This window comes from Rhinoderma darwinii, chromosome 1 (assembly GCF_050947455.1).
Source record: "Rhinoderma darwinii isolate aRhiDar2 chromosome 1, aRhiDar2.hap1, whole genome shotgun sequence".
Taxonomy (NCBI): domain Eukaryota; kingdom Metazoa; phylum Chordata; class Amphibia; order Anura; family Rhinodermatidae; genus Rhinoderma; species Rhinoderma darwinii.
In genome coordinates, this window is record NC_134687.1 from 475482776 (window position 1) to 475626954 (window position 144179).

General features: G+C 41.2%; 3 protein-coding genes across 7 annotated transcripts; 1 reads left to right on the plus strand and 2 right to left on the minus strand.

The window, feature by feature from the left end:
* Positions 1-8314: 8314 nt before the first annotated feature.
* GTF2H3 (general transcription factor IIH subunit 3) lies at positions 8315-46775 on the minus strand. Of its 4 annotated transcripts, none has more exons than XM_075833799.1 (13): positions 46542-46768; positions 39853-39932; positions 39650-39756; positions 39403-39563; positions 35123-35188; positions 25193-25222; positions 25068-25096; positions 24926-25000; positions 24109-24162; positions 21022-21090; positions 20585-20720; positions 9262-9298; positions 8315-8703 (listed from the first exon to the last, which is right to left on the minus strand). In XM_075833799.1, the coding sequence occupies exons 1-13, from the start codon at positions 46549-46551 to the stop codon at positions 8634-8636; spliced, it is 924 nt and encodes a 307-aa protein (XP_075689914.1). In that variant the 5' UTR covers positions 46552-46768; the 3' UTR covers positions 8315-8633. The 4 variants fall into 4 exon arrangements, with proteins under 4 accessions (XP_075689914.1, XP_075689923.1, XP_075689933.1 ...); XM_075833808.1 differs by lacking the exon at positions 46542-46768 and adding an exon at positions 46362-46497; XM_075833818.1 differs by lacking the exon at positions 46542-46768 and adding an exon at positions 46235-46306.
* EIF2B1 (eukaryotic translation initiation factor 2B subunit alpha) lies at positions 46474-65729 on the plus strand. Of its 2 annotated transcripts, none has more exons than XM_075833785.1 (9): positions 46474-46725; positions 47062-47163; positions 51270-51409; positions 59438-59554; positions 60869-60981; positions 63066-63134; positions 63207-63282; positions 64827-64952; positions 65546-65729. In XM_075833785.1, exons 1-9 carry the CDS (start codon positions 46713-46715, stop codon positions 65699-65701), a joined length of 912 nt encoding a protein of 303 aa, XP_075689900.1. In that variant the 5' UTR covers positions 46474-46712; the 3' UTR covers positions 65702-65729. The 2 variants fall into 2 exon arrangements, with proteins under 2 accessions (XP_075689900.1, XP_075689891.1); XM_075833776.1 differs by lacking the exon at positions 46474-46725 and adding an exon at positions 46744-46819.
* A 3754-nt stretch (positions 65730-69483) lies between these two features.
* DDX55 (DEAD-box helicase 55) lies at positions 69484-120307 on the minus strand. The gene is made up of 14 exons (XM_075854547.1): positions 120172-120307; positions 118025-118075; positions 117864-117950; positions 114687-114778; positions 110204-110266; positions 108203-108352; positions 107124-107313; positions 104770-104852; positions 104557-104688; positions 104299-104391; positions 95464-95578; positions 87106-87274; positions 73008-73297; positions 69484-69839 (listed from the first exon to the last, which is right to left on the minus strand). The coding sequence occupies exons 1-14, from the start codon at positions 120277-120279 to the stop codon at positions 69696-69698; spliced, it is 1767 nt and encodes a 588-aa protein (XP_075710662.1). The 5' UTR covers positions 120280-120307; the 3' UTR covers positions 69484-69695.
* Positions 120308-144179: the final 23872 nt, after the last annotated feature.

Genomic DNA, 144179 nt, shown 5'->3' on the forward strand with positions numbered 1-144179 from the left:
TCTCAGTCAGGCGATAATTCCATTGAATGTTTGTCTACTTTTCGGAAAAATCAGTATAGTTTCTAATCTGCTGGCCATTATGCTTTAGGTTGGCGTCAGTTTGGCGGCTCGTAAAATAGCGTATCTTTTCTAAGTTGATTTGTAAACCACCACAGATTTTGTCGGAATCCTGTGCACCCTTTGATTGGCAAATTACTTTAAAAAAGATTCATTAGGAAGTGATTACAATAACCAATTCTGTAGAAACTTGACACAATCCGGCCCCTCTATGAAGCCTAGGATTCTTCTATTTGATTTTCTAGATCTGTCCTCCAAATCTATGGTTTTAGCTGCAAAGTTTGACTGTTCAAGGATTTTAACCGTCTCCATATTTAAATGCAACGGATGCTCCACCATTCTCTTATCTCTTATTAATAATATATCCAACCATACAGTTCTCATTTGTGTCTTCAAATACTCTACTGCTATATTGGTTTTTTAACCGTAGTGAGAATCTTCTTCAGGATAATTTTGCCTTGTCTTCCAATAAGAGCCTGTGGGGCTAAAGAAGCGTACTGGCTAATATCCGACCCATGTGACAATACAGAGTCCTCCATCATTATTGTATACGGTTCACTTGTATTATCAGGATTTTTAGAATATGCAGATATTCTATTCTTGCTGCTTTTGGGATTCATGGGCCCTGTTCACACTGAATTTTTTTGAAGCGGAAATTGCGACTGAAAATGCGCCCAAAAAGTCCGAAAATGCCTCCCATATATTTCAATGGGAGGCGGAGACGTTTTTTTCCCGCAAGCGTTTACGTCTCTGACCTCCCATTGACATCAATGGGAGGCAGAGAAAGCGTATTTCGCTGTGTTTTTAACTGTGGCGCTCAATGGGCGCAAGCTAAAAACGAGACATGCAGGCAAATTCCAAACTGAATTTTGAGGCTGAATTTTACACTCAGTGTAAACAGGGCCATATAGTCTTGTATCCAACTTGTGCTTTTTCTTCTGATTTCCAATGATTCTAGCTGCAATACACAAGGAGTAGTTGGGCGCATTTTCATGCCCGTATTCAGGTTTTTTTCTCTAGTGGACGTCGGCATGGTATAGTCACTCCTTAGCAATGAGAAGCGCAATACTTTCTGCTCTATAGGATGGAAAAATGACTACCTCACATATATCCCCAGTTTCTGGAAGCTCAAGATATTTTCGTTTAAATATGCAGATACAAGTGAGGCCTTTGATTAAATATGTAGATACGGGATGCGGCCTAGTTCTAGCAAGTCCAGTCACCTGAATATTCCAGATACTTTTATTTAACTATGCAGCCAAGGGCTAGCAAGCCCAGTTCCTTAAATATTCCAGAAACTTTGGTCTAAATATGCAAATACATGTGCGACCAAGCGCTGGTGGGCCAAGTCACATGTCTAAAAGCACCCATAATTCTACAGTTAAAAAGAACCTGTCGTGGGGGCGTGGCTTGGCTGCCGGACTGAATGGCCGCTTGAAATCTCAGCTCCGTACTGCCTTACCGACATTCAGCGACTACTCAACGCATAATACCTCCTTTACACCCTGAACTTATCGTACCGGAGGATAACACCGCCAGGCATGCCCAGAAGAGGGAAAGCGGTGTCCAGACCGGCGAAACTGCTGGATTTTTACTTTCCACATGACAACCAGACGGCCCAAAATGGCGCCGATGCCTGTTCACAAACAGGCTCACTTACCTCAGCTCCGAGATCCCCGCACTCCACGTCTCCACCTCGCAGAAGCAGCTCTGTTCCGGCTCTGTCGCCCCACACGCTGACAGCTCCTCCTCAAGCACGAGCGTTACCTCCAACTGTGATGCTGCAGGAACTCAGAGGCCGCCATCTTAGGGAGCAGACACGTGAAACCTCGTCCTCCTCAACTCTATCTCATACATCCAGGAGCTCTGCGAAACAACAGAAGAAGGGCCCTCATTTCTCTCAGACCTCAGTAGGACCGGACAAAGACGGACATGAAGATGAAGGTATGTCCTCAGGATCCCCAGATGTTTTAACTGACATGCCATCTTCAAATAACCCTGTCACAGAATTAACCCTCAAGACTATGCTGCAAGCTCTGCAGCAGTCTCTTTACTCTGGTTTTGCTCATTTACTTAAACCTATGTCGGAAGCGTTACACGCAGTGGAGGATAGGGTTCAGCATATCGAATCAAAAATGAGTGTCTTTGCAGCTTCTCATAATGAGCTTATAGATGCCCATTACGACTTGGAAGCAAAAGTGTCACAAATGAAAGCTAAAATGGCCGACATAGAGGACCGTTCCAGACGTAATAACGTCAAATTTAGAGGGATCCCTGAAGACATAGCACCTAAGGATCTGACCCTTTATATTCAAGAGTTTGTCAAGTCTGCACTACCTACATGCACAACTAGAGATCTGATTATCGACAGAGCCCATAGGGTTCCTAGACCTAAGCATCTCGCTGACGATGTTGCAAGGGACGTCCTGGCCCGCTTCCACTTTTTCCACGTGAAAGATAATTTTATGAATGCCGTCAGACAAAAGGAGACTCTTCCTGCGCAATATAACCAGATAGCCGTTTATGCAGACCTATCTGCTGTCACTCTACAACTTAGGAGAGAACTCTCCCCCATCACTTCTGCGCTGAGAAAGCACAAGATCCTATACAAGTGGGGATTTCCAGTGCGTTTAGTGATCAACAGGAATGGATCCATGCACACAATCAGAAACCTTGGAGACGGAGCGCTACTCCTTCAACAGTGGGGTATTTCTGTTGCGGAGGTCCTCCCAGAATCTACGAAGAGAGCTCCCCCACAGCCTGTGCAGGATGACTGGCGAGTGGTCAACCTCCGGAACCGTCCGCGGCGTTGAGGTACACCCTATGGCAGGAACGCTGCTGGGCTTCTTGAGGCCTGGAAAAGCCGGTTTGCAAGCGGACTGTTCCCCCCGCACATGTCTGAACCTTCAAGCTGTTCAGACCTTCCTTTGAGAAAGTATTTACATGCTTTTGTTTTGTTAAATTTTGTCTGTTTTTTGCAGCTATTTTTATTTCATGTATACATATATGGCCACCAAAATGCATACTTATCATTAATTACTAGAACATACCATTTCTGTAATGAAAAAGAACCTGTCGTCTGCCACAGCAGAACTAGTATAGTGCTTTAAAGAAGCAACACCCGCCTGCACCCCTGTATAACATTTATTTGCTAAAAATAACATTTCAGTCATATTGATGTTCAGGATTGAACTGCTGTAGATATATTCAATTAACGATAAGGAAAACAGCCTACTCACAGCTCCATAACAGTCCACAGTAGGGTACAACAAAGGGCTGTAGGTCATCCCAGGCAGCCTGGAGGACTCAGATCGTAGGACAAAAGAAGCCGGCAGCCAGAGACAACAGGAGACAGATGGAAACCTATCCACCCAGTTATTTTAAGCAGCGTGAAGGTAAATAAGTCGGCAGGAAGCCGGCAATAAAAGTACGGGAGGCTCTCCACTGTGTATGTATACTAGTAGGTTATGCAGCAGCTGTTGCAAAACCTTTGTGAACGGAAACATCACTGTGTAGCAGCACAGACCTGTAGAATCAGTGCATTATTATATAGATATTACGGACACGCTAGAGGAAGTCCACTGACATACAATATATACGTCAGACGCTGGACACAGGCGTCACTCCCTGCCACTGACTGTGTCAGCAAATCTCTCTTGCCACTGCAGGATGCTTTGAAACTTTAGAGATGACTCCAATTATCTTTACAGCATCTATAAACTATACAGGTAAATGCTGGATGGCTAAAACGCCCCTGAAGAATCTATACTGCCACGAAGAAACGCGTCAGGAGGATTAAATATATTTAAAGAGGTTCCCCGGTCCCCGTGTCGCAAAAATGAACGGACTGTACCGGACACCAGAACTGGTAGGGGGTGAAGAATCCATTTTTTCTTCTTTTACTGACCAGGATTATTTATGGGACAAATATGGATCTGGATGTGCAGAGTGGATACCAACAATAAAAGCACATTTAGATATCTGGAGCTTGTCGTATGAAATATGCACCACCGTACAGAAGCTCATTAATCTGTGGTTATATGTGCAGCGTCTATTGATATAATGTATTCGTTTTGAAACCAATCACTAGAACACAATCAAGAAGTTTTGATTCACTATGACAACAAAATTATGTTGTATGCTCTCTAATATTCTCTTAGAATTGTTCTTTTAAAATGACCAAGTAAAAGTTATATTTTATAAAAAACCTCCGGATTTATCATACTTTTTCTACAATTATACGGGGGGTTATTCAAAACAAAGTCGAGGTGGAGGACTGCTAACTTCACTTTTTTCTAAGGAATGTCAAACAGTGCAGATGAGCAAAATGTAAAAGTCACATAACTTCTAGTAGAATTTAGTCACTGTTCGGACATCATAAATAAAAAAGCCATTTGTAAGGTGTTTATTGTTTAATTTTAATATCTTGTCTTTTTCAGGAATCCAAGAATTTCTTTGTCACTCTGCTACCAGCTGGAAGAGATCAGAATGGAAAGATGCCTAAACTAACAAGAAGTGAAAGATGTTTCTCTGCCGTCCATTCAGAAAATATTGGCAAAACCATTTCCCGGGCAGCTTACCGGGTCAAATAGGAGACTGAAGGAAACACAATAATCTGTTTGTGTCTCAGTGTGTAAACAGAACAATACACAAGAGAAAATACGGTCATATAATTTCATAATTATAATTTAATGCGCTCGTGGTATTTAACTGGTGTAATTGTAAATACTGATAACAGCCAACTGCCTACCCAGACCTTTAAAAACACATGTACCCAAACAAAGCAAAAGGCTGTCCTATGTTTCACGGAATTTGTCTTGCTATTAGGGTAAGGCCACACTGAGCAGTCCTGACCCGGCCGTGATACAGCGAACAACCGCGCCGGCACCATGTTCAGCACCGCTTTCAAACAGCTTTTTAATAGCCGCCTGTTGCGGGTAAAATGGCCCTTTACATGAAGAAATTGTGCGCCCATTAATTAACACACCCTGTATGGCCGCAGGATGTAAGTAAAGGGCCGTTTTACCCGCATCAACGAACGGGCATTAATAGGCTATTTGACAGCTGCGCTGAACATGGTGCCAGCTCGATTGTTGGATGCATCGCAGCCGGGTCAGGGCTGCTCTATGTGGCCTTACCCCTAAGTTTTATTTCAAAATTTACTTATCAGTACTCGCATGATTGGGTGCCTCTGACTTCGTTTAACGCAAGCACTAAAAGAGCTGACAGTTTGACATATGTGCTATAACTTTGGTCTTGGGTTCCACATGTTTAAATGTGAGTTTTTTGTGTGTGTGTATATATATATATATATATATATACACACACACACACACACACATACTTATATATATATATATATACACACACACACACACACACACACACACACACACACACACACACATTACATAGCATATACCCAGTAAATCCAATGCTACAAGTAAACAGAGCACATACATACAGCTATTGAACCGGATGTGTTTCTATAGTAACAGACTACAAACAAACCCTGTGTAGTCTGATCCTGCAGTCATGCTCCCATATTTTCCATATTTCATTCAATAGGTTCAAAAAACCAAGGGGACAGATTGGAGTATGACAGCAGGATTAGACTACACAGGATTAGGCAGTCAGATACCAGAACCGTGCTGTTAGAAGAAAAACTCTAGCAGACACAGGGCGGACAGACAATATTGCACGAGAAACGAATCTGCTAATCTGCGCTGTTTCAGTACACATGCCTCTGAAGAAAAGTTCTATCCAAACTAAGGACGTGAATTTTGTTCCGTGTGAATGTACACTCTTATTATCGGGCATACAATATTCATCAGGTGTGAACGCACACTACTACTATAGGTGTTACGCTGCTACTGAGGAGTGTGAATGCAGACTACCTATATGTGCTGGTGCTCATTTCAGCAATAATGCACACTGTGTCGTAGGTCTTGTTAATTAGTGTGAATTCACACTTAGTATATCATATCTATCTGGTGTGAATGCAAACTTAGTATATCATATCTAGCTGGTGTGAACGCCCGCTTAGTATATCATATCTATCTGGTGTGAACGCACGCTTAGTATATTATATCTAGCTGGTGTGAATGCACACTTAGTATATCATATCTATCTGGTATGAATGCACACTTAGTATATCATATCTATCTGGTGTGAATGCACGCTTAGTATATCATATCTATCTGGTGTGAATGCACACTTAGTATATCATATCTATCTGGTGTGAATGAACACTTGTCTAAATGTACAGTCCCTTGTAAGTGTGAATGCATAATACTGCTTTAGGTGCTGCACTGTTATTTATGGGCGCTAATGCATAAGAAATATATGTGCTGTGTCTCATTTCAGTGTGAATGCACAGTGTCGTAGGTGTTGTGTTTCCACTACTGAGTGTTCATGCACACTTTGCTAGGTATCAGAACTTTACTCAATGTGAATGCACACTTCGCTATCTAGTCCAGGTAGGGACAGAATTTATATGTTTTCACTAGATATTTGGAGTAGTTCTATAATAATTTAATCTAAGTGTATTGGCATTCTTATCTAGTCCTACCTGCCTGGTATCTATAGGAATTATTGGCTTGATTAGCCAATCTTAAAGATTTAATAAAATGAAAATATTTTTTTAAGCGTTCTTGTCCAGGCGAGATCTACTTTAAGTTGTGTAAAAGCAAAAATCCAAATACCGTACTTCTTTATCTACACAGGATTAGGCTTGTAGTGTGATCCTGCTGTTTGTTTGTTAAGGCTTTGTTGTCTGTAACCATGGAAACAGATCTACATAGGAACCGTAGACTCAAAACAGTAGGATATTATTTAAGACTATTAGCAAAGTTACTATATTTCTTATTTTAGAAGAATTTAAGCCAAAAAACAATATGGTTGCAAAGGTGTACATTTCCTTTAGGCCGGATTCACACGAGCGTGTTCGGTATGTGATATACAGACCGCATGCCGGCAGTATTTCCCGGACCGAACACACAGCAGGGAGCCGGACACATAGTTATCTATGATGCCAGGAGTCTCTGCCTTGCTGCGGGAAAACTGTCCCGCACTGAAAACCTGATTACAGTACGGGACAGGACAGTTTTCCCGCAGCAAGGCAGTGACACCTAGCGTCATAGATAACTATGACGATAAGAGCCTGGCTCCCTGCAGCTTTTTTATGCTTGAGTTAAATGACGGTACTTTATATAAACTGGAGACCCTATTTAAAAAGAGGCTCGGTCACCAGATTAAAAATGCCCTATCTCCTACATCATTTTATCGGCGCTGTAATGTAGTTACCAGCAGTGTTTTTTATTTTGAAAAACGATCTTTTTTCAGCAAGTTATGACCTTTACTACATTTATGCAAATTCGTTTCTTAATGCCCATGTGGGCGTTTTTTAACTTTTAACCAAGTGGGCGTATTACAAAGAAGTGTATGACGCTGACCAATCGGCATCATACACTGCTCTCCATTACACCGGAGCTTGTTTTACTGAACAGCGTGATCTCGTGTGACGTCACCTCCGCCCACAGGTCCTTCGTCTCTAGGGAGTTCTATATGCTTACCTGCACTGTGATGCTGCCTCCTCCGATGCTGCTGCTGCAGATCCAACTGTAACTTCTCATACGCCTGGAGACGATCTATGTTCAGTCTTCAGACGCAGGACCTGTGGGCGGAAGTGACGTCACAGCGTGGTCTCGCGAGATCACGCTGTTCAGTGAGTGAAACAAGCTTGGGTGTAATGGAGAGAAGTGTATGATGCGGATTGGTCAGCGTCAAACACTTCTTTGTAATACGCCCACTTGGTTAAAAGGTAAAAAACGCCCACTTGGGCATTAGGAAATGAATTTGCATAAATGTAATAAAAGGTCATAACTTGCTGAAAAAAAGATCGTTTCTCAAAATAAAATTAAAAAAACACTGTTGTTAAGTACATTCCAGCGCCGATAAAATGATGTAGGAGATGGGGCATTTTTAATCTGGTGACAGAGGCTCTTTAAAAGTAGCCTAAAAGTCAACAGAAAAATATGGAGGATTTATAATAAAAAAAAAAAGTTTATTACATTTGAATCCTGCCTTTGCAAATTACAACCAGTATTGAACCAGCAAACACTACTGAATATATTTTTTGGGTATGTATTGTGTTTGAGTTTGTTGCATTAAGACAAATGGTTTCCAATTTTGTCCTATTCAGTAATTTCTCTGCATATACTGTATATGATATGTATATAATTGTATACATACTCAATAAGACTACAAACATTTGTTTTATTTTTTTTACAAAATTTGTGTCTGTATAAATAACGGAAACAAATAGAAATATAACGAAGAGCGACGTTCTTCTGGGGACACAACACTGTGTATATGAGTTATAAACTCTTTCAATAGTTTGTAATAAATGTAAGCTGAATATGAACTGCTGCTCCGTGGTAACCATGTGGATGTCTTTGTGACAAGTGAATTATGACTTTACAGTGGTTTGATACTCGGTTGTTCATTATTAAAGAACGTCCGAGAAGTTCATCTAAGTCTTGTTGTTGTAATTTGCCGAGCAACCGATCCCCCTTCTAAAACATCGCTTTTAATCTCTTCTTCTTTGCCTTCATAACCGGTGGTAATGAGATTTTAAAGGCAGTCCTGTAAAGAGAAACAGATGTCTATCTTAGTTGTTTTTTTCCCTATTTCATTCTACGAGGAATTTTACGGTGAATAAATAAGCAGTGAAATTCCTTTAATCCGATCATTCAGAAAGTCACTTGTTAACTGCATAATAATTTGGAAATTGTTGATAAAAAGCAGAAGACTGAGTAAAGATAATATTTAGTTGATGTCTCATGAAGAACAGCGCTATAGTAGCATATAGTATATATAGTAGCCTTTTTAGCATTTCTTTCTTACTGTAAATGTTATAATTTTTACAAAGTGACTTATGTACTTTTCTACGACCATCTGGTATTGCGGAACATCCGATAATCTGGCAACAATTAGGTCCCATTGTTGCGGGTTAAAAGGAGTTTTTACAGTGACGGTCTATAAACTAGTGTGGGTCTTACATCTAAATTTGCTGCTCAGGGTGCTTTTATGATTGAGGCCACTGAATGGCAATTATTCATTACTGTAACACCCCGAAAGACGTTCGTCGGCTACGCCCCATATAAATCTTTAGAAATGAGACACAAATCTAAAGTTACTTACTCGCAGGTTGTGCAGATCGGACTGAAGTTGCAGAATACTGAAAAAAGAAAAAGGTAAATAAAAACAGTACAAGTGTAAACACACACACACACAGAAATACACAATCACAGAAACACAGTTCATTACTTTACCCGAAAAAGTGAACTTTACAAATAAGTAATTACGTGGCTACATATATAGATTCTAATATCGAGAGTCTAAAGATCCCTAATATGATAGATTCCAAAAATTATTGTGCACACAAGAACAGGAATTTCAAACAAGTATAAAATCCCAAACCCAATAACCTAATCTCAGACTACTGCACTGTTACAATTTTTATACAATAGAGAAGTAGCCGGTTATATTGTTGCAACATCATAGATTAAATACCAACAACAACAAAAAGTATCTATGGAGGGCACCGTGGCACGATCTAAAAAAGGGCTGCCCAATCTTCACATTCTGGTTTCTGCCAAACGCTGCCAACTGAGCAGCCAAACTGCATTTAGCGACACTTAAAATGGATTGTTAAAATAAGCACGTGGAGTAAACTCGCAAATTTCCGGTAAGTTTAACCCCTTAATGACCAGCCTATTTTAGACCTTAATGACCAAACCATTTTTTACGTTTTTCCATAGTTTCATTCAAAGAGCTATACACTTTTTTATTTTTGCGTTGACATAGCTGTATAAGGCCTTGTTTTTTGCAGGACAAGTTGTAATTTTTAATAGCACCATTTTGGGGTACATAGAATTTATTGATTAACTTTTATTAAATTTTTTTGGGGGGAGGGATAGAAATAAAACCTGCAATTTCGCCACACTTTTTTGGATCCTAAATTTACGCCGTTTACCATGTGGTATAAATAACACAATAACTTTATTCAGTGGGTTGTTGCGATTGCAACGATACCAAATTTCTATAGTTTTTGTATTTTTTTACTACATTTACACAGTGAAAACACTTTTTTTTCAAAATTATTTGTTTTTGTGTCTCCATATTTGAAGAGCCATAACTTTTTTATTTTTTCGCCGATGCAGTTGTACGAGGGCTTTTTTTTTGCGGGACGACTTGTAGGTTTTATTGGTACCATTTTGGAGTAGATGCGACTTTTTGATCACTTTTTATAAAAAAAATTTTTAAGGCTGGATTCAAAGAAAACAGCAATTTTCGCATTGTTTTTTTAATTTTTATTTTACGACGTTCACCGTGCGGGTTAAACGATGTAATAAGTTTATAGTTGGGGTCATTACGGACACGGCGATACCAAATATGTGTAACTTTTTTACTTTATTTTTTCATAATAAAGCAGTTTGTAAGGGAAAAAAGTGGATTTTTCCTTTTTTTTTCCACTTAAACTTTTTTTACTAGTCCCACTAGTGGACTTCACTATGCGATTATCCGATCGGATTTATAATACACTGCAATACTTCTGTATTGCAGTGTATTATGCCTGTCCATGTAAAACGGACAGGCATCTGCATGGCCATGCCTCTGGCATAGCCTAGCAGGCATACACTACAGGCAGACATGGGGGCCTTTATTAGAACCCCGGCTGCCATCGGAGACACAGAATCTGGGCGATCTTATCGCCGGGTGTCGGTGGGATGAGAGGGAGCTCCCTCCCTCTCCCCAAAACCACTCAGATGCAGCGCTCACTATTGAGCGCCGCATCTGAGGGGTTAATCGGGTGAGATCGATACGGATATCGATCTCACCCGTTCCAGCAGGGATGCCCCCAGCTACCTCTGGTAGCTGAGAGCAGGGAGATTTAACGGCTCCCTGCTCGGTTTATTTCGATGCATCGGAATAAAGCCCGTTAGTGGCCGCCATAAAAAACACTATGGGGCGGTCACTAATGGGTTAAACCGACCGGTGTTATTCTAGTACTGTAGTGTTGTTATAGTAATTTAGTATTATAGTTATGTAGTATTGTTATAGTAATGTACTATTGTTATAGTAATGTACTATTGTTATAGTAATGTAGTATTATACTAATGTAGTATTATTATAGTAATGTAGTATTGTTCTAGTAATGTAGCATTATTCTAGTATTATAGTAGTATGTAGTAGTATTATTATTATTATTATAGTAATGTAGTATTAGTATTATTATTATAGTAATGTAGAATACTTAGAATACTAAGTCATAGAATAAGGTTGCGTTCACATATCAGTTGTATCAGCATCAGCTTTTTTGTCTCTCAAGTGATTACAACTGATGCAAAAATGTATCAGTTGCCATCAGGCTTTTTCACGATTTTTACTACAAAACCATAAGTTGTCATCAGTTTTTATCACAATGGTCTACAAAATGGTAGTCTAGGCTCTGAAAATGTGCCCCTGTATATAGTGCCACACACCCCCTGTAGATAATACCGCAGTGCCCTCTGTAGATAGAGCCACACACTCCCTGTAGCTAATGCCACAGTTCCCTCTGTATATAGTGCCACACAACCACTGCAGATAATGCTGCAGTGCCCTCTGTATATAATGCCAGAGTACCCCCTATAGATAATGTCATACAACCCCCTGTAGATAGCACCACACAGCGTCCCCTGTAGATGGCGCAACACACACACCCCTGTAGAGAATGCCGCAGTGCCCACTGTAGATGTAACACAGCCCCCTGTAGATAGCATCACATGTAGAGTGCCACATAGCACCCCCTGTAGATAGTGCCACCCCCACTGTATATAGTGATACCCCCCTTCCCCTGTAGATAGCGCCACTGAAGGTCCCTCTAGCAGAGGAATCCCTGGCCAGAGCATTGCAGACGCTGTGGCCGGGGATTCTCTCTCGAAGGACTCCCATGTCAAGGGCTTCTCCGAGCACAGCGCTTAAAGCAATGCTGTGCCCGGGGAATTATCGGCAAGCGGAGGAGCTCCCTCTGCTCCTCCGCTCTGAACTCATTCTGAAGCAAGGTCCTGATCGTTCCCTGCTTCAGTATGAAGTTCAACTGTGTCTGCGTCCTGAGGACGCAAACAGTTGACAGCGGGACATACCCCAGGCCGCACGGAGCAGTGGGACACCGCCCAGAATCCGGGACTGTCCCGCTAAATCCAGGATGGGTGGGAAGGTAGTCGTCAGAGTCTCCGCCAGGAGCGGAATCCCTGGCAGTGCTATGACTGGGGATTCCGCTCCTAGCTCACATCCACCTTCTGGCTGGGTGCTGCCAGAAGGTGGATGCGGCAGCACCCGGCGTTCATCCGGCCACAATTAAAGTAGATAGGATATGGCGCCGAACCTTCCTGGGAACCGGAACCAAAAACGTTACAGGAAACGTTTTTGGATCCGGCGCCGTATGGTGCAACAACGGATGTCCCTTGTTCCAGAACAGATCCCATAGAAAGCTATGGGATCCATTCTAGCATCAGTTTGCCTCCGGCTTTTCTTCAACACGCCGGAGGTAAACTGAAGAGGACGCTGGACATATGTGAACGGCCCCTTAGACAGAAAATCACTCAATGTCGATTGAAACATTAGTAGATCGTAATGGTCAGATAGTGTGCAATCCTGAAAAAATTTTTAGTTGTCTTTAGGGATTTCTACTATAAATTATATAATTTTCATAGTAATAAGGATACTAAAAGCCCCTCTAGTGATGCTATAGATAATTTCCTAGAGAATTTAAGTCTCCAAAAGCTAAATGAGAAACAGCAAGCGGAATTAAATCAAGTGATAACTATACAAGAGGTGGAAAGTGTAATTAGATCACTAAAAAACACAGAATCTCCTGGGCCGGATGTTTATATAAATGAGTATTATAAAGAATTTATTACATTACTGTCACCTCATCTTACAAATCTTTTTAATCAATTCTCGAAAGGGGTTATTTCTCCTGCTTCCGAATGCTGGAAGCTAGAATTGTCACAATTCAGAAGGAAGGAAAGGATGCTCTCTTGCCGGAAAATTACCGCCTTATAGCGTTGCTAAACGGAGATCTTAAAATCCTTGCGTCGGTCTTGGCAAAAAGACTCTCCGCAGTATCGGATGGTCTAGTTGACCAAGTAGGCTTTATTCCTGGGAATCACATTCGAGATGCTACAAGACGGGTTATAGATTTGGTTCAGCTAGTGGGGGGCCTCCGGGTGCCCCAGTCTCTTCTTGTCTTTAGACGCTGAAAAGGAGTTTGACAGGGTACACTGGGGCTTCCTGGAGGCAACCCTGTGTAAATTTGGCTTAAATGGCCCGTTTCTCCAGGCTATACTTTCTTTATAGTAGTCCCACAGCAAGGGTGTACACTGCAGGAACGCTCTCTGACCCATTTATTATATCTAATGGCACTCGTCAGGGATGCCCTCTTTCTCCCTTAGTCTTTAAAGTGTAGCTAAACGTTTGACAAACTTCTGACATGTCATAAGTTTGGATTGGTGGGGGTTCGAGCACTGAGAGCCCCACCAATCCAAACTTCTGACAACGTTCAGCTACACTTTAACCTAATGATAGAACCCCTGGCCCAGGCAATTAGATTGAGTAAGGAGATCCAGGGAATGAAATGTCGTGGCGAAGACTTTCGTATTGGTCTATATGCAGATGACATTGTGATCTCATGTGCTGACCCCGTAAGGTCACTACGAGGTCTTAAAGAAATAATTAATATTTACTCCTCAGTGTCATTTTATAGACTAAACGAAAGAAAATGGCATATTCTTCTACTTAATTCTACGGCTAAAATTAAATCTGCTCTGAAGTCAGAATTTTCTTTTATATGGGATGCCGATGGGTTCCCATATTTAGGCATACAGAGATCATATTCATCTGAACTAACGATGAAATATAACTATATAACTTTAAATTAAACTGGTAAATTCAGATCTCAAAATCAATAGTCCACTTTCTTGGATTGCCAGAATAAACACAGTGAAAATGAAAATACTTCCCTGATCCTGTATACCTTTAGATGTATCCCGCTCCAGTTCTCTAATACAGCTATGAGGGAGTTACAAAGATTAATTTTATAATTCATCTGGGCGAAAAAGAAAGCAAGAAGAAACTAGAAAACCCGCTATGCTCCACTGGTAAAGGGAGGTATGGGTGTCCCCGATATCAGAAGAAATTCGTTGGGCAATATTCATTGAACCAAAAAAGATTCTTTGCAACCCCCTACATGAAAAAAATGGGCCTATTTGGAATCATTATTCTGTGGCATTAACCCTTTATATGTGAATATTTACATTTAATAAAAAAAATATCCCCCTATTACTCTACAAAAGCGACAAGGTTTGCCAGGAATAAATATGTCGCAATAAACCTTGGCAATTAATTAAAACTTGCGGATTTCCATTTGGATTACTGTACATTTTGAATTCAGGAGTTCGCTATCACAAAATGGAAACCATTAGGAATTAACACTCTTGAGGATTTGATTATAGATTCAAAAATGACATATTTCTCAGAGATTTGATCTTACAGCTTTTTTTCTTATATTAGACTAAGTGATTATGTTAGAACTTATAATGTAATCTCACGGATATTTAACGTCTCAAAAATTTAATTATTTCAGTGAATTTCTACAGAATTTGAAAAAAAAAAAAAAGGGGTGAAATATAAATTTTATACTCAGAACTAATGAGTAATAATCAGACAACCAAAACTGGATATATGATAGCTTGGGAGAGAGATATGGGAAAGTCCTTCTCGCCCTTTGCTTGGATTCAAGCAATGAGATGGTCAAGCAGTCATATTTATTGTATAAATCATCTAGAATCACTACGGAAATTGCAATTAGGATGGTATCGGTCTCCTTCAAGAATAGCCAAAGCGTTTAAGAATTATTCTGAGCTATATTGGAGTGTTTGCCAAGAGAAAGGCAGGCTATTTCATATATGGTGGGAATGTCCAACAATTTCTGGGTACTGGCGAGAGATATTTGAATAGCAAAAATCGGTAAGATTATTATTAAACCAAAACCGGAATTAGCATTGCTTCATCTTCTGTTTCTAACTATCCCAGTTAGATATAGATGGGTATTTAGCAGGGTCAGAGCAGTATTAGCGTCTAAATGGAAATGTAGGGAATCTCCACAAGAGAGGAGTGAACCAATATCTTTTATATGAAAAGTGTATGCAGGAACATGCGGCTATTCATGTGAAATTGCTTCCAGAAAAGTGCGGCTTGTTGGACAAATAATCTACTCACCTCATTTTAAAATATTTTTATACTACTTGCCAATAAGAGATGTAAATGAGGCCTTGTTTTTTTTTTTCTGTATTGTTATGTGTTGCAGGTGTTTGGGAATGGGTAGGAAGAGAACATTGTTTTATGTTCTCAGAAAATGTATGTATTTTTATGATTATCTACAATGTGGAATTTTGTAAAATAATATTTGTAAAATAAGAAAAAAAAAGTAATATAGTAATGTAGTATTGTTATTCTAGTAATGTAGTATTCTAGTAATTTTGTGTTCTAGTAATGTAGGATTGTTATAGTAATGTGGTATTATAGTAATGTAGTATTATTTTAGTAATGTAGGATTATTTTAGTAATGTAGCATTATTTTAGTATTATAGTAAGGTAGTATTATAGTAATGTAGTATTGTTATAGTAATGTAGGATTATAGTAATGCAGTATTGTTATAGTAATGTAGGATTATAGTAATGCAGTATTGTTATAGTAATGTAGGATTATAGTAATGCAGTATTGTTATAGTAATGTAGGATTATAGTAATACTATAGTAATATAGTATTATTATAGTAATGTAGTATTATAGTAATGTAGTATTATTATAGTAAGGTAGTATTATAGTAATGTAGTATCGTTATAGTAATGTAATGTAGTATTATTATAGTAAGGTAGTATTATAGTAATGTAGTATCGTTATAGTAATGTAGGATTATAGTAATGTAGTATCGTTATAGTAATGTAGTATTATTATAGTAAGGTAGTATTATAGTAATGTAGTATCGTTATAGTAATGTAGGATTATAGTAATGTATTATAATTATAGTAATGTAGTATTATAATAGTAATGTAGGATTATAGTAATACTATAGTAATATAGTATTATTATAGTAATGTAGTATTCTTATAGTAATGTAGTAGTATTATAGTAATGTAGTATTCTTATAGTAATGTAGTATTATTATAGTAATGTAGTATTATAGTAATGTAGTATCGTTATAGTAATGTAGGATTATAGTAATGTAGTATTATTATAGTAAGGTAGTATTATAGTAATGTAGTATCGTTATAGTAATGTAGGATTATAGTAATGTAGTATCGTTATAGTAATGTAGTATTATTATAGTAAGGTAGTATTATAGTAATGTAGTATCGTTATAGTAATGTAGGATTATAGTAATGTATTATAATTATAGTAATGTAGTATTATAATAGTAATGTAGGATTATAGTAATACTATAGTAATATAGTATTATTATAGTAATGTAGTATTCTTATAGTAATGTAGTAGTATTATAGTAATGTAGTATTCTTATAGTAATGTAGTATTATTATAGTAATGTAGTATTATAGTAATGTAGTATTCTTATAGTAATGTAGGATTATAGTAATACTATAGTAATATAGTATTATTATAGTAATGTAGTATTATAGTAATGTAGTATTATTATAGTAATGTAGTATTATAGTAATGTAGTATTCTTATAGTAATGTAGGATTATAGTAATACTATAGTAATATAGTATTATTATAGTAATGTAGTATTATAGTAATGTAGTATTCTTATAGTAATGTAGTATTCTTATAGTAATGTAGTATTATAGTAATGTAGTATTCTTATAGTAATGTAGGATTATAGTAATATAGTATTATTATAGTAATGTAGGATTATAGTAATGTAGTATCGTTATAGTAATGTAGTATTATTATAGTAAGGTAGTATTATAGTAATGTAGTATCGTTATAGTAATGTAGGATTATAGTAATGTAGTATTATTATAGTAATGTAGGATTATAGTAATACTATAGTAATATAGTATTATTATAGTAATGTAGTATTCTTATAGTAATGTAGTATTCTTATAGTAATGTAGTATTATAGTAATATAGTATTATTATAGTAATGTAGTATTGTTATAGTAAGGTAGTATTATAGTAATGTAGTATTATTATAGTAAGGTAGTATTATAGTAATGTAGTATCGTTATAGTAATGTAGGATTATAGTAATGTAGTATTATTATAGTAAGGTAGTATTATAGTAATATAGTATCGTTATAGTAATGTAGTATTATTATAGTAATGTAGTATTATTATAGTAAGGTAGTATTATAGTAATGTAGTATCATTATAGTAATGTATTATAATTATAGTAATGTAGTATTATAATAGTAATGTAGGATTATAGTAATACTATAGTAATATAGTATTATTATAGTAATGTCTTATTATAGTAATGTAGTATTCTTATAGTAATGTAGTATTATTATAGTAATGTAGTATTATAGTAATGTAGTATTCTTATAGTAATGTAGGATTATAGTAATACCATAGTAATATAGTATTATTATAGTAATGTAGTATTATAGTAATGTAGTATTCTTATAGTAATGTAGTATTATTATAGTAATGTAGTATTATAGTAATGTAGTATTCTTATAGTAATGTAGGATTATAGTAATACTATAGTAATATAGTATTATTATAGTAATGTAGGATTATAGTAATGTAGTATTATTATAGTAAGGTAGTATTATAGTAATGTAGTATCGTTATAGTAATGTAGGATTATAGTAATGTAGTATCGTTATAGTAATGTAGGATTATAGTAATGTATTATAATTATAGTAATGTAGTATTATAATAGTAATGTAGGATTATAGTAATACTATAGTAATATAGTATTATTATAGTAATGTAGTATTATAGTAATGTAGTATTCTTATAGTAATGTAGTATTATTATAGTAATGTAGTATTATAGTAATGTAGTATTCTTATAGTAATGTAGCATTATAGTAATACCATAGTAATATAGTATTATTATAGTAATGTAGTATTATAGTAATGTAGTATTCTTATAGTAATGTAGTATTATAGTAATGTAGTATTCTTATAGTAATGTAGGATTATAGTAATACTATAGTAATATAGTATTATTATAGTAATGTAGGATTATAGTAATGTAGTATCGTTATAGTAATGTAGTATTATTATAGTAAGGTAGTATTATAGTAATGTAGTATCGTTATAGTAATGTAGGATTATGGTAATGTAGTATTATAATAGTAATGTAGGATTATAGTAATACTATAGTAATATAGTATTATTATAGTAATGTAGTATTATAGTAATGTAGTATTCTTATAGTAATGTAGTATTATAGTAATGTAGGATTATAGTAATGTAGAATTTTAGTATTATAGTAATGTAGTATTATAGTAAGGTAGTATTATAGTAATGTAGTATTATAGTAAGGTAGGATTATAGTAATACTATAGTAATATTATAGTAATGTAGGATTATAGTAATGTAGAATTTTAGTATTATAGTAATGTAGTATTATAGTAAGGTAGTATTATAGTAATGTAGTATTATTATAGTAATGTAGTATTATAGTAATGTAGTATTGTTCTAGTAATGTAGGATTATGGTAATGTAGTATTATAATAGTAATGTAGGATTATAGTAATACTATAGTAATATAGTATTATTATAGTAATGTAGTATTATAGTAATGTAGTATTCTTATAGTAATGTAGTATTATAGTAATGTAGTATTCTTATAGTAATGTAGTATTATAGTAAGGTAGTATTATAGTAATGTAGTATTATAGTAAGGTAGGATTATAGTAATACTATAGTAATATTATAGTAATGTAGGATTATAGTAATGTAGAATTTTAGTATTATAGTAATGTAGTATTATAGTAAGGTAGTATTATAGTAATGTAGTATTATTATAGTAATGTAGTATTATAGTAATGTAGTATTATTATAGTAATGTAGTATTATAGTAATGTAGTATTCTTATAGTAATGTAGGATTATAGTAATACTATAGTAATATAGTATTATTATAGTAATGTAGGATTATATTAATGTAGAATTTTAGTATTATAGTAATGTAGTATTATAGTAAGGTAGTATTATAGTAATGTAGTATTATTATAGTAATGTAGGATTATAGTAATGTAGTATTATAATAGTAATGTAGGATTATAGTAATACTATAGTAATGTAGTAGTGTTATAGTAGTACAAATAACTGATTCACAATAATTTTGTATTGTATCAAATTTGAAAGTAATACGGCCCGTCAACTTCCCATTTTTTTGATGTGCGGCCCATTTACCAGGCCGAGTTTGAGACCCCTGCTCTAGGCAAAACGTATACACTGGGTTATGCCAAATGCCTAGTACCTGAAGGGGCGAGCTTGACACAGAACACCAAATGCTTGTGTAATGTACCGCCTAGCTGAGACCCTGCACTCTGCACAACACAGTGTATTCATTGTTCCTTTAAAGAGGCTCGGTCACCAGATTTTGCAACCCCGATCTGCTATTGCAGCAGATAGGCGCTGCAATGTAGATTACAGTAACGTTTTTATTTTTTAAAAATGAGCATTTTTGGCCAAGTTATGACCATTTTTGTATTTATGCAAATGAGGCTTGCAAAAGTCCAAGTGGGCGTGTTTACAGTAAAAGTCCAAGTGGGCGTGTATTATGTGTGTACATCGGGGCGTTTTTACTACTTTTACTAGCTGGGCGTTCTGACGAGAAGTATCATCCACTTCTCTTCAGAACGCCCAGCTTCTGGCAGTGCAGACACAGCCGTGTTCTCGAGAGATCACGCTCTGTCGTCGCTCACAGGTCCTGCATCGTGTCGGACGAGCGAGGACACATCGGCACCAGAGGCTACAGTTGATTCTGCAGCAGCATCGGCGTTTGCAGGTAAGTCGATGTAGCTACTTACCTGCAAACGCTGATGCTGCTGCAGAATCAACTGTAGCCTCTGGTGCCGATGTGGCCGACATGATGCAGGACCTGGGGCAGGAAGTGAGTGACGTCACAGCGTGATCTCTCGAGAACACGGCTGTGTCTGCACTGCCAGAAGCTGGGCGTTCTGAAGAGAAGTGGATGATACTTCTCGTCAGAACGCCCAGCTAGTAAAAGTAGTAAAAACGCCCCGATGTACATACATAATACACGCCCACTTGGACTTTTAGTTTAAACACGCCCACTTGGACTTTTGCAAGCCTCATTTGCATAAATACAAAAATGGTCATAACTTGGCCAAAAATGCTTGTTTTTAAAAAATAAAAACGTTACTGTAATCTACATTGCAGCGCCTATCTGCTGCAATAGCAGATAGGGGTTGCAAAATCTGGTGACAGAGCCTCTTTAAATAGTTAAACCTTTATACTTTGCTGATTCTTACTTGATAAACAGACCGAGCAAACATAACCAATTTCTATCAGGTTGCGATGGCAGAAACATGCTGCCCTGTAATCCACGTGAACAGGAGGGGGAAGATTCAGCTGCAACCTTTGATCCGGATCAGGAAGAAAAACCCACTATTGAACAAAGAATACAGATGTCAAATAAAGGGCATAATGTCCTGTCCGTCTGGAAACAAAACACTTTAAGATATAAATGGAGAAGATAACGTCATGTACAAATTTAGTAAAGTCTTTACAAAGTTGCTTAACTCTCCATGTAAATGCTGTGTTATGGTTTAAAAGCGAAGTGCTCCTTTACGATGGAGTGTTTGATATAAGATCAGATTCTACTATGAAATATAAAGGCATGTAATGACCAGAAGTCACCGCACTGGCAGATGAAAGACACAGGCCCTCATAATGTGGAATATCTTACCAGCAAGTACTGCAGCAGGGAGTTCAATTGTGGGATCTTCAGATATAGGCCACCTGTTATGTCACAGGCCTGGAAACACAAATAGAACGGGCAAGTACACACAAAAGCCACTTAGATAGGACTTTCCAAAAGCCGACTGAGGATATATATCTCTAGCTTGTCAATATAATGTATAGAAATATTAAAACTCAATTACTCATTCTTCATATAAGTGACATGATTAGCTAGAAATCACCTATTAGTGTATTTTTGTTGACTTGTAATGCCTTAACCCCTTAATGACCGCCGATAAGCCTTTTCACGGCGGTCATTAATGGGCTTTATTCTACAGCGCCGCTATTCCACGGCGCTGCTGTAGAATAAAGTAAACAGAGCAGGGAGCTGTCAAATCTCCCTGCTCTCAGCTGCTAGAGAAAGCTGAGGGCTGGGAGCGTCCCTGCTCTGCCGGGTGAGATCGATATTAGTATCGATCTCACCCGTTTAACCCTTCAGATGCGGTGCACAATAGCGTGCACCGCATCTGAATGGTTTTGGAGAGAGGGAGGGAGCTCCCTCTCTCTCCCACCGACACCCGGCGATAAAATCGCCGAGTGTCTGTGTCTTCTATGGCAGCCGGGGGTCTAATAAAGGCCCCCAGGTCTGCCTGGAGCGAATGCCTGCTAGATCATGCCGCAGGCATGACCTAGCAGATGCCTGTCCGTTTTAAACGGACAGGCAGTAATACACTGCAATACAAAAGTATTGCAGTGTATTATAATAGCGATCGGGGGATAGTGAAGTCCCCTAGTGGGACTAGTAAAAAAGTAAAAAAAAGTTTAATAAAGTTAATTTTAAAAAAAAGTGAAAAAAACAAATGAAAAACCCACCATTTCCCCTTACAAAATGCTTTACTATTAAAAAAAACTACAATAAAGCAAAAAAGTTACACATATTTGGTATCGCTGCGTCCGTAACGACCCCCACTATAAAGCTATTATATTACTTAACCCGCACGGTGAACGGCGTAAAAAATAAAATAAAAAACAATGGAAAAAATTGCTGTTTTCTGTTAATCCTAACTTTAAAAAAATGTGATAAAAAGTGATCAAAAAGTCGCATCTACTCTCAAATAGTACCAATAAAAACTGCAAGTCGTCCCGCAAAAAACAAGACCTTATACAGCTATGCCGACGCAAAAATAAAAAAGTTATAGCTCTTCGAATGTGACAATGGAAAAATGTAAAAAATGGCTTGGACATTAGGGCCCAGAATGCAAGCAGGGGGAAGGGGTTAAAGAGGGTCTGTCACCAGATTCTCAAATCCCTATCTCCTATTGCATGTGATCGGCGCTGCAATGTAGATAACAGTAAAGTTTTTTTTTTAGTTTTTTTTAAAACGTTCATTTTTGGCCAAATTATGAGCTATTTTATATTTATGCAAATGAGCTTTGAAATGGACAACTGGGCGTGTATTTTTTCGTATGTCCAACTGGGCGTGTATTGTGTTTTTAACTGGGCGTGTTTACTTGTTTTACTAGCTGGGCGTTGTGAATAGAAGTGTATGATGCTGACGAATCAGTGACCAATCAGCATCATGCACTCCTCTCCATGCATTTACACAGCAGCGTCACGTTCTTACTAGAACGATGTGCAGCCAAATACACAGACATTAACGTTAATCAAGTGTCCCGATAATGAATACACATGACCTCCAGCCTGGACGTCATGTGTATTCAGAATCCTGACACTTCTGAATCTTTTCTGTGAGATTCCAGCAAGGGAAACGAAATCTCGTTTACCTCGTAATCCCGCGAGATTACGCGTGGTTTGCTGGAAGCTCACAGAAAAGATTCAGAAGTGTCAGGATTCTGAATACACATGACGTCCAGGCTGGAGGTCATGTGTATTCATTATCAGGACACTTGTGTATGTGGCTGCACATCGTTCTAGTAAGAACGTGATGTTGCTGTGTAAATGAATGGAGAGGAGTGTATGACGCTGACTGGTCACTGATTGGTCAGCGTCATACACATAAACACGCCCAGATAAAAACACAATACACGCCCAGTTGGACATACGAAAAAAAACACGCCCAGTTGGACATACGAAAAAAAAACGCCCAGTTGTCCATTTCAAAGCTCATTTGCATATATATATATATATATATATATATAAAGAAAGAAGATTTGCAGAACTCCAATGTGAAAAAAGTGGTGGTTTATTCAATCCAAGAACAACAGCAACGTTTCAATCCTACAATAGGATCTTTATCAAGCCAGGCTTGATAAAGATCCTATTGTAGGATTGAAACGTTGCTGTTGTTCTTGGATTGAATAAACCACCACTTTTTTCACATTGGAGTGCTGCAAATCTTCTTTCTTTATATACCAATACACGTCCGAGGATCGGGACGTTTTGCTGGGCACCTGATCGATTGATTCCGTGTGAGTGCTGCTGCTTTCTTGTTTGCTATATATATATATATATGTATATATATATATATATATATATATATATATATATATATAAAATAGCTCATAACTTGGCCAAAAATGAATGTTTTTAAAAAAAAAAAAACACGTTACTGTTCTCTACATCGCAGCGCCGATCACATGCAATAGGAGATAGGGATTTGATCATCTGGTGACAGAGCCTCTTTAAATCTTTGTAGTAGTGAATTGATGGAGTTTATATGAACACATGAATAACATCCTGATGCACTTATTTCAGAGAGACAGGAGTTCTGATCAATGGGGCTCCGAGTGCAGAGATCCCCACCGTTGCTGATACAAAGGTGCAGAAAGACGACTCTCCATCTTTGGCTGTGATCGGCGCTCCTTGTCAGGCTGATGATTAGAAAACTCAAAAAGACATCCTATGTGAGCCCATCGTCAACCTAATGAAGAGCGCCAATGACAGCCAAAGGTGCAGCGTGCTCGGTTGAGTGCTTCTGCACCTTCATTTTAGCGAGGGGGTGGGGGTCTCAGCACCCGTACCCCACCGATCAACACTTCTGATATGTCGCTATAACAGATCAATAGTTTTGTATTAAGTGCAGATACTCTTTAATACCATAGTCAAGCACTCAGAATTATGTCTAATACAATACCTGCTGTAGTAGTCCAGAATCGGTGTCCAGCACACATGCATCAATGAGAATGTTCTGAGGATAACAAACAAGAAGAAGAAGAAGAATTATTGACTTTTTATTTCAAGCACAGCAACAAGGGAGTTCTATAGATTTTCTTTGAAAAGATTTCCTTTACGGTTATTTAAAAATCCTGCAGTGTGGTCTTGGCAACCTTCTAAGTGCCCAGCGGTAACATTAATAATTGGTTATCTATGGAGACTGACCAATGCTTTGAAAGGCTGGAATTAATCTTGTTTGATCTGTATGTTTTCCCTGAGAAATGGCAGATGTCTGGCCAACGCTTGTCTCTCTTCACCCATAAAAAAACCTGCACATTTGGGGCTGATGGCTGTGAGATAAATACGTATATGTCCAGCTTAAAGGCCATGTACACCTATGAATTAGTGTTGTTTTTTTTTTAAATAAAAAAAATGTGTGTATCAGTGTGCTTGGTGCAACTTTATAATTACTTATTATTAAAAATTATTTTTACTTTTTGAGATACAGCCGCTTTGTATTCTGTATACAGAGCCACTGACCTGACAAATTCAGGTTTCAGCGGTAGATACAGCTGCTCTGTCTACAGGACACAAAGCAGCTGTATCTCAATAAGCAAAAATATTTTTTAATAAAAATTATTTAGAAAGTTGCACCAAACACACTGATTTTTTTTTCTCAAAAATGTCAAAGATTTCAAAAGGTGTACATAGCCTTTAAGAATCAACCACAAGATTTTTACACGCGTTGAAACTAAGTCTCCCTGAGCAAGAGAGACAACGCAGGACCCTGCACTTACCTGTTTTTGAGCTGCAAATATGACATTCATGAAGTTCATGTACTGTAAAGCACTGTCTTCTGCGGCCTTTATCACCTACAGAAAGACAGATTAAATGGAGAGATCTATGTAAATGTGTACTCCTAAGCATCTGCATACTCACCAGTATTCTGGATTTCACCTCCTCTCCAGCTGTGGGGTGAAGAAGAAAAGAACCCAGAAATGATATTCATGCAGAGACTACAGAATGATCAATCAATGCAAACAATTACATTCCATACATAATACCTTTCGTTTCTTTGCTTATCCTGTTAATATCTAGAACATTTATGATAAGGAAACAATATGACGAAACATCGTTGCATCCATCATTCTCAATGACACTGTATTCAGTAATGTACATTCAAAATGAATTAGTCACAAGTGATTGCTTAGTATGAAGCAAGTGTAAGGAGAGCAATAGATACCACATACTCTTAATGGTAAACCGGATGTTCACTGTTGAGAAGCTTAGTGGTCCATGAAGGAGTAAGGGTCCTCCAACACGGCCCGTGTAAAGGAGCGCCGATCAACGAGCTCGTCTGCTCCTTTCACAAGGACCTACGTATGGGGACGAGTACTCGTTACTCCGACCGCTCGTCCTCACACATTTCTATCACGTCGGCAGCGCGTCTCCCTGTTTACACAGGAAGATGGGGTGACGACACATGGTACATGTAGTTTATTGAACTTTTCTAAACTTTTTTTGGGAAAGGAATAGAAAAAATACCAGCAATTCTGCCATTATTTTTTGCATTTTAAATTTACGACGTTCATCGTGCAGAATAAATAACATGTTACCTTTATTCTATGGGTTGATACAATTACGGCAATACCGTATATGTATAGGCTTTTTTGTGTTTTACTACTTTTCTACAATAAAAATACTTTTAAATGAAAAATATTTTGTTTTTGCATCGCTGCATTCCCAGAGCCATAACTTTTGTATTTTTCCATCGATGTAGCCGTATGGGGCTTGTTTTCTGCAGAACGAGATGGAGTTTTCAATGCTACCATTTTGGGGTACATGGGACTTTTTGATTAACCTTTATGAAAGTTTTTATGGAAAAAAAAAATGCAATTCCGTAGTTTTTTTACACTAAGGCTAAATTCACATTTAGTTTTTACTGCATGTCTGACGTTTTGAAATGAAAAAAAACTGTGTCAAAACGTGTACCGCAGCATGTACATTTCTATGATCACGACAGATGCCCTAATAGTATAGTTTGTGCATACGTTTTGCCTGCGGACGTTCTATCCTGTTTTTTCCCCCAAGTCCTGAAAAGCGGAGTCTACTCCGCTTTTCTGTAATTTTCCAAAACGTATACCACACTTATACGCTTTTATCCAAATTGGAGTTAATGGTGACGTACAGACGATGTATGCATACGTAAAACTTATACGTTTTTGTCACCACATATGGGAAATCTTGACTTTACAAAGTTTGATTTAGCTCAAGAACAAAAAAAAGTATACGTTTTTAGAAGAACGGACACAAACGTATAAAAGCGTATACTACAAAAAACGTAAGCGTATGTTACAAATGCATACGTTTTTGTAACTTTAAAAACATATACGTCGTCGTATACCACAAACGTGTGCACAAAACGAGATGTGAACTTAACCTAACAAAATAAAACAACTTTTTTTGGAAAAAATGGTTGTAGAATTTTTATACCGCGCACTGTTTTTTGATTAATTTTATTTCACATTAATTATATTCCTTAGTTCCATCAGGGGACTTTACTATGCAAACTTTTGATCACTTATATAATACTTAGTATACCTCTGGCATGCCCTAATATTCATATAGCCAGGTGGCCTTTACTAGGCCCCTGGCTGCCATGGCAACCCATTGGAAGCCCACAATAGCATTCGCAGGCCACCGATGGGTGACAGCGAGAGCCCTTTCCCTCGAAACCAATTGTATGCTGCGGTAGCTAAAGGCCGTGGCATCTAAGGGGTTAAATGGCTGCGATCGGAGTAAACTGTGATCGCAGCCGTTCGAGAAGGTGTCCGCCTATCATCAGACAGCCAAGCACCTGTGCCGGGCTTATTTCGACGAGCTGTGAAAAGGCATATGCATCGGAATAAGATCGCTAAGTGACTGCTGTAAAAAGGCATGTTGGTGGTCCTAAGGAGTTAACCCTTTCCCGACCTATGAAGAAAATGAACGTCATGATCGGGTATTAGTTCCCGCACCAGGACGTTCATTTTCGTGACTATTTCAAACCGTCACTCTGTGCATACACAGAGCGACAAGACCGCGCGGCCAGCTGTCCCAGACAGCTGACACAACAGTCTTGCCGGTCAGTGGACCATCGCCACTGCTTTCGGCAATTAACCCCTTAAATGCGGCGAACTATTGCGATCGCCGCATTTAATGGGTTTGAAGCACATCGGTAGCCCCCACAAAGTGATTGTGGGGGCTGCCGATGATTGTTGTGGCAATCGGAGGCCAGACAATGGCCTCTGGCTTCCTGTCAGTGTGACTGTCACGTCACAATGACAGTTAGAATACATTACACTATGTAGGTAGTGTAATGTACTCTAGCAGCGATCAAAGCTGCAAGTCTCGTAGTCCCCTAGTGGGACAAGTAAAAAATAAAAAAAAGTTAATAAAAATGTTTTTTTTTTAAAAAAAGTGTAAAAATAAGTTATAAAAGGTACATAAACAAAAAATTATTTTTTTCCCTCTATAATAAGACTTATTATAGGAAAAAAATGAACACGTTAAAAAATGAATATCTGCTATCACCGCGTTCGTAACGACCCAAACTATAATGTTATTTTTCCGCACGATGAACACCACAAAAAAAAAAACTACGCCAGAATCGCTATTTTTTGGTCACCACCCCTCCCAAAATAGAGAATAAAAAGTGATCAAAAAGTCGCATGTACCCAAAAATAGTACCAATAAAACTACAACCCGTCCCACAAAAAACAAGCCCTCCCACAGCTTTTTTTTACTAAAAAATAAAAAAGTTATGGCTCTCAGAATATATATTTTTTTATAAATAAGTGATTTTATTGCGCAAACACTGCAAAACAAAAAAAATATATACATATGGTATCGCCGTAATCGTACCGACCCGCAGAATAAAGTAACAATTTTTTTTACGGCGATCACCGTACGCTATAAATGACATTAACGAAAAAACATTGTCAGAATTCCTGGGTTTTGGTCAGGATTGCAAAAAAAATGGAAGAAAAAGTGATCAAAAAAATAAATAAATAAATCGCATGTACTCCAAAATGGTACCAATGAAAACTACAGATTGTCCCGCAAAGAATAAACCCTCACACAGCTCCGATGGTGAAAAAATAAAAAAGTTCTGGTTCTCAGAATATGGCGATGCAAAATGTGCAGTGTTCCAAAAGCAGATAAGATCGGGCGCCATTTATCAGTGCGACACCGACCACACATCTATGAATTATTATTTATTTACCGCATTATTATACCCTCTTATTATGCCCTGATGTACCCCGCACAGATTACATATGCCCCCACATTATAAACTGAAATACCAGCAATACCCCAAACAGAACTATTACCAAGCAAAATCTACACTCCAAAAGCAAAATGGCGCTCCCTTCCTTCTGAGCCCTGCAGCGTGCCCAAGCAGCAGCTTGCGCCCACATATATGGCATCGCAATACCCGGGAGAACCCGCTTAACGTTTTATGAGGTATTTGTCTTCAATGGCACAAACTGGGCACAACATATTATGCACTAAAATGGCACATCAGTGGAAAATTTTAATATTCACTTTGAACCATCCGCTGTGCATTAACCCCTTTGCGCACTATGACTTAATAGCACGTCATGGTGTGGGGGTTGATGTATGGAGCGGGCTCACGTGCTTAGCCCGCTCCATACGCTGCGGGTATTACAACTGACACCCGGGACTAACGGACAGGTACAGCGATCATGCGGTTACAGAAGTCTGTAAAAATAACAATATACTGCAATACATTAGTATTGCAGTATACTGTACCAGCCATCCAATCTTCGCTGGTTCAAGTCCCCTAAAGGGACTAATAAAATGTGTAGAAGAATTAAAGTTATTATTAGTGAAAAAATGTAAAAGTTACAAAAAAATCAAAAACCTTTTCCCATTTTTCTCCGAAAGTAATGTAAAAAAAATTAACAAAATTGGTATCGCTACGTCCGTACAAGTCCGAACTATTACAATATACCATTATTTAATTCCCACGGTGAACACCGTAAAAAAAACTTTTATAATTTAAACCGCCAAAATCGCAGTTACTTCTAAAAAAATAAAAAAATAAATATGTAATACAACATTTTAATCACTTTTTATGCACCAAAAAATTGTATCAATAAAAACTACAGCCCGTCCCACAAAAAAATAAGACCTCCCACCACTCAATCAACCGAAAAATAAAAAAAAGTTACGGCTCTGAGAATGCGGTGAAACAAAACTATTTTTATTTTAACCAATAGATTTTTCTTTGTAAAAGTAGTAAAATATAAAAAAAAAACTATATCAATTTGGTATCACCGTAATGGTATTGAGCCGCAGAATAAAGTAAAGTTTTCGTTTTTACCGCACGGCGAAAGCTATAAAAACGAAACCCCCAAAAAATTAAAATCTGATATTTTTCCAATTTCAGCCCGCAAAGATTTTTTTTTCAGTTTCCCAGTACATTTTATGGTACTTTAAATGGTGTCAATAGAAGCTACAACTCCTCCCGCAAGAAATAAGCCCTCACACCGCTCTATTGATGGAAAAATATAAAAGATTATGGCTCTTAGAAGGCGGGGAATGAAAAATAATAAGCAAGCAAAACATGGATCAGTCCTGAAAGGGTTAATTCATGAAAAAAACCGTATGACCACATGTGGGGTATTTCCGTACTCGGGGGAAATTGCTTCATAAAAAAAAAAAATTTCTCCTTTATCCCTTGTGAAAATGAGAAAATTCAACATTTTAGTGGAAAAATGTGATATTAATTTTCATGGCCTAATTCTAATAAATTCTGCAAAAGACCCGTGGGGTGTAAATGCTCACTATACCCCTAGAAAAATTCCTTGAGTGTTTTTCCAAAATGGGGTCACTTTTGGGGGGTTTCCACTCGTTTTGGTCCCTCCAGTGCATTGCAAACGCGACATGGCACCGAAAACCAATCCAGCAAAATCCATGCTCCGGAATTCAAATGGCGCACCTTCACTTTTTTAATTTTTACAAGGAATAAAGGGAAAAAAAAAAAGAAGGTCTCTGTTTTTTCAGAATAAAAGATTTTAATTTTCACAGACTAATTCCAATATATTTAGCGAAAAACCTGTGTGGTCAAAATGCGAACCGAAAACCATTCCAGCAAAATCAGAAATCCAAACGGTGCTCCTTTCCTTCTGAGCCCTGCTGTGGGTCCAAACAGCAGTTTATTACCACATATGGGGTATTGTCGTAATCGGGAGACATTACTTTACAAATGTTTGGGTTCATTTTTCTTCGTTATTCCTTGTAAATATTAAAAATGTCTCTATTTTTTTCAGAATAAAAGTAGATTTTAATTGCTACAGACTAATTCCAATATATTTAGCGAAAAACCTGTGTGGTCAAAATGCTAACTATACCCCTAGCTAAATTCCTTGACAGGTGTGGTTTCCAAAAAGGGGTAACTTTTGGGGTGTTTCCAGTGCCTATAATATATTTTACAAAAAAGGGGGCCCAAAATCCACTAGGTGCTCCTTTGCTTCTGAGGCCTGTGTATCAGTCCAGTACCACAGTAGAGCCACATGTGGGATATTTCTAAAAACGGCAGAATCTGGGCAATAAAATACTGAGTTGCATTTCTCTGGTAAAACCTTCTGTGTTACAAAAAATAAAATAAAAAATGTATTAGAAATGAATTTCATAAAAAAAAAAAAAATTTGTAAATTTCACCTCTACTTTGCTTTAATTCCTGTTATACGCCTAAAAAGTTAAAACACTTTGTGAATGCTGATTCGAATACATTGAGGGGTGCAGTTTTCAAAATGGGGTGATTTATTGGGACTTTCTAATATATAAGGCCCTCAAAGCCACCTCAGAACTGAACTGCCCCCTGTAAAAATAGCCTTTTGAAATTTTCTTGAAAATATGAGAAATTGCTGCTAAAGTTCTAAGCCTTGTAACATCCTAGAAAAATAAAAGGACGTTCAAAAAACAATGCAAACATAAAGTAGACATATGGGAAATGTTAACTAGTTAATATTTTGTGTGGTATTACTATCTGTTTTACAAACCAATACCTTTAAATTTAGAAAAATGCAAAGGTTTGCAAATTTTCTCAAAATTTTGGTGTTTTTCAGAAATAAATACAGAATTTATCGACCAAATTTTTTCACTAACATAAAGTACAACATGTCTCGAGAAAACAATCTCAAAATCACTTGGATAGATAAAAGCATTCCCAAGTTATTACCACATGAAGTAACACGTCAGATTTTAAAAAAATCGGCTGTGTCCTGAAGGACAAAACAGGCTGGGTCCTTAAAGGGAAGGTGTCATGATTGTTTTTTTCTTTATTATATTGCTTTTAATATATTAACAAAAATGTTATTTAATTGTGTTCTCATTTTTTACTTTTTAATGTATTTTTACTTTTACTTCTCTATGGGGGCTGCCAATTTTTTTTCCATCTCTGTATGTGTCGATTAACGACACATACAGAGATGGAATACGGCACATACAACCCCATAGAGAACGCGGACGGGAGCCGTTCCATTCTCAGAAGCGTACGCCGTCTGTGTGGGAACGGCGCATGCGCTGCTCCCACACAGAACAAAACGAAACTCGTTCCTAGAGCGAAATTCAGCGCCATTTTCATGTGGACCGGAAGCCGCTGCCGGACAGTAAGATGACGACTTCCGGCCGCGGCTTCCGGCCATATGTTCAAGGAAGCGAAGACGCAAGGAATAGGAGCGGAGGCGGCAGGTAATTTATGTTCGTGTATATTATGTTCGTGTAATACTATCTGATTAGCACTGTATTTAATCCTCCTACACTGTGCAGTCGCTCAGAAAATGGCGGCACACAGTGTAGGAGGTTTGAAGATTCAAACCCCTCCTTCTCCTGGCACTAGCCAGAATAAGGGAGGGGGGATTGTGTGAGGACACTAGAGAGAGTGTGTCTACCCCAAATTTGCAGCATAAAGCAATGAGGTTGCTTTACCACATTGACCATGCTACAATTTTGGGAATTGCTCTCTCTAGTGACCTGCACATGGAAATGTTATAAATTAGAATCTAATTTATAATATTTCCTGACTTGTGAAAAAATTAAAACAATGTGTAATCACTTAAATACTAATTGTTTAACTGAAAATAAATCATTTCTAGCACCACACATTCCCTTTAAGGGGTTAAATAGGCACTGCAGCTATGAACAAACGTTGCATAAATCAATAGTATGAGCAAATATTTTAAAAAAACAACTTTGTAATATATCTTATTAGAGAAAAAAAAATCCTCTCTCCCTCCTGAGGGTATGTGCACACGATAACTGCATTTACGTCTGAAATTACGGAGCTGTTTTCAGGAGAAAACAGCTCCTGCATTTCAGACGTAATTGCTCGTACTCGCCTTTTGCGAGGCGTCAATTACGGTCGTAATTTGGAGCTGTTCTTTATTGGAATCAATAAAAAACGGCTCAAATTACGTCTCAAGAAGTGTCCTGCACTTCTTTTGACGAGCCGTCTTTTTTACGCGTCGTCGTTTGACAGCGACGCGTAAATGACAGGTCGTCGGCACAGTACGTCGGCAAACCCATTGAAATGAATGGGCAGATGTTTCCCGACGTATTGGAGCCGTATTTTCAGACGTAATTCGAGGCGTAAAACGCCTCGTTTACGTCTTAAAATAGGTCGTGTGAACCCAGCCTAAGGGTGGATCCACAAACAGCAGCTTTTGATGCAGAAATTTCTGCAAAAAAAAAATTCCATTCATCCGAATGGGGTTGTTTATGCATCAAGCACATGGATTTTATTGCAAGTTCAATTCAATGATTTTGGGCTCGTCCACACGCTCTGGAATTGCCGCGTTTTTTCCGGCCAGAATTTCGTCAGGAAAAAACACAGCAGAATACAGTAGCAACATAGTGGAAGAGATTTAACAAATCTCATCCACATGCTGCGTAAAATTTTCGAGCCGAAATTGACCTGTGGTGCGTAATTTTCAGACCGCAGCATGTCAATTCCTGCTACGGAAAGTGTGCAGAATTGCTGCGTTTTTCATAGGAGATGTCTCCAGCTCCTAACATTAGGAAAAACGCAACAATTTATACACCATTTTCTGCCGCAAAAACCTCAGGCAGGAAATGGTGCGTTTGTGCCGCAGCGGAAAGACTGACTTAACGGAATTGCTGCAGACATTTTTTGCAGCAATTCCGTTGTGTGTGGACAAGCCCTTAGACTGATTTTCAGTCGCAGAAATTTCTGCAACAAAATCTGCCACGTGTGAATTCACACGGAGGATATGTCCACACGGAGTGTTTTCAGGTGTATTTCAGGGCGTTTACGCCTCGAAAAACAGCTGCAAAATCGGAAAGCAGAACGCCTACAAACATCTGCCATTGATTTCAATGGGAAATACGGCGTTCTGTTGCGATGAGGCGTTTTTTACGCCTCGTTTTCCAAAAACGGCACGTAAAAAGACGCCCACGAAAAAGTGCATGTCATTTCTTGAGCAGTTTTTCATGGACTCTATAGAAAAACAGCTCCAAAAACAGCTGTAAAAAAACGCAGCGAAAATCGCAAGTGGCTTAAAAAACGCCTGATATTCAGGAGCTGTTTCTCCATATTTTCAGACGTTTTTGAGTTTGTGTGTGCACATGCCCTAACTGTTCACTCACTCTGAATTTAGTGCTTTTCCCCATCTCCCCAAAACAAGGATCAGGTTACAGCTCCTCATAGAAGTCTATGTAGAGGGGAGAAGGAAGTTGGAGCAGAGTGAGGGAGAGGAAGAGACACACAAACACAGCAACTTCTGGTGTTATATGTCACCCCAGTGCTGGATTCTCAGGTACACTGCTCATTACTGCTGTATGATCTCCTCCATGATGCTGCTAATAGGTATATATATGTAATATCTAGCGATAGGAGTGCAGGATTCTCTTCTCTATGTGTGTAGTGTATAGCAGACATGATAGCAGTTATGCTCCATCCACTAGCTCAGAGAAAACTGATCATTAGAGATAAAGCCTGCAGAAGGGAAAACTGCTAAATAATGCAGAATGCAAGTCATATAAGGGAGGATATACACGCGCGTGTGCGTTTTTGCACGCGCAAAAGGTACTTGACAGCTCCGTGTCATGATCATATGGTGCGCGGCTGCGTGCTTTTCGCGCAGCCGCCATCATTATGACACTCTGTTTGTATGTTTGTAAACAGAAAAGCACGTGGTGCTTTTCTGTTTACATTCATAGTTTGACTGCTGTTGCGCGAATCACGCACGTCACACGGAGGTTCCTCCATGTGGCATGCGTGAATTTCACGCACCCATTGACTTCAATGGGTGTGTGAGGCGCGAAAAACGCAGAAATATAGGACATGTCGTGAGTTTTACGCAGCGGACTCACGCTGCCTAAAAATCACTGACAGTCTGCACTGCCCCATAGACTAGCATAGGTCCGTGATGCACGGACGTATTACACGTTCGGGGAAATCCGCCCTAATGGTCAGAAATAGTGTTATTACTCATGTACACACACATGACAGCTTACTCTGAAAAATCACCTGAAAAGTTAGACACGCTTTAACTTGCTATATATAGATTGCGGAGTTCAATCAAAATAAATATTTTTCTTAGTTGCTACCTATAGTTGCACAGTAACCATAATCAGAGTAATCACGGCCCGCGATTGCGGGCGCGGCCGGCCGCTGACGGCCGACCACATTTTAGGGGCCGTGCTCCCATACAAAGTATGAAAGCACGGCCTGTAAAATGCAAAAGAACGGACATGTTTCAGAATTTTCCGAACATTTCTACGGCACAGACACCCATCCGTAGCGATACGGAAAGGTGTCCGCGGCCAATAGAACTGAATGGGTCCGTAATTGCGGACGATTAATACGGTCGTGCGCATGGGGCCTTAATCTGGTTTGCATAAATTGCTCTTCTCCATTGAACAGAACGACAGAGACCAAGAAAAACTGTTGCAGGTTCAAAGGATACAGCATAGAGCTTTTGCTAGAGATCCTGCCAGAATGGTGTCAGTCTGTTGTCCTTTAATTTCTCCAGCTAAAATAAAATAGTGGAGTCAGATGATAATACAAAGGTTAACCTCCATTTATGAATTAAACCAAGTTTACAAAAAAGTAAACTTCTTAGAAAGAAAAAAACGCTATAATATGGAAATTCTAAAGACCAATCTCTTCGAATTAAAATGGAAAAATTGCAGTTACCAAAGGAGCAAGGTGGGTTGGCTATCCCAAATGCGTGGGTATATTACTTGGCGGCGCAGTTGCAGCACTTTGCAGGATGGAAAGATAGAGAGGATTGGGATTCCAGGGGGAAGCTGCTATTCTACCTGGGGCAGCGCATGAGTATGCTAGAGGCCTTGGAATCCCATAAATTGAAGAGGGAGGCGAGAGGAAAACCTACCTTGTTATTGCTTCATAAGGTTTGGTGGGAATGTAAGGCCTTACTGGGAGTTACGGGGTGCTCTAATTACATGCCCATCTGGAACAATCCATACCTTTGGGAGTTTAGCACACTGGAGGGATTTCAGGAGTGGGAGCAAAATGGAGTTCGAATGGTGAGTCAGCTATATGATGAGGGAATTTTTAAACCTTTCTCACAGCTTCAGGAAGAGTTTGGCCTCCCCCATAGGTTATTTTATCAATACCTTCAACTGCGGCATGCGGCACAAGCACAGGCAAGGGTGCTGGATATGGGTTGTTCCAGTATGGGAGTGGTGGAACAGATACTGGGGGCAAGAGACACAAAAGGGCTTATATCTTTAATATATGGTACGCTGCTTCTCAAATTTCTAGGAGATCCGATGGCAGAAGTTAAAACAAAATGGGAAAGAGATGTGGGGACATTGACAGAGGACGAGTGGGGGGAAATATTAGAGTCACCGAAAGTCCTCTCCCTTAGTGTGGCGCATAGGAGGTCGCAACTTTTTCTCATACACAGAGTATATAGAACACCTAAGGTGCTCTGGCAAATGCGGCTTAGATCTACAATGGAATGTCAAAGATGTTTATTGGATGGGGCAGATCTGAAACACATGTTCTGGAGCTGTCCGAGGCTGCACGGATACTGGGGAGAGATTAAAGAAATGGTGTCTCGGATATATGGCAGGGAATTCCCACTGGATCCTAAGATATACCTGCTGGGCTGCATGGGAGGGGTGGAAGAAGATAGGGCTGAATTGCTATCCATTAAAAAGGTACTATATCACGCAAGAAAATTGATTGCTAAATACTGGCTACAGGGGGATCCCCCGGAGGTTTCTGAACTAGTGAGTTATGTTACTTGTACGGTGGCCTTGGAGCGAAGAATTTATATGAAACGTGGAGCGATTCATAAATATGATAAGCAATGGGGTAAATGGGCACAATACTATGGATTGGGAGGTCAATAAAAGTGGAGTGAGATATACCAAGGGATAGAGACATGGACGCGCAGGGGGGGGAAGGGGTGTGGAAGGGAGTTAAGGTTGGGGGGTGGGGATGTTATTAAAGAACCATATGGGAAATATGTAATGTATACACAGAATTTATACGAAAAGATGATATGTGTAATGTAAATTTTATTTTGCTGCTAAATGTGGATTTATAGCAGATGACAGATGTACATTGTGTATTTTCAATAAACAGTTGTTTGATTTAAAAAAAGACCAATCTCTTAAAGAGACAGCTGTGACAATAGACATCAGTGAAAGCTTGCAGGTTTTATACATGACAATTTACATGGATCTCTGATGCAACTTATTTTTTTTTGCCAAAACCAAGGGTGCATACTAAAGGAAGCATAACGAACAGACCGTACAGACGGATATGTCTCCTCTATTTGCATCCACTCCGGTGTGTGGCTAAAAATTACATCATAAGCTTCCAGTAAGGATTCCAGATTACAGGAGCATTTGTGTTAGCTTTCTTGTCGTTTGTTTTTATTTTACGTATTATATACATAATTCTGCTTCATCAGCTTGGAAGCACAGTTTAGATCAGGGGTCTCAAGCACGCAACCCTTAGGCCGCATGCGGCCCCTCAGGCTGTCATCTGCGGCCCGCGGGACACAGAGCTACTAGTATCGGCTCTGCTCCGGTACTCTGTGAAATCCCTGACATTGCTGTCCATATATGGACAGTTTTGTCAGGGTCTTTCCCAGAGCAGAGTCTCGGGCAGAGTGCTAGTATCGGCTCTGCTCCGGGACTCTGTGGAAATCCCTGACATCGCTATCCATATATGAACAGTTTTGTCAGGGTCTTCCCCAGAGCGGAGTCTCGGGCAGAGCGCTAGCATAGGCTCTGCTCCGGGACTCTGTGGAATCCTCTGACATCGCTGTCCACATATGGACGCGATGTCTAGGGGTTCCCCAGAGCTGGACAGTGATGTCAGGAGCACAGCTGGAGTCCCAGTAGGAGCACTAGTAGCGCTCTTCCCGGGACTCCAGCTCTGGGGTTGCCCCTGACATCTCTGTCCATATATGAACAGTGATGTCAGGAGCAGAGCTGGAATCCCAGGCAGGGTGCTAGAAGCGGCTCTGCTCCTGGACTCCAGCTCTGGGAAAGCTCCTGACATCACTGTCCATATATGGACACGGATGTCAGTTTCTTACCCAGAGTTCCGGAGCAGAGCCTATACTATTGCTCCGCTCTGGGACACCGGCTCTGGGGTTGTCCCTGACATCATATTCCGGTCCAGGAGGATCCCCTGATGTCACTGTGTATGAACAGTGACATTAGGGGCTCCTCCAGCAGAGGAATCCCTGGCCAAAGCGTCGGCAACGCTCTGGCTGGGGATTCCACTCCTAGAGGAGTAGATGCTGCACTGGGGCAGCATCTACAGGGGGCACTGCGGCAGCATCTACAGGGGGCACTGCGGCAGCATCTACAGGGGGCACTGCGGCAGAATCTACAGGGGGCACTGCGGCAGAATCTACAGGGGGCACTGCGGCAGAATCTACAGGGTGCACTGCGGCAGAATCTACAGGGGGCACTGCGGCAGCATCTACAGGGGGCACTGCGGCAGCATCTACAGGGGGCACTGCGGCAGCATCTACAGGGGGCACTGCGGCAGCATCTACAGGGGGCACTGCGGCAGCATCTACAGGGGGCACTGCGGCAGCATCTACAGGGGGCACTGCGGCAGCATCTACAGGGGGCACTGCGGCAGCATCTACAGGGGGCACTGCGGCAGCATCTACAGGGGGCACTGCGGCAGCATCTACAGGGGGCACTGCGGCAGCATCTACAGGGGGCACTGCGGCAGCATCTACAGAGGGCACTGCGGCAGTATCTACAGAAGGCACTGCGGCAGTATCTACAGAGGGCTCTGTGGCACGATCTAAAAAGGGGCTGCCTAATTTTGACATTTGTGTGTCTGCCAAACGAGGTGCCGGACTGCATTTAGCGACACTTAAACTGTAAAACTGGATTGTTGAAATAAGCACGTGGAGAACTCTCACAAATTTCCGGTAAGTTTAAACCTAGCGCTATTATTATAGTAATGTAGTATTGTTATAGTAGTTCAAATAACTAATTAACAATAATTTTGTATTGTATCAAATTTGAAAGTAATGCGGCCCGTCAATTTCAAATTTTTTCTATATGTGGCCCACTTACCCGGCCGAGTTTGAGATCCCTGGTTTAGATCGATATATTGTATATACATTTCTAATGACAGAAACACATGAGTTCTTGATTTGTAACCATGACTGTAAACAAGTCTTCAAAAATGGCAGCTACTCAGCTTCGCATACAAGTCATTCTTAAAGCAGATCTGTCAGCTGAATATGCGGCACTATGTAGGGGCTGCACTACAGGTCTGCACTCCTATTATCTAAAACAGCACCAAAAAAAAAATATGTTGTTCCGTTTGTGTATTAGGAGCAATGAAAGAATACGGTGGACTCATAGTTATGAGACTGCTGTATTTATGAGGAGAGCAATCCCCTTATTTCTCCCTGCCTCCCTTGCCCCTCTTCACAGTAAATGACAGGCTGCGGAGTATGCACATATATGCAGCAGCCGGTCAGTCACTGCGGAGTGGGATGGGGGAAGGGCTCCCCTCATGAATACAGCGGACTCATAGTCCTCGGAGTCCACTGTATTCTTTTATCGCTCCTAATACCCAAATGGCACAAACATTTTTTTTCTTTGCCAATTTGGATAATAGGAGTATGGGCCCATAGCTGGAATATGCTGGTCTTACATAGGGCAGCGCGTTCAGGGGACAGATCCACTTTAAATGGCAGATTCCTGCCTTTTTACAAGATATTACTTTTTGTCATGAGATCTTTAATTTCATCAGCTATCAGGTCGTTGGCGGCTGTCAGTAATTCATATTTGCCATCCTTGCTGCCGGATACATTTGATTCCAGAACAGCAGATTCTCCAGTCAAGTCTCCACAACTCCATTGCTTGCCTGGAAAAAGAAGGCGACTGCAAAGCAAACACCAGATGTTATAATTAACAGTGGAATTATAGTACACGCTTGTAGATTTAAAGGAGATTATGGAGGTCAGTACCTCTCCTGTAGATGGCTGGCAATTACAGCAAGTTTGTTATTACGGCCCATAAATAAGTGGGAATTTCCCATCACCATCACTGCATCTATGCATTTTGGAAGTGTGACCTATTAGAAAAAAGGAAAAACTTATCACATGCACAACTGTATTACATAGAAAACATTGTGGAGTCAGGGAAATATGACAGATCAATAACGACTTACTACTGACTGATTGAGCGCCTGCTGCCCCCACCATATGGGGTTCACATCAACCACGATTACTAAGAGATTAACGTCATCTTCTATGAAAAAGAAGAAAAAGCGTCAGTTTAGTGAACTAAGAAGTTACGTTACTAATGCAGAAACAGAGTAGATTTTTTTTGTTGCACATTTATGAATCTTGTGCATATTTTATACATAGAATTAAACTGAAGTCCTTTTAAAAGGTTAAAAATTCCATTCATTTGTTTTTGAAGCTGCAAATACATACGGGCTGAGATCACACTTGGATTTTGGCTGTCTTCTTTTCTGCAACTGATCTTAACCCCTTCAGGACTGAGCCTGTTTTGGCCTTCAGGACGAAGCCGATTTTTAAAATCTGACATGTGTCACTTTATGTGGTAATAACTCCGGAATGCTTTTACCTATCCAAGCGATTCTGAGATTGTTTTCTCGTGACACATTGGACTTTATGTTACTGGCAAAATTTGCCCGATAGATTCAGTATTTAATTGTGAAAAACACCAAAATTTAGCGAAAAATTGCAAAAATTAGCATTTTTCTAAATTTAAATGTATCTGCTTGTAAAACCGATAGTAATACCACACAAAATAGTTACTAGTTACCATCCCCCACATGTCTACTTTAGTTTGGCATCGTTTTTTGAACATTATTTTATTTTTCTAGGACGTTACAAGGCTTAGAACTTTAGCAGCAATTTCTCATATTTTCAAGAAAATTTCAAAAGGCGATTTTTACAAGGACAAGTTCAGTTCTGAAGTGGCTTTGAGAGTCTTATATATTAGAAACTCCCCATAAATCACCCCATTTTGAAAACTGCACCCCTCAAAGTATTCAAAACAGCATTCAGAAAGTGTATTAACCCTTTAGGCGTTTCACAGGAATTAAAGCAAAGTAGAGGTGAAAGTTACAAATTTCATTTTTTTTATACAAAATTCATTTGTAATACATTTTTTTCTGTACCACAGAAGGTTTTTCCCAAAAAATTTAACTTATTATTTATTGCCCAGATTCTGCAGTTTTTAGAAATACCCCACATGTGGCCCTAGTTCGGTCATGGACTGAAACACCGGCCTCAGAAGCAAAGGAGCACCTAGTGGATTTTGGGGCCTTCTTTTTTTAGCATATATTTTAGGTACCATGTCAGGTTTGAAGAGGTCTTGTGGGGCCAAAACAATAAAGACCCCCAAAAGTGACCTCATTTTGGAAACTACACCCCTCAGGGAATTTATCTAGGGGTATAGTTAGCATTTTGAACCCACAGTTTTTTTGCTAAATTTATTTGAATTAGTTTGTGAAGATGAAAATCTACTTTTTTCTGAAAAAACGTAGAAATTTTTAATTTTTTCAAGGTATAAAAGATTAAAAACACCCCAACATATGTAAAGCAATTTCTCCTGATTATAGCAATACCCCATATGTGGTAATAAACTGCTGTTTGGACCCACAGCAGGACTCAGAAGGAAAGGAGCACCATTTGGATTTTGAAATTCTGATTTTGCTGGAATGGTTCAGTGCCATGTCGCGTTTGAAATGCACTGGAGGGAACAAAATAGTGGAAACCCCCGGAAAGTGACCCCATTTTGGAAACTACACTCATCAAGGAATTTTTCTAGGGGTAAAGTTAGCATTTTGACACCACGGTTGTTTTGCTGAATTCATTGAAATTATTCTGTGAAGGTAAAAATTGACTTTTTTTCTGAAAAAAGGTAGCCATTTTTAATTTTTACAAGGAATAAAGGAGAAAAAGCACCCCAACATTTGTAAAACAATTTCTCCCGATTACGGAAATATGCCATATGTGGTAATAAACTGCTGTTTGGACCCACAGCAGGGCTTAGAAGGGAAGGAGCGTTATTTGGCTTTTGGAGCTCAAATTTAGCTGAAATGGTTTTTGGGTGCCATGTCGCATTTGCAAAGCCCCTGAGAGGCCAAAACAGGGGAAACCCCCCAAAAGTGGAAATTACACCACTTAAAGAATCTATCTAGGGATATAGTGGGCATTTAGACCCCACAAGTCTTTTGCAGGATTTATTAGAATTAGGCCGTGAAAATGAATATCGACATTTCTTCCACTAAAATGTTGCATTTTTTTCAATTTCACAAAGGATAAAGGGGGAAAAAGCACCCCAACATTTGTAAAGCAATTTCTCCCGTGTACGGCAATACCCCGCGTGTGGTCATAAATGGTTTTTCATTAGAAAGTAATTAACCCTTTCTGGAGTGATCCATTTTTTTATTTTCCTTCTTAGTTTTTTCCTCCCCGCGTTCCAAGAGCCACAACTTTTTTATTTTTCAGTCAATAGAGCGGTATGAGGGCTTATTTATTGAGGGACGAGCGGTCGTTTTTATTGGTGCAACTTTTTGGTACATACAACTTTTTGAGCACTTTTTATTACATTTTTAGGTAGAGCCAAGGTGACCAAAAAAACAGCGATTTTGCCGTTCTAAATTCTTTATTTTTTAAGTGAGACGCTCCATACATCACCCCCCACACTACGACATGCTATGTCATGGTGCGTGCAGGGGTTAATGCGCAGCGCATGGTGCGGAGTGAAAATTAAAATTTTCCACTCATATGCCATTTTAGTGCATTATATGTTATGCCCAGTTTGTGCCACTGAAGACAAATAACTCAAAATATTAACCGGGTTCTCCCGGGTATGGTGATGCCATATCTGGGGACGTAAATTGGTGTTTAGGCACGCTGCAGGGCTCAGAAGGGAGGGACGCCATTTGGCTTTTGGGGCACAGAGTTTGCTTGGTAGTTGTTCTGTTTGGGGTTTTACTGGTGTTTCAGTTTGTAATGTGGGGGCATATGTAATCTGTGCGGGGTACATCAGGGTACATGTTATCTGTGCGGAGTACATCAGGGTACATGTTATCTGTGCGGGGTACATCATGGTATAATAAGAGGGTATAATAATGCAGTAAATAAATAATAATCCGCAGATATGTGGCCGGTGTCGCACTTATAAATGGTGCCCGATCTTATCTGCTTTTGGACACTCTGCACATTTTGCATCTCCATATTCTGAGAGCCAGAACGGTTTTATTTTTTCTCCACCGGAGCCGTGTGAGGGTTTATTCTTTGCGGGACAATCTGTAGTTTTCATTGGTACCATTTTGGGGTACCAGAAATTTTTTTGATCACGTTTTATTCCATTTTTGCCAAGCAAGGTGACCAAAAACCATCAATTCTGACAATGTTTTTTATTTGTTTTTTTTATGGCCTTCACCCTGGGCTATAAATGACCATTATACTTTATTCTGCGGGTCGATACGATTACGGCGATACCAGATGTATATAATTTTTTTATGTTTTGCAGCGTTTGTGCAATAAAATCACTTATTTATAAAATAAATTATTTTTTGTGTCACCATATTCTTAGAGCCATAACGTTTTTATTTTTCAGTCAAAAAAGCGGTGTAAGGGCTTGTTTTTTGCGGGACGGGATGTAGTTTGTATTGGTACCATTTTGGCGTACATGCGACTTTTTGATCACTTTTTATTGTATATTTTGGGAGGGTTGGTAACCAAAAAATTGTGATTCGGGCACTGTTTTTCGTTTATTTTTTTCGCGGTGTTCACCGTGCGGGAAAAATAATAATACAGTTTTATAGTTGGGGTCGTTACGAACGCGGCGATACCAAATATGTGTACTTTTTTTAACGTGTTAATTTTTTTCCTATAATAAAAGACTTATTATAGGAAAAAAAGCATTCTTTGTTTATGTCACTTCTAACTTTGATTTTTACACTTTTTCAAAACATTTTTATTATCTTTTTTTAACTTTTTTTACTTGTCCCACTAGGGGACACTTAGACTTGCAGCTCTGATCGCTGCTGGAACACATTACACTACACACGTAGTGTAATGTGTTCTAACTGTCATTGTGACGTAACTGTCACACTGACAGGAAGCAGAGGAGGAACGGCCGGACATGGCAACCCGGAGGTCATTGGCTGGCCTCTGGTTGCCATGATAAGGATCGCCAGCCCCCGCAAATACATGTAGGGGGCTGCCGATCCGCTGTAAACCTCTTCGATGTGGTGATCGCAATCGACCACCGCATCGAAGGGGTTAATTGCCGATTTCAGCGGCGACAGGCCGCTGATCAACAACGGGGAGAGCAGGGTTGACACCCTGCACAGTTAACCGCCGCTGCGGTGTAGCGCCGCGCGGCGGTTAACTTTTAAAGCGCGGACGTAACTGTACGCCCAGGTGCGCGAAGTTACTGCTTATCTGGACGTACAGTTACGCCAAGGTGCGGGAAGGGGTTAAGGGCTTATTTACACGAATGTGATGTACGTCCGTGCAACGCACTTGATTTTCACGCACCTCGCACGGACCTATGTTAGTCTATGGGGCAGTGCTGACAGTCAGTGAGTTTTGCGCAGCGTGTGTCCGCTGCGTAAAACTCACGACATGTCCTATATTTGTGCATTTTTCACGCATCACGCACCCATTGAAGTCAATGGGTGCGTGAAAATCACGCGCACCACACGGAAGCACTTCCGTGTGACGCGCGTGATTCGCGCAACAGCAGTGAAAAGTATGAATGTAAACAGAAAAGCACCACGTGCTATTCTGTTTACAAACATACAAACAGAGTGTCATAATGATGGCGGCTGCGCGAAAATCACAGAGCCACGTATCATATGGTGATGACAGCTGTTAAGTGCCTTTTGCGCGCGCAAAATGCTGCGTTTTTTGCGTGCGCAAAACGCACACACTCGTGTGAATCTGGCCTAACTTATTGAAAAACTGATGACAAATTTAAATAAAAATTGTGCAAATTGATATCAATCTGTCACCCATTGACCTCAATGGTAAAAAAAAAAAAAAATTCATCAGATAAAGACTGATGCACTTTGGCATCAGTACGAGTCCCTGAGAAACTAATAGGATCCATGAGTTGTTTATTTTTTAGAACAATAAAACATACTGCAAAAAAAAAATAAATGTATAAAAATAAACAAGCCAGGGAGTTGGACTACAGGGTTTGTTTTCAGCTTGTAACAATGGAGACACATAGGTTTGCAAAGGAGGTGTAAACACAAAACGGTAGTATATATAAAAAAAATTTGTCAACCTAATACAGTCCATACTGCAGGATATTTCCACATTGTGATATAAAAAAACATTTTAACAAATAACCCCCTTGTACGACCATATCCATTGATGACTGGATCTTAAGTCGCTCCTAAAGTCCATAGCTCAGCAGTGTATATAGAACGCAGGTGTATGTAGTATGATAATGTCAAGCTTCTACCCTCTCCAAGTCAAATTCGTAAAAGATAGAGCCCCATGGACCCTAAGGGTCAGTTCACACGGCAGATTTTGCGTGGCGGGTACTGGCACAAAATCCGTTGCGGAACCATTTCTGCCGTCGGCAGGAATATTCCTCCACCCATTGACTTCAATGGGAGGTTTGGGCAGAATCAACCTGAAGATCGAGCAGAATACTTATCAGCTAGCGGGAAAAAGAAGCGTCCGGCTCACATTGAAATGAATGGGAGGCGGTATTTGGAGGCGGAATCCGCCACAAAAAATTTCACGTCTAAAAAGCTGAGAATACGAACCCAAATCCAGCGTTCTACTCCGTACCAGGGCAGCTGAAGCCAACACCGGACAATCGACCCATTTGCCCTATGGCTTCTCAAATTTGGTAGGAACACCACTTTCAAAATACACCTTCTTTTCCAGCAAAATGGTTGAATTTAAGGAGTTAATTACGTCCGTAATCCCAGGGGGATCCGCCTGAATCTAATACTTGGCAATAGTTTTACGAGCTTGGTAGAGTATTTTAGCAATGGTCAGTTGCGCCATGCCATCTCCCAATAAGGGTATGTGCACACGACCAATTTTCAGACGTAATGGAGGTGTTTTACTCCTCGAATTACGCCTGAAAAGACGGCTCCAATACGTCAGCAAACATCTGGCCATTGCTTGCAATGGGTCTTAGGACGTTCTGTTCAGACGAGGTGTAATGTTACGCGTCGCTGTCAAAAGACAGCGCGTAAAATTACGGCCGCGTCAAAGAAGTGCAGGACACTTCTTGAGACGTAATTGGAGCAGTTTTTCATTGACTCCAATAAAAACCAGCTGTAATTATGTCCGAAAAAGACGCCGCGAAAAACGCGTGCACTTGTAAAACGTCTGAAATTCAGGAGCTGTTTTCTCCTGAAAACAGCTCCGTAATTTCAAACTTAATTGGCGTTATCGTGTGCACATACCCTAACTCCCCCACAAAGCCCAAGAGGCCCACCTTCAGATCCACAGCTATCACAAATACCCCATTAATCAACTCCAACACCTCCCCCCGAAATCTCTCCAGACTATTGTTTTGTTTTTTTTTACATTTAGAAATTGCGCCCCTTTCCCATTTCTGTCCTTGACAACTGCCTGAACCTCATGCCATCCCTGAAACCAAGCAGTGATTTGCAGTAAATCATATAACGTAAAGTGATCAGAATCTGTGCAGCACCCTCTCAGGTGTGGGCAGCTAGTGGCAGCACCCTCTCAGGTGTGGGCAGCTAGTGGCAGCACAGAGCTGTCCGTCGTAGATTTATGGCAGAACCAGTTGTCACTAGACACAAAGGAGACTCGTTCCCGCAGGGGATTTGTCTGATGTTATTGTACAGTCCGATCGCATGACAACACTCACCTGAAGCCATAATAAACTCCCAATACCACAGAATGGAACTAGAACACTTCCGTCCCTTTCTGATGACGTCAAATCTAGAAGGCTGCAGGACGCCATGCTGCCGTTAACCCTGTCACTGCCGTGTGACGTGAGCTTCTCCCAGCCGGTGCTGGTGGCTATAGAACAACGGCCATGAACGAAAGCGGTAAGTATATACGTTATATCCGCGTTGATGCGGTCACACCTGATCTGCAGGAGCGCTGATACGGAGAACAGCCATGTCTTCTCTGCAGACCGCGGTACTTGGTGTCAGGCATGTGGAGCAACTACTGCTGGCACGATTCGCCCATCCCCGGGTATCCAGCGCAGGGGGGGATTTCCTTATAGGCGGGCAGAGTTATTACCTGCAGATGGAGAGCTTACTAGATGCTGAGAGCCATGGCTAATACTGTCATTCAGAGCTACTTAGTATCTTGTGTTCTGGATGTCTACGCTCTATACTTTTTATGAAATGTATTTTATCTTTTTATTATCTCCACAGAAGTGATTGATTATTTTAAGCGTCAACTGAAGGAGGATCCCAATGTTGCTACGGCTGTTGCGGCGATAAGAACCCTATTGGAGTTTTTGAAAAAAGATAAAGGTAGATCACAGCATGTAAACAAGGACTATGGTGGAAAGTAAACAATCACGTTTTTTTTGCCTATTTTTGACGTATAGGTCGAGGAAAGCCCCTGACGTTTACGTTAAACATAGGCTGTAGCGGATGCCTAACAGTGGCTCCCGTCACAGACTAGAATAGGATTCGTTAAACGGATGAAAAGTGGTCATGAACGTTCATAACGTATTCATTAAACTATAGTCTATGGGTGACAGATGCCACTGTTAGGTATACGTCACCCATAGGTTATAATGGCATCCGTTTAACGAATACGCCATGAAAAGCTATTGTAAAGCTCATGATGCATCCGTTAACCAGATACTTGTAACGTATGCCATACAGTGGCATCTATCAACCATAGGCTACTATTTCAAAAAAGTATAGGTTTAACGTATATTTTTTTTTTACTGGACTTTATGGAATGAAATAACGTAGTCTACTATTCTATACTTCTTCTCCTTCCTTCCTTTTTTTTTTTTTTTTTTTTTGTATTCTGATGTAAACGAGCCAGATGGAGACAAAAAGGACACTCTTTTGGCATCCATGAGACACTTGAGCCCTATGGACGAGTTTAGCGTGTAAGGCGGGAGCTTTACCGCCATACACGCTAACTGTACGTTCAAAATGTGATGTGAACAGGGCCTTATCCTGCAGAACTATTGGTAGCCATGCTGCTGTAGAAAATATAATAAAGTATTACTGTCACTTTCTTTATTACACATGTGAAGCCACAATTTGTGAGGGCTGTAAGGGTGTGTTCACACGCTGAGCCAAAAACGTCCGTTTTTTCGGCCGTTTTTGGAGCTGTTTTCAATAGAGTCTATGAGAAAACTGCTCCAAAAACGTCCCAAGAAGTGTCCTGCACTTCTTTGACGAGGCTGTAATTTTACGTGTCGTCTTTTGACAGCTGTCAAACGACGACGCGTAAATTACAGGTCGTCGGCACAGTACGTCGGCAAACCCATTCAAATGAATGTGCAGATGTTTGCCGACGTATTGGAGCCGTATTTTCAGGCGTAAATTGAGGCATAATACGCCTCGTTTACGCCTGAAAATAGGTCGTGTGAACCCAGCCTAAACAAGTGTTCTAGAGCATGTCTTACAAAGGTGTATTTCTAGCCATTCTAGGGTTAAGTGAAGCTGTTTTTTCGTGACGGATCTTCTTTCAGTGTCGTCACAAACAATGGATATGCTTGTAAAGCGCTTACATAACAATGTCCGTTTGACACCAGCGGAATACGGGCTCAATTCTTTGTCCATATTATGGATGCAAACCTAGGCCCAACCGCGGGCCTGGTGACCAGAATTCTAGTATAAATATAAGTCCCTTTGATGCTGTTAGATCAGGTTATTAGAGCTGCGGCTGGACCGGGATTTGTGTAGAAATCCACCCGTATTCTGCTTGTCAGACTAACCTTCGGCGCCGCTGGTAATTTGTCTACGGTTAGAAGAACTGCAAGGTATTAGAGGAAATCCAGACGCTTCATATTCTGACCAGCGATGTGGTAAATGTTCCTGAGTTCAGTAGAAAGACATTTTAGAATAGCAGATTTTGCTAAATCTCTTTTTAGTAGTGTTACTTCTATTATACCTCAGGATAAACCACATTATTCAATTTTTTTTCTCTGTGTTTACTATCTCTGCTTGCTGAGTAAAGCACTTCCTATAATCAGTATGGCCTTATTCACAACAGCGTTGAATACGTCCACATGACGGCCGTTAAATCAATGGCCATCACACGGACCTATGCAATTCAATGGGGCCATTCAGACATGTAGTGTTTTTTACGCGGCATGTTTCCGTTGCGTGAAACTCACCATGTCCTATTCTTGTGTGTTTTTTTGTGCATCACGCACCCATTGAAGTCAAAGTGTGCGTGAAAATCATTCATCACTTCTGTGTTCTGTCTGTGATTCACGCACAAGTTCATAAGAAATGAAGGGAAAAATTTTACAAAATAAAGAAATGTGTACATAAACAGACTTCCACAACTGATGCCACACGGAACTGCAACTGCAAAACGGACACGTTCGTGTGAATCAGGCGGATACTTGGCGTTTCCAACTTAGAACCCGCACCAAATTATGGTGCGGATTTTTGGGAAGAATCTTTGCGCCAAAAAACAGAGTTGAGGGCTAAAAAAAGCCAATACTTACCTCCTGGGCGTTGCCATTGCGACGCGTCTCTCTTTTTCATGTTATGATGCTGCAGCCTGTGATTGGCTGCAGCAGTCACATGGGATAAAACGTCATGCCAGAAGGCTGGGCTGCACGGAGGGACACGTCGCTATGGCAACACCCAGGGGTAAGTATAGACTTTTTAATAAAATTTTAAAAAGAACAATGTGTTTTGTTTTTTTTCCTGATTTGCGAGCTTTGCGGCAGAACTGCAGCTTTTACGGCGCAAAAACGCAACGTTTTCTATTTGTTGAGGGTTTTACGTCCTTATTGAATTCAAAGGGGAAAACCCGCAACAAAAGTGCAGCGATTCTGCAGCATAAAATTGACATGTCTCTTGAGTAAAGCCTCAGGCCCTGTTCACACGGATTATTTTGCAGGCAGAAAATATCTGCCTTAAAATTCCTTCAGGCAGATTGACCTGCCTGCACGTTCTTGCCACGGTTTTCACTGCATTTTTCCCAGCGTTTTTCGGCCTCGGTCATTGAGCGCCGCGGGCAAAAAATGCAGCAAAGAAAGCTTTCTCTGCTTTCTATTGATTTCAATGGGAGGTCAGAGACGGAACCGCGGAAAGAAAGAGCATGTCGCTTTTTTCCCCGCAACTCAATGGGAGGCGGTTTCGGGCGTTTTTTGGTTCTGATTCCGACACGGTTTCCGCGTCAAAATCTGACCAAAAATCTCTGTGCGAACAGGGCCAGAGAGTTAAAAGAGCGCGGCTCTTAGTTGCAGATCCTGCTTTTAAGTGATCGACGGGGACTCCAGCAGTTGGATCTCCGCATGATCAGCCATTTATGGCATAACCTGTCAATAAGCCCATTCAACCACCAGCCTGACCAATTCCGTTGAATGCTAGCACTATAAATACTACCGTACACCCTGGGTAGGAAGAGAATTCTTATATCTTACTGAAAATGCCATTTAATGACACCGGGCCAACTAGAACAATCACAAGGCCACAACGTTTTCTGTTGCTTTGCATAGGTTGGGCAACAGAACTTCTGACTAAGGCCCTGTTCACACTCCTCAAAAACCGCCCGAAAATGCCTCCCATTGGTTTCAATGGGAGTTGGACGAGTTTTTTTACCGCGAGTAAAAAAAACGTGTCGCGGTAAAAAGAAGCGTCATGACCTATCTTGAGGCCGTTTCCGCCTCCAAAACCCCATTTCAATCAGTCAGAAAGAGGGAAAAAAAACCTTGACGAGTTTTTGTCAAACCACTGTGCAAAAACCTACTGGACCAGTTTTTGCAGGAGGAATTTTCCTCCTGCAAAAAAACTCAGTGTGAACACAGCCTAAGTCTGCTTGTCTATTGGCACTAATAAGCTCACGGCTTCCATTGCAAATCAGGTTAGAGATCACGTGACCACACGGGGAGCCAAACGGAGCCTGTGTTTTTAATACTAGGTGAGTAAATAAATGGCATATACATGTACAAGATGGCCGATTACAAACGGGCAAAGCAATACAAATGATATTTCCCTGTGATGTATTGAGCTGCAAGCTAGACATGAGCTGCGTTTGGAGGCACCAGGGGGATGGGGAAGTCTGTAAACATATTTCTGTGATATTAGAAGAAACTCAACACTGATTTTTTTTATTTTATTTTTTTGCAAAATTATTGACGCATAATATCGCATGTACACAGGTATTTTGTAACATCACACTGCAATTTAATGTGCACGATCGATAATCGCGCAAGTTTAAACGCTTTAGAGTCCTGGCCTGTAGCCGCCCTGTTCCTCTCAAGTCATTCATTCTCCAGTCTGGTTGCCATCATAACAAGGTCGCCTTTTTCTTAGTAACTTTTGGTACGTGAGGTCATACAGCGTATTATTTGCTATATTTACCTTGTTATATCCATCTTGTTCCTGTTTCCAGTCAGCAGTTTCTATCATTGGCTTTTCTGTTCTAGGTGAAACTATACAAGGTCTGATTGGAAGTCTAAAAGATGCAATTGAAACATTGTCAAAAGTGGATTCATCTGTTGCAGTCTTGTCTGGAGGCGAACTCTTCCTGAGGTTCATTACTCTCACTTCTGAGCTGGAGCACTCCGTAAGTCTTCTCAAAGAGTAGACTTCATTTTGTACAGCAAAATTTCTTTAGGGTAGGAACACACCCGGCGTATTCCGGGCTGATACGCTGTGCAGCTTGACGCAGTGTATGCGCCCTGAACACCGCAGGGAATGCCGTCCGAAAGCCGTTTTTCGCGCATAAATTCTGCTGCGTAAATTATCGCACGTACTTACCCCTTCCCTCCTCTGACGTCCGCTCTGGCCTTCCTGGATGACGTTACAGGCCATGTGATTGGCTGCAGCGGTCACATGGCCTGATACGTCACCCAGGGAGGCTGGACTGGAGAAGAAACAGGCAACTCTCGATAAGTATAACTTGATTTTTTTTTTTTCTTACTTGCACTTTATTTATTTTTTCGGCGGAATCGCTGTGATTCGACTGCAAATATCACAACACACACACCACTTTCTTGCTGGTTTAAGCACCCCATTGAATTCAATGGGAACACCCGCAACAGAAGAGCTGCGATTTCGCAACATTAATTAACATGCTGCTGTTGAAGAAACCGCATCGCAAGTCAATTTATGTGCGGTTTTTTTCGGCTGCATTTTTCCACAGTGTGGGGACGAGATTTGTTGAAATCTCACCCACACTGCTGCTACTGTAAAACGCTGCGGATTCTCCGCATTAAATCCGTTGCGGAAAATCCACAGTGTTTACGCTGTGTGTGTTCCTACTCTTAAAGCGTACCTAACCTTTAAGAATAATCTGTCATCTGTGCGTACGAGAGGTATAACAATATTTCTGGCCATTATATGACTTGTATCTGGCATTTTAAGCAGTTTTACCCTCTTCAGCCTCCATCTCTAATTGCAATTTTCCGCGGAGCTAGTGGGTGGAGCCTAACTGCTATCATAAATATCAAGAGGCAAGGCAGCACATCCAAAATAAATGGGAATTTATTCACCCACAGGTGCGACGTTTCAGTCCAATAGGACTTTTCTCAAGCATCCCGAAACGTTGCACCTGTGGGTGAATGAATTCCCATATATTTTGGATGTGCTGCCTTGCCTCTTGATATTTGTGGATTCCTTACATGGGACTTTGGATCAGGTTCCTTTTGAGACTTGTACCCATTATATTTCACTTCACTTTGAATCTCCGGTGCTGTTATTACTTTTCTTTCTCACTGCATATCATGTCAAAATGGAAGACATCATACAGCAGTAATGAGCAGATGAACTGTGAATCCCGCACTCGGGGAGTTAAAACACTTAGGGCCAGTTCACACTTGCATAAACACTGAGGTTTTTCTGCAACAGAATTAGTGGCGGAAAATCCTCAGCAAATACAGTAGCAGCAAAGTGGATGAGATAAAACAAATCTCATCCACACTCTGCGGAAAAACTGCTCAGAAATTGACCTGCGGTGTCAATTGTATTTGCATACACGCTGCTTATTTGTTGATGGTTTTCCCCATTGAATTCAGTGGGAGGTAAATCCCGCAATAAATAGCAGTTGTTGTGTTTTTGGCGGCGGGTTCGGAGCGATTCCGCCGCAAAAAATGCAACTCAGAAAATAAATAAATCTCATACTTACCCAGCAGTCTGTGTTCCTCCCTACAGCGCGGCCTCCTGGGATTAAGATTCATCCCATGTGACCTCTGCAGCCAATCACAGGCTGTAGCGGCGGTCCCATGGGATAAAACATCATCCCAGGAGGCCGGCCTGGATGACGTCAGAGGATGACGCTGCAGCCAATCACAGGCTGCAGCGGTCTCCTGGGATGAAAGTCATCACAGGAGGCAGGCCTGCTAGAAGGCTGGCTACGTCTTGCAGTATTCCGCAGCGGATGTTCCGGGTGAAAAACTGCACCACAGTTTGGTCTGGTTTTTCGCCTGGAATTCCCTGCGGCGCACAGGGCAGATACGCTGCGTGCTTTTACGCAGCATATCCGCCTCATGTGAACTCGGCCTTCGTAGTAGCTGCAGCAAAATCTCAGTTTGTGTGTCTGCCTCTTTCTCTCACTCTGTTCCGGTTACCACCTTGCCGCGCTATAGACTTCTATGGGCAGCTGTAACCTGGTCCTTCAGTGAGCTGATAGTCCAGCACTTCGATTTAGCAGTAAGTTCAGAGTGAGTGATCCGTTAGGAGGGGGAGGGGTCTGATAAGTGGAGAAAGGCATTTCTCCCTCCCTAATAAAACACATTACTAAGTTTCTTTTTTTTTCAAACTCTTTATTTGGTAAACAAGACATAACAAATCAGTAGACATTCCCACATATTGGGAGCATATATCGCTACGTAGAGCTTTGATAACATTCTCAAAAGAAAACATAGTGATAAAGGTTCATTTCTATACAGATGTTGCGAGAATATCTCATCTTATCTAAAACATTGTTATATCAATACTGTAAATGATATTTATGAGTACAGTGTAACAATAAAACACTAACAACCAGTAAACCAAAATCTACCAAACATGGTGCAGCTATCCATAGTAAAGAGTCTATTTCTGTCCTAAACTGATGTGTCCTCCAAACTAACAGAGGGCTCTAAGCGATTACTATGAGGTCCAACTGATCCACTGGGCTTCACATTGTGGTAATCTGTTTTCCAGAATACTAATTAATTTCTCAAATTGGTGTATTTCCTTAATTTTGTTCAGCGTCCTTGGGAATGGAATAGATAGTGATTTCCAGCTAATGGCTACCGTCCATTTGGCTGCTGATAAAATATGCGAGATTAATTTTCTATTTATTTTGGGTACATCAGGAATTTCTGCATTCAGTATCGCTGACCAAGGGGTTAATTTGATTTGTAACTGTAATTTAGAATTGATAAGGCGCTCAATTCGTTTCCAATGAGCCTGTACTACTGGACAGAACCACCAGATATGAGCCATAGTGCCCCTCTCCCCACAGTTTCTGAAACAAGCATCCGAACTACCTGGAAACAATTTTGCTAATTTGTCCGGAGTAAGATACCAACTCGTTAGAATTTTATATGATGTTTCTTTAATATTATTCGATTGAGATACTTTAGCTGTGTTATCATATATTTGTTGCCACGAGGTCGAATGTGGTATATTTCCCAGCTCCCGTTCCCAAGCCATCATATATGAAGTAGGACCATTATACGTTTCACTTCTGAATTGGGAGTACAAAACTGAAATCAGCCCTTTCCCCCTTGGGGAGTCTCGACAATTAGCCTCATAGAAGGTTACACTAGTGTCGCTTGGTATAAAGACAGATCCCAAGAGAAGATGGTGTATTTGTAGATATCTAAAGTATTCCCTGAGTGGGATTTGAGAATCCTGACGTAGGGCCTCAAAAGAAAGGGATTTACCATCTTTGCACAACTTAAGTAATGAAGTGAAGCCTAATGAGGTCCACCACTGGAAGGCCTCCGGGTGTAATCCCGGCGGAAAGTCAGGATTAAGCAATAATGGTTGTAATGCGGATGGATTAGACATAAATTTAAACTTTTCCCGACATATTAACCAAAGTGTGAGGGAGTGTTTGATAATGCTATTTTCGATGCCAGAAATGTGAGATCTTAAAACCGGAGACCACATCAGTGCCTTTAGTGAGGATGGAGATGTAGTAAGGGATTCAAACAAAACCCATCTTACGGTGCTGGGGTCACAGTTCCATGCTGCGATCTGTGAGATTTGTGCCGCATAGTAATATAATTTCAGGTCCGGAAGACTAAGTCCCCCACTAACCGTGGAGCGATGTAAGGTGGACTTACCCACTCTTGATCCTTTATTCGCCCAAATGAATTTATTTATTATCCGCTGTATGTGTGAGATGGCATAAAGCGGGGCCCTAAATAAATACAGCAGCTTGGGTAGAATGGTCATTCGAACTGCAGCGAGTCTGCCCAACCAAGATATATGGTACCTAGACCACTCCTCTAATAATTTCCTGATAGATGCAAATTTTTTAGGGTAGTTACTTAAGTATAAAGTAGTTGGATCTCTAACTAGAGCTATTCCTAAGTATGTCATGTGGGAGTGTTTCCACTGAAATCCAAAGTTAAGTTTTAACAGGTCCACCTGTTCCATCGACATTTGTATCTGCATTGCTGTGGATTTAAGCGGATTTACTATTAACCCTGAGTAAGCCCCAAAGCAGGTAAGCGTATTCATGAGATTTGGTAAAGAAACCATTGGCGTTGTAATGAATAAAAGCATATCATCTGCATAAATGCTAAATTTAAACTCATGAGATTGCTCCCTGTATCCCTTAATGTCTGGATTTAGACGAATATGCTGTGCAAGAGGCTCCATGGCGAGAGCGAACAAGAGAGGAGACAACGGGCATCCCTGTCGTGTCCCTTTTTGTATCTGAAAATAAGGAGAGTATTGACCTAGGAATTTTACTCTAGCTTGTGGAGAGTAATATACCGCCCTGATAGCTTCTACGTACGGACCCCTAATGCCAAATTGTGTAAGTGTGCTATATAAGTAGTTCCAGTCCACCGAATCAAATGCTTTCTGGATATCTAGGCTCAAAATTAGTAATTGGCGTTTGTGCGTAGTAGCATGAAGAATAATATTGTGAGCCAATCGAATATTGTCTGTTGCTTGTCGTGATGGTATGAAGCCCGTTTGATCAGGAGAAATTAGGGAGGTCATATATGGTGCAAGTCTATTTGAAAGTATTTTAGTAAATAACTTGTAGTCTACATTAAGTACTGATATTGGACGTAAATTTGCACAGTAGGTTTCATCTTTTCCAGGTTTTGGAATGAGTGAAATATTAGCCTGTGAAAATTCAGGAGGAGGTACTTCCCCTGCCATAAGTGTGTTGAAATATGTGGTTAGATGCGGTGTTAATGTCTGTGAAAATGTTTTGTAATAGAAAGCGGAGTAACCATCAGGGCCTGGGCACTTGGAAGATGTGAGGTTTTTTATGCTTTCAGTGACCTCTTCTGCTGTGATCGGGGAATTCAGTTGTAATCTTGCCTCATCTGTCAGAGATGGAAGCGGGTGTGTTGAAAGCCATTCAGATAAATCTATGGAGTTCAAGGATTGGGGTTTGCTATACAAAGCACTACAGAATGTACTCATGGTGTCTAATATATCAAGCGGATTGGTTGTTGGTGTTCCCGTGTTGTTATGCATGTGGTAAATTTGTTTACCTCTAATGTGGGAGTTTAGTTTTCTGGAGAACATTGAGGTAGCTCGATTTGGAATATGCATACAATTTTGCCTTGCCCCATCGAAGTGCTTTCTCAGCCTTGCTCTCCTCCAATGCTCTAAGAGAGCAGCGAGTTTCCTCTATCTGAGCTTTAATCATAGTATTTGGTTTATTAATATACTGACGCTCTAGTCTTGTAAGGGTCGATAGCAATTTATTAAGAAGTTGCAATCTATCTCTTTTCAATTTTGATCCCTTTGCCATTAGTACACCTCTCAATACTGCTTTATGTGCCAGCCATATTTGAGCAGAAGAAGTATTTGGTAGGGAATTAATGGCAAAATACTCTTGTAGAGCACTGGATATGGATGTGACTATTTCTGGATGAGAAAGTAGGGAATCATTCAGCCTCCATGATGGCGGACGTGTGACGTTGCCAATGCAAACTTGGAGTGAGTGGATATTGTGGTCTGACCAAGCACATTGGGTGTATACAGTATTATGTGGTCTAACAGATAGCTGGGAGGAAGTTACGATGTAGTCAATCCGAGAATAACTGTCATGCACTGCGGAGTAAAACGAGAATTCCTTGTCTAGAGGATGATCTTGTCTCCACAGATCTACGAGAGATAATTGTTTCATCCTATACATAAATGATTTCGGTGCTGACTGTGCATTAGCTTGGGGACGGCTTCTATCCCATTGGGCATTCATCACTATGTTGAAATCCCCCCCTAGGATAATGTAGGAGTCGGAGAATTTCTCAAGCTGTTTAAAGAATTTAGTAAAGAAGGAGGTTGCTGAATGGTTAGGTGCATAAATCGTTGCAAAGGTAATACGTTGTCCCGCTAGTTGTCCTGTAAGGATAATGTACCTACCATCTGGGTCTATTATGGAGTCAGTTACTGTAAATGGAAGTGTATTTCTGAAGAAAATGGCTACTCCTTTTTTCCTTGTGTCCGAGGTGGATAAGTAAACTCTCTGGAACATCTTATCAAAGTATTTTGGGTAACTAGTATGAGTAAAATGTGTTTCCTGTAACATTATAACATCGCCATGAAGCCTCTTGTAATTATTAAAGGCCATTCATCTCTTCGTTGGGTTATTAAAGCCTTTTACATTATGTGTAATAACAGTATATGCCATAGGAATTCGATAGTTACATTATTTAGATAAGCAGACAGTACTTTTGTATGTAAAATATAGCTGCAGCCAACGCAAATAACATCTTTTACAGTTAACGTCAACATAAAAAAACAAAAGTGGAGTGCGGCTAAGTGCCCTCCACGTGACCCCATTCGGGTCTCTTTCTCAACTTGCTGAACAAAACCCGCGCTCGATAAAACCGGCTCTGAGCAAGTTCAGCAAATCTAGCACAGGGGCGTCACCAGAGTTTTGGCTGACCCACCGCAATATCAAGCGGATTATGCAATGTTAGACAAGTAAAAATGTAGAATTAGCTTAAGTACAATATTTACCAGCAGGGCAGTCTATTGCCCTATATTCATCCAGGGTCCTCCCCCTCCCAGCCGGGAGGACAAGGTCCCATGGAGAAGGGGAAAAATAAACCAATATAAAAAAAATGTCCATAGCGACCATACAGATTATTACATCAGGTATACGTTACAAATATATTTCGCCACCCTCCGTCTCAGGTCACAACATTACTACGTTTCTTATGTTTGCTTGTACTATTGATTTTTGAAGTTTGTTGAAAAGTTAGTGACCATTATTTTAACATACTACTTACTTAAACCATTTTCTTCTCTCTATCTGTATGAATATTTGAGCCAAATATCTATTAACAAAATAAGTAGCTTAAATGGTCACTAACCTTTCAATAAACTGCATAAATCAATAGTACTAGTGAATATAAGAAACTTCATAATACATCTTATTAAAGAAAAATGTCTTCCTCCACTTCTCCCCCTGCCTCCTGCACTGATCATTCACTGCTAAAATTCATCTAGAGACTAGAGTATATTAGCTTACTAAGGTCCAGTTCACACTGAGTTTTTTGGCACTAACTTTGCTGCGGAAACCGCATTAGACTTAGCGCTAAAAAATGTCTAAAACTGCCTCCCATTGATTTCAATGGGAGGGGTTTTTTTTTTCCCCAGAGCGGCAACAAAAAGTGGCATTGCTCTTTCTTCCTGGCGTTCCGTCTCTGACCTCTCATTGAAATCAATGGGAGGCAGATAAAGCGTTTTTTTGCCTGCGGATCTCAATGGCCGCAAGAATTTGCAGGCAGGTCAAAATCTGCGTCAAAATTCCCTAAGGAATTTTGAGGCAGATTTTTCTGCCTGCAAAAAAAACCTCATGTGAACAGGGCCTAAGGTATCAGGTAACCTGCTGCCCATAGAAGTCTATGAAGAGGGGAGGGGGAGGGAAATGCTGGAGAGATGTATGTAAATCTCACCCCAGTGCTGGATTCTCATGCTGCACTACTCCTTACTGCTATATAATGTCCTCCATGCTGCTCCCTCTCTATATGTGACGGAGATGGGAAGGAAGGATTCTTCTTTTCTATATGTGTGCAGTGTATCGAGGACCTGAAAGCGGTTAGGCTCTGCCCACTAGCTAAGAGACAACTGAGAATTTGGGATAGAGCAAACAGAGGGGAAAACTGCTAAATAGTGGCACATACAAGTCATATAATGGCCAGGAATAGTGTTATACCTCATGTACACATATGACCGCTTATTCTGACAAGCTCATGAAGCAGTATCGCACTGTCCCAGGATGTTGGGAAATGTTATTTGTTTGTTCATTGTGGTTTCTGACCAATATATTTCATAAAGTAAATCAGTAAAAGTTATAGTTTATTTTCTATGACGCCACTCTGAATCTATACAGGTTATTACTAATCTTACAAACATGTCGCATCCAAACCATTATTGAAGTATATATCTTTTTTTCCAGAATTATGCTTTATGCAAAGAAAGGATGAGTGCACGAGGGGAACTCTTTCTAAAAAGAATCTCCTTGTCCAGGGATAAGATCACCAAACTCTGCTGCCCATTTATAAAAGATGGAGCTGTAAGTGATTACTTAGGACTTACTTGTCCAACTTAAGATTGATGTGATTCCTATAATGTCCATCATAAGAGCGAGGTGCTTGACTGCATAGCATGGACAGTGTCATCTTACAATTATGTTTTTCTTATGTTCTGCATTTACATAAATGTATACACTGTTGTGAAAAGGGTTTTAGATACCAATAAAGTTAAGTATGTTAACTTAAAGCGACCTGTCGCCACTCCTGACATCTCATATTAATAAATGCTTTCTTTTCTCCCAAAATAAGGCTCTGTTCACATCTGCATTTTGTCCGTTCTCTGAAATTGAAATGCAAAATGCTGCATCCGTCACGTGACTATCATCAGCGCCCAACAGACCCCCATTGACTTGTATTACAGTCCATCAGGTTCTGTTGAAGTGTCTGTCATTTTGCCGTACAAAATAGCGGCACATGTTGAGCTCCTTTTTTTTTTTTTCACCCAAATGTAACATAATCTGCAACACAGCTTCAAAGGCAGATGTGAACACAGCCTAACAATTCTGGAGCACCTTTTCTCAGAACTCCGCGTTGTGCCGTTCCTGCTATTTGTCCTGGAAATGTATAAATAAATTGACAAATAAGTATTACCATTTCACTTTTCAATGGGGTTTCCCATTCTTTACAGTTGTTAAAATCCGCTTTGTTATAGTGTTTACATTTTGGACTTGCCTAAGGGTATGTTCACACGCTTAACTAAATACGGCTGAAAATACGGAGCTGTTTTCAAGGGAAACCCACTCCTGATTTTCAGCCGTTTTTGGAGCTGTTTTTCTATTGAGTCAATGAAAAACGGCTCAAGAAGTGACATGCACTTCTTTTACAAAAACGCTCTAAGGGAACGGAACACCGTTTTTCCCATTGAAATCAATGGGCAGATGAATGTAGGCGCTCTTCTACCGATTTTTCTGCCATTTTTCGGGACGTTTATGGCCCGAAAATAGCCCGTGTGAACATACCTTATATGTAGAGTTGAATTCGTTGACTGAAATGAAATATAAAGTATGACTTCACTAAGGACTATACGTTGCACCTATTGTTTGAAAATGTTCCCAGCAGTTTACTAATTCTCTTTCATTTCAGGTAGTGCCCTGTTTAAGATCTAGGGCTGATCTTGAGGCAAATTAATTTGACCATTCTTATAGCACCCATCACCCACTGACTACAGACATGTAGTCGGGGAACCATTACATTACTTTTGTTCTATTTTAGCACATTGGAATCTAGTGGTGCTCTTAATCGTGGACATATTTCAGTATGACTTTTTAACCTTTACACCTCTGTTCCTTTTGTAGAAAATTTTAACTCATGCTTACTCCAGGGTGGTTCTGAAGGTCTTAGAAGAAGCTGCTGCAGCTAATAAACGCTTTAGTGTGTATGTTACAGAATCACAACCAGACTTATCAGGGTGAGTATGCCACTATTTTCTAAATGTCATCATAGTTCTCAAGCTCTAAAGAATTAAAGGGAACCGGTCAGCAGATTTGACCCCCTCAAAACTTCTGACCGTGCTCTATAAAGAATGGCGAGAGCAGTGTAACCATACCTGGGTTGATGGACATGCAGGTTGCATGACAGAGAAATCTAGGTTTTAATGTCCCTGGTGCCACGATGGCAAATGTCACAGAGTCCTTCATGTTCAGTGCTCCATTCTCTCTGCACTGGATGCTCCCCAGCCTCTCCCTCTGCTTTAAACGATCACTCTAGTGGTCTCCTTCTCCTAGTGTTCAGCAGCATGTAGTAAATGGTATTGGCAGGCAGTAGCATGCATCAGTCAACCCGATCCTTACCAAAATGTTATGGAGGAAAAGGAAGCACATATGTCTTGGATACCCAATGCTTTACCTAGGTAAACAGGTTTAATTTATTTTCAGACATCATGTTGAATGCAAACTATAGCAGAGACTGGAGCGCACCATTAAAATAAACCTTCAAAGGTTTGCTGCATCCATCTAAACTCCGTTGCTACTTTAGCACATTGGCTAAAGTAGCAACGGAGCACATTGCCCACACACTATCTCTTATTTTTGCATGTATAGGGCTTTCACACGGAGCCATAATACTTCCACGTAATTGGCAACTACTTCGCAGTTACAACATTTAGGCCATGTTCACACAGGGTGGAAACGCTGCGTAAAACAACACAGTGTATCAGTCCTGGAACCCTCAAGGAATTCTGCCCAAAAAGACGCACCAGATTTTGGTGCAGTTTTGTGGGCGGCATGTGCACTGCGGAAAACTGGTTTATACTTACCCCAATCTCCGTTGTCATGGCGATGCGTTCCATTGCAGTCCTGCCTCCTGGGATGACGCTGCAGCCAGTCACATGACCTGAAACGTCATTCCTGGAGGCTGGCCTGGACAGAGAACGGTATAAAGTATAAGTAAATATACACTTCTCTTCACAACGCCCAGTTGGTAAAAAGTAAAAACACGCCCAGTTGTCTACTAAGTAACTAATTGGCAAAAATCTAAAATTGCTCATAACTTGCTCAAAAATAATCGTTTTTCAAAATAAAAACCACTGTTGTTATCTACATTACAGCGCCGATCAGATTATGTAGGAGACAGGGCACTTATAATCTGGTGACAGAGCCGCTTTAATTTTGTGTTCTCTGGATTATTGTAAATAAAGCTAAGCAGGTTAGACCATGTAAAGAGAAGACCCTCATCATTCTAATGTATATTTGCATAGATGCCAGAAGGAAAAGCTTAGTTATCTCAGTAAAAAATAGTTAGTCTTAGGCCCTGTTCACAGTTTTTTGCAGGCATAAAATTCTGCCTCAAAATTCCGTTTGAAATTTTGAGGCAGGACTTTGCTCTGCCTGCACGTCGTTTTTAGCGGCGTTTTTCGCTCGTGCCCATTGAGCGCCACAGGCAAAAACACTGCGAACTACGCTTTCTCTGCCGCCCATTGATGTCAATGGGAGGTCAGAGACGTAAACACCCGAAGATGGGGCATGTCGTTTCTTTTTTCCGCAAGCGGTTTCCACGTCAAAAAAACTCAGTGTGAACAGGGCCTTAAAGGGGTTTTCCCATCAGGGACATTTATGACATTCACAGGACATGTCATAAATGTCAGATAGATGCGGGTCCCACCTCTGGGATCCACACTGATCTCTAGAACGGGGCCCCCTAAACCCTGTGCTACCTTTTGTGTTCCCGCGGACACTTGTGATTTCTGATCATGTAAGAAGAAAACAGCGTAGCTCGCATGCTACGCTGCTTCCTTAACTGCCATTCACTGCTATGGGAGTTATGGAAATAGCGTAGCTCAGCGTGTTACGTTGTTTTCTACTTACAAGGTCGGAAATCACAAGTGGCAGCGGGAACACAAAAGTAGAACGGGGTTTAGGGGGCCCTGTTCTAGAAATCTGTGTAGGACCCGCATCTATCTGACATTTATAGATAACCTGTAGCACATGTAGCATATAGAGGCTTTTGAAAGCCTGTATGAAATATTTATTACTGCTGTTTATCTATGTCTTCTAGGAAGAATATGGCAGAAGCTCTGCAGAACATTAACGTGCCAGTAACCGTGATCCTGGATGCTGCAGTAGGGTGAGTTATGCTGTGAAGGTACAAAACTGAATATTTGTAGCTCTTGGAACTGACATGGTCTCTTTTCGGCAGTTATATTATGGAGAAAGTAGACCTGGTGATTGTAGGAGCTGAAGGCGTAGTGGAGAGCGGTGGAATAATCAACAAGGTAAATGACAACTTATTCCACCTTCCACGGCCGGGACAATTCTCACACTTTATTATACACAAATTAAAACCTGAATAATAAAATTCCATTCTACCAACATACTATGTATTTTCTCAAAGTAGACACCTGGCACATTGTGACAATGCCAGCGCGCACTTTGCATTTATGGGCACCTCCATACAATTTTGCATCAAAACATAAAATTTTGTAATAAAAAAAAATGCATAAAAATTCATTTTTGTGGCCAAAGATCCGACCCAAGCAGAGCATGAGACACTGAAATCCTCCTAAATATACAAGTGTCAGGATGTGCAGAGTTCATATATGCCACTTGTCACAAAATAACCAGGACAGAAGAGACCAAAGATCTCCACGATCCAGATGCCAGTAAACATCCAAGTTGCAGATTCAACAATTGTGTAATTTAAGCACAGGGGGTGATTTCATGTGCAACTGCTCATCTACTTACCCCTTTAGTAGGAAAATAAAAGAACCCCCCCCCCCCCACACACACACCCCAAATATGACAATCAAAGAACATAGATCCTCTGTCATTGGTCAGATGGCTGATTACATGAAGGAAAGTTCCTATACCCCTCTGGGGTCAATGAAAGGCTGTACAGGCAAAGTGATGACAGTAACGGGCTGTGATCTTTTTTTCCTGCTGTCACTTGCAGCTTCCCCTTCCCTCCCTTACAGATACAGAACTTTTCATCCTGCTCCCTGTCTCTAAATAATTGCTGTGCCCCGAATATTGCACCTGAATCTTTAATACGACACCAAGATCTAGGCGTTAGCCCTTATATTCTAGTCGCAGCAAGCTTTTAAAGTCAGGACTAGTTATGTTTTTCTGTATTCATGAGGGGAGCACTTGTCACGAATAGCTGCTGTGTATCTGCATGTATACACGATGGCCAGAAGTCACTGGCGAGGGATAAATAGGAGTCCGCTGTATTCTTTGTTAGGCTCTGTAAGGGTACGTTCACACGCAAACGCAAAATACGTCTGAAATTACAGAGCTGTGTGCTCCTGAATTTGACATTTTTGAAAGTACTCGCGTTTTTCGTGGTGTCTTTTACAGACGTAATTGGAGTTGTTTTTCATTGGAGTCCATGAAAAACGGCCCAAGAAGTGTCCTGCACTTCTTTGACGCGGGCGTAATTTGACAGCGACGCGTAAAATTACACCTAGTCTGTACAGATCGTAAGACCCATTGCAAGCAATGGGCAGACGTATTTGAGACGTCTTTTCAGGCATAATTCGAGGCGTAAAACGCGTGAATTACATCTGGCTAAGGGTACGTGCACACGACCTATTTTCAAACGGCCCAAACACCACAAATTAAAAAAGTGCCACTATTACAGGGACAGGTCAGCTTAACATGGCAGGATATTCAGGTACCAGAACCACTTTAAGAACATTAGAAGCAACTTTTGTATATGGTCTTATATAATTTCCTTGATGTACCAGTATTCAGCATTTGGCACAAAGAAACTGCAGGAAATTACCTATAATATAACAGCATTTTATGGATTTTACTGCAGATTGGCACAAATCAAATGGCCCTATGTGCTAAAGCCCAGAATAAACCATTCTACGTGGTGGCGGAAAGTTTCAAGTTTGTACGGCTTTTCCCACTGAATCAGAGAGATGTGCCAGACAAGTTTAAGGTGAGAGCGATAAAAAAAAAATGTTCTGGGCTGTATGTGCTTAACGGACTGTCAAGCAGTAACGCTTGGAACCAGAGGCAACACATGCAGCATTCTCCATCATTTCTTTGTAGTAGTCCTGTGAGCATCTTCCTTTTTATTTGGTTAGTGATTTTCCCAAAAATACTACACTAACCTGTGGATAGGTGATAAATATTTGAGTGCTGGGATTCCCACCGATAACTAAAATGAGGGTCCCGTTTCCCCCGTTCCTTTTTACCCACATTACCGTGCTGAGGAGTTTGCATGGAGCTGCATCCTGAACTGCGGCTCCATTAAACCTCCTAATTGCGGTTGTCAAGTGAGGGGGAACAGATGATTCAGGCCCTGAATAAACTTATCACCTATACACAGGATAGGGCATAAATGTGCTTGGTGGGGAAAGCCCCTATAACTTGATTATTGAGCATATTCCTGACTCTGGCTGAAGATTTGGGAATCGCACTTTACTACTAATAAATATGGAACCATTGCCGAACAGATCTAGAACGTTATAATGGACGATTCTGAGCATTCTGCATGTAGTCAGTCATGTGTTTTTTGTTTTCTTTTAGTATAAGGCAGACACGCAGCAACAGAAGAAGGACCTCATGAAAGAGCACCCCTGGATTGACTACACCTCCCCCTCTCTAATCACACTGCTTTTTACAGATCTGGGAGTCCTGACTCCCTCTGCTATAAGTGATGAACTTATCAAACTGTACTTATAATATATATTAAAGTTAACCCCATGATTCAGAGGTGTGTTGTAAATAAGTGTTTGAGACATTAAAAACTTTCTATACATTTTCAATCCCAGTATTAAGCTATGTAAAATATCCATGTGAGTTTAGTTTTTCTAGAATTTACAGTGGTTCTGCATGATATTTTTCAACATGATCCTAAGGACACATTTACATGGCCTTATTTACTACCTGTTCACGTCTAAGTGCAATTTACTTCTAGAGATCAGGACATTGTTTGGGCTTCTAGTACAAAATGTAAATGTTACATAAAAGGGCAATGTTAGAATTAATGTAAGAAACATTGATATATGAAATTGAGTAAAGGGTTATCCCAGGATTAGATATTACATCCGTTATTACGTAAAACATCACTTTTAAATTGGAATTATTTTAAAAAAATGTCTAGATATTGGTGCTGTTACATTTTTTTCTTAAGACGCCCCAAAGATGCCAGATGCTTGAAATTCATAGCGTTTAAGACGCATATAGAAGAAGCTGGGGGGAAAAAAAAGTGGCGTGTGAAGGAGGCCTCAAGGGGTTTTCCCATAATTCATGTTAAACATCTCAAATGTGACTTATGTGGTGACAGAGCCTCTTTAAGTGCCCTATCTACTAGATAATGTGATCAGCGCTGTCATGTAGATTACAGCAGTGTTTTTTATTTAGAAAAACGATCATTTTTTGACAGAGTTATGACCTATATTAGCTTTATGCTGTTTTACTTTTTGACCAAGGGGGTGTTGTGGAGAGAAGTGTATGACTGTGACCAATCAGCGTCATACACTTCTCTCCATTTATTTACTCAGACATCATGATGTGCTGTCACTTACTCACACATTAACGTTACTAAAGTGTCTTGAGAGTGAATAGACATTCCTTCCAGCTAGGACGCGATGTCTATTCACAATCCCGACACTTCGGTAACGTTTGTGTGTCACTTACTCCCACAGCACATTGAGATCACACTGTGCTGTAAATGACAGCATGATCTCAGGAGATCAGGACTGCTGTCATTAAGTCCCACACAAACGGCCACTTGGTCAAAAATTAAAAAAACGCCCAGTTGGGCATTAAGAAAGTCATTAGCATAAATCTAAAATAGGTCATAACTCCGTCAAAATTGATAGTTTTTCTAAATAAAAAAAAAACACTGCCGTAATATACATTACAGCACCAATCGCATTATGTAGAAGATAGGCCACTTATAATGTGGTGACAGAGCCTCTAAGGCCTCATTTCTTATTTTCAATAGAAATGAATTGCTTATGAAAACCTTTTAAGATCTTTCACTTGAAGGTTTCCATGAGGCTTCATGCACACGACCGTGCCCGTAATTACGGGCGCGGACAGCCGGATGTTTTTACGGGCCATGCTCCCATTATAAAAGCATAGAACGATCCATAAAATAGAACATGTCCTATTTTTCCAACAGGTCTCTACGGTCAGACACCCTCCCGTAGACATACGGGAAGGTGTCCCTCGGCCATAGAAATGAATGGGTCCATAATTATGGGTGATTTTACGGGCATGTGCATGGGGCCTAACTCCTGTTCATTTCAGTGAGTGAGCCCATCGTTCTCAGGATTGTTATAGGTTCCAGTGGCAGGATCCCAATTCTTCACACTTTTGACATGTTAGAATTTTTTTTTTTTTTGTGGAAAACCCATAACTTAAAGAGGCTCTGTCACCAGATTTTGCAACCCCTATCTGCTATTGCAGCAGATCGGCGCTGCAATGTAGATTACAGTAACTATTTTTAAAAAACGAGCATTTTTGGCCAAGTTATGACCATTTTTGTATTTATGCAAATGAGCCTTGCAAAAGTCCAAGTGGGCGTGTTTAAAGTAAAAGTCCAACTGGGCGTGTATTATGTGCGTACATCGGGGCGTTTTTACTACTTTTACTAGCTGGGCGTTCTGACGAGAAGTATCATCCACTTCTCTTCAGAACGCCCAGCTTCTGGCAGTGCAGACACACAGCGTGTTCTCGAGATCACGCTGTGACGTCACTCACTTCCTGCCCCAGGTCCTGCATCGTGTCGGACGAGCGAGGACACATCGGCACCAGAGGCTACAGTTGATTTTGCAGCAGCATCGATGTAGCTACTTACCTGCAAACGCTGATGCTGCTGCAGAATCATCTGTAGCCTCTGGTGCCGATGTGTCCTCGCTCGTCTGACACGATGCAGGACCTGGGGAAGTGACGTCACAGCGTGATCTGCCAGAAGCTGGACGTTCTGAAGAGAAGTGGATGATACTTCTCGTCAGAACGCCCAGCTAGTAAAAGAAGTAAAAACGCCCCGATGTACGCACATAATACACGCCCAGTTGGACTTTTGCAAGCCTCATTTGCATAAATACAAAAATGGTCATAACTTGGCCAAAAATGCTCGTTTTTTAAAAATAAAAACGTTACTGTAATCTACATTGCAGCGCTTATCTGCTGCAATAGCAGATCGGGGTTGCAAAATCTGGTGACAGAGCTTCTTTAAAGTATAAGCAAAATAGATGTGTGGATTTCAGTAACTTTACGAGAAAGCCGTCATCATCAACCCGTTTATACTATTTCCGTTCAGTAAGGTTATGTTCACACAGCATATTTTCAGGCATATATATCCGTAAACCACTCGTATTAAGTGTCAAAATTCATTTGAAATATGCCTGGAACAGCTTCCCCTTAATTTCAATAGGAAATACGCTGTGTAGTTCGCATAAGGTGTATTTTTACACCACTGAATTAAACGCAGCGTAGGAACATGCTTCACAAATTACCCTCAAATACGCTTAAAAACATAAACCCGCGTTGAAAATACCCTAGTATTTGCCTGGATTTTTAGCGGCTTATTTCTCTTGAAAACCTGCCTTCTATTTTTCAGCCTGTAAAATATGCCATGTGAACACAGCCTATAAACACATTAATTTGTAAAATCTTCGAATATGTACAGGAACAATATAAGCAATGCCTTGAAAAAGGGTGCAAACTAATAGCTTCATTTATTGGAATGGGGTAAAAACGAAAGGATAGAACTAGTAATGGTATAGCACGTTTCATATAGAATAGAGTCTGGCCACTTTTACATTTGTCATTACACAAAAGGAAAATACTAAATATGCAGATTAAAGTAAAAATATTTTAACACTGTATATAATTAACTCCCTTTCTAGCGAAGCAATTCTAGACCAAACATGAGAATTGTAGGTTTCTTTAATCTTGAAATGTGTTTCAGCATTGGTCTATGTAGTAACGCTGCAATGTTGTATTTACAAATCAAGCCCATATCCCCCAAAAAGTTTTATGCAAACATGTTTACACAGCATAAAATACGCCCATACACAACAGCCGTTCTAAGCGCATGTACCGCACCACAACTCGCTGCAGTTACTATTTACATGGTGTGTAATGTGTATTTCATATCAGAATAAAAGCGGTTTTAATATTGTTCAATATATTCAATGAATCCACACAAAGCTTGGACTCAATTTGGAAATAGAACCCACAGTACCGAATACTGAATTCATAGAACCACTTTTAAAGTACATGATAAAAACCAGGGTAGCCCCCATGTGGTCTGTCTATTTCTAAAAAGATAGAAATTAAAGGGGTAATTGACACTGTATTTATAGTATTAAAATAAAAACTTTTAAACAGAAACATGTGATAAAATGTATGCGCTGCATGTTCATAAGTCAGGTCTATATACAATAAATATTGAATTGAGAATATTAGAAAATATTTAAAAAATCTGTAGGTCAACAAGTATTGAATAATCTTTAAGACCCTTACACAAAAGTGACCAGATCTGCTGACAAATTAATGGTCATGGGCTCAGCCCAGTCAGCCATCCATTCCCAGGATATAAATGTAACGTCCGATTTTTGATTTGGCTGATATTTTAATCTCCTAGGCATGCTGCTTATTCCTTCTTCCGCCATAGATACAAAGTACATCCTTGGGTTTATCTTAGCCAGATCTTTTGTGATCAGTCTGATACATCCTCCGATTTTTTAGTAGCCGTCAACTGCTTCTCAAATTCTTCCTCTGTAATTTTACCCTTTTTCAGCTTTTTCAATAACCTGGTATCACGCAGCAGCTCATTCACATCTTCATCATCTATGTCAGAGCCCTAAAGGATACATCAACAACATTTTTTATATACACCAAACCATGATAGAAGATTTAAGACCAGTGTGTAATAATATCCTTAATGCCTCATGCACACGACCGTTGTGCCACTCGGGCTGTTTTTGACGGCATCCGATAGTCCTCACAGACCCACTTTAGCGGGTGAATCGGAACCGTAAAAAAATGGATGGCACAACAGTCGTGTGCATGAGGCATAAACATTGAGAAACTATTGGGAAAATGCCTTATAAAACATACAAATTAAGCTAAAATTTCAGAAATTGTTGGCATAAAGTTGTTCACATTTCACTTGAGACTGGCTTGCCAGGAATACGTGAGAATCAACTCTATGCAGTTGACAAATCTCCGGAGCATGTAACCGACTCTACAGTAGTAACATTTACTCTAAAAACATCGAATCATTTTTAATTAAAACAAAAGTATTATATCAGCTTAACCCTTTCAAGACCAGACTAATTTTCGTTTTTATGCTTTTGTTTTTTCCTCCCTGCCTTCAAAAGGTCATAACTTACTTTTTCAAGAGGGCTTAATTTTTGTGGGACAAAAATTGTACTATTTAATATTATGTGCGATGTACTGGGAAGTTGGAAATGAAATTCGAAATAGGGGGAAATTGGAAAGAAAAACTGCAGTTCCGCCATTTACTATGGGTTTCTTTTTTGCAGTGTTCAACGTTCGGTGAAAATGTCACATTACCTTTATTCTGCGGATCAATACGATCACAATGATACCAAATTTATATATTTTTGTTCATAGAAAGATGTAATTTTTATTCATACTGAGGGAATGTCTGACATTTTGATTATTTTTTATTAAATTTTGAGTGGGGTTGAAGTGGCAAAAAAACAAAAAACAACCCGTAATTTGGCCATTTTGACCCTTTTCCCGCTATGGCGTTCACCGTATTGGATAAATATTTTTATAGTTCGGGCATTTTTGGACGCGGGGATACCTAATGTGTTTGTTTATTTTTATATGTGACCTAGGGAAAGGGGCAATTTGAATTTACATATTTTTTTTTTTACTTTTATTTATCCCCCCTAGGTGGCTTGAACCTGCGATCATTAGATCGCTTATGCCATAGACTGCAATATCACAATATTGTAGTCTATGGCAAAATTAGTGCATTGCTATCTTCCTATAGAAGGCCTGGGACCGTTCACAAGGCTCCCAGCTGCTAAAGAAGTACACCTGCGCGGGAGCCGGGGCCCCGAAGTGAAAGGGGCAGTTAAAACCCCTCAGATGCCGGTGGTCACATCTAACACCAGTATCTGAGGGGTTAAATGCTTGCATTTCTGATCGCAAGCATTGCCGCTGGGTCCCTGCTGTGTAACACAGGAGAGACCCGGCGGCTATGACGCCTGGACTGCTTCCGAGCGGGCGCCATCTTTAAATACCCTTTCCCGAAGTAAATAGGCATATTAGCGACAGGAAAGGTTTAAAGGCTATGTTTGCCTTCGAACCAAAATCTCTTTTAAATAAATCAATTTTTCAGGTGACTTAAAACAACTTTCACATTTACTTCTGTAAAAAAAAAATGTTTTCACTTTGTAAGATACAGTTTCTATGCATCCTGTGAATATATAGAAGCTGTATCCTGACGTCAAAGCCGATTACATCAGGTCAGCTGCATGGACGGCTCTAGGGAAGGTGGCGGCTGCTGCTGCTGCATCAGATACAGCCAATGACGATCACATCTACGTTCACAAACAAGGATGTAATCATTAGCTGGATCCTGCATGTTGCAAACACACAGGACCTGCTTGAATTGTATTAAACTTTTAGTTTTTAAGATACAGCTTCTATTTAAAAGTTGGTTTAAAATCAGATAAAACGGTTTTAAAAATAAATAAATGTTTAACTTAAAGTGTTCATAGCCTTTAAACATGTGGGATCCAATTAAAGGCGTTATCCGGGAAGTGAATTTTTTTTCCTTAGGGGCTGCAAATGAAATAAAACAAAAAAAGCAATACCAACCTGCCCTTGCCTCCAGCAATCCAGCGTGGTCTCTTCGGTGGCAGTCCCGATGCTGGTTTGCATGCACCGAAAAAGGCCATACTTACAAATGGACACAGCCAGGTCAGAAACTAGCTTGCGTCCTTTTGGCCAAAATGATCACTAATACCCCATGTATTTTTCATTATTACTTATATTTGCTTCTTTTGGACACAGCCGGGTCTTTGATGCTTGGAGAGCATGGTGTGTTGTTGTTTGGCCTAGCAAGCAGGGTAGCCCGCTCTATGAATTATCAAGGCGTCACAAATAGGCTTCTACCTGGCTATACACGTTGTGCCTCATGACGTACACACTATCCCTCCATGTTTCACACACTTGCACCCCATTATTCTTTTATTTCTATTGAGGCACTTCACTCATTACTGCCCCCTATATTTCACTTATAGTATTACACTTGCACATACACTATTCAGTTATTATTTTATACTACACATCCCATGCACCACACACACCACTCTCCTCAAGACTAGTGGGAGTGGCTATTATTATTTAAAGCACCTGCTCACTCTCCTTCATCAGCGTTTCTGACCTGGCTGTGTCCATTTGTAAGTATGGCCTTTTTCAGTGTTTTTGGTTTACATGCACGTAGCATGTGACCGCTGCAGCCAATCAGAGGGCTCAGCAGCCAGATGTATTTTTAACATTGTGCTAGAAATCCGTTTAGTCACCAGAGAGCACCACTGAGCCGTCTGATTGGCTGCAGCGGTTACATGCTACATGAATATAAACAAGAATCAGGACTGGTGCTGGAGCGACAGCGCTGCATCACAGGGGGCAAGGAGAATTAGGTATTACACTTGTGTTATATTTCATTTGCAGCCCCCATAAAAAACTCACTTCCTGGATAACCCCTATAAAAGTGTCACCACTTTGTAATGTGAGACCAGATGTGCCGTCGCTGTATAGACATGGTATTTTTCTTCATTCCATACAGCAGCCCATGCATGCTCAATATAAATATAATTCACTGTACAACGTTGAACGGACGTATATGTATACCTAAACATACTATGTCCATATAGCGGATGACTCCAAGACCTCATCTCATGGACCAAATTGTCAATAAATGATTACATATTGGCCAGCTAAATTTACAGAACCACTTAATTGCTGGTAGTTTTTAGAGTCTTACCTCCTTATGTTTTCTTTTAAGAGCCATCTTTTTCTTCTTTTCTTTTTTGACTTTCTGCTTCGACCAGGCCTTATTTTTTGCAAAGTGTTTTCTGACTTCCCCCTCCTGTTTCTGCTTCTTCTCCAGCAACATCTTCTTTCGTTGTTTTTCTCTATTTTTATCTTTATAAGAAATAGAGTCTGTATCGATAGTAGTGGAAACAAAATCTGAAAAATCCTTTCCCCTCAATTCTGGCATTCGGGGCATTTTCAGCAGAGCAAAGCCACGAGCAAGAGTGGAGAAATCCAAATCTATACAAATAAAAGAACGGAGAATCACAAAAGGCAAATAATGGGTAGTCACTAGACACCATAAAGATATGGTAGAGAATCAGGCTGTGTAGGGAGATATGGAGTACTGCTCAGTATTGCACAAGGACATTTTCTAATGTGTGGAAATAGGATTTTTGTACTCCCGTAAAAAAAGTTTTTAATTCATTGGGGACACAGACCGCACCATTTTTTTTAGGTTTGTTCCAGGACCTGTTGTTCTGGCTGGCGGTTTGTTTTTTGTCCTCTCCTACTGCTTCTGTACAAACGGATTTAGCCAGTGTCTGTGGGAAGGGTATGGCCTGCCTGAGCAGAGCAAAGACTTTTCCTACCTAGCGTCAGCCTCCTAGTGGCAAGGGACTATAACCATAGTGAAGTGTCCCCCAATTAACTTTTTTTTTAACACAGAGTATAAAAATCCAAATTTTCTCATTAATATCATTGGGGGACACAGCACCATGGGACATCCTAAAGCAGTCCGAGTGGGTTAGAAGAAAATGCGACCTAGAGTGGCATCAGAGGAGGCCATGAATGAATCTGGTAAAATTTGGTTAAGGTGTGTACCGCAGCCCAGGTAACAGCCTTGCAGACCTGAGTAACTGAAGCTTGATGCCTGACCGCCCAGGAGACACCAATAGCCCTTGTAGAATAGTCAGTGACCCGATGGGGAGGAACTTTACTCTTGAACAGATAGGCTTCCGAAAATTACAGATCATGCAATGGTGGCCTTGTACGTCATCAATCCCTTGCGTGGCCTTTTGGAAAGGGCAAAAAGAGAATCAGAGCTCCATCCCAGCCAGGTAGATGCGGACTACCCTTACCAAATCAAGATAGTGCAAAGCCCATCCCCACAAATGAGATCGGGAAGGGCAAAAGGAGGGAGGACAATCTTTTCATTATTATGGAAGGCAGAGACCACCTTCGGGGGAAAAAAGACGGGACAGGACGGACCACCACTTTATCCCTATGGATAACTTGCAGAACAGCGCAGCCAGTTCTAAAACCCATTTGATGGAGGTGATGGCCACCAGGAAAGAAACCTTTTAGGAAAGGAGACAAAAGCAAAATGTCCCTCAAGATTTCTAAAGGAACCACCTGAAGAGCCACCAGGACTAAGTAAATATCTCAAGGCTCCGTGGAATGTCTGAAGAGAGGGACTACATAAAACTCCCAATGGAAACAAAAAAAAAAGTCTTCACCTGAGAACGAATGGCCAAAGTTTGCTGAAAAAGGTTAGTCAGAGCAGAGACCGGACCCTTAACCCCTTCAGGACAGTGGCTGTTTTGGCCTTCAGGACGAAGCCGATTTTTCAAATCTGACATGTGTCACTTTATGTGGTAATAACTCTAGAATGCTTTTACCTATCCAAGTGATTCGGAGATTGTTTTCTCGTGACATATTGTACTTTATGTTAGTGGAAAAATTTGGTCGATAAATTCAATATTTGTAAAAAACAAGATTTAGAGAAAATTCGCAAAAATTTGCATTTTTCTAAATGTAAATGTATCTACTTGTAAAACAGATCGTAATACCACACAAAATAGTTACTAGTTTACATTTCCCATATGTGTACTTTATGTTTGCATCATTTTTTGAGCACTTATTTTTCTAGGACGTTACAAGGCTTAGAACTTTAGAAGCAATCTCTCATATTTTCAAGAAAATTTCAAAAGCCTATTTTTTTCAGGGACCAGTTCAGTTCTGAAGTGGCTTTGAGGGCCTTATATATTAGAAAGTCCACAAAAAAAAAAAAAATCACACCATTTTGAAAACTGCACCCCTCAAAGTATTCAAAACAGCGTTCAGAAAGTGTTTTAACCCTTTAGGCGTTTCACAGGAATTAAAGCAAAGTCTAGGTGAAATTTACAAATTTCATCTTTTTTTTGCAAAAATTCATTTGTAATACATTTTTTTCTGTACCACAGAAGGTTTTACCCAAGAAATGCAACTCAATGTTTATTGCCCAGATTCTGTAGTTTTTAGAAACATGCCACATGTGGCTCTAGTGCACTAATGGACTGAAATACCGGCCTCAGAAGCAAAGGAGCACCTACTGGATTTTGGGGCCTCATTTTTATTCAAAATATATCTTAGGCACCAGGTCAGGTTTGAATAGGTCTTGTGGTACCAAAACAGTAAAGACCCCCCCCCCAAAAGTGACCCCATTTTGTAAACTACACCCCTCAAGGAATTTTTCTAGGGGTAAAGTTAGCATTTTGACCCCACAGTTGTTTTGCTGAATTCATTGGAATTAGTCTGTAAAGGTAAAAATTGACTTTTTTTTTCTGAAAAAACGTAGACATTTTTAATTTTTACAAGGCATAAAGGAGAAAAAGCACCGCAGAATTTGTAAAACAATTTCTCCCGATTACGGAAATACGCCATATGTTGTAATAAACTGCTGTCTGGACCCACACCGGGGCTTAGAAGGGAAGGAGCGCTATTTGGCTTTTGGAGCTTAAATTTAGCTGGAATAGTTTTTGGGTGTCATGTCGAATTTGCGAAGCCCCCCGAGGGAGCAAAACAGTGGAAGCCCACCAAAAGTAACCCCATTTGGGAAACTACACCACTTAAGGAATCTATCTAGGGGTATAGTAGACCCCACACGTCTTTTGCAGAATTTATTCGAATTAGGCCGTGAAAATTAATATCAACATTATTTCCACTAAAATGTTGAATTTTTTCAATTTCACAAAAGGATAAAAGGAGGAAAAAGCACCCCAACATTTGTAAAGCAATTTCTCCCGAGTACGGCAATACCCCACATGTGGTCATAAATGTTTTTCCATTAGAAAGTAATTAACCCTTTCCGAACTGATCCATGTTTTGCTTTTTCTTTTTTCCTCCCCGCTTTCCGGCCATAACTTTTTCTTTTTCCGTCAATAGAGTGGCGTGAGGGCTTATTTTTTGCGGGACGAGCTGTAGTTTTTATTGGTACATACAACTTTGAGCACTTTACATAAAAAAAATTTTGTAGAGCCAAGGAGACCAAAAAACAGCGATTTTGCAGTTGAAAATTCTTTATTTTACACGGCGTTCACCGTGCGAGTTAAAGGAAGGGTGTCGCGGAAAAAAAAAAATTTGATATAAATTTTCTTTTAGTGTTTTATTAAAAAATTTAATTTTTTTATTTTCTAACTTTTTCTTGTCTATGGGGGCTGCCATTTTTTTTTTCATCTCTGTATGTGTCGATTAACGACACATACAGACATGGAATACGGCACATACAGCCCCATAGTGAATGCGAACGGGAGCAGTTCCATTCACTATGCTGTACGCTGTCTGTGTGGGAACGGCGCATGCGCCGCTCCCACACAGTCCAAATGGAAGGTCTTCGGCTGAGCGACATCCGGCGCCATTTTCTTGTGGACCGGAAGCCGTGGCCGGACAGTAAGATTACTACTTCTGGTCGCGGCTTCCGGAACATGTGTTCTGAAGCAAGAACTAGGAGCGGAGGGAGCAGACGGAGCGGACGGACCGGCGGCGGCAGGAGCAGGTAAGTTATGTCTGTGTTTGTTCGTGTTTTACTGTGTGATTAGCACTGTATGTAAGCCTACTACACTGTGTATTCGCTCAAAAAATGGTGACACACAGTGTAGGAGGTTTGAACGTTCAATCCCCTCTTTTCTCCTGGCACTAGCCAGGATAAAGAAGGGGGGATTGTTTGAGGACGCTAGAGCGAGTGTGTCTTCTCAAATTTTGCAGCATAAAGCAATGTGGTTGCTTTACCACATGCCAATGCTGCAATTTGGGAATTGCTCCCACTAGTGACCAGCACATGGAAATGTTATAAATTAGAATCTAATTTATAATATTTCCTGACTCGTGAAAAAATTACAAAAATTAGAATAATGTTTAATCATTTATACACTAACTGTTTAACTAAAAAAAAAAAAAAACATTCCCTTTAAATAATAGTATATTTTAATAGTTTGGACTTTTACGGACGCAGTGATACCAATTTTGTGTATTTTTTTTTCATTACTTTAGAGAAATAATGTGAAAAGGGTTTATTTTTGGACTTTAAATATTTATAAAATTTTTTCCACTAATAACTATTTACTTTTGTTTTTACACATTTTATTAGTCCCCCTAGGAGACTTGAACCAGCGATCGTTAGATCACTGGTAGAATACACTGCAATACTAATGTATTGCAGTATATTGTGATTTTTACAGGCTACTGTAACAGTGAAATCGCTGTTTCTGTCCGTTAGTCCCGGGTATCAGCTGGAATACACAGCTGACCCCCGCAGCGTATGGCGCAGGCTCAGCACGTGAGACGCTCCATATATTACCCCCCACACCACGACATGCTATTAAGTCGTGGTGCGCGAAGGGTTTAATGCGCAGCGGATGGTGCAGAGTTAAAATTACAATTTTCCACTGATGCCATTTTAGTGCACTATATGTTGTACCAAGTTTGTGCCACAAATGCCTCAAAATATTAACCAGGTTCTCACCGGTATGGCGATGCCATATCGGTGGACGTAAACCGCTGTTTGGGCATGCTGTAGGGCTCAGAAGGGAGTGAGCGGCATTTGGCTTTAAGGAGCGCAGATTTTGCTTGGTAGTAGCTCTGGCGTTTTGCTGGTATTTCAGTTTATAATGTGGGGGCATATGTAGACTGGGCAGAGTACATCAGGGGCATAATATGAGGGTATAATAATCGGGTAAATAAATAATCCACAAATATGTGGCCAGTGTCGCATTTATAAATGGCGCCCGATCTTATCCGCTTTTGGAACACTGCACATTTTGCATCGCCATATTTTTTCACCACCGGAGCCGTGTGACGACTTATTTGTTGCGGGAGAATCTGTAGTTTTCATTGGTACCATTTTGGGGTACATGCGATTTTTTTGATCATTTTTTATTCCATTTTTCAGCAAGCAAGGTGACCAAAAACCATCAATTCTGACAATGTTTTTTATTTATTTTTTACGGCGTTCACCCTGGGCTATAAATGATCATTCTATTTTATTCTGCGGATCGATAGGATTACGGTGATACAATATGTACATCGTTATTTTTACATTTTGCAGTGTTTGCGCAATAAAATAACTTATTTATAAAATAATTTATTTTCTGTGTTACCATATTCTGAGAGCCATAACTTTTTTTATTTTTCAGTAAAAAAAAGCTGTGTAAGGGCTTGTCTTTTGCGGGACGGGATTTAGTTTTTATTGGTACCATTTTGGCGTACATGCGACTTTTTGATCACTTTTTATTGTATATTTTGGGAGGGGTGGTGACCAAAAAAATAGTAATTCTGGTATTGTTTTTCGTTCATTTTATTTGCGGTGTTCACCGTGCGGGAAAAATAATATTATAGTTTTATACTTGGGGTCGTTACGAATGCGGTGATACCAAATATGTGTACTTTTTTTTTTACCTGTTAATTTTTTTCCTATAATAAAAGACTTATTATAGGAAAAAAAAGCAGCTCTTGTTTTTACACTTGTCTTTTTTTTTAAACATTTTTATTCTTTTTTTTTTTTTACTTTCTTTACTTGTCCCACTAGGGGACACTTAGACTTGCAGCTCTGATCGATTCTAGAATACATTACATACCTACGTAGTGTAATGAATTCCAACTGTCATTGTGATGTGACAGTCACTGACAGGAAGCCTACGACGACCAGCCTCCGGCTGGTCTTCATAGGCTTCTGTAAATGGCAGCCCGGAAGCCATTGTCTGGCGTCCGGTTGCCATGGGTACCATCGCCAGCCCCCGTGATTTCACGTGGTGGCTGCCGATCTGCGCTAAACACCTTAAATTCGGCGATAGCAATCGAACTCCGCATCGAAGGGGTTAACTGCCTAAATCAGCGGCGATGGGCCACTGATCGGCAACGGGGAATGGAGGGCAGACACCCTGCACAGTTAACCGCCGCTGCGGTGTAGCACCGCACGGCTGTTAACTGTCAAAGAACTGACGTAACTGCACGTGGAGGTGCGCGAAGGTACTGCACACCTCGACGTGCAGGGATGGATTAAAAGGGACAGTTATGATTTTTTTTAATTATTAATTTATGTGCTTTTATTTAATAAAATATATTGACTTTAATTTTTCACATACGTTTTTGTTTTTTTATTAACTCTTTCTTACTGTACTGGGGGCTGCCATGTTTTATTTCATGTGTGTATGTGTCTCTTAACGACACATACACAGATGGAATACGGCAGCACAGGGCATAGGACACAATGAATGGGAGCCGTTCATTGCTTCTGCTATCTGGCACTGTACTGCGCAGACACAGTTTAGAGTCACACAGAAGAGAAGCTAGTTTGCAGGGAGATAGCAGGCGCCATTATGAAGACCGGCTGCACTGCAGGTAAGGTGTGTGCGTCTGTCCCTCTCTCTCACAGACCCCCCGCTCTCGTGACCCCCCCCCCTTGCTAGATGTATTGTCAGTGTGGACTGTGTACGGACTGTGATCGGGTGAGGAGGAGAGGTATCCGTGAGCAGGAGGTCAGGGACGAGACTGTCAGCAGCAGATGGTTATTCCCATCACAGAGTGGTGTGACAGTCTCCTCTACTGCGGACGAGACTTTTAGCAGGATTGTATGGGGACGCTGGAGGAGACTGTCAGCAGGATTGTATGGGGACGCTGGAGGAGACTGTCAGCAGGATTGTATGGGGACGCTGGAGGAGACTGTCAGCAGGATTGTATGGGGAAGCTGGAGGAGACTGTCAGCAGGATTGTATGGGGACGCTGGAGGAGACTGTCAGCAGGATTGTATGGGGACGCTGGAGGAGACTGTCAGCAAGATTGTATGGTGACGCTGGAGGAGACGGTCAGCAAGATTGGGTGGTGATCCTGGAGGAGACTGTCAGCAGGATGGAGGGATAAAGACATTTAGCAGGAGAGGCATGTAAAATGCGCAAAAAAAAAAAAAATGATGTGTCAAATACACGCCGTGTTGAACCGGTCAACTGAAAGGTAATTCACTTCACTTTCATCATTCTAATGGTATGTTCACACACAGTGTTTTGACGTTTTTCAGGCCCTAAAAGAAAAACGGCTGAAAAATCGGAAGCAGAACGCCTCCAAACATCTGCCCATTGGTTTCAATGAGAAATACGGCGTTCTTTTACGCGGCCGTTTTCCAAAAACGGCACGTAAAAAGACGCCCGCCAAAAAGAAGTGCATATCACTTTTGGGGACGTTTTTGCATTTGAACTATCACACCCAAAATGGCAGCCGGACACTGCTTAGCAATTTGAAGACCCCTTTTCCTGCCTCGTAGGAGGGGGGGGGGTGAGATTCCCTCCCACATTTACGGCAGCTGTGAGTCCGGTTGCTTTGCATTATTCACCTTGCTGTAATTCTGGGAAGTGCTGCCTCTGGTGGCCAACACAGGAAAATATTATTTAATTTTTAATACTTTCCACCATGTGGAAGAAAAAAAAAATACAGCAAAAAACGTAAAAAATATAATAGAAATAACTAACTTAAAAAAAAAATTTGCAACACATTCCCTTTAAGGGATGATAGGCCTTGAACTAGGATTTGGCCTAATTGCAGGAAGGACAGGATCCTAGGTGTGAAACATACCATAGGATGGAAACTACGCTGTTCACACCAGCAAAAATAAGCCTTCCACACACAGTGGTAACACCTTGCCTGATTAAGGTTTCCTAGTCTTCACCATCGTCTGGATGACTGGTTCTAAGAGACCCCGGGCCCTCAAACTCTACATCTGATGTAACGGTGTGGCTGTTGAAGCAAAGTGGGGTAGAAGAGCGGACCTTGGGAAAGGAGGTCAAATCGCAGGAAGGCCTTTCCTCTTAAGCACTCTGGGCAAGAGTGAAAGGGGAGGGGAAAGAGATACAGGAGAGAACTCAGCCCACATAGGTTGGAATGTAGAGATCCATGTCAGAGGTGCCCCACTTGCAAAGTTGATCGAATACTTCTGGGTGGAGACCACTCTCCCGGATTTAGCCTCTCCAGACTGAGAAAGTCTGCTGCCCATCACCCGACTCCTGGTGCAGCCTTGGTCGTTTGAATAGGCAACAACTGTGTAGTTGTCGTTCCGGATTCTGACAGGGCGACCCGAAGAAAAGGAGTCCAATGGGAAATATACAGATTTTCCCAATTCCAGAGGGTTGATTTGCAAGGACGTTTCCTCCTGCGACGAAGTGCCCTGGACCATGTGGAGGCCAAAAATTTGACCCTACCCAGATAGGCTGGCATCCATTGAGATGACAAACTACTGGAAATGAAGAAGAAAGGACCGTTCCAGCGTGATTGCAGTATAACTCCTGAAAAATCTGAGGATGCAGGAGAATTATCTCGTCAAGCGAGTTCTGAGACTTGCCTCAGTGTCAAAGGATTCCCCCCCCCCCCCCATTGAGCTTGCAGGGTCTTCATTTTGTCCTCTGAAAGATGGACCTTCGCTAACCTGGCATTAACCCCTTACTGACCACCCATAAGCCTTTTCACGGCGGTCATTAGTGGGCTTTATTCTACAGCGCCGCCGTTCCACGGCGCTGCATAAGAATAAAGTAAACCAAGTAGGGAGCTGTCAAATCTCCCTGCTCTCAGCTGCCAGAGGTAGCTGAGGGCTGGGGGTGTCCCTGCTCGAACGTGTGAGATCGTTCTCACCCGTTTAACCCTTCAGATGCGGTGCTCAATAGCGTGCACCGCATCGGAGTGGTTTTGGAGAGAGGGAGGGAGCTCCCTCTCATCCCACTGACACCTGGCAATAAGATCGCTGAGTGTCTGTGTCTCCGATGGCAGCCGGGGGCCTAATAAAGGCCCCCAGGTCTGCCTGCTAGGATATGCCTGTCCTAGCAAATGCCTGTCCTTTTTAAACAGACAGGCAGTAGGATGATCGCATATTAAAGTCCCCTAGTGGGACTAGTATAAAAGTTTTAAAAAAAGTTGAATAAAGTTAATTTAAAAAAAATGTGAAAAAATAAATAAATGAAAAACCCACTTTTTCCCCCTTACAAAATGCTTTACTATTAAAAAAACACAATAAAGCAAAAAAGTTACACATATTTGGTATCGCCATGACCGTAACGACCCCGGCTATAAAGCGGTTACATTATTTAACCCGCACACCGTAAAAAATAAAAAACAATGGGAAAATTGCTGTTTTCTGTTAATCCTGACAAAAAAAAAAAGTGATAAAAAAGTCATCAAAAAGTCGTATCTACTCTCAAATGGTACCAATAAAAACTACAAGTCGTAAAAAAAAAGCCCTCATACAACTGCATCGGCGGAACAATAAAATAGTTATAACTCTTCAAATATGGAGACGCAAGAACAAATAATTTTGAAAAATAAGTGTTTTTACTGTGTAAGTAGTAAAACCTACAAAATCTATACAAATTTGGTATCTTTGCAATCGTAACAACCCGTTGAATAAAGTTAGTGTGTTATTTATACCACACGGTAAACTACGTCGATTTAGGGCGCAAAAAAAGAGTGGTGAAATTTCAGGTTTTCTTCTATCCCCCCCCAAAAAAAGTTAATGAATAAATTATATGTACCCCAAAATGGTGCTATTAAAAAGTAGAACTTGTCCCGCAAAAAACAAGACCTTATACAGCTATGTCGATGCAAAAATAAAAAAGTTATAGCTCTTCGAATGTGACGATGGAAAAAATGGCTTGCTCATTAGGGCCCAGAATGCAAGCAGGGGGAAGGGGTTAAGGTTCATTCCCAAAACGTAATGCTATGAGTTGGGTCCAAGGAGAATTTTTCCTTGTTGATGATTCACCTAAATCTTTTCAATGTTTTCAGAGTAATGTGGACACTGTAGATTGTCCTTTCTGGAGGGGGTCCTTCACCAAGAAATCATCCATGTAAGGTATGACAGCGACACCCCTCACACTGAGGGGAACCATGAGTTGCCAGGACCTTGGTGAAGACCTAGAGGAGACTTTGAGATCCCGAAGGGGAGGGTGACAAAACTGGTAAAGTTGAGAAACTATCGCGAAGCAAAGGAAGCCCGGTGGGTCCTTGGGATAGAGATATGGAGGTATGCATTGTAAATATCAATGGAAGAGAAGAACTCTCCATGTTCCAGCAATGCAACCTTAGGGATTCCATGTGAAACCTCCGAAATTCGAATTTGAAAAGCAGATCATCTTATTTAAATTCAAGACTGGACGGATTGATCTGTCCTTTTTAGGGGCTACGAAGAGGTTCGAGTACAATGCATGAATATTTTCCGTCTAAGGAACTGGGACAATAACTTTCTGTAGGAGAATTGAAGAAGCGATCCTATGGGCGAGGCAGAGTAGATGGGAAAAAAACCTTCCTGGGTAATGGGTCGAGAACTCCGTCTTGTAACCAGTCGACACCACCTTCCAAACCCAGGGTTCATTCCCATGAGCAAGCCAGGTCTCCTGAAAGGAAATAAGTTATCCCCCACTCAGACTGCCAACATGAGTGGAGAGAGACCTTCAGGCCAAAGATATCTTGGCAGAGAAGGGCTTCTGGGCCATGGTTCGCTGTTGCCAAGTAGTTCTGGTCTAGAAAAATGGGAAGCTGGGGTGGCCAGTACTCTTGTCTGGACTCTGAAGAGAACGACCCCTGGGAGAAAGAGCCAGAAAAGGACCGAAACCTCTGAGAAGGCTATAGAGGGTGCAGGCGGTTCTGAGGCAGTAGAGAACTCTTACTGCCTGTAACTTTAGAAATTATTTTGTCCAGACTGTTTCCAAAAAGTCTGCCACCAAAGGGAATGCCAACCAGGGCTTTGTGGAAGCCTGATTGGCTGCCTAAGTTTCGGCCAAATAGTTTGCCGAATGGCAATTAAATTAGTTGATGCATAGGCTGACTCAATTAAGAACTTTGAAGCATGAATCATCTTAGAAGCCAGTTTAGCCATAGCCTACTGTGGCGCTCGTTCCAGGATACCACGGTGCAGCTGTTTCTCCGAAACCGTGCAAGTCTTAGTCAAGCAAAATGCAAAAACTGGACACAAAGCAGAACCTAAGGTCATAAGTGCAGGTCAGGATGTTTCAATTCTTTTCATAAAATTTCCTCAAATACGCTATGGTTTGGAAAGCATTGCCTTTGGTGCCGTGGGCGCTATGAGGGTGCCACTTCCTGAGAATGGGTGACGGGGGTCATGCTTTACATTGATATGACAGCACATAATGGCTGCATGGCAGTTTTCATTTGTGCGTCCTGTTTGAACTCGGAAACTAATTCGGAAAATACACAAGGGGAAGGAGCTTGATCCTGATTCGAATCAGCTTTTCCATTGATTACCCTAATAGGGGACCCTTGGAGGGAACCTGAAGAGGAGAAAGACATGTCCCTGGCACTTCTACACCTCTTATGTGATCTACCGCAAAAGATAGACTGTATTATCCAAGCATTGGGAAGGAGGCGCCATGAGTTTGGTCGCTATCTGGGAAGGCAAGCTTTTCAAAGACTTAACCATGGTTTGGCATTCTGGGGGGCCTGGATTACAGACACTTTGGGCAAAATAAGATTGAATGGCCGTATGTAAACTTTGTTTCACCCACCGCAGCCATAGTATGTAGTCATGCCCACCTGTTCCGGGTGCTTTGTGGGATCCTCCAGAGATGAAGACATGTCACAAGTTAGAGGGTAACAGTAAAGCAAACAACTAACTGGCAACAGTGTCAGAGGAAAGATTGAACCACTAAGGAAGATGCAACTCTCAAAAAATAAATATCACCAGTAGAAAAAAACAAACATATAATTCAACCCTAAGGTTGGCCTACCAGACCCCTGCTTGTCAGAAGACTGGATGGGCTGAAGTAAAAAGGCTCAAAGAGTCGAGAAATTAACCTTTGCTATGCAGCAGCGTCGTGAAATGGTGGCAGTACCCAGAATGAGGCTGAGGCCACACTGCGGTAAGAGAAAGGACTGTCCTTTCAGGAGCCCACACTTTGGAAAAAGGCCACCTTGCTCCTACACCCGCCTCTTTAGAAAAAAGTTTGTCTATGTATCCAATGAAGCGAAACCAACCAATAGGTCTGCCAGGATCATGTGATCACCAGGGGCGTGGTGTGTGCAGCCGAGGATTGCAGCCTAGCACCAATGCAAGCCGGAGACTGGAGTAAAGGACCCGGCCTGTAGCGCTAATGGGACGAGGACCATGGTTGGCGCAAAGTGGCACAACGCTTGTTCCATCACCGCTAACAAGAAGCAGAATGGCCCAATATGCGGCCCAAGACTGAATAATGTGCTGCATTGTTTGCCAAGGTACGTCCCCTACTATTCGCAGTCCATAGTCTTTGGGTGTACGCTGAATCACCTCCTCAGTTACTTCGCACATATAGTGGGGTTTTTGGCATTCCACCTGCAGATGCAGTCAACAAGTTAGATGACCGGCAGTTAGGGAAAGTCTGTGCAGAAAACTGGCTGGTTTCCCGTCAACCGCAGAGGGCCGACAACCCACCTGCAACTAAGGAGAGAACAGATATAAATAAAGCTTGAATGGAAAAAAAAAAGATCAGCAGACCTAAGATTCAGGTCATGTACGCCTCCTACGGACGCTAGACTAAAATTGAATTTGGTTCTGTAGGAAGGGTATGGCCTGCCTGAGGGGAGCCAAGGCTTTTCCCAACTAGTGTCAGCCTTCTAGTGGCAAAGGTCTATGTACATAGTGCAGTCTAAAAATGACATTGACTTGAAAATCTCCTTTTAATGACCTTTGCAACAAATGACGATGGGTAGACGTCTTACAGGGAATAAAACATTTTAACATAATTTCATAACAAGGAGACATTTTTGTTTCTGTATAAGAATAATTTGTGAATGCCTTTTTAGTTACTACCGATTCTACTATAATTAAATTAAGATACAATTCTTAAAGCTAAAGGCATATGTACACCACCAACCAATACAATTCAGTTATTTTGCTATTCTGGCTTTCTAATGGCAGAATATATCATTTAGATTCAATTGCTATTAATAAAATAACAATCTTATCAAGTGGGTTGATGAAAGGGCTTTTCAGACAGCAGAAGCTATTTTTCTTGTTATAATAAAAATTATTAAAGGACTCAGTACTTTTCTAAAGGCCGGCATTGTACACTATGATAGCTATAAAATAACATGTACTGTCTATTTTGCTCCCGACGTACAAGCTAAATGTGTTAATAGGGCTTCATTAGCAGACTACACTTTTCCATTTCTCAAAAAAAAAAACATACCGCAAATAAACATGGGGGCCTATTGGTGACGAATGTCACTGTATGGCAACAGTCACAGGCCTTCATTAAACGTATGCGTCAAGAAGCTCCAGTGACGTAAATGTCCATATACGGACACTTATCACTGGAGCTTACCAACGCAGCAGACTCTGGCCGCCCTGTCAGACAATGTCAGCTCTGTGGAATCCACACAGAGAACACCCACCCGCAGGGCTGCCCTATTGTACCTTCCAAACAGCTCATGTCCCGGCTGCTATCTTGGCCCAGGAAGCTACTGGAGCTTCCCTGGGGTGGTCGCTAATGGACACTTACCTCACTGGACGTTCCCAAAGTATTCGGTAAACGGAGACCAGTGACGGATGCCTAAGAGTGGTAGCTGTCACCCGTAGGTTATAATTGTATCGGTTTAAGATAAACGTCATGAACAGGGTCATGAGAGTTCTTGACGTATCAGTTAAAAGGATACCAGTATAGCCTATGGCGGGCGGATACCACCGCTAGGCCTCCGTCACAGTTTACGTTTAACCTAATTGTAGGGAACTTTTTCCTGACGTATGCGGTAAATGTTGGCAAAAAACATGTACAGGGCCTTAAATATATACATAATGTTTTGAACTTGAATATACAAATTATACGCACCTTTGACTCTAAAAATTAGGTTGCATTCATGTTTGGCATATGCCTGTACAAAGGACACAAATGCTTTCATGCCTTTCTCGAACATTGCACGATCACTTTTCGCCATAGATTGTAATTTTGGCAGATGATCCACTGTACATTTGAAGTCGGCCATTTCTTCCAAAGGGCACTATTTATCAAGAAATTACAAAAATTATTAACTACTAACAATAAGAAAAGTTGATAGAGAAAATACAGCCACAGAATAGAGCTGGCACAAGACATTGAAATATACTCAATATCACAAACTAATCCACGTCACCTTTTTCTTTCTACTAATGGACATTAAAAAAAAAAACAGTGGAGTAGATCTGATAGCGAAGAAAAGCTTAGCTGAGCTTTCACATCAACTTAAGAGAAAACATCCATAAAATGACAATAACTGCAAAAAAAGATAAAGGACTCATGCAAAGATTATCATGTAGTCAAGTTTTTCCGACCCACTGGTGGCTTTCGGAGCTAAAAGAGCAAAGCACAAACAATACACAGCAGAAGTGCCCCTACACACTTGCGGAAGAAAATACCGATCTAATACAGATGCGTAATACAAATAGTTATTTTTACAATTTGTTCGTTTTTTGTATTGTATCAGTTTTTGTTTCCGTACTTTGTTATGAGATGACCGTTTTTATCCGTATTTGTTCTGTTTTTTGGTAAAGGTTTAACTGTTTTTATGTGGTTATTAAAATGTTATTTAATTTCAAGCCATTGATTTCTAAGGGTTAAAAACAGTACCAATGCAGATCCACTAAAACATGCTGCGTATTAAAAAAAAAAAAAAAAAAAAAGTGTCTAAAAACAGAAGTGTGAATAAAACCCATTTAAATTTAAGTCAATGTTTTTTGCAATTAAAAAAAATTAATTAAGTAATAAGGATTCTGATTAATGGAATTTTAACCCCTTTAGGACGCAGCTTGTTTTGGCTTTGTGGACACAGATGATTTTTTCAAATCTGACGTGTCACTTTGTGGTAATAACTCTGGAATGCTTTAACCTTTCCAAGCGATTCTGAGATTGTTTTCTCGTGACATATTGTACTTCGTTAGTGAAAAAATTTGGTCGATAAATGCAATATTTGTGAAAAACGTCACATTTTAGAGAAAATTAGCATTTTTCTAAATTTAAATGCATCTGCTTGTAAGACAGATAGTAATACCACACAAAATAGTTACTAGTTAACATTTCCCATATGTCTACTTTATGTTTGCATTGTTTTTTTTTACGTCCTTTTATCTTTCTATGACGTTACAAGGCTTAGAACTTTAGCAGCAATTTCTCACATTTTCACTTAAATTTCAAAAGGCTATTTTTTTCAGGGACCAGTTCAGTTCTGAAGTGGCTTTGATGGCCTTATATATAAGAAAGTCCCCAGAAATCACCCCATTTTGAAAACTGCACCCCTCAAAGTATTCAAACAGCATTCAGAATGTATTTTAACCCTTTAGGCATTTCGCAGGAATTAAAGCAAAGTAGAGGTGAAATTTACAAATTACATTTTCTTTGCTGAAATTCTTTTGTAATACATTTCTGTAACACATGAAGTTGCGTTTCCCTGGTAAAACCTTCTTTTTATTGCCCAGATAGAAATATCCCACACGCGGTTCTAGTGTGGTAATGGACTGAAACACAGGCCTCAGAAGCCAAGGAGCATCTAGTGGATTTTAGGGCCTCCTTTTTTTTAGGAATATATTTTCGGCACCATGTCAGGTTTTAAGAGATCTTGTGGTGCCGAAACAGTCAAAAAAAAACAAACAACAAAAGTGACCCCATTTTGGAAACTACACCCCTCAAGGTGTTTTTCTAGGGGTATAGTGAGCATTTTGACCCCACAGGTTTTTGCAGAATTAGTCTGTGAAGATGAAAATCTACTTTTTTTCTGCAAAAATATTTTAATTTTTACAAGGAATAAAGGAGAAAAAACACCCCAGCATTTGTAAAGCAATTTCTCCAGATTATGGCAATACCTCATATGTGGTAATAAACTGCTGATTGGACCCACAGCAGGACTCAGAAGGAAAGGAGCGTCTTTTGGATTTCGGAGCGCAGATTTTGATGGAATGGTTTTCGGTGCCATGTTGCGTTTGCAACGCCCTGGAGGGACCAAAACAGTGGAACCCCCCCCCCCCCAAAGTGACCCCATTTTGGAAACTACACCCCTCAGGGAATTTTTCTATGTCTACACTTAGAATATTGACCCCACAGTTTTTTTTGTAGAATTTAGTGGAATTAAGCCGTGAAAATTAATATCAACATTTTTGTCCACTAAAATGTTGAATTTTTAAATTTTCACAAGGGATAAAAGTGGAAGAAGCCACCCAACATTTGTAAATAAATATCTCCAGAGTACGGCAATACCCCATATGTGGTCATAAGTTATTTTTTTATTAGAAATGAACCCTTTACGTACTGATCCTTTTTTTGCTTTTTCATTTTCGTTTTTCACTCCCTGCCTTCCAAGAGCTATAACCTTTTACTTTTTCCATCTATAGCGGTGTGAGGGCTTAGTTTTTTTGCGGGAGAAGTTGTCGTTTCTATTGACACCATTTAAAGTACCATATAATGTACTGGGAAACTGAACAAAAATAATTTGCGGGCTGAAATTGTTTTTGGGGTTTTGTTGTTACGCCTTTCACCGTGCGGTAAAAACAACAACTTCGTTTTATTCTGCGTCTCAATACGATTACAGTAATACCTTATTTATATAGCTTTTTTATATTTTACTACTTTTACAAAGAAAACACTTTGCTAAAAAAAAAAAAAAAAAAAAAAGTTTTGTATTACCACATTCTGAGAGCCATAACAGTTTTATTATTTGGGCGATTGAGCAGTGTGAGGGCTTATTTTTGGCAGGACGAGCAGTATGCTAACCCTCGACAAACCCCGCGAATTCAGAGCGGGGTCGGCCGATGTGATAAAAAACCCTAAAATGCGGTGATTGCAACCGTTCGCCCATTTAAGGGGTTAATTGCAAAAATCAGCGGCAAAGGACCGCTGGCCGGCAAGAGTGGAGTGTCAGCTGTTGGAGACAGTTGACCTCCCGGTTCCTACTGTCGCCTACAGTGTGCACCAGGAACGACTCAGTAACTATACGTCCTCGTGCGGGAAGTAACTTCCTGCGACGACGTATAGTTACTGAGTGGTGCGTCTAGGGGTTAATGAGCACTAACTATGTTGACATGAAGTATAATACAAAGCTGGCACGTGGGGCATGGTTTGCTGGCATGCATCCCTTTCCCAGTGTCCCGCGGCGTCGTGTGCTTGGCGGCGCTGAACAAAGGGAGAGAAATCTGTGAGGCATTATTTGCTTGGCAGCACTGAACACTGGGAGAGAGCAGGGCGCTCCATTGTGTGCATTTGTCAGCACAAAACACTTGGTGGTGCTGTGTTGTGTGCTTTACAAGCGCACAATGCAGCACCACTCTCCCCTCGTATTCAGCGCCGCTCTCTCTCCTATGAGCAGCCCCCCAAGCTGCTGTTCAGTAGCCACACAGAAAATGTTGCCTACCCCACTGCATACTATAGCGGAGTCCATGGTAAAAAGCAACAATAGAGTCTGTCCCATCTGTAGATGTAGACATTTAGAAAGAGTGCAACACAATGGACATCATATCTTGTTTCAATGTCCTACATACATGTGGGTCAAGCAAAGGCAAATAGAATGTCCTTCTGATGTGGAATACGTTGCATCAAAAATATTATTTGGAGGGCACACATGTTGCATTATAAACCTGAATAAGAGAACTGAAAATAGCTGAATATAATAATAATAACAACAACAACAACATTTAACCCCTTCCCGCCGGATCACGTATATAAACGTCATTAAAATCGGTGTCTTACCGCATTTTGACGTTACTGTACGTCATGGAGATGGCACCCTAAGGTATCGGCCAGGACCGGAGCTAGCCTCCGATCCGACCGATTAACCCCTCACATGCTGCGTTCAATAGAGATCGCAGCATGTGAGGAGTTTATAGCCACCGGCACCCCAGCAACGTGATCGCTGGGTTGCCGGTGGCTGCAAAGGCGATCGGAGGGCTAATGCTTACCTCCCGATCAGCCTGTAACGGAATCCTCCTATGCCCCGTCGTCGGCGTGGCCCAGGAGGCTTCCGGTACCATCGGCAAGATGGCGCCGGCTCAGCTTCCGGCTCAGAAGCTGAGCCGGCGTCATCAGCAGTGGGTGTCCACTGTATGTTACAGCGGACAGCCCGACCTATCGCCAGGAACCGGAGCTAGCTCAGATTCCTGGCATTAACCCCTTCGATGCAGCGATCCATTGTGATCGCTGCATCCTAGAGGTTTGTAGAAAATCGGCAGCCTTGCCATGCGATGGCAAGGCTGGCGACTGCTACCATGGCAACAGGAGCCCTAACAATGGACTCCTGTCTGCCATTACGTAAGCGGATTAGGCCCCGCACAGAGGCGGAGCCTGATCGGTTTGCTGTCAGTGAACAACTGACAGTTCCAATACATTGCCCTACATAGGTAGTGCAATGTATTAGAACATCAAACAAACAGTTGGACATTCAAGTCCCCTAGTGGGACTAAAGAAAAGTGTAAAAAAAAGTAAAAATAAAAGTTGGAAAACATACAATAAAAGTTTCAAATAATAACACAAAACACAATCGCCCTTTTTCCCTTATCAAGTCATTTATTATTGAAAAAAATAATAAAGCCATACATATTTGGTATCGCAGCGACCGTATCGACCTGAACTATAAAAATATTATGTTATTTATCCAGCGCAGTGAACGCCGTAAAAAAAAAAACCTCAAAAACACTGCCATAATTACTGTTTTTTTGGTCACTGTCTTCCAAAAATTGAAATAAAAAGTGATCAAAAAGTCGCATGTATCCAAAAATGGTACCGATAAAATCTATACCTCGTCTCGCAAAAAACAAGCTCTCACACAGCTCCATCGATGAAAAAATGTAAAAGTTATGGCTCTCACAACTTGGCGACAGAAAAAATACATTCTCTTTCCAAAAGTAATTTTATTGTGCAAAAAGTTATAAAAAAAGAAGTTCTATAAATTTGGTATCGCCGGAATCGTACTGATCCGCAGAATAAAGGTAACATGTAGTTTATAACGTACGGTGAACGGTGTATATAAAAAAAAAAGTGGCACAAGCTGGTCACGACATATTTGACACTGAATTGGCATATCTAGGGAAACATTTTAATTTGTACCTTCCGCAGCGCAATCATTTATGGAAAAGACACGTGGGGTGAAAATGCTCACTACACCTCTTAATAAATGCCTTGAGGGGTGCAGTTTCCAAAATGGGGTCACTTCTCAGGGGTTTCTTTTATTATTTCACATCAAAGCCTCTGCAATTGTGAACCAATACTTTATAAGTCGCCAAATTAGGCCTCAATTTTACATGGTACTCTTTCACTCCTGAGCCCTGTCGAATGTCCAGGCAAAAGATTAGGGCCACATGTAGGGTGATTCTAAAACAGGGAACACCGCATAATAATTGAGAGCTGTCTTGTTATGGTGGCACAAGCCGGGCACCAAATATTGGCGTATCTAAATTTTCATTCTCCCACATCGTGTGCACACGAATTTCTGCAAAACACCTGTGGGGTTAACATGCTCACTACACCCCTAGGTGAATACCTTGAGGGTGTTGTTTCCAAAATGGGGTCACTTCTGGGGGGGATCCACTGTTTTGGTCCCACAGGGACTTTGCAAATGCAACATAGCGACCAGAAACCAAATGCAGCAAAATCTGTACACCAAAAGCAAATGGCGCTCCTTCCCTTCTGAGCCCTGCCGTGTGCCCAAACAGCATTTTACGACCACGTGTGGGGTATTGCCATACTCCAGAGAAGTTGCTTTACAAGCGTTGGGGTTCTTTTTTTCCTTTATTTGTTGAGAAAATTAAAAATTTGGAGCTAAAGCTACGTCTTATTGAAGAAAAAGGATTTTTTTTATTTTCACTGCCCAATTCTAATAAAATCTATGAAACACCTGTGGGGGAAAAATGCTCACTACACCCCTAGATGGATTACTCAAGGGGTGTCGTTTTCTCAATGGAGTCACTTTTTTGGCGTTTTCACTGTTTTGGTACCTCAGGGGCTTTGCAAATGCGACATGGCCTGCGCAAACCATTCCTGCTAAATTTGAGCTCCAAAAGCCAAATGGCGCTCTTTCCCTTCTAAGCTCCGCCGTGTGTCCAAACATCCGTTTATAACCACATGTGGGGTATTGTTTTACTCGGGAGAAATTGCTTTACAAATGTTGTGGTGCTTTTTCTCCTTTAGTCCTCGTGGAAAATAGAAAAAATTAGCTAAACCTACATAATCTTTGAAAGAATGACGATTTTTATTTTCACGGCCTACTTCCAATAATTTCTGCAAAAAACCTGCGGGGTCAAAATGCTCACTATACCCCTAGATAATTTCCTCAACGGGTGTAGTTTCCAAAATGGGGTCACTTTTGGTGGATTTCCACTGTTTTGGCACCGAAAGAGCCCTTGAAACCTGACATGGTGCCTAAAATATTTTCTAATAAAAAGGAGGCCCAAAATCCACTAGGTGCTCCTTTGCTTCGGAGGCCGGTGGTTCAGTCCATTACCACACTAGGGCCACATGTGGGATATTTCTAAAAACTGCAGAATCTGGGCAATAAATATTGAGTTGCGTTTCTCTGGTAAAAACTTCTGTGTTACAAAAAAAATAGAATAAAAATTAATTTCTGCAAAAAAAAATGAAATTTGAAAATTTCACCTCTACGTTGCTTTAATTCCTGTGAAACGTTTAAAGGGTTAAGAAACTTTCTAAATGCTGTTTTGAATACTTTGAGGGGTGAAGATTTGAAAATGGGGTGACTTTTTGGCGGTTTCTAATATATAAGGCCCTAAAAGCTGCTTCACAACTGAACTGGCCCCTGTAAAAATAGCCTTTTGAAATTTTCTTGAAAATGTGAGAAATTGCTGCTAAAGTTCTAAGCCTTGTGACGTCATAGAAAAATAAAAGGACGTTCAAAAAACGATGCCAATCTAAAGTAGACATATGGGGGATGTTAATTAGCAACAATTTTGTGTGGTATAACTGCCTGTCTTACAAGCAGATACATTTACATTTAGAAAAATGCTAATTTTTGCAATTTTTCACCAAATTTTGGTGTTTTTCACTGGTAAATATTGAATTTATCGACCACATTTTTCCACTATCATAAAGTCCAATGTGTCACGAGAAAACAATCTCAGAATCGCTTTGATAGGTAAAAGCGTTCCGGAGTTATTACCACATAAAGTGAAATATGTCAGATTTGAAAAAATGGGTCTGGTCCTGAAGGCCAAAATGAGCTTGGTCCTGAAGGGGTTAAAGAGGCTCTGTCACCAGATTTTGCAACCCCTATCTGCTAGTGCAGCAGATCGGCGCTGCAATGTAGATTACAGTAACGTTTTTATTTTAAAAAAACGAGCATTTTTGGCCAAGTTATGACCATTTTTGTATTTATGCAAATGAGGCTTGCAAAAGTACAACTGGGCGTGTTGAAAAGTAAAAGTCCAAGTGGGCGTGTATTATGTGCGTACATCGGGGCGTTTTTACTTCTTTTACTAGCTGGGCGTTCTGACGAGAAGTATCATCCACTTCTCTTCAGAACGCCCAGCTTCTGGCAGTGCAGACAGCGTGTTCTCGAGAGATCACGCTGTGACGTCACTCACAGGTCCTGCATCGTGTCAGACGAGCGAGGACACATCGGCACCAGAGGCTTCAGTTGATTCTGCAGCAGCATCAGCGTTTGCAGGTAAGTCGATGTAGCTACTTACCTGCAAACGCCGATGCTGCTGCAGAATCATCTGTAGCCTCTAATGCCGATGTGTCCTCGCTCGTCTGACACGATGCAGGACCTGTGAGTGACGTCACAGCGTGATCTCTCGAGAACACGCTGTGTGTCTGCACTGCCAGAAGCTGGGCGTTCTGAAGAGAAGTGGATGATACTTCTATACACAACGCCCAGCTAGTAAAAGAAGTAAACACGCCCCGATGTACGCACATAATACACGCCCAGTTGTACTTTTACTTTAAACACGCCCAGTTGCCAAAAATGCTCGTTTTTTTAAAATAAAAACGTTACTCTTATCTACATTGCAGCGCCGATCTGCTGCAATAGCAGATAGGGCTTGCAAAATCTGGTGACAGAGCCTCTTTAAGAAGAAAAAAAAAAAAAGGTGTTGAGGCAAATCCTTGAACATAGTTCAAATGCCAGGAGGGATTACTTGCGCACCATTAAAAAATAAAATAGAAGATATGTAAAGCGAAGACAGCATTGGGGTGATTTATAAAAGATAAAATATTTACCTTTTGGTTTATTGAAAGAAAATTGACATATGATTCTTCCATTGGAAGCAGAAACACAAGAGCATTGCCATGATTACCAATTCTTGCTGTACGTCCACACCGATGAACAAAAGAACTGGAAGGAAAAATTGACATCACTGAGGCTAAATAGCCAGAAATACAGTGTGGATCAATGTATAGAGGGACAATTTAAAGGGGTTGTCCAGTCATAAGAAATTGATGGCCTTTCCTCAGGATAGGTCATCAATATCTGATTGGTGGGGGTCTGACTACCGGCACCCCCGCCAATCAGGTGTTTTGAAGGGGCTACAGCGCTCGAACGTAAGCCGTTTCCCCTTCATTCCTTATCTGCTCGTACTGTAAATCGGTGACACACTTGTAGCGGTGATTCACAGTATTACAGCCTTCTCCCATTCAATTCTCCCCTTAAAGAGGCTCTGTCACCACATTATAAGTGGCCTATCTCCTACATAATGAGATCGGCGCTATAATGTAGGTGACAGCAGTGCTTTTTATTTCGAAAAATGATCTATTTTCACCACTTTGAGGATTTTAGATTTATGCTAATGAGTTTCTCAATGAACAACTGGGCGTGTTTTTACTGTAGACCAAGTGGGCGTTGTACAGAGTAGTGTATGACGCTGACCAATCAGCGTCCTGCACTCCTCTCCATTCATTTACTCAGCGCATAGGGATCCTGCTAGATCCTTATGTGCCGTCTTATACGAACACATTAACAATACTGAAGTGTTTAGACAGTGAATAGACATTCCACGGGATGTCTATTCACAATCCCTGCACTTCGTTACTGTTTTTGTGGTAGTTACAGCAGAGCAAGCGTAATCCCGCTGTAACCTGTCATTTGCAGCGTAATCTCGCGGGATTACGCTTGCTCTGCTGTAAGTACCACAGAAAGAGTAACGAAGTGCAGAAATTGTGAATAGACATCCCGTGGAATGTCTATTCACTGTCTAAACACTTCAGTATTGTTAATGTGTAAGTATAAGACAGCACATAGCGATCTAAAAGGTTCCCTATGCGCTGTGTAAATGAATTGAGAGAAGTGCATGACGCTGATTGGTCAGCGTCATACACTCCTCTGTACAACGCCCACTTGGGCAATAGTAAAACACGCACAGTTATCCATTGAGAAACTCATTAGCATAAATCTAAAATCGCTAATAAAGTGGAGAAAATAGATCGTTTTTTAAAATAAAAAGCACTGCTGTCACCTACATTACAGCACCGATCTCCTTATGTAGGAGATAGGGCACTTATAATGTGGTGACAGAACCTCTTTAAAAACAACTGATCGGCAGGGGTGCCTGGAGTCTGACCCCCACCGATAAGATATTGACGTCCTATTCTGAGGATAGAGATCAAAAATAACCTAGAAGCACGATGATCCTTGAGAGTAATTTTTCAAGATAATTTTATTATGTATAATTCATATGCAATTAACTCTTGCAATTTTTTCTGATATGCGATTTTATCACGATATGCGTTTTTTTCACGACGTTTCGACCTAGCCTAGGTCTTTATCACAATCGCTATAAATGAAGAAATAATAATGTAACGTATACAACATGCGTAATGACATAATAAAACATAATGAACAACTGAATAGGGTATCTACGTATTACAGAATATGAAACATATGTCCAAACATAATATGCAAAGTCCAAAACGGACATAGTTAATAAAGCATACATATTGATCAATAATTCAATATATAAAGTTAAAGCAATATTGCAATGTATCAATCATGAATATTGTGGAGATATTCATGTCGTTCTAAGTAAAAATACACCTGAAATACAGTATATTAGTACTATCGCATAGAAATAAGAATTTAGTGATGAAATAGGGCTATCACATGAATAACATTGATAATAAGAAATTTAAGAATATTCAAGAAGACACTATGGCAGGCAAGTTTATAATGGTACACATTCCAAAAGAATGGTGATATCGATAAAGGGGTGTAAATATGATGTCCCCTCCGACCATACCATAAAATACCGGTAATAATATTCTGTGCTCAGAATGAAGTATATGAAAAAGGAGAAGAGATGTTATTGAATAGAGTCCAGAGAGTCAGCATACCTGGTTATTGATGTAGGTATAATGTGGAATGGCGTCTACCAGACGCTCTTCAGATTATGGTCTGTAGGTGGTATCTCCGAAGTGGTGTTTAAATATAGCGCGACCCCACCGGATATCCGGTGTGTGGAACGCACACGGAATCCAGCGCATGCGCACTACACACAGCAACGCTGTGTACTTGGAACGCAAGCGAAATCTAGGATGTCAATATGGACATGATCGCTGGTTTAAATTAAACGATATAGGTGACGCTGAGATGTCCTAGCTATTATGGTAAGTAACTTTCTCAATTCCAGGTGGAGAAATGGTCATTGTAAGTACATCAAGTATTATCTGACTATTATTTTATTGTGAAAAGAAATGATAATAAGCCATATAATGAAAATATGTGAATAGACTCAAATGCAATTCTGAAATGCAATATATAATATACAGGTGGATTGTATGGATAAACTAGTATAACCAATGTATGTGTAAGAGGAAAAAGAAGAGAGAAAAGGAAAAAACGTCATAATAAAGAAAATCATATATATGAATAATAAGCAAAATAAACAGAAAAGTAAGAAAAGTGAACCGGTTTTTATGGTACCTGTATCTGGTCATCTAATCGATCTCAAGTTTCTTAACGTGCCTGAAAGAAATGAATATAGGTGTTAAATCAGCGGGAATGTGGACAATGTTCAGGAAAGAAGATCATATTCCCTATTGAGACCTTTAGGTACAAGAGTCTCGAGTGTATGTATCCAATATGATTCTCTTGTTTTTAGTAATTTGATGTGATTGCCACCCTTTCTAGGTCTGTGTACCTGCTCAATGACCTGGAATTTTAATTGAGAAAGGTTGTGATTAAATTTCTCAAAATGCTCAGGAAGGGGTAACCAAGTTTTTTTGCATCGTATAGTGGACTTATGACTAGACAACCGATCCTTAATATGTTGTGTGGTCTCGCCTACATAGACCAGACCACATGGGCATTTGATGAGATAAACCACAAAATTGGAGTTGCATGTGAAATAACCTTTTACCGGAAAGGTCTTGTTATAATGTGGGTGTTGAATCTTATCACCCTTAATGATGTTAGAACAACATGCACAATGCAAACAAGGGAAGGTACCATGGCGTTTAGTTTGAAGAAAGGTTTGACGAGGGATCTTCGTAGAGCTGCCAATGTCAGCTCTAATGAGGCGATCCCGAATGTTGAATGATCTTTTGGAACACATCACTGGACTAGTAAATTCTGTGATATCAGGATAGGCCGTGTGTAATGCTGGCCAATGCTTCCGAATGCTCTGATATAATTTGGGAATAATCGGATGATACGCAAGTACTAATGGAAATCTATTTTGTTTAGGTTTATTAGTAAGTGATGTGGTCCTATTAGTCATAATTGATCTATCCAATTCCTGTGATAGAAGTGATGTAGGATACCCTCTCTCCTCAAATTTAGTAGCCATTTGATGTAATCTGGTAGTTCTAGTATCAATATTGGATACAATCCTGGAGACTCGAGTGAATTGTGATCTTGGTAAAGATCGTATCATATTACTCGGATGACTGCTATTGTAATATAGCAGACTATTCTTATCTGTTGGTTTAGAATAGAGATCAGTAGTAAGAAATCCTTCTTGGTCCTTTATAATGGTAGTGTCTAAAAAGCAGATATTATCTTCACTGTGATTTAATGTGAATTTCAATTCCTCTCTAACCTGGTTTATATGATGAAAAAAAATTGTCAAGAGATTCTAGTGGACCATCCCATATGCAAAAAATATCATCAATATACCTGTACCAGCATATTGCATGCTGTAGAAATAAAGAATTACTGTAAATGTATTCTTCCTCAAAGAGAGACATGTAGGCGTTAGCATAAGGAGGTGCAACGTTTGAGGCCATGGCTGTTCCGCAAACCTGCACGTAATAATCATCGCCAAATAGGAAGAAATTTTCATGTAAGATTAAATTGAGTAATTGAAGGCACAGGGATATTGAGTTAGTATTCATCGTAGTTGAATTGAGTAAATGTGTAACCGCCTGTATTCCCTTGTGATGGGTTATGGAAGTGTAGAGGCTATTGACATCTAGAGTAACTAAAATGCATGTGGGATTAACCCTTGAAAGTTCCTTTATATTTCGTAAAAAATGGCCTGTATCCAAGATAAAGGATCTTGTAGATTTAATTAGGGGTGTTAGTATTTTCTCCAGAAAAATAGACAATGGTGAGAGGATAGAATCCGTGGAAGCTACTATGGGTCTGCCTGGTGGATTTTTTAAGGACTTGTGGATTTTAGGTAAAATGTAAAAAACAGGTGTTATGGGATAAGGGTTCAATAGAAATTTATATGTCTTATCGTCAATTGTTTCCCGTTTTTTGAAGTCCTCTAAGATGACAGAGATTTTAGCATGAATTTTCAATGTAGGGTCACTATCAATTTTGATAGAAGTATTGCTATCAGATAGTTGTCTCTCTATTTCAGTAATGTAATCCTTTTTATCCCACACTACTATCGCCCCACCTTTATCGGCTGGTTTAATGACAATGTCCTTGTTGTCACTCAAAGATCTGAGAGCATCTGATTCGATTCTCGATAAGTTATACTTATGTGGAAATCGTCCCAGTCTATATTGGGCCAAAAGGGATGCAGTATCTCTCTTGACCAAATCTATGAACGCCTCAGTGGCATGATACACTTTGGGAGGAGAGAAATGGCTACGGTTGCGTAAGCCTAGTTTGTCGATGGATAGTGGTGTGGGACTACTAACTGTGGACACAAGCGGGTTAGTATGCAAATTGACATCTGATAGACCAAAATGGGTTTTCAATCTTAAACTTCTATAGAAACTATTAAGTTCCTGATCCAAGGTGAATGTATTACATGAAGAAGTTGGGCAAAAGGATAAGCCCTTCTGTAGAACCGAAAGTTCAGCAGGATCCAAGGTATGGGAGGAAATGTTCACTACCAAATTATTGTCCTTACCTGGGACCTTGTCTGTATCCCAGGTTCTCGACTTCTCCCTTCTCCTATACGACCTTCGGTTTGGGCGCTTCTGCCCCTGCGGTTCCCCTCCTTATGCTAACGCCTACATGTCTCTCTTTGAGGAAGAATACATTTACAGTAATTCTTTATTTCTACAGCATGCAATATGCTGGTACAGGTATATTGATGATATTTTTTGCATATGGGATGGTCCACTAGAATCTCTTGACAATTTTTTTCATCATATAAACCAGGTTAGAGAGGAATTGAAATTCACATTAAATCACAGTGAAGATAATATCTGCTTTTTAGACACTACCATTATAAAGGACCAAGAAGGATTTCTTACTACTGATCTCTATTCTAAACCAACAGATAAGAATAGTCTGCTATATTACAATAGCAGTCATCCGAGTAATATGATACGATCTTTACCAAGATCACAATTCACTCGAGTCTCCAGGATTGTATCCAATATTGATACTAGAACTACCAGATTACATCAAATGGCTACTAAATTTGAGGAGAGAGGGTATCCTACATCACTTCTATCACAGGAATTGGATAGATCAATTATGACTAATAGTACCACATCACTTACTAATAAACCTAAAACAAAATAGATTTCCATTAGTACTTGCGTATCATCCGATTATTCCCAAATTATATCAGAGCATTCGGAAGCATTGGCCAGCATTACACACGGCCTATCCTGATATCACAGAATTTACTAGTCCAGTGATGATGTGTTCCAAAAGATCATTCAACATTCGGGATCGCCTCATTAGAGCTGACATTGGCAGCTCTACGAAGATCCCTCGTCAAACCTTTCTTCAAACTAAACGCCATGGTACCTTCCCTTGTTTGCATTGTGCATGTTGTTCTAACATCATTAAGGGTGATAAGATTCAACACCCACATTATAACAAGACCTTTCCGGTAAAAGGTTATTTCACATGCAACTCCAATTTTGTGGTTTATCTCATCAAATGCCCATGTGGTCTGGTCTATGTAGGCGAGACCACACAACATATTAAGGATCGGTTGTCTAGTCATAAGTCCACTATACGATGCAAAAAAACTTGGTTACCCCTTCCTGAGCATTTTGAGAAATTTAATCACAACCTTTCTCAATTAAAATTCCAGGTCATTGAGCAGGTACACAGACCTAGAAGGGGTGGCAATCACATCAAATTACTAAAAACAAGAGAATCATATTGGATACATACACTCGAGACTCTTGTACCTAAAGGTCTCAATAGGGAATATGATCTTCTTTCCTGAACATTGTCCACATTCCCGCTGATTTAACACCTATATTCATTTCTTTCAGGCACGTTAAGAAACTTGAGATCGATTAGATGACCAGATACAGGTACCATAAAAACCGGTTCACTTTTCTTACTTTTCTGTTTATTTTGCTTATTATTCATATATATGATTTTCTTTATTATGACGTTTTTTCCTTTTCTCTCTTCTTTTTCCTCTTACACATACATTGGTTATACTAGTTTATCCATACAATCCACCTGTATATTATATATTGCATTTCAGAATTGCATTTGAGTCTATTCACATATTTTCATTATATGGCTTATTATCATTTCTTTTCACAATAAAATAATACAGTCAGATCATACTTGATGTACTTACAATGACCATTTCTCCACCTGGAATTGAGAAAGTTACTTACCATAATAGCTAGGACATCTCAGCGTCACCTATATCGTTTAATTTAAACCAGCGATCATGTCCATATTGACATCCTAGATTTCGCTTGCGTTCCAAGTAAACAGCGTTGCTGTGTGTAGTGCGCATGCGCTGGATTCCGTGTGCGTTCCACACACCGGATATCCGGTGGGGTCGCGCTATATTTAAACACCACTTCGGAGATACCACCTACAGACCATAATCTGAAGAGCGTCTGGTAGACGCCATTCCACATTATACCTACATCAATAACCAGGTATGCTGACTCTCTGGACTCTATTCAATAACATCTCTTCTCCTTTTTCATATACTTCATTCTGAGCACAGAATATTATTACCGGTATTTTATGGTATGGTCGGAGGGGACATCATATTTACACCCCTTTATCGATATCACCATTCTTTTGGAATGTGTACCATTATAAACTTGCCTGCCATAGTGTCTTCTTGAATATTCTTAAATTTCTTATTATCAATGTTATTCATGTGATAGCCCTATTTCATCACTAAATTCTTATTTCTATGCGATAGTACTAATATACTGTATTTCAGGTGTATTTTTACTTAGAACGACATGAATATCTCCACAATATTCATGATTGATACATTGCAATATTGCTTTAACTTTATATATTGAATTATTGATCAATATGTATGCTTTATTAACTATGTCCGTTTTGGACTTTGCATATTATGTTTGGACATATGTTTCATATTCTGTAATACGTAGATACCCTATTCAGTTGTTCATTATGTTTTATTATGTCATTACGCATGTTGTATACGTTACATTATTATTTCTTCATTTATAGCGATTGTGATAAAGACCTAGGCTAGGTCGAAACGTCGTGAAAAAAACGCATATCGTGATAAAATCGCATATCAGAAAAAATTGCAAGAGTTAATTGCATATGAATTATACATAATAAAATTATCTTGAAAAATTACTCTCAAGGATCATCGTGCTTCTAGGTTATTTTTGATCTTTATTGTGGGTTACTAGCCCAAACCTCTATAGCACCAACACAGCGTATATTGAGGTGTGCATCCTTACATATTTGAAAATACTATTCTGAGGATAGGCCATCAATTCCTTATGACTGGGAAACCCCTTTAAAAGACCCTGCCTAGATAAGAAACTTAGACACGTATGGAATAATGTCTATACTCCAGAAGAGGCAGGAATGCACTTTGTTGTTTATAATCAGTTTGCAATAAAAATATTTAGAAAAACTGGGTGACAACTTAGGCCCTGTTCACAAAGAATTTTTTTTACAATAATTTTGACGCAGAAACCCCGCCAAACAAACGGCCGAAAATGCCTCCCATTGATTTCAATGGGAGGCGGAGGCAATTTTTCCCGCGAGCGGAAAAACAGTCTCGCGGGAAAAAGAAGCGACATGCCCTATCTTTGGACGTTTGAGTCTCTGACCTCCCATTGGGAGGCAGAGAACGCCTTTTTCGCGGCGCTCAATGGCCGCGGGCTAAAAACCCAGCAAACAGCATGCAGGCAGATCAAAATCTGCCTCAAAATTCCTGCAAAAAACTCTGTGTGAACAGGGCCTAAAAAGGCCACCATTACAGCTCCCACATGGGCAGTCACACAGAATCCTGAATAGCATATCCAGCTATGCAGTAACCACGTTATCACATCACTGCACAAGTAAGAAGATTTGCTGTTTAGGTATCTGGGAAAGCTGGATTAAGAACCCTATAGAAACGGTTGTTTCAGCCAAATTGGGCATCACCCAGCAATGCCCACTACAAATAACTAAGAAATAGCTAAATAGATTGCTTCACAATTTGACAGAAGAGGACTACTCCGGCCATTATCCCTTCAGCTAAAATTGTAATCCTTGCAGGCGCAATGTGTACAACTGTTGTACTTTATAGAGAAGATTTATTTAGCTGGCTGATTCATACCTTGTAATTCTGAATTCAGCAATAGTAACAAATACAAATAGAAAGAGCAAGCACTGTTAGTACAAACCAGAAATATTATTGACATTTCTACAAATGGAACAATTGCTCACATTCTGCTTACCTGGCACTGCTAGGTGGGTCATACTGCAAAACCCAGTTTACTTCTGGTATGTCAATACCTCTGGCCATCACATCTGTACACACCAAAATACCACTGTAGCAAACGACAATTGAGACAAATCGTTAACATCCAGGTAACGCCAATACCAATAAGCAATGTACAGCCTCTTGTTAGGTAAATACCTAAACCTTCTTCCATTGATACTCAAATGAGCCCACAAGATGCTGTGTCTGTAACTAAGCAGTCCAGTTTTCTCACCTTTCAAGCTTCCGAAATTCGGTGAAAATCCTGTTACGCTTGTGCTTCATTTTCCCATGAATGCTCATTACTTTCACGTTCTTCACAAACATCTCTAATGCTTTCCCATAATACTCCACACAGGCACAGGTACTGCACACAAAAGCGGAAAATTGCATTGTAATGAAGGAAAAACAAAATCAGGAACTCGGCAGACACACAACCGGTCATTACCTGAAAAACACAAGATGCTTCTCTAGCTTTCGTTGGCGCAGGAAACTCACAAGGTAGTTGAACTTTTCATCTGATTTGCAAATCTGTTAAAAGCAAACATTTCCCTATTTAATACCTCATTGTGTCCGAATCTTTATTTATATAGCGCCAACGTATTCCGCACCACCGCTTTACAATTGGGTAAGCAAGAAAGTAAAATAACAAGTAAACAAAACAAACGAACAAGGTTCCAGCATGTAGGAGTTTATAATCGGAGGCATTTTACATACGGCCGCGCTAAGCATTATTTCATGTTGGGGATGTTAATACATTGTGGCTATGCCAGCCAAGCAGGGCCAATGCAGAGGAATAGTCATGCCCTTTTGCAGGTATTCTAATCACATAGGGCATGTCAGGGAGCTGCAATGTGAATATGAACATTACCAGGCCTAGCACTTTATTGCTGGACAACTAAATACTGAAGCTTGGCTACTTGGAAAAGTGGGGTATTTTAACATTTATATAATAAACTGCAATTTATGGCAAAAAAGTATTCAGAAAATGTTAAAGTGCACCTCCACTTACACTGTGGATGCACTATGTAGTTATTAAGACGTTTTATCAGAGATTGAAGCTCCACTCTTCTAAAATGTGCACGTACACTCCAAGTAAAACGGACACATTGGTGGCAATTTATTAAGACTGGCTTTTCATACGCCAATTTTAATCTAAAGAAAGTTGGAGTAAGATGCACCTAATTTAATAAGAGGCGAACACTTCTTAATAAATGAGGCGCATCTCTAGAAGTATGTGAGCCAGAAAATCAAATCTACTCCAGCCATGAGCTACAGTAAATTTGCGCCATAATTTGACAGTTTTTTTGCGTAAATTATAGTAAATTTATCGTCCCACTAAGCCCCTTCCCCTCCCGATAAGCCCCACTAACTTTTTAAGGTCCTATTGCAGGGCTGAAACGTTGCATTGTCGGATGTTGGTTGAATAAATCACCGTATTTTCTACATTCTATTGGGGTGCTGCAGCACTTTATTTTTCTATAGATACCCACACACACATATATATATATATGGCTTCGTTCACATCTGCATCGGAGGCTCCGTTAAGGGCCTCCGTTGCAGAACCGGCAGGGATTACCAGAGACAATCCGCATGCTATGCTGTGGTGTCCGGTAAAATCACGGACACCCCGACGGAACCTATTAAAGTCAATGGGTTCCGTCGGCGGTGTCCATTGTGCAACGAAACAGTTGCTTGCGTTATTCCCTTGTTCTGCTCCTCTGACGGAGCAGAACAATGGTATGTCACAACGCAGGTGGGAACCCAAGTCATACAATTTTTGGACAAAAAAGCTGGCATAGAGGGCTTCATGAATTCCCACCATTGTGTCGGGCATAGTGCAGGGACTGAGAGGGTGGTGATGGACTCCCTGAGAATCCCTGTGTTATGCTCTATCCCTAGGCCCTGCACAAGGCATATCACAATATTGGTTTTGCCTAAAGTGTTTCTTTAAAACCCTTTAACGCACTATCACGTACATGTACGTGAGAAGCGTTAAAGGGAATTATGGAGCGGCCTCATGGACTGAGCTCGCTCCATACTTAGTGGGTCACGGATGTGTAATACAGCAGACACCTCGCTGCAACAGGCGGAATGAAAAATCACTTTGATTCCGCCCATTTAACCCGTTAGATGCACCTACGGTGTTAAAAAGATGGGAAGGGTGGCCGAGAGTCCATTAACCGCCCCCCCCCCCTCGATCGCAGGGTGCCAATTGTTTCTCATAACTGATATCGTGTCCGTAAAGGTCAGAACTATTAAAATATAACATTATTTAACCTGCACAGTGAACTATGGAAAAAAAACAACATTAAAACCGCCGGAATTGCGAGTTTTGATCACCTTAGCTCCCCAAAAAAATTGAATATGTGATCAAAAAGTTACATATACACCAAAATGGTACCAATAAAAACTACACCTCGCCCCGCAAAAAAATATGCAGTCATACCGATCAATCGACAGAAAACAAAAAGATTATGGCTTTTAGGATGTGGCGACACAAAACTACGTCGACGGGAAAAAATCTTGGCTTTTGGAATACAGGGAGGAAAAAAAATGAAAATGAAGAAACAAAAATTGGCCCGGTCTTTGAGTAGCAAACTTTATTAATAATATTTCCCAAACATGTATACATTTATCCAGCTTCTTATAAACAGGTTTAAAAAAAACAGCACACAAACAAACCAATATGGGATAAAGCATCTTTTTTTACCTGTTGGAAGGCTGCAGAACCCATCTCCTAATCTACTCTCTTCAGTCTTGTCAGTCAGAAATGACATCTATTAGGATTTCCAAGCTTACCATATAATAATTCTGAAGTCGTGTTGGTGTTTTTTGGGTGCTGGTGGCTGCCACTCCTTTCTCCTTTACTGTGATGCGCACAGGATTACGAAGCCCAGCTCGCACCAGATTCTCGACTTCCTGAGTTTGAGTGGCAGAGAATAGACCGGTCCTCCTTTGCTTGGGCAGTAAGTCCAATATGGTGTTTATGCTAGAATTGAGAAGAGAAACCACTAATTAGGCTCACAATAGGCAGTAATCTTTGAGTAGCAATATCAAGATGGAAGAATGTTCAAATATTTACCATCAACATTTTTATTGTTGATCATCAACTGCTTTTCTCATTTACAAATATTTTTGAGAGCTGATAATCGTTCAGATTTTAATTGGGCCTTAAAGGGGTTGTCCAAGCTCGCTGCTGTTTTTTTATACTGATGACCTATCCATAGAATAGGTCATCGGTATATGATCAGTGGGGGTCCGACACCCTGCATCGATCAGCCGTTCCGGCTTCCGGAAGCCACGTAGGGTCGGTGCCGGAAGCACATGGCTCGAACCACTGTATAGTGGCCAAGCTGCAGTACTGCAGCTTTGCTCGGGAACAGCTGATCGGTGCAGGGTGCAGGTATAGGACACCTCCGATCATATACCGATGACCTATCCGGTGTATACGTCATCAGTATAAAAAAATAAATAAAAAAAAAAAAAAAAAAAAAACAGCCCCGAGCCTGGACAATTCCTTTAAGACTGGATAAGAGTCTACATTTTCAGGAGAGCAGTTGAAAGGAACTGAAAATTATATTTATAGTGCAGGTATAAAATTATTTATATAATTCAGAAATTCAAATCTTATGATGCCTATGTATGAAACCAAATGGTAGGGGATTACTTTTTTAATCACAGGGGTATCTAATCTGACTTTACTGGTAATAACAGTTCAAGAAGTAAAAGATGATCAGTCAATCTTGGCCCATAGTATTTGCACCCATGAGACATTTCCACAAGTGATATATGTTAATGTGTGTATGTATAATGTAGTTATGTTAGACTGTATCTAGAAGATGAAATATGTCAGAATGTATACATATAAAATCTAGCACCTTGCTTCAAATCCCAGATCCAGAAGTCGGTCTGCTTCATCCAAAATAAGAACATCCAGGGTCTTTACAGCACTGACCAAATCCAACCCATCTGCCTGTCTCCGAAACATATCTTCCAACCTCCCTGGAGTAGCCACAACAATGTTTCCACTATTGAGAAAAAGGAGAATTGACCATAAATAGTACTGTCCAAGCGAACACAGGCAAGACACATTCACAGTCTCATTACAGAAGAGTCACGTTCCAAACTAAACCAATGTGGGCAAAAATACTGAATATACAGAAATTCAATATTGCGTATTAGATTAGCCATGCTTGTGTTATTTATATATTCATATTATCACTGAAATCAATATGTGGGCTCCTCAAAGAAACAAGTAGTATCACAGAGTGGGAACCCTTCATAAAACATAACCTTTATTCATTATTAAGATTAAAATACGCTGGGTAATTCTTTTGAATGCAAATACCCCTGACACAACCTGGGTTGAATCAAAGGTTTCCCTAAATTGTCCTAAAAGAAACGTGAATGAGGTCAGTAGGGGTATAAATTATAGAAATACTGTGTAGCGCCATCTAATGTTCGTGAATACAAAGTGCACAAATGGTGAACAAAATCCATATAATTAACATGAAATAGTTATTTATGACCACTGAGTGAAAAAAAATAGCATATGCTCACATTAGGGAAAGGAGAAGAGGAATTTTCAGTTCAGTGGTATCTGCTGTCAGTGGTATCTGCATTCAAACGAATTACCCAGAGTATTTTAATGAATAAAGGTTACGAAGAGTTCACACTCTGTGATACTATTCATATATTCAGTTTCATTATTAAATAATTTTGCCGATCTGAAATTTGGAAGTACCCTAAAATACACCAATTGTTATAAAATGCTTTAGGCTTGAGACAGAAATTCTACCTGAAAATTCTAACTCAGGACTGAGGAAAATAATAGGTCATGTCCTGCAGCACCAGAGGTAACAGAGATTTAGGGTGCACGCCTCCCAGAAACCCTGATCCTAGATTCCAAACAATATCAATAAAGTGAATGATGGGACTGAACTCCGTTATTGATGGTTGAAAAGAAGGTTTATTCACCCATGCAGCTCAACACTAACACACTGGATAAATAGTGAAAAACATTCCAGTATCGAGTCTGTATTGGAAAATGTAAAGCACGTCAAAGGACACTAACTTTTTAAACAACTTATGCAAACATAATAGTATACCTAATATATATTAACTTTGTCATTTACTTACGGTTCGAATTTTGTCATTTTATCCATGAAAATTCTGTGTCAAGCTACTGCCACTAGGTGTCTCCCTTCCTGTAATCTGCGATTTACCCCAGTTATCAAGCAAAATCTGTCTCTAGTTACAGAGCAGAGGAGATGTACTGCAGGAAGTTGGGGTGTGTCTTCACAGCCTGCCAATAGAAGTCTATGAATAGGAGAGGAGCAGTGGGGGGAGAAAGAGAAAGAAAGAGAGAGCGAGAGACACACGCAGAGACGCTGGCCATAGAATTCTATAGAGAGAGGAGGGAGCAAAAGCAGCGAGGGATTGAGAGAAACACACAGACGTTGCCATAGAAGTCTATGGAGAGGGGAAGGGGGAGAAGGAGCAGAGGGATTGACAAACACAGAGGCTGTGCTGGCCATAGAAATCTATGGGGGGGGGGGGGGGGGGGAGAGCAGAAGGTGGCAGCCGAAGCAGAGAGAGGAAACACAGGCTGCTGGTAGATTTATATCTCAGCCCAGTGCTGGATTCTCAGCTACACTGCTCATCACTGCTATATAATCTCATCCATGCTGCTTCTGCTGGTGTGCTACAGAGAGATAAAATTCCAGAATGTTCTCTGTGCGTGGTGTATGGGAAACATGATCGCAGTTAAGCTCCACCCATTTTCACAATTTTTTTTTCTTTATTATTATTATTTATTTGGATTTTCAAGATGAAATGTTTACTATAGCACATATGTATAGTGCAAAATAGTCACTTACCCATGCTCTTTAAATTTCTTCACATCTTCAACAGGATTACTTCCACCAATAAGGAGGATCTGACTGAAAGAGCGAAAACCCAAATTTAACTTTTTTAAAAATAGCTAAATTCTTTGAATAGTATTTACTTTCTGTCATATGATAGACATAAGACCCTAATTTATTCATGTAATGTGCGATCAAAATTGGTCAATAATACAAGATTGCAACTCTTAAAAATGTTTCTCTGGTTTAAACACAGAACTGAGCTCTACCTCCTCCAAAATGAAAATTAGGCCTTATTCACATGTTGCAGAATAACTTTGGAATTTGTGCAGCGTTTTACAGTACTAGTAAAGTGGTTGAGATTCGTACAAATCCCATTCTCACGCTGTAGAAATTTTCTGTCCGGTAACGGCCAGAGTTGCATTTTTATTTTCTTGCAAAATTCCAATTTCTGCTGCGGAACGTTTGCGGAATTTCCTTATTGAATACAGTGTATGTGACAAAATGAAAATCCGCAATGAAATGCGCAGCTACATACACACTCTTTGCTGCAGATCTTCCACTGTAGATGTGAATTTGACGTGGAATATTTTCTCAACAAATCCATTACATGTGAACTTACACTTAAAGTGGTTGTCCGAAGTAGACAACCCATCCTTATAAAGAAAACTTTTCAGAAAGTAGTCATCACTGAGGAAAGCACCATCAGCCACACGTTTTCCTTGCGGAGCCCTCTGCAGGGAGTATGTAGTATTACATGGTGCCTCTTCAAAAGAAATATACGCTCCTCAACATTGAAATTGCAACACCAAGAAGGGCAAGCCGTATGGTTATACAAATCGAGGAAGTAGCTGGTGTCGCTAAGATCTGCAAATTATCACATTTTTAAGCACCGATCTCCAATCTGTCATGTGGGATGAGAAACGCCAGATTTAAAGCAACATTTTTTAGCCACATGAAATCTCAAAAATCGGATAAAGTGGTGTGGGATGATTGTGCCACGTCTTCCGTTAGGCGACGTGCCAGGTATTGTCACTTGTCGCAAACTGAGAAGGACAAAATCCTTGAACTGAGACACCGCGGTTTATCACTCCGGCAGATCATAACGCACCCAGGCCGAGATGTCAGCATTGTTCAACTTTGCATATCCCGGAGGCTGGAAGATCAACAACGAACGGGAATGACCGCAAGAGGCGTGATGACAAAACATCAGAAGGCGTTTGCACAACATTGGGCTACGAGCCAGACATCCAGCTACAAGTGTTCCATTGACCACACGCCACCACTCTTAAAGGCTATTGCAAACAGCAATGGAGGTCTATCCTCTGCAGCGATGAGTCCCGCCTTTGTCTCGGACTTAACAACAGCCGGAGATTGGTCTGGAGACCAAATGGGCAACGCCATGAAGAGGACTTCATAAGGGAACGGCACACCAGCCCTACTCCCGGGATTATGGTGTGAGGTGTCATAATGTAAGGTAGCCAAACCCCTCTAGTCTTCATTTTAGGTACACTAACAGCTCGGCGTTACATTGATTTGGTTGTGGAACTAATGGTACGACCATTTCTCCAAAGTGTCCCAAAAGCAGTTTTTGAACAGGACAACGCCAGGCCGCATGTTGCTCGTGCTACTGTGAGGAGCCTGCGTGGCCTAAACGTGCTACCATGGCTTGCAGAGTCTCTGAACTTGTCTCCCATGGAGCACATCTGGGACGTCATTGGTCGGCAATTGCAAAGGGAGATGCCAGCAGCCAATCTTAAAGATTTGCATGCCCAAGTGGCATAACATTTCTCATACAAACAGCCTGCCAAGGTGTGTAAGTGCGTGTATTTCTGTGCATTGCACTCATACTCTATGCTGAATAAATCAAGATGTTTGTAATATTTTTTTCATCATTTGCATATCATTAACCCCTTAATGACCGCCGATATGCCTTTTCACGGTGGTCATTAGTGGGCTTTATTCTGATGCAATAGCCTTTTTACGTCGCTGAATTATAGAATAAAGTAAACAGAGCAGAGAGCTGTCAAATCTCCCGGCTCTCAGCTGCCAGATGTAGCTGGGAGCGTCCCTGCTCGAACGTGTGAGATCGATATTAGTATCGATCTCACCCGTTTAACCCTTCAGATGCGGTGCTCAATAGCGTGCACCGCATCGGAGTGGTTTTGGAGAGAGGGACGGAGCTCCCTCTCATCCCACTGACACCCGGCGATAAGATCGCCGAGTGTCTGTTTCTCCGATGGCAGCCGGGGGCCTAATAAAGGCCCCCAGGTCTGCCTGTAGTAAATACCTGCTAGGCTATGCCAGAGTTTAAAACGGACAGGCAGTAATACACTGCAATACAAAAATTTAATAGCGGATGATCGCATATTAAAGTCCCCTAGTAGAAGTAGTATAAAAGTAAGAAAAAGTTGAATAAAGTTAATTTAAAAAAAAAGTGAAAAAAAATAAAATTAAAAACCCACTTTTTCCCCTTACAAAATGCTTTACTATTAAAAAAAACACCACAATAAAGCAAAAAGGTTACACATATTTGGTATCGCCGCGTCCGTAACGACCCAGACTATAAAAGCTGTTACATTATTTAAAGAGGCTCTGTCACATTATAAGTGCCCTATCTCCTACATAAAGAGATAGGCGCTATAATGTAGGTGACAGTAATGCTTTTTATTTTAAAAAAAACTATTTTTACCACTTTATTAGCGATTTTGGTTTATGCGAATGAGTTGCTTAATGCCCAAGTGGGCGTGTTTTTACTTTCGACCAAGTGGGCGTTGTACAGAGGAGTGTATGACGCTGACCAATCAGAGTCATGCACTCCTCTCCATTAATTTACACAGCAGCATCACGTTCTTACTAGAACACGATGTGAAGCCACATACACAGACATTAACGTTAATCAAGTGCCCTGATAATGAATATACATGACCTCCAGCCTGGACGTCATGTGTATTCAGAATCCTGACACTTCTGAATCTTTTCTGTGAGATTTCCAGCAAGAGAAACGAAATCTCGTTTACCTCGTAATTTCGCGAGATTATGCGTGGCTTGCTGGAATCTCACAGAAAAGATTCAGAAGTGTCAGGATTCTGAATACACATGACGTCCAGGCTGGAGGTCATGTATATTCATTATCAGGACACTTGATTAACGTTAATGTGTGTGTATGTGGCTGCACATCGTGTTCTAGTAAGAACGCGATGCTGCTGTGTAGTAAATGAATGGAGAGAAGTGTATGACGCTGACTGGTCACTGATTGGTCAGCGTCATACACTCAGTACAACGCCCACTTGGTCGAAAGTAAAAACACGCCCACTTGGGCATTAAGAAACTCATTAGCATAAAGCTAAAAATCGCTAATAAAGTGGTTTAAAATAGATAGTTTTTCTAAATAAAAAGCATTACTGTCACCTACATTACAGCGCCGATCTCCTTATGTAGGAGACAGGACACTTATAATGTGGTGGCAGAGCCTCTTTAACCCGCATGGTGAACGCCGTAAAAAATCAAATTAAAACAATGGAAAAATTGCTGTTTTCTGTTAATCCGTATTTAAAAAAAATGTGATAAAAAGTGATCAAAAAGTCGCATCTCCTCTCAAATGGTACCAATAAAAACTACAAGTCGTCCCGCAAAAAAGCCCTCATACAACTGCATCGGCGGAACAATAAAATAGTTATGGCTCTTCAAATATGGAGACACAAGAACAAATAATTTTGAAAAAGAAGTGTCTTTACTGTGTAAGTAGTAAAACATACAAAATCTATACAAATTTGGTATCTTTGCAATCGTAACAACCCGTTTAATAACGTTATTGTGTTATTTATACCACACACGGTAAACTATGTAGATTTAGGGTGCAAAAAAAAATAAGAGTGGTGAAATTTCAGGTTTTTTTCTATCCCCCCCAAAAAAAAGTTAATAAAAGTTAATGAATAAGTTATATGTACCCCAAAATGGTGCTATTAAAAAATACAACTTGTCCCGCAAAAAACAAGACCTTATACAGCCATGTCGACGCAAAAATAAAAAAAAAGTTATAGCTCTTCGAATGTGACAATGTAAAAAATGGCTTGGTCATTAGGGCCCAAAATGCAAGCAGGGGGAAGGGGTTAACATGTCTTGATCCTGTGATTTCCACAACGTTTCCTTCTTGGTGTTGCAATTTCAATGTTGAGGAGTCTACAATACATAGTCATAATGAGTCCGTCAGAGTTGTAGCTCTTTGCTCCGCTTTATGCTCTAAATAACAGACGTGGGTCCTTAGCAGGGAACCCCCCTCTATTATATTGTTGTGCCCGTTAATGTTGATTACATAAATGAATACTGAAATGTTAAGGGAATATGACGGGAATATCAAGGAGAAGCGGTCTATCAAAGTCATATTTTAGCAAAGTGAGGAAAACATGTAAAGTATTATGTACATTGAAAACACATTGAGGGCAGTGCAAACAACCACACCATCACAAAAATACTGCATTGTAAAATGACGACTTACCAGAACTGTGGAAAATGTTTTGTGAAGTACAAAAGTACTTCATCAATCTGTATTGCAAGTTCCCGAGTTGGAGTGATGATTATTGCACCAATCTACATGATGGTGAAAGAGGAGATAAAACATTAAGGGCCATAGACACCTTTGGGGGCATTTTTTTTATTTATTTTTTTACTGAAAAGCATGTATTTTTGGCTAAAAAGAATTTTTGGAATTGAGTTTTATTAAAATATGTTCAACTGTTTGGCTTTCTATGTCTCACAGTACGCTGTTCTCCATCAAATCCGTCACAGAGCTCCTCTGACGCTTGGTCTCCAGCGGCTTCTGTGTGCTACCAAGTCCTAATCTACGCTGTGGTGCGTATTTTCGGACGGAGTTTCCGCTGCAGAAAGCACCGCTTGATAAAAAAACTTTGATACTTACCCCTCCCTCTTCTCACATGGGATGAAACGTCATCCCAGGAAACCGGACTGCAGCAAGAAGGAGGGAGTTCTGGGTAAGTATGATTTTTTTATTTTTCCGTAGTTGAGATATTTGCGGCGTAATCGCTGTGGATATGCCGCAACACTTGGCTTTCTGTTGCGGGATTTGCATCTCCATAGAATTCAATGGGGAAAACCCTGCAACGGAAAATCAACTAAAACGCAGCACAAATTGAAATGCTGCCGAATTAAATTCCGCACCGCAGGTCAATATAGGTACATGGGCATGATATTTTCTAAATCTCATCCACTTTGCTGCTACTGTAAATGTTGTGGGAATTCCGCAGTGTTTACGCTATGTTTGAACCCGGCCTAAAGCCCTGCTCACACAAAGTATTTTGAAGGCAGAAAAAAAGCCTGCCTCAGTATTCCTTCAGGAAAACGCCTTTGCTTTTTTTTTCCAAGTATTTCATAGCGTTTTTTGCCTGCGGCCATTGAATCTAGTGCAAGGGCCACAAGCCAAAAACACAGTGAAAAACGCTCAGAAACAAGCACCGCAGGTTTTTTTCTGCCTTCCATCGATTTCAATGAGGTCAGAAGCAGAAAACGCAGCAAGAAAGAACATTCCGCTTTTTTTTCCTGCGAGCGGCCAAAAGCAGCCGAGGAAAAAAAAAAAACAAAAAAAAGAAAAAATGCCTCTGCCTCCCGTTTAAAATACATCAGGGGTGATTCCGCAAGTTTTTTGGCGCCAAGTCCAAAGTTTTTTCCTCGTTAAAATCAGCGCCAAATAACTGTGTGAACTGACGTTAAACTGAGATTACAAGGGGAAAAAATAAGACTTCAGGTATGTGCACACGTAGTGTTTTCAGATGTTTATTCGGGCCGTAAACGTCCCGAAAAACGGGTGAAAAATCGGAAGCAGAACGCCTCCAAACATCTGCCCATTAATTTCAATGGGAAAACAGCGCTGTTCCGACGGCCGAAAAAAATAAGTACATGTCACTTCTTCAGCCGTTTTTGGAGCCGTTTTTCAGACTCTATAGAAAATAGCTCCAAAAACGGTCGTTAAAAACGCAGCGAAAAATGAGACTGATTAAAAAACGCCTGAAAATCAGGAGCGGTTTTCCTTTGAAAACAGCTCCGTATTTTCAGACGTTTTTAATTTTGTGTGTACATACCCTAAGAAGCACAGCACCACCACCACCACATTGGCAATAATGACACAAATAAGAGACTATGAAGGGGCAAGGTAACTTCCAAAACCCCAGAAGAAATGGGGTTTGGATCCAGCACAGACGATTCAATAAAATGGAAGGAATATTTCCAAGTTTAATGGGCCAGTATAATTGGCAAGTTAAAATCAGGAATAAAGAGCACGGCGTGACATCCTGATAGTGTAGGGAAAAAAGTGGTAGTGGTGAATAGGAAGCCTACGCGTTTCAGACGCTGCGAGCGTCCTTAATCATGGCTTCCTATTCACCACTACCACTTTTTTCCCTACACTATCAGGATGTCACGCCGTGCTCTTTATTCCTGATTTTAACTTGCCAATTATACTGGCCCATTAAACTTGGAAATATTCCTTCCATTTTATTGAATCGCATGTGCTGGATCCAAACCCCATTTCTTCTGGTCTCGTCTACTGTGTGCCGACACAAGGATCCGTGCATGATTACCCCTAGAACTACATCTGCAACGAAGGTGAGCTGGAGGTGTTTCTCTTTTTCCAAAACCCCAGTTAAACCCATGTTTGGAAACAGAGTCCATAGGATTGAACAGAGGAACTAGAACAATTACAAGCCAAATCTCCAGCTTCTACCAATAATCCAGCATTTGTGTCCTATAATGATCATAAATGTGCAAACCTGGTCGTTAAATCAATGACCCCCAACATACAGAAAAATTGACATGCAAAATGGTATCATTTTGAAGGGGTGGTCCCTGCAGAACCACCCCTTTCCATATGTATGTCCTATTAGGGAATATGGATGTCATAGAGGGGGATCCCCAGCTCTGAAACAAGCAGAGTGGAGAGCCGCTAACAAGCAGTGGCTCTAGCGGAGTTGGGGAGTGCATTCATTACGTGGAAGGCTATTTAACTGAATGGCCACCATGCAATACTACATTGGCACTGCAGGGGAAGAGTGTGGCGGTCCTTGGCTTCCTCTGGCAATCAGCCGTTTGTCGGTGGTCTCGGGAGCCAGACCTGAAATGACAGCTGATTGCCAGAGCTCTCCGGACATGTCTATTTTAGTCAAAACTTATATTCCCCATAGAATAACAATTCTGGGACGCATTTTCTTAGGATTGCGTTTTGCCTTTCCTCTCGTATTCCTACAAAATACATACAAATAAATTGACAACTGGGTGTAACCATTTCCCCCGTCAAAGGGGCGTGTCCTTACACTGTCTCATTCGGTCAGCACTAATTGGAAATGGTCAGTCTGTGTAGGGACACACCCCCAACTAAAAACACCTAGTTGTCAATTTATACATTTCTAGGAGGAATAACAGGGGACCGGCACAACGCAGTTCTAAAAAAAGAAGCTTTCATAATGAATACAATTATTTACTGAAACAGACATGTCAGGAGGTGATAGGTTCCCTTTAAGGGAATGTTATGATGAAGGTAGGAGTGTGAATGGAAGGAGATGTAGCATTCATATCTAAGAAATAACATCCCCTCTTCAGAAGTTGCTGCACTAAAAAAAAAAACGGTTTACTACAGACGAAATCGGTGAACTGAAAATGATCTTACCTGATGTTTCTTTAGTTTCCCTTCCCTTTTCAGGAGTATTTCCAACAGTGGGATCACAAAGGCCAGTGTTTTCCCACTTCCAGTGATCTACCACCAAAATATAAATTAGAACCAGCTAATCAAATCAAGCTGGCAACTGTAAATAATGTCACGGTACTCACGGCTTCTGCAGCTATATCTTTGTTGCTCATAAATAGCGGGATTGTTGCAGCCTGCATGAAAAGGAAATAATAGCAGTGTGAAGTCTGTGTATTCAATTTTAAAGGGAACTTGTCACCAGCATTTCACCTATTGAACTTTACTTATCCCTCACTGGCCGCTGCTATCAAAAGTTCATTGCCGCTATCCCCTCTCCTAAACTCCTCCCCTGACCGTAAATAACGGTTTGCAAACATTTTGCGCCTCTTATGGTAATAATCCGGCAGTCTCGTTCTTTCCTCTTCTTATGCCCGCCCACCGCCGAAAACCAGCCCACCCTGAATCCCGAAATATTGTCCGATAGCACGCACGTGCCCGTCATGCACGGTCCGACACCCTTCCCTGTTTTGTCCGAGCCTCAAATCTAGTAACTGTGCATGTGCCGATAAGGTGACCGGTTGTGCGCACACACCAGAACAGGATATCGATGCACAAGCGCAGGATTTCATGTGAGCTGGGGGTAGGCGAGGAGCTATCAAAAGTAAGGAAGCGGGGAAAACTCGTTAAGGCTTGAGGAATGAAGATTTGACTCTTATGCTCATTAGCATACAGCGTGGGAACACTAAAAAACTGAATACTAAAGCTATAGAGCCGACTAAGAAGACAATCATAGGTTATATAGAAATGACTTTTCACCTACTACCAGCACAGACTGGTAGGGGGGGGGCCCTCTGCCGGCACAGACTGGTGGGGGGGGGGGCCCCTCTGCCGGCACAGACTGGTGGGGGGGGGGGCCCCTCTGCCGGCACAGACTGGTGGGGGGGGGGGCCCCTCTGCCGGCACAGACTGGTGGGGGGGGGGGCCCCTCTGCCGGCACAGACTGGTGGGGGGGGGGGCCCCTCTGCCGGCACAGACTGGTGGGGGGGGGGCCCCTCTGCCGGCACAGACTGGTGGGGGGGGGGCCCCTCTGCCGGCACAGACTGGTGGGGGGGGGGCCCCTCTGCCGGCACAGACTGGTGGGGGGGGGGCCCCTCTGCCAGCACAGACTGGTGGGGGGGGGGGCCCCTCTGCCAGCACAGACTGGTAGGGGGGGCCCCTCTGCCAGCACAGACTGGTAGGGGGGGCCCCTCTGCCAGCACAGACTGGTAGGGGGGGCCCCTCTGCCAGCACAGACTGGTAGGGGGGGCCCCTCTGCCAGCACAGACTGGTAGGGGGGGCCCCTCTGCCAGCACAGACTGGTAGGGGGGGCCCCTCTGCCAGCACAGACTGGTAGGGGGGGCCCCTCTGCCAGCACAGACTGGTAGGGGGGGCCCCTCTGCCAGCACAGACTGGTAGGGGGGGCCCCTCTGCCAGCACAGACTGGTAGGGGGGGCCCCTCTGCCAGCACAGACTGGTAGGGGGGGCCCCTCTGCCAGCACAGACTGGTAGGGGGGGCCCCTCTGCCAGCACAGACTGGTAGGGGGGGCCCCTCTGCCAGCACAGACTGGTAGGGGGGGCCCCTCTGCCAGCACAGACTGGTAGGGGGGGCCCCTCTGCCAGCATAGACTGGTAGGGGGGGGCCCCTCTGCTGGACGTAACGTCTATGGGGTATTCTGCTGGTACAGTTAAGGCTTCGTTCACATCTGCGTCGAGGTTCTGTCAGACCTTTCCGTCAGGGGAACCCACGAACGGAAGCCAAACGGATAGCTTTCCGTTTGCATTACCATTGATTTCAATGGTGACGCTTCCTTCGCTAACGGTTTTAGTTTGTCTCCGTTCTGTAAGGTTTCCGTAGTCTACAAAAATGCAGAAAAAACTGAAACCTTACAAGACAAACGGAAACCATTAGCAACGGAAGCGTTACCGTTGAAATCAATGGTAATGCAAACGGAAAGCTACGGTTTCCATTCATGGGTTCCCCTGACGGAAAGGTCCGAGGGAACCCCAACGCAGATGTGAACGAAGCCTTATTGGGGACATGACCTGTACTTGTAGGTAATGTTTATACTACCAAAAAACAAGGGCAAAGGCATATATTGTCCTTTAACGTAATGTTTCGAACCCTTAGTACAATAGTGGTTGACAAATGACTGTATGCGTCGTTACTGACCGTACTGCTCTATTAGGAAGCCGAGAAGCTGTTTGTCTGCTGCAGTCCTCAACTCTAAGTGAGACGACATAATGGTAATACCTGCACCGGCGTCATGCGGGTGAAGCGTAGCTCTCTCAGAGTCTGACGGATCTGGTCATTCAGCTTCTCGGGTAAAGAATCCCACGTCCCTTCTGTAGCATTCTCCATCTTCCTGCACCTACAGCCTCACACGTGGGTTCAGTGCACGCAGTCAAAGATTCCCCTCGGCAACGTGTATACAAGTACAAGGTTCCGGATATAGCTACAACTGAATCAATACTGTAGCAAAGGTGATGACAACGTTGGAATGTGGCATTTGCATCTATATACAGCTCGAACTTTGTCAATATTCTGTAGTGTTCCTCTGTATACTGTCCATAACGCTGTCTAATGTATACGTACTATTTACTGTCCCCAATGTTGTCTCCCTCTTATTTACAATTACTGCCCCTCTTCATGTATAATAGCTGTATATTGTCTCTAATGTTGTCCCTCTTCATGTATATTTACTATCCCTAATGTTGTACCCATTCGTGTACAGTTACTGTCTGTATACTGTTCATGCATAGTTACTATATACAGTCCCTAATGCAGTCCCTCTACATGTATAGGAACTGTATGCGTCCTTCTGTATGTATAGTTACTGTATACTATCCCTTGTCATATAATTTTCTGTATACAGTCCCTACCGCTGTCCAATTTCATGTATAGTAACTGTATCCTATCTCTCTTTATGTATAGTTACTGTATACTGTTCCATAATGCTGTTCCTTGTCATGTATAGTCACTGTATATTATCCCTCTTCATGTATAATAACTGTATACTCTCCCTAATACTGTCCCTCATCATGTAAAATAATTGTATGCGCTGTCTTATTGTATATTATCCCTGACACTGCCCCTCAGTAACTCTACATTGTCCCTAAACCTGTCTCTTTTGCGTACGGTTAATGGCCACAATGTTGTCCTCCTAATATATAGTGACTGTATACTACCCTTAAAGGGTTATTCCCAAGTTGACCCCAAAAAATTTGTATTTTTTAATATTTGACATATTAATAAATAATAATTTTCCCCTAAAAAAAAAATTCCCAGTCAAATATTATATTTTATTTCATCAATTTCAATCTAAAATGTTCTTGCTTTTTATTAAACGAAGTATGTGTGTTTCTATCACTCTTCACCAGCAAGCGGCGCTGTAATAAAATCACAATGCTGCTTGGTGTATGTGCGCGCTCCCGAGACTGCTATTATACAGAATTCATAGCAGCATCACTCTCTTGCAGAACACCCGCTGAGCGCTTCAATGATGGTAAGTTTTGTTGCCATCCTTACCCCTTACCCAGTGGCGTAACTAGGACTGTATCAGCCATACCGGCTGCTACGGTACCCTCAAGAAAGTGCGCACGCGTCGGTAAAGCAAGCTCACGCTATAGAAGAGAGAGGAGAAAAGGGAGAAGTGCGCAGACACCACAGAATGAAGGAAACGGCGGTGGTCGTTTCCATAGAAATGACCGGCACAACTAAACGAATGACATGCCCTTCAGAGGAGGGCATATCTTACTGTCACGGAGCGGGTTAGTGGACCCACTAGGCCGTACCGCCGCAGCGGGGAGGCAGCTGGCCAAACTACAGGACACCCCAGAAATACAATGTCCCGCACAAGGGTACCTGAATAGTCAAGATGGTGGCCGCAGCTCTGGCACAGATGAGATGGGTGCAGCAGATGGCGCCAAACGTGGCGGATGACACAGGAAACGCAAGTTGCGCCAGACGTGGCGGATTCCTCCGAACGTGGCAGATAACACAGGACGTGGCAGATTCCTCCGGACGTGGCAGATGACACAGGACGTGGCGGATGACACAGGACGTAGGCGGATGACACAGGACGTGGCGGATTCCTCCGGACGTGGCAGATGACACAGGACGTGGCGGATTCCTCCAGACGTGGCAGATGACACAGGACGTGGCACGACTTGATACTAGGGCAAAGCACGGGAACCAGGAACGGGGAACAAGGTACGGGTAACAATAGGAACGGGAAATACTAAGGGACCATTTGCAAGACAGACTGGGAAAACTAACAACGCTCAGGCATCGAACTAGGGGGCTGGACCCCTCTTATAGGTATTTAGAAAGATGTTTATTTTTACATTTCTAGGGCTTGAAACATTGAACTTTATGTTAGGAATAACCCTTTAAGGGGGTTTTCCCACGAGGGACATTTATGACATATCCACAGGATATGTCATAAATGTCAGATAGATGCGAGTCCACCTTTGGGACCCAGACCTATCTCTAGAACCTGCCCCTAAACCCCGTTCTAGCTTTTTGAGCTCACGCTGCCTCCCGGCGACTTACTGATTACATGGTCGGGAGTTCCGGAAGCAGTGTATCTCGCTGAGCTATGTTGTTTCTGTAACTCCTACAGAACTCAATAGTAGTTATGGAAACAGCGTAGCTCACATGCTACGTTGCTTGCTTCCGTACTACTATGGGAGTTACTAAAACACCGTTGCTTAGCAAGTTACACGGTTTCCGTAACTTCCGACCATGTAATCAGGAAGTGGCCGGGAGTCAGACCCCGTTCTAGAGATAGGTGCGGGTCACAGAGGTGGGACCCACATCTATCTGACGTTTATGACAGATCCTGTGGATATATCACATATGTTCCTCATCGGAAAACCCCTCTTCATGTATAGTTACTGCATACTGTCCCTAATGTTGTCCCTCTTTGCATATAGTCACTATCCCTAATGCTATTCCCCTTCATGTACAGTTACTTTCCCTCTTTGTGTGTAGTTACTGTACTGTCAAAAATGCTGTCCCCTCTTCATATTTTTACTGTATACATACCCAAATGTTGTCCCTCTTCATATATTGTTACTGTATACTTTCCCTAATGTAATCCCTCTTTATGTATAGTTACTGTATACTATGGCAATATTTAGAGGAAAAAGACATGGACCGCACAATCCACAATGTATACGTTGATCTGGGCCGCTAGGCATAATTTCTAAACATGAACATGAGGTTCTTAGTTAACATTTTGATCAAAGTGTATAAGCCCACTTGCCACTACACGGCGACCTCTTTTAAAGTGGGTCCCTACTCTAGTGGTTGCAGCACGGCATGGCGGCGATCGCAGCACTGCTCCTGCAGAGGGAGCAACCCAGGGGCCAAAAAGCACCCATGCCATCAGACCGTGCCAAGCCTCCTTGGCTCTGGCTACGTCCCCCCACAAATGCAGCACCACAACATGTGAACAGATGGAATAAGCTCACCTTACCATGCGCCCCCAGTGGCCGACTGAGAGCACAAGCAAGAGCAGAAACACTTATGAGGTAATTCCTGGATTAAAAACAATTACTGTATACTATCCCTCTCTTGTATAGTAACTGCACACTGTCCTTTTTCATGTATAACAACTATGCAGTTAGTGCTGTCCGTATTCTTGTATAGTAACTGTATGTACATAATGATGTCTTTGTATGTAGAATTTTTGCAATTATCCCTGACACTGCCCCTCTCCATGCATAGTAACTGTTTCATTACTGTTCCTATTGCTGTCCCTCTTCTTGTATAAGTCTACGCGGTCCCTAAACATGTCTTGTTTTGTTTATAGTAACTGCCCCGAATGCCGTCCCTCTTCTTGTATAGTAACACTGTCCCGAATACGGTCTCTTCATGTATAGTTACTTTTCCTTATGCTGTCCCTTTGCTTGTATAGTAACACTATCCCTAATGCTGTATTTTTATGTATAGTTAAAGTCTTCATGTATAGTTGTTGCATACTGTCCTTTATATTCACGTTTAGTTAATTTACACTGTCCCTCTTGTACTCTATGCTATCCATCTTTATGTATAGTTACTGTAAAGGAGTTTCCACTTTGGACAATCACATTTGTAAAGAAGAGTCGTCCCCCCAGGAAAAAAAAAGGTGTCCATTGTCATGTATATTTACTGTACATTGTTCTTAAAGTGGTTGCTTCGGACAATCCATTTTTGCTAGAGGGGTCCCCCCTGTAATCTGTGGGGGAACATATCATCAAGTGTTCAATTTCCCAACAGCACCACCACCACAGTAGAATTAAGCAGGGTCCTAAAAAGAGGGACAACGCTCTATTGAAGGGGTGATTCCTTTACTAAATTTTCATACCAAAAATCCGGTAATAGCTTTTAAAGTAATTAGCAGTATTTATAACATATAAAATACCTCTTTTGTCAACTATGGCTTCCCTGCGTCAACCTTAGTGCTGCTGCTAATCTGTGCTGTGGTGAGGACTCTGAGCAGAATCAGTCTCCTTTCCCCTTTGGCAGCTGACCATAATATCCCTTCTTACTTTCCAATCTAGCTTTATAATCCTAACACGCGGAGAAGAAGGAGCCATTACTGGAGAGGCTCTGCTTCTTCCCAGACCAGCAGAAAGCTCTTCACTACACAGAAGGCTGTGGAGAGAGAGACTGAGCATGCTTGACCACCAGCACTCAACTCAGCAGGCGGACGTGCACATAGTTTTACACTTTGAACAACAGAGGCTACCACACCCTGAGTACAGTGTACCCTCCCCAGAAGACCACCCCCCATCCAGACCAAAATTTTTCTGTGACAGATTTTCCCCTCTATTATAGTCTATGGTAACTGCCCGTCTATAAGCAGACCACCCCCTAATTAGACCAAAGACCACTTTTTGTGAGCACGTTTTTCAGTGGAACCGCTTTGAAAAAAAATTACAAATTAGACCTAGGCCTTGTTCATACGGCGCTAAAAAACAACATGTTAAAACCGCTACCGTTTAAGCGCTTGTTAAAATTCAGGCGTTTGACGCGTTTTGGGTGTTTTTTTTGGCACGTCATTCGAACTCCCATTGACTATGGGAATTAGGAAATCTTCTTTTACATTTTACGCACCAAAAAATTTACCTGACACACAAAAAACGCTTTGTATTCACTATAATGTGCTTTCCAATTTATGTCAATGGGAAGCTTAAAGCAAGCGTTTTTGACGTAAAACGCGTAAAAAACGCATCGCATACATGCTGTGTGAACAAGGCCTTACATGCACTGTAAATCATCTGGATCAAGGTGCCAGGTTGCCAGCATCCCGCCGCGTTATTGGGGTAGACAGAGCAGAAAGAAGAGCATTTCCATCCCTATGGAGAGTCATAGGAAAGGAGGGAGGCTGTCAGAGAAGGGGATGGTGCAGCACACGTCATGCTGCACTGAAATGCTTGCGCAATTGTTGAGCAAGGGAGACTGCAAACTGCCACGAGGGTGTCAAGGTTAGCAATAAAGCGGATATGGAGAGCGGCATTACTGGGGTATAAGAAGAAGGGGAGCCATGCTGGTGTACTGTATAAGAATGAGAGGGGGAGCCTTGTTTGGGAACAGGAATGTGAGGGGGGAGTCATGCTGGTGTACTATATAAGAATCAGAGTGGGCCATGCTGGGGACTAGGAATAAGAGAGGAGCCATGGTGGGAAACAGGAATGAGAGGGGGAGCTTCATGTCTTAGCTTTCCTTTATAAGTTTTGGAACCAAACAGGGGGTGCCCAGTGTCAGAATTGATAATTGATCTACTAATGGGGCCACATGCAGAACTTAGAACACATCATGCAGTTTACGTGCTATAGTACAGGATTGGTCCTCAGTGGGTCCCTTTTAATTAGCCGATACTGTGGACGCCTCTTCACTTGGACGTCATTTATTTGAGTCCCTAACTGGTTCCTTCTACCTCCCAGACTCTGAAAGGTTCCATTATTGTCAAATGTGTCAATTTGTAATTAAGGCCTCATGCACACTTCAGTTTTTTCCTTCAGGGTGCTATCCGTTTTTGTCACGGATAGCACCCTGAACCCATTCATTGCAATGGCCCCATGCACACTTCCGTTATTTAAACGGATCCGTTGTTCCGTTCCGTGCAAAGTAGAGCAAGTCCTACTTTGCTCAGTGATTCAGTGACCGTGTGGCCCATAGAAGTCAATGGGTCAGTGAAAAAAACGGATGGCACAATGAAGGCTTCTGTGTGCTGTCCGTTTTTGACTGATCCGTTGCCATAGCAACGGCTGGGTGGGACAAAGTTCACAGTCTACAGTAGCCAGTCAGTTCGGAAGATGGATGTGGAAAGAATGATAGCATTGGTGCAGGATCACCCAGAACTGTGGGATACGCGCACAGAATGCTACCACGACCGTTATAAAAAGGACGCCGCGTGGGAGGAGCTAGCCAAGGAGCTTTTAACACGCAGATGGCAGAAGGGAACTAGTGCCCAGCGTCACAAAATAAGTAAGTAAATGCACACATTGCACTGCTTGTTTTCTGAGCATGCTTTTCTTTTGTTCCATTGTATGTAATTCTCAGTAGGTAAATTTTACACACCCACAGTAATGTTATTTTCGCATTGACCTGCTGTCTTATAACATGTGCTTTGCAATCCCAAAATTCTGACCGGTATAGACTTTGTGCAGTTTCAAGTGTGTCAGAGGGTAGCGTAGACCTTGCACAGTTGTATTCTGTATTATTTCTGGTAGAGATGAGCGAACTTATGAAAAGTTCGGTTCGGCTAGTTCGCCGAATTTCACGAAAAAGTTCACAGCAGCAAAGAATATTTCAGGAGAGGAGCGTGCAGATTCAGTGCTGCTGTGAACTCTGCTCTTACCATTACGTAGCTCAGTCTGTTACCTCTCCTCCACTCCTGTCCTCAATAACACCTTCACATGATTGGCAAGTCACCACCCCGCACAAGATCCGCACGCTCATCTCCTGAAATACTCTGTGCTGCCTTAAACTCTGTGGACAGGTCAGGATCCTGTTTCTTTTAAATGCTGCACTGTAGCGCAGCCTTATATCGTGGATCGAACGGGTTCCCCAGCAGCATTTAAAAGAAACAAGATCCTGACCTGTCCACAGAGTTTAAGGCAGCACAGAGTATTTCAGGAGATGAGCACGGCCGGCCACGGGCAGCCGGTCGTTTTTCCGAGCCGTGCTCCCATTATAAAGTATAGGAGCACGGCCCGTAAAATAAAAAAATAGAACATGTTCTATCTTTTTAACGGCTCTGGCACCTTCCCGTGAGAAAACGAAAAAATTTCTCTCGGGCACCTTCCCGAGAGAAACAAAACAGGGGGACATGGCGGCTTTTTTGAAAGGGAACATTTACCTTAAAGGAACAGTGTCATCACAAATTATTTTTTTAATATGTTAAAGATGTTAGTGCTTTATTAAAAACGTTTATATTCATTTGTGTGTTTGTGTTTTACTTTTTCTTATTTTTACACTTTTTCTTCCCTATGGGGGCTGCCATTTTTTTTCCATTTCTGTCTGTGTCGATTAACGACACATACAGACATGGAATACGGCAGCCACAGTCCCATAGGGACTGCGAACGGCTCCCGTCCCATTGACTTCCGTGTACGGCGTCTGTGTGGGAACTGCGCATGCGCCGCTCCCACACAGTCCAATTCGAAATTGGCGCCGTCCGGCGCCATTTTCCTGTGGACCGGAAGTCGCGGCCGGACAGTAATATTACTACTTCCGGTCGCGGCTTCCGGATTTGTGCACTTGGACCAGCGGCAGCAAACGGAGCGGACGGGCCGGAGGGAGCCGCGGCGGCAGGAGCAGGTAAGAGATTTCAATGTATGTTCGTGTTTGTGTGTGTTTACTACTGTATGTAAACCTACTACACTGTGTGTTAGCTCAAAAAATGGCGACACACAGTGTAGGAGGTTACACCGTTCAAACCCCTCGTTTATCCCGGCACTAGCCAGGATAAAGGAGGGGGGGATGCTGAGAGCTCACTAGAGCGAGGGCTTTTAACCCAATGTTGCAATGCTGCAATTTTGGAAATAGCCCCATCTAGTGACCAAAAATGGGTAGTATTATAAATTAGAATTAATTTATAATATTTCCTGACTCGTGAAAAAAAAAAAAAAAATTTGAACAATGTTTAATCACCCACACACTAAATGTTTAATTTTTTTAAAAAAAACATGTTTTTCTGGCAACACATTCCCTTTAAGGTGACGAGCAGTCGTTCCTCAGGAGAAATACAGCTCCTCATATATGTGTCCTGGAGAGTGATTCCAGGACGCACAGCCTCCAGCAGACAATCAAATGTGCTTACTGACATACGACAGAAATTGACACATTTTTCAGGGTGCTCTCGCAGGTCGTGGTAGAGGGTTTGGAAATGCCCTTTAGAAGTCCGTTGGGAGACAATGGGATGAACCCAATACCTCCTTCTCCTCCTCGGTTCTTCTTCCAACCTAGCAGATTGCTGTCCAAAGGATCGATAAAGAAGCCAGGCAAAAAGGACACGGTCAACAGGTTTGGAGCTCATATTTTCACTCCAAAAATCCAAAGTAAGCCAAGCAGAGTAATCTCAAACTGTTCTCTATGCTCTGAAAGCTAAGAAAACAGCACCAAAAACGTCTTGTAACCTTTCTATGGGTGTTTCCTGGGACATGTGACAGGTTCAAGTGAAGTTCACATCCGTTTTTTAAACGGAAACACGGAACGGAAACGGAGTGCACACGGAAACAAAAACGGACACACGGATCCGTCAAAAACGGCCGCTAAAATGGTGATGGAAGTGTGCATGAGGCCTAAGACTTTTGTCTCTGAAGAATTGCCTATTAGGGTATGTTCACACGGCTTATTTTTGGCCGTTTTTCGGGCCGTAAACGGCCGAAAAGTCGAAAGCAGAACGCCTCCAAACATCTGCCCATTGATTTCAATGGGAAAAACGGCGGGGCGTTTTTTTACTCGGCCGTTTTGAAAAAGGCCGCATAAAAAAACACTCGCGAAAAAGAAGTGCATGTCACTTCTTGAGCCGTTTTTGGAGCTGTTTTTTATTGACTCTATAGAAAAACAGCTCCAAAAACGGCCGTAAAAAACACGAGTGGCTAACAAAACGGCTGAAAATCAGGAGCTGTTTTCCCTTGAAAACAGCTCTGTATTTTCAGACGTTTTTTGCTAAGTGTGTGAACATACCCTTACAAGTAAATAGTCTAGATAGGGAATAAAGGGACCTTTCCTTATATGAGCTGCCATTTCTGCAAATACTTTTGTGAAGACTCGAGGAGCAATTCAATATCCTAAACGTCAGGGCACAAAATTGTAAATGTACTACTCGAGAATGGTTTACAATGGCTACTTGAAGAAATCTTTGAAACTCTCGATGGATTGGGATTTGATAATAGGCATCTCTTTATTCTATCGATGCCATATAACATTTTGGTGATAGAAGATGGATTGTAGATTTTATTGTCGCCATTTTAAATGTTTGATATGTAAAAGGAACTTGTTTAAAGGTTTTAAATTGATCATTCTGTATGATCCATTGACTTTTACACAAGAAATATGGAGGAGTAGAACACCTGCTCTTCTTCTTCTGGGGAAACAGTAACGAGAACTAATTTTTCTATTAGAGATTTGATTTCTTGATAAATAGTAGACTGATTTATCTGAGAGATGTGAAATGTGTGTGTTTTATATTTTGTACCAATAAAATTATGTATTTTATCAGTATAAGCATGGTTTTGACTCTATTTTTAGGTTTTTATTCTGATTATGTTATGAGTCACCCGTAGTCATGGGCGTTTTCTAATATATGCCCTCCCCCCATATAATATATATGACCTACTGATATCTATTTGTGTAATGACAGGGATAGGGAAACAGACAAGTGAGCCCTAATCTACCCGCCACTCAGTACCTGCCTACTTGCAACGACCCGCCCTAGGCGACGGGGTACAACTGGGCGACGGTCCCTACACTCAGTAAGTGCACGACAGACAAACAGACAAGGAAACACAGAACAAAGGGAAGCGGGGCAGTTGCCCATGGCAACACCGCGAGCAACAAGAGTAGTAAACGAGCCGAGTCAAACCAGGAGAGTACGAGGTGCCAAACGCAGAGCAGGAGAGTAGTGAACAAGCCGAGTCAAACCAGGAGTGTACGAGGTACCAAACGCAGAGCAGAAGAGTAGTCAGTAAGCCAGGGTCAATACGAAGCAGGGACAAGTAGTTCAAGAAGCTGCAGCAGGGTCAGCAAACCAACAGAGAAGAATCACAAGCAAGGAGGAACAGGAAAGGCAGGTATAAATAGACGGAGGGCGGGAGCTAGCTCCGTCTGGCCAGGCTGTGATAGGCTCTCCCACTCCTAAGCCTGCCATCCTGAGTGGTGGAAGATGGAGTCAGTCTCACAGACATAGAAGCAGGTGCAGACTGATTACCTATGGGCGTGGATACAGAAGCTGTGCCTGGCAGATCCTTAACAATTTGGTTTCTTTATAGAGGGGTATTTAGGTTATCCTCCATATTGGTTAAGTGATTTATCTGAGAGGCCTGAATTTTTGTGACGATAAAGCGAGTAGGGGGAGGGGAGAAGAAATAGAATTTTACTCTCCCTCTTATAATGTCTAGCACCCTGCTGCTGGATATTTTTTCCCAAGCTGGAAGAAACCAGGACAGCCTTCCCCCTACTCACTCCCTGGCGACCTGGTTTTCGTGAGGAATCGGAAGGTTGGTTAAACTAAACTAAAACATGATGTTTTGGAAAATTTCCATCTTCCTCCATCCTCTTTCCCTTTTCATTGGCCAATAAATCTTCAGGAGGGACGAAATGGCTTATGCTGTTTAGCATTGAAAGTTGTTCTCCCTATCAAATGCTTTATCCAGGTTGTCATCCAGAACTGGGCCAAACAAGAAATTCTCATCACACGTAATACACACAGGTGAGTTTTTAATCCGGCATCCCCTGACAGATTTTTAAGCCATAGTTCATGTCTGGTTGAATTGGAGAGAGCAGCAGATCATGCAAAGAGCCTAAGGTCATCTGCCAAAGCATCCGCCATAAATCCGGCTGCTTTTTTAAGAGTGGGTAGAGAGGCAAGACGATTTTCACGAGGCGCTATGTTCTTTAAGTGAAACTCCAACTGATTGATCCAGATTAATAAGGCTCTAGCTACACAGGTTGCCGCTATATTAGTCTATATTAGCCACGGGCGATTCCCAAGTTATTCTAATAAATCCTTCAGATTTTTTTATCCATAAGATCTCTGAAAACCTGTATCATCAAAGGGGAGCAAAGCCTTACAGAATACCTTTGCTATAGGTACATTTATTTTGGGAGGTCTGTCCCAAGCAGTTTCTTGTTCATCATACAAATATTCTCTCTTTACCGCTTTAGGCCCCATGCACACGACCGTAGATTTAGTCTGTAATTACGGACCATAACTACAGACCTATTTAATTGTATAGCCGACGGACACCTTCCCGTATATTAATGTGAAGGTGTCCATGCCATAGAAACCTTCCGTAAAAAATAAGACATGTCCTATTCTTTTATTTTACGGACCGTGCTCCCGTAGGAAAAACAGGTTTACCTAAATTATTATCATCAGAGGTAGAAGACTCTGAACTAGATTCTAAAACGCTATCCTGTAATAGGCTCTCACCCTCAGAACTGAAACCTGAAGTGATGCATACATCAGAGGGGGTACTAGGGCGATCAGGACTTCTACGCATAATTTTCATGGAATTGCGTACTTTAATAATAGGTCTTACTGAATAAACTAATGAAGGTGACTCTTCTGCAACAATTTTTTTCTATGCAAAAAGTACAGGTGGGCTTCTCATATGAAGAGGGTCACTTCATACAGCAGATTTTACATTCTCTATGTTGACTATTCCTCAATGATTTTTTAGGAACGACTTCTCCCTAAAACTTAAAGAGGCTCTGTCACCAGATTTTGCAACGCCTATCTGCTATTGTAGCAGATCGGCGCTGCAATGTAGATTACAGTAACGTTTTTATTTTTAAAAAACGAGCATTTTTGGCCAAGTTATGACCATTTTCGTATTTATGCAAATGAGGCTTGCAAAAGTACAACTGGGCGTGTTTAAAAGTAAAAGTACAACTGGGCGTGTATTATGTGCGTACATCGGGGCGTTTTTACTACTTTTACTAGCTGGGCGTTGTGTATAGAAGTATCATCCACTTCTCTTCACAACGCCCAGCTTCTGGCAGTGCAGACACAGCCGTGTTCTCCAGAGATCACGCTGTGTCGTCACTCACAGGTCCTGCATCGTGTCAGACGAGCGAGGACACATCGACACCAGAGGCTACAGATGATTCTGCAGCAGCATCGACGTTTGCAGGTAAGTCGATGTAGCTACTTACCTGCAAATGCTGATGCTGCTGCAGAATCAACTGTAGCCTCTGGTGCCGACACGATGCAGGACCTGTGAGTGACGTCACAGATCTGCACTGCCAGAAGCTGGGCGTTCTGAAGAGAAGTGGATGATACTTCTCATCAGAACGCCCAGCTAGTAAAAGTAGTAAACACGCCCCGATGTACGCACATAATACACGCCCAGTTGTACTTTTACTTTTCAACACGCCCAGTTGGACTTTTGCAGGCCTCATTTGCATAAATACGAAAATGGTCATAACTTGGCCAAAAATGCTCGTTTTTTAAAAATAAAAACGTCACTGTAATCTACATTGCAGCGCCTATCTGCTGCAATAGCAGATAGGGGTTGCAAAATCTGGTGACAGAGCCTCTTTAACAAAATATATACATATAGTCCGCAAGGTAGATAATAATAATAATAATCTTTATTTATATAGCGCCAACATATTACGCAGAACTTTACAATTTAGAGGGAACATGAAACAAACAATATCAGACATTACATAGTGACAAAGTTCATTTACAATTCAAACCTGGGGAGTGAGGACCCTGCTCGCAAGAGCTTACAATCTATGAGGAAATAAGGGAGACACAAAGTGTAACAGTGTTTGTTCTGTACAATGGTCCGGCCATTTTTATACACATGCGGTGGTAACATAAAGCTGCATGAGCCGGTCACCAGCCAGTATCCGTGTATGACGGACATGAAGAGAAGGAGTGTGAGGGAATCTTATTCTGATGACTAATCTAAAAGGAGGGCCATGGAAAGGAGTCAGATTAGGGAATGTTATAGGCCTGTCTAAATAGATGTGTTTTCAGGGCACGTTTAAATGTGGATATTGGGAATTAATCGGATTGTCTGGGGTAGCGCATTCCAGAGGACGGGTGCAGCACGAGAGAAATCTTGGAGACGGGAGTGGGAGGTTCGGATTATGGAGGATTTTAATCTAAGGTCGTTGGCAGAACGTAGAGCCCGAGTAGGGTGGTAGACAGAGATGAGGGAGGAGATGTAAGGAGGTGCAGCACTGTGGAGAGCTTTGTGGGTGAGAGTAATAAGTTTGAATTTTATTCGGAAGGGGATGGGCAACCAGTGCATTGACTGGCACAGATTAGAGGCGTTGGTGTAGCGGTTGGTCATAAAGATGAGCCTGGCTGCTGCATTGAGAATAGATTGGAGAGGGGAGAGTTTAGTGAGGGGAAGACCGACTAGTAATGAGTTACAGTAGTCAAGACGAGAGTGAATCAGAGCAGTTTTGGCGGTTTCCTCCGTAAGAAAAGAGCGGATTCTGGAGATGTTTTTGAGGTGAAAATGACAGGAGCGTGAAAGTGATTGTATGTGAGGAGTAAAGGAAAGATCTGAGTCAAAAATAACCCCGAGACAGCGGGCGTGCTGCTTAGGAGTGATGGTAGTGCCACACACAGAGATGGAGACATCAGGTTTAGGGAGGTTAGTAGATGGTGAAGCTCAGTTTTAGAAAGATTCAGTTTCAGATAGAGAGAGGACATGATGTTAGAGACAGCGGACAGACAATCACTGGTGTTCTGTATTAGAGCAGGGGTGATGTAACGGGAAGACAAAAGAAGGAATGCCTGCAGGCAAACAGAACCCTTTTTCCCGACTACCCAATATATTGATAGAAAATTAATTTATTAACACTTTTACATTTTTATTAGGCTACGTGTAGCAAGGAACAGACCACATATACAGTTTCAAATTGTCACTGCCAGAAGCTGATGTGAAGTGAATGCAAACAGCTGGCAGAGCCCAGCGTTGTGTGCAACCAGCCAAAAGTAAAAGCTGACTGACACCAGCAGGTCAGTCAAGAAGCAATGCTATATAGCTCCAAGCAATGCCCGGATAATTAGAGCAATAGATTCGGCTAAAGCAGGAATTAAAACCAACAATTAGAGCCCCCCCGACATGTTTCGCTACCTAGTAGCGTCCTCAGGGGTACACGGGGCTAATGGCGGCACGGTGAAAAACGACTCCTCTTAAGGGAGTGTAAAGTGACGTACATGGGAGGTGGGTGTGAGGCCAAGCCGCCAATAGAGCGGAGTAAAACACAACAGGCGTCAGAGAGAAAGATACAGCCAATGAGTGGCAGCGTATCAAGGAGCCAATAGCGGATATCTAGCCGCGCAGGCGCCCAGCCAAAACTGCAGAGACAGTGCAGAATCCGGGCGCCTGCGCAGCAGAGCAGATAGGGGACTTAGAATAATGCCGAGTGACAGATCGGCGCAAGCGCCGTGGAAGTCACTCCGGACATAGTGCAGAGACCAGTGGACCCGACAATAGAAACAAGTCAACGCGGCATCTGCGCCTGCGCAATAGGGCAATCAGAGAACTTAGGCGATATTAGGTGAAGCAGGGAGACATAAAAGAACGGCGCAAGCGTCGTAAGTGTAAGTGCAGGGACCAGTACACATGTCCCGTCATCATGAAACAGTAAGACTACAGCCAATACTGCAGGGACATCTCAAAATAGAGCACCTGCACTATAAAGACAGAAAGAATGCCCAATGCCACAGGGACATGTCAAACTCCACAGGTACCATCAGTGTCCCCTTAGGCTTGGCACAAAGACCGATAGATAGCTACCGCTACGGTAAAAAATAATATAAACGCATGTATATATCGCTAGCTGTGAATGTCACGGGAAGAGGTATATAATTGGGTGTCATCAGCGTAGAGATGGTACTGGAAGCCAAATCTGCTGATGGTTTGTCCAATAGGAGCTGTGTAGAGTATCATCCACTTCTCTTCAGAACGCCCAGCTTCTGGCAGTGCAGACACAGACGTGTTCTCGAGAGATCACGCTGTGATGTCACTTCCCCAGGTCCTGCATCGTGTCAGACGAGCGAGGACACATCGGCACCAGAGGCTACAGATGATTCTGCAGCAGCATCGGCGTTTGCAGGTAAATCGATGTAGCTACTTACCTGCAAACGCTGATGCTGCTGCAGAATCAACTGTAGCCTCTGGTGCCGACACGATGCAGGACCTGTGAGTGACGTCACAGATCTGCACTGCCAGAAGCTCAGCGTTCTGAAGAGAAGTGGATGATACTTCTCATCAGAACGCCCAGCTAGTAAAAGTAGTAAAAACGCCCCGATGTACGCACATAATACATGCCCAGTTGTACTTTTACTTTTCAACACGCCCAGTTGTACTTTTGCAAGCCTCATTTGCATAAATACAAAAATGGCCATAACTTGGCCAAAAATGCTCGTTTTTTTAAAAATAAAAACGTTACTGTAATCTACATTGCAGCGCCTATCTGCTGCAATAGCAGATAGGGGTTGCAAAATCTGGTGACAGAGCCTCTTTAAGTAGGAGTTTGTGGTCTACAGTGTCAAAGGATGCAGAGAGATCCAAAAGAATCAGAAGAGAGGATTTACCGTCAGATTTAGCCGCCAAGAGATCATTTGAGACTTTAGTAAGGGCAGTTTCTGTGGAGTGTAGAGTGCGGAACCAGATTGTAAGGGGTCAAGAACGGAGTTAGCAGAGAGATAGCGGATAAGGCGAGAGTAGACCAAGCGTTCCAGGAGTTTGGAGATGAAGGGCAGATTAGAGACTGGTCGGAAGTTAGCAGCGCTGGATGGGTCAAGAGTTGGTTTTTTCAGTAATGGGTTTATAATGGCATGTTTAAAAGCGGAGGGAAAGATACCAGAGGAAAGAGAGAGGTTAAATATTTTAGTCAGGTGACTAGTGACAGCCGGGGAGACGGACTGGATGAGGTGTGAGGGGATAGGATCACTAGGGCAGGTAGTAGGACGAGAAGAAGAGGGGAGCCTCGAGACTTCTTCTTCAGTTATTGGGTCAAATGCTGAGAGTGAAGAAGAAGGAGTGCGGGAGGGAAGGGGATCGATGTTACTAGGGGACTGGGAGATAATATCATGCCGGATGTTGTCAATTTTAACTTTAAAATAATTGGCCAGGTCTTCAGCACAGAGATCTGTGATCGGCGTCTGCACTTTATGGCTAAGGAGGGAGTGAAAAATATCAAAGAGGCATTTTGGATTATTAGATAGTGTGGAGATGAGAGAAGTGAAATAGACTTGTTTGGCTCGGTGAAGGGCAGAATTGTAAGTTTTGAGCATAAATTTGTAATGGAGGAAATCTGCATCCAAATGCGATTTTCTCCACAGTCGTTCGGCACATCTCAAGCACCGCTGAAGAAAGCGGGATTGAGGCGTGTGCCAGGGTTGTCGTCGTCTTTGTCGGGTGGTTCGGAGTGTAGGGGGGGCTGCTTCATCCAATGCATTTTTGAGAGTGTTATTGTAAAGTTTGGCAGCCAGATTGGGACAGGAGAGGGAAGAGATAGGGGACAATGAGGACTGTAGACTGTCTATGAGTTTCACAGTGTTAATGGCATGTAGATTTCTGTATGTATGATACGTAGGGATGACCTTAGGAGGCAGAGAATATTTGATAGTAAAGGAGAGAAGATTGTGGTCAGAAAGCGGGAGAGGAGAGTTAATAAAGTCAGAAACTGAGCAGAGCCGGAAGAAGACCAGGTCAAGCGAATGCCCGTCTTCATGTGTAGGAGAGTTAATAAGTTGTGACAAACCTAGGGACGAGGTTAAAGATAGAAACTGGGAGGCAGATGAGGAGATTGGGTTATCAATGGGGATGTTGAAGTCACCCATGATGAGAGTGGGTGTTTCAGAGGATAGAAATTGTGGAAGCCAGGCAGTAAAATGATCCAGGAATTGGCGGGGTGAGCCCGGGGGGCGGTAGACAACTGCCACTCGGAGGGAAAAAGGGTGAAAGAGTCTGAGGGTGTGGACTTCAAAAGAGGGAAATGTGAGTGAGGGGACCAGGGGAATGACCTGAAAAGTGCAGTGTGGAGAAAGAAGTATACCTACTCCTCCACCCTGCCTGTTCTCAGGTCTGGGGGCATGGGAGAACTGGAGACCACCATAAGATAGAGCAGCAGGGGAAGCAGTGTCAGACAGGTGTAGCCATGTTTCTGTAAGAGCCAGAAGGTTGAGAGAGTTAGAAAGGAATAAGTCATGAATAAAGGTGAGCTTGTTGCACACGGACAGAGAATTCCAGAGAGCACAGTTAAAAGAGACAGGAGAAGATGTACAAGGAATGGCAAGAAGATTTGCAGGGTTTCTATGTGTGGCAGGTAAGTGGTTGAGCGTGGCAGAAGAAAAGGGAGGACCAGGGTTGGGCGAGATGTCCCCTGCAGCTAGTAGCAGGAGAATGGAGAGAGACAGCAGATGGTTCTGTGATTTATGAGAGCGTTTTTTATGTTGGGCAGTGGGATGAGATGGGTTAAGTTGACTGAGGAAAGTGAATAATGCATGGGAGCTGTACATGGGCGAGGCAAGGAGAGAGGGACTGATGTGGACTGTTTTTGCCAAGGCTTAAATGGGCGATAGGATTGTAAACCAAGAGCAGCTATAATGATGAGCGCGGTAGTGAACATGTTTGTTTGTAAACAGATAGTTTGAATTCTAATAATTAGAGCGTGTGATAGTTTGTTTGTTTTGCTAATGCAGCTTACCTGTCACTGACCCTGTGCAACTGCCATGTATAACTGCCAGGACACTTTGACAGTATGACACCTAGAGATGACTTCTGCCTTCGTGCCCCCCTGCATAGAAACAAACACTCACCGACCCAGATGAATGCCAACCCTCAAGGTACCATGCTTGGGGTATGCAAGGGAGCATCAGGAGGATTCAGTTTATTCATATCTTTCATTGCAAATCCAAACGGAAGGTAGCAGTGGGTGGAGCCTGCTTGAATTTTTTTCTTGGCAGAAATCAGGATAGCTGGCCAGGACTCCACAGGAATGCAGCTTACCTCCCCAACTTAAAAAGAGATTTCCCAGCTCGCGAACGACACGACCAAGGCATCCTCTGTCACTTCCGGTTTCCTGGACCGGAAACCAGTAGTGCATCATCTGCCTGCAACCCAGCTAGAAGCGCGCTGGTGCCATTGAGAGGAGGACAGGGGAATCTAATGGCCGTAAGGAACATTGTCCATGCCAAGAAATAGGAGGGTTTGGAGGCCCGGACTTCGCTGCAAACTCATCGTGATGGACTCATCTCGGCGGGGTGAGTGATATCAGGCAGAGAAAACCCCAGCTAAGTGGATATTTGAAAAATAAACGTCTGAAGGTCCACAACAGGCTTCCTACATTTTACGTTGTCGATACCCATTATGTATAGTTTTTTCCAATTATAAAGGACTTGATTAGGGAAAAAGGGAGATTCTTGTTTTCATTACTTAAAGAGGCTCTGTCACCAGATTTTGCAACCCCTATCTGCTATTGCAGCTGATCGGCGCTGCAATGTAGATTACAGTAACGTTTTTATTTTTAAAAAACGAGCATTTTTGGCCAAGTTATGACCATTTTTGTATTTATGCAAATGAGGCTTGCTAAAGTCCAACTGGGCGTGTATTATGTGTGTACATCGGGGCGTGTTTACTACTTTTACTAGCTGGGCGTTCTGACGAGAAGTATCATCCACTTCTCTTCAGAACGCCCAGCTTCTGGCAGTGTAGACACAGAGTGTTCTCGAGAGATCACGCTGTGTCGTCACTCACTTCCTGCCCCAGGTCCTGCATCGTGTCAGACGAGCGAGGACACATCGGCACCAGAGGCTACAGTTGATTCTGCAGCAGCATCGGCGTTTGCAGGTAAGTCGATGTAGCTACTTACCTGCAAACGCTGATGCTGCTGCAGAATCAACTGTAGCCTCTGGTGCCGATGTGGCCGACACGATGCAGGACCTGGGGCAGGAAGTGAGTGACGTCACAGCGTGATCTCTCGAGAACACGCTGTGTGTCTGCACTACCAGAAGCTGGGTGTTAACAAACAGAAGTGGATGATGCTGATTCGTCAGCATCATACACTTCCATTCACAACGCCCAGCTAGTAAAAGAAGTAAAAACGCCCCGATGTACACACATAATACACGCCCACTTGGACTTTTACTGTAAACACACCCAGTTGTACTTTTGCAAGCCTCATTTGCATAAATACAAAAATGGTCATAACTTGGCCAAAAATGCTCGTTTTTTAAAAATAAAAATGTTACTGTAATCTACATTGCAGCGCCGATCTGCTGCAATAGCAGATAGGGGTTGCAAAATCTGGTGACAGAGCCTCTTTAAATCATTTACTTTTCTAAAAAAATGTATATTTTTTTTTTTGTTTCACTAGCGGTCTTGAAGGCCTTCACCTATGATTGCTTTTATAATATATTGCACTACTTGTTTAGTGCAGTGTATTGTAACCGTAATTTTTCCACTGACAGGCATCTTATTAAGTCTTGCTTATGACAAGCCCTTTAGGCCGACCAGGAGGCTATTGTTAGGCTTCCTATTGGCCATAGCAACCATCGGCACCCCGTGATCACTCACAGGGGGCCGATGGGAGTCACCTCCCTCTTTTAACCATTTAGTTGCCGTCGCTATTGACTTCGGCATCTAAGGGGTTAAACGGCCAAGATCCGAGGCAACTCCGAACTCAGCCATTGCAGCGGAATGACGACTGTATATTACTGCCGGCACTTACTTAATCTTATGGGCTTAAGTGTACTCCCATTTTCAGGAAGGCACTGCTAAAATAGATGTAGATTTACGCCCAAATGCGGGAAAGGGTTAAGGCTGGATTCACACATGGTTGCTTTTTTTGTTCTTTTTTAGCCAAAGCCTGGATTTGATGCAGAAGAAAACTATAAATGAAAGGAATACTATCACTGAAATCAATATGTGGGTTATTCAAAGAAACAAGTAGTATCATAGAATGAGAACTCTTTATAAAAAAAACATTTATTCATTATTAAGATTAAAATACTGTGCCGATACAAGCAAATATTTGTTTTATCTACACCATTATAGGTCCCTAATTACACACAAATTGTCCAGGATGAACGGTTATGAAGTGTCAGTGTTGAGATTATTTTATGCAATATTTGGTGCTTAAAAATTACACTAAGGGTATATTCACACGGCCTATTTTCGGCCGAAAAATCGGAATCAGAAAGCCTACAAACATCTGCCCATTGATTTGGGAAAACGGCGTTCTGTTCCGATGGGCCGTTTTTTTACTCGGCCATTTTAAAAAACGGCCGTGAAAAACAAGTGCAGGTCACTTCTTGGGGCGTTTTTGGAGCCGTTTTTCATAGACTCTATTGAAAACATTGGTGGTGTGTGGTACTATGCCATCTAGATATAATTTACTGGATACTGCAGGTGATTATTGTGGACTGTTTATTTGATGCAACCCTGGTTGTGTCAGGGGTATTTGCATTCAAATGAATTACCCAGAGTATTTTAATCTTAACCCCTTCCCGCCACAGCCACTTTTTGAAAAAGAGCCTCATTTTTTAAATCTGACGAGAAAATATGCAAAAAATTAGCATTTTCTTAATTCAAATGCATCTGCTTGTAAGACAGGCAGTTATACCACACAAAATAGTTGCTAACTAACATCCCCCATATGTCTACTTTAGATTCACATAGTTTTTTGAACATCCTTTTATTTTTTTAGGATGTTACAAGGCTTATAAGTTTAGCAGCAATCTCTCACATTTTCAAGAAAATTTCAAAAGCCCATTTTTTTAGGGGCCAGTTCAGTTGTGAAGTGGCTTTGAGGGCCTTATATATTAGAAACCCCCACAAATCACCCCACTTTAAAAACTGCACCCGTCCATGTATTCAAAACAGCATTCAGAAAGTTTTTTTTTAACCCTTTAGGCGTTTCACAGGAATTAAAGCAAAGGGGAAGGGAAATTTGCAAATTTAGGGCTTATTTACACGAATGTGTAATACGTCCGTGCAACACGCGTGAATTTCACGCGCCTCACACGGACCTATGTTAGTCTATTGGGCCGTTCAGACAGTCCGTTATTTTCACGCAGCGTATGTCCGCTGCGTGAAACGCACGACATGTCCTATATTTGTGCATTGTTCGCGCATCACGTGCCCATTGAAGTCAATGGGTGTGTGAAATTCACGCGCAGCACACGGAAGCACTTCTGTGTGACGCGTGTAATTCGCTCTACAGTAGTCAAAACTATGATTGAAAACAGAAAAGCACCACGTGCTTTTCTGTTTACAAACATACAGTGTAATAATGATGGCGGATGCGCGAAAATCACGCATCATAGGGGGATCACACACGAAGCTGTTAAGTACCTTTTGCACGCACAAAATGCCACTTTTTGGCGCGTGCAAAACGCACACGCTCGTGTAAATCCAGCCTTAATTTGTTTTTCTAGAAACTTAATTTTAATACATTTTTCCTGTAATACTGAGAAACACAATTAAATATTTATTGCCCAGATTCTGCAGTTTTTAGAAATATCCCACATGTGGCCCTGGTGCCCTAACGGACCGAAACACAGGCCTTAGAATCAAAGGAGCACCAAGTGGATTTTAGGGCCTTCCTTTTCTCACATTATATTTCAGGGACCATGTCAGGTTAGAAGAGGTCTTGTGGTGCCGAAACAAAGGAAACACCCCAAAAAAGACCCCATTTTGGAAACTGTACCCCTTGAGGAATTCATTTTGACCCCACAGGTGTCTCATAGATTTCATTAGAATTGGGCAGTGAAAATGAAAAAAATGACATTATTTTCCAATAATTTGTAGCTTTACCTCAAAATTTTTAACTTTTTACACAAATAAATGAGGAAAAGCACTCCAACATTTGTAAAGCAATTTCTCCAGAGTACGGAAATACCAAACATGTGGTCATAAACGGCTGTTTGGGCAAGCGGCAGGACTCGAAAGGGAAGGCACGCCATTTAGCTTTTGGAGCGCAGATTTTGCTGGATTGATTTCTCTGCACCATGTCGCATTTGTAAAGCTCCTAAAAGGTACCATTACAGTGGAAACCCCCCAAAAGTGACTCCATTTGGGAAGCTTCACCCCTTGAGGAATTCATCTAGGGGTGTAATGAGCATTTTGACCCTACAGGTGTCTCATAGATTTCATTAGAATTGGGCAGTGAAAATGAAAAATTACATTTTCCAATAATATGTAGCTTTATCTCAAAATTTTTACTTTTTTCAATAAATAAATGAGAAAAAGCACCCCAACATTTGTAAAGCAACTTCTCCAGAGTACGTAAATACCCAACATGTGGTCATAAACTGCCGTTTGGGCGAGCGGCAGGACTCGGAAGGCACGCCATTTTGCTTTTGGAGCGCTGATTTTGCTGGATTGATTTCTCGGCACCATGTCGCATTTGTAAAGTTCCTAAGGTGCTTCGTAGATTTTATTATTCCTTTTTCTTCAGTAAGACGTAGCTTTAGCTCAAAATTTTTCATTTTCTCAACAAATAAAGGAAAAAAAGAACCCCAACATTGTGAAGCAACTTCTCTAGTGTATGGCAATACCACATATGTTTGGACACACGGCAGGGCTCAGAAGGGAAGGAGTGCCATTTGGCTTTTGGAGTGAAGATTTTGCTGGATTGGTTTCTGGTCACTACGTCTCATTTGCAAAGCCCCAGTGGGACCAAAACAGTGGAAACCGCCCAGAAGTGACCCCATTTTGGAAACTACACCCCTCAAGGTATTCACCTAGGGGTGTAATGAGCATGTTAACCCCGCAGGTGTTTTGCAGAAATTAATGTGCACTCGATGTTGCAGAGTGAAAATTGAATTTTTTTTCCCATAGATATGCCAATATGGGGTTCCCAGCTTGTGCCACCATAACAAGACAGCTCTCTAATTATTATGCGGTTTCCCAGTTTTAGAAACACCCTAATCTTTTGCCTGGACATTCGACTAGGCTCAGGAGTGAAAGAGTACCATGCGAAGTTGAGTCCTAATTTGGCGACTTACACAGTATTGATTCACAATTGCAGAGGCTCTGATGTGAATAAAAGAAACCCCTGAGATGTAACCCTATTTTGGAAATTACACCCCTCAAGGAATTTATTAAGGGGTGTAATGAGCATTTTCACCCCACAGCTCTTTTCCATAAATGACTGCTCTGTGGATGGTGAAAAGTAAAAATGTAATTATTTTCCTAGATATGCCAGTTCAGTGGCAAATATGCCATGCCCAGCTTGTGCCACTGGAGACACACACACACCCTAAAAATTGTTAAAAGGGTTCTCCCGGGTACGTCAATGCCATATATGTGGAAGTAAACAGCTGTTTGGGCACACTGTAGGGTTCAGAAGGGAGTTACCTCCTTTTGAAGCGTGAATTTTGCTTGGTAGTAGTTTTGTTTGGAGTGTTACTGGTATTTCAGTTTATAATGTGGGGCATATGTAAGCTGAGCAGAGTACATCAGGGACATAGTCAAGTGGTATAATAATGGGGTAAAAAAACAATAAAATAATCCATAGATATTTCTTATGCTGTGACACAATCCTTTCTGCACAGGCCAGTGTTGCACTGATAAATGTCCTCACTTATCTCCCATTTGTATACCCAAATGGAGAGCACCAAAAACAAAAGTCCCTAGGGTATTAATCATACCCATGTATTACACTTAGTGCGCCGTATCTATAGGGACCTGGGCATGACAACCCATAGTAAACATGGTGGTAACGGTGAAACCCGCTAAACGACTATACCAAACCTAAAAATTGGAGTCTGACACACCAAAGTACAATTAAAACAATGTAATCTTATTAGATCAATATAAAATATCACAAATTAAAAAGCAGAGATGATTTCCACAGTGCGGAAAGACAACCAGATTGTACAGAGAATGTAACTGTATACATATAAATATATGAATGACACAAACTACACGAGATAAAGACACAGCTCATTGCATTTGTATAATATATTTATTGAAAACACATGAAGAGGTAAGAGGACCTTTTCAGCACTTCGTTTATTGGCTATATATCAATATTACTACATAATGAGCATATGAATA

Coding starts and splice junctions, on each gene's coding strand:
- EIF2B1 (XM_075833776.1), top strand. CDS start 46,753: ATGCGGTCACACCTGATCTGCAGGAGCGCTGATACGGAGAACAGCCAT. Junction 46,820..47,061: donor TGTCTTCTCTGCAGACCGCG/GTACTTGGTGTC, acceptor TTATCTCCACAG/AAGTGATTGATTATTTTAAG. Junction 64,953..65,545: donor ATGTGCCAGACAAGTTTAAG/GTGAGAGCGATA, acceptor GTTTTCTTTTAG/TATAAGGCAGACACGCAGCA.
- DDX55 (XM_075854547.1), bottom strand. CDS start 120,279: ATGGAGAATGCTACAGAAGGGACGTGGGATTCTTTACCCGAGAAGCTG. Junction 118,076..120,171: donor CCCGCATGACGCCGGTGCAG/GTATTACCATTA, acceptor CTTTTCATGCAG/GCTGCAACAATCCCGCTATT. Junction 87,275..95,463: donor TTCTTTCAATAAACCAAAAG/GTAAATATTTTA, acceptor CTTGATAAATAG/TGCCCTTTGGAAGAAATGGC.
- GTF2H3 (XM_075833799.1), bottom strand. Junction 25,223..35,122: donor TCTAGCAAAAGCTCTATGCT/GTATCCTTTGAA, acceptor TAAATGTTCTAG/ATATTAACAGGATAAGCAAA. Junction 9,299..20,584: donor TTGCTCGGTCTGTTTATCAA/GTAAGAATCAGC, acceptor TTCTTTTTTCAG/TATTCTGCAACTTCAGTCCG.